This window comes from Melitaea cinxia, chromosome 21 (genome assembly GCF_905220565.1).
Source record: "Melitaea cinxia chromosome 21, ilMelCinx1.1, whole genome shotgun sequence".
Taxonomy (NCBI): domain Eukaryota; kingdom Metazoa; phylum Arthropoda; class Insecta; order Lepidoptera; family Nymphalidae; genus Melitaea; species Melitaea cinxia.
In genome coordinates, this window is record NC_059414.1 from 13,736,513 (window position 1) to 13,880,691 (window position 144,179).

The 144,179-nt window shown below is 34.4% G+C and overlaps 2 protein-coding genes across 2 annotated transcripts; both read left to right on the forward strand.

Moving 5' to 3' along the window:
• Positions 1-18,331: 18,331 nt before the first annotated feature.
• On the forward strand, positions 18,332-92,471 carry LOC123663976. The gene is made up of 3 exons (XM_045598612.1): positions 18,332-19,103; positions 36,174-36,406; positions 91,884-92,471. Exons 1-3 carry the CDS (start codon positions 18,332-18,334, stop codon positions 92,298-92,300), a joined length of 1,422 nt encoding a protein of 473 aa, XP_045454568.1. The 3' UTR covers positions 92,301-92,471.
• A 35,172-nt stretch (positions 92,472-127,643) lies between these two features.
• On the forward strand, positions 127,644-129,725 carry LOC123663977 (piggyBac transposable element-derived protein 4-like). Its single transcript, XM_045598613.1, has 2 exons — positions 127,644-127,860; positions 127,936-129,725. Exon 2 carries the CDS (start codon positions 127,956-127,958, stop codon positions 129,723-129,725), a length of 1,770 nt encoding a protein of 589 aa, XP_045454569.1. The 5' UTR covers positions 127,644-127,860; positions 127,936-127,955.
• The last annotated feature ends 14,454 nt before the right edge of the window (positions 129,726-144,179 follow it).

The following is a 144,179-nucleotide window of genomic DNA, read 5'->3' on the forward strand; positions in this document are numbered from 1 at the left end:
TGTTTTGTTGTAGAAAATAAACTTACATGCGCTTTTGTGCATATTGCATATTTAACAGTCAGATATTTTAAGTGCATTGTATAACATGAAATCCCATTGTATTTTCTTGGTAGCTCTTTGACTTTCATTAATGTTTTTTATACCTTTTGAACCTTAGTTTGGTTTGGTGAACATTGGTGAGTAATGTACCTTTCTTTGAAACTTCATTTTTAAATGTTAACTTTAATAGAATTATAATACTATTTTTTTATATTATCATCCCGAAACGAACTCCTGAGCTTATCGATGTGATAAAAATATTTATTGTTATTCGTGCACATTATACGTAATTTTTTACATAGTAAGTGGGTAGATTCGACAAGGGGTCATTCAAATATTGCGTAAGCGCTAAAGGTGGGTGGGGGTCATTATTTTGCTTATTTTTGATGACATTACATCAGCAATATTTGTTTATTATTTCTGAATAGATTAATAATCTACTTCTTTTTCTGGTTAAAACGGCCAATGTCACGTAGAAGATTAATAATCTATATACCAATGTTTACGTAAGCATAGGGGGAAGGGGTAGGGTTTTGCTAAATACGGGACATGCGGGAAAAGGGGGTTAAAAATTAATAAAATTCTGCTTACGTAATACATGAATGACCCCCAAGTCTTTAGATCACAATCATAACACCTGAACGTGTACATATCTTATCATAATACTTAAATTTTATATCATCAAATGATATTGATTGATTGTTTGATAAAAACAATCACTAATAAGTAATAATTAAAAAAAATTTTTATACTCTGTGATAGTGATTCTTAAGTAATAATTTTATATAACAGCCATGTTTTCTTTATCGTAATAATTGTTACACGCTAATGCGTTGACTGCGTGAATTCGATTTATCAAAATAACAAACTGTTTAAAAGTAATTTATTGGTGGGAAATGTTAGTCGCATAGTTATATAATTATCTAATGGCTTTATATTTTAGTGTCTAAGAGTAAGTTAGTGTTGTACAGAGAATCTGTGAGTACATAGTTGAATTACTTTTTTATATATCTTTCACACACACACATGAGTTCACGCCATTTTTGGCGCGAATGATGAAATGATGATGATGATGATGATGATATATTTTAAAGATACATTGGTTCTAGCACTGACTTCCGCCAGCCGATTGTTAAGTGTCATCCATTAATCACGTGAGGTACATAAGGAGCGGTGCGTGAGGGGGTGTTCAGAAAAATATCACAAAATGTCAGAAGGAGGAGGGGGATTTTCGATAAGCACGTAACTTCTAATCCTAAAAAAAAAAACAACCGACAAACCGCCTGCAAACTTTATGCCTGTTTAAAAGTTTGTATCATGATTTTTTTTTAAATCGGGTCATAAGTATTGAAAGAATATTCTGGAAATTTTAATTTACTTTGCACAAAAACATACATGCGATTTTTAGATAGCGGGTGGGCTGTCTTAATACTTATCAAATATCACCTAGGGGGGTATTGGGTCAAAAAGGTACTAAAATATCATGTAATTGATAGACGACCACTTACGTACGAGTTGTCATTAAGTTGCCTACCTCAGATACCGTGTGTTTATGTAAAACATTTTTAATCAGGGCAATTACTTTGTTATCGACTGCGAATCTCAAGGTCAGATTACATACAGCTTGTTATTTTTCAAATTGCTTATAAAATCGTTCACTTAGCAGATCATTAAAGATTTGTTTATCATTTAGTCGTTTTGAGACAATGATACGACGTTACCATTTTATGAGTGATCATAATTTCAAACTTGATAAAACTTAAGATTTCAAATCATTATAAAATTTATTCCATTTTATTTTTATTTTATTTTATTTTGATTTATTTTGAAAACAGACAGTGTACAGAGACTTAGTTTAAAGCTAATTACATAAAAAAGAAAATAAAAATACACCACTTAAAAGTTTTCACATACGGTTGTTACATAAAAAAAACTAGAGCTTGTACAGTAAGTAATGACTAATATAAAACAATTGCACAGCGTTCAATTAAACATATTTACAAGTTATATAGAATTACGTTAATCCAGTGCTTTTTCAACACAAAACCTACTTTAAAGCTGTTACACAAAAGATTCATACGTTTATACATACAGTTGCTAAATAAAGACCAAAGCTTGAACTGCAGGTAATGATTAATATAATAATAAATTGCTTAATACACACAACAGCTTTAAGAAATCGCGTCAAACCAGTGCCTTGTCATAGTTCTTTTTAGAACATCATTATGTATAAATACTTGCGCGTAGATACTATTTATGTCAATAATTGCAATTTTTTATTTATTTATGTCATCAATTATCAGTAACTGCCAACCCTCTTTAAAACAGCATAGTGGATTAAGCCCAGTAGTGGGATATTACACGCTAAAGCTATCCTATATATTTATTTACATTATGGAGTTTTTCTTTTGAGTTTTCACTTCGAAGATTTTGCAATGCTTTAAAACAAAAGTCTTCGAGCAACGTGTCCTGACTGTTTTGACATACGGTGAAAAGACGTGAATTCACACTGATGAAGGAGCTATTCTACAAGTTTGAAAGGAACGGGCTATGCTTGGGATCCGTCTCAAAGATAGGATCATAAATGAAACTATCCGGGAGAGAACGATAGCAACCGATATAGACCACATTATTAGCAAGTTGAAATGGCAGTAAATTGGTCGTGTGTGTCGCAAGGCTGATGGCCGCTGGAGCAGGCATGTCTTAGAGTGGAGATCGCATGTAGGCAAACCCAGCATACTACCCAGAACTACTTCCGGCCCACTGGAACTACGTCCTTGACATAGGATTGCTGGTGGATGCTGGATGTGGACTGCGGAAATCCGGAAAATTTGAGGCGAGCTTGGGGAAGTCTATGTCCATCAGTAGACTGCGATAGCAGAAGTGAAGATAGTCCAGTGGGTATGTAGGGATAAAAAGTAGCCTATGTGTCATTCTGGATCTTCTGCTGTTTACGTACTACGTTTGATTTCAATTTTTTGAGTAGTGTTGCTTGAAACTTACATTTTGCGCATTTATAATATTCGTTGGACGTTATAAAAGTACAACTTTATGTAGATTGAAATGAATTCCTAAGCAATAATACGGACGTCGTGTTAAAGTTACAGCATTCGCCCACCGAGGGGTGGAGAAGGCAACAACTCATAAAATTAAGCGATTTGGATGTGAGTTAGTCTAACTGTGAGGATCGCCGCGTTAACAGCTCCGATTTCGTCTCGCTCGCACTCGGCGCCCGCTCGGAACACGCTCGGAAACATTTCGGCAGTCGATCGGTTCCACGAACTACATCGTTACAATGCGTTGACACTACAGAAGTGGCATAATTGACTCGAATTGTTCTCTAATTGTTTTTAAACGGTTCTTAATCTGTGTTGTTTTTTTTTTATTGTTGTATTATTAATATAGGTTCTTTTTGTGTTGTGATTGATACGGATATCAAACCTGTTTGGTGAGTAATTTATGTTTTAATTGAAGTTTGTTTCTGATTACGTTAATGACATTTAATTTTTTATTATTAGTTATATTTTTTGAAGGTTTCATTAAATGTCGAACTTTCTTTTTAACGTAGGTACAAACAGGTTGAGAATATTGTTTTGATACAATTATTATCAGGTAATTACTTAATATAATGAAATAATTGATTGAATAATTGATTGATTGATCATAATTGATTTTTTAAAAGATTATCTCAACAGTTGAATACTGATAATACGTCTAGACCTTTTTGATAAATAATAATTTAATTAAAAATATTTATATTATTAAAATGATTTAATTTTTATGTCATATAAAATAACGCATGTCTTTATAAAATTTGTAAATGATAATTAGGATTTTTTATCTAAACGAAACGGAAAAGAGGCGTTTTTGGCGGGATCGCATTTAGTATTTTTCCTTGAATTATAAATCGAAAATAGTTTATTAGACTTGTGAATAGTCTCTTTAAATCGATTACAAATGTTACAGCATTATTAAAAACAGCAAGAATCACTTTTTTTTGATATATTTTTATCATTGGAAAGTATAAAAACTGATATTTTGATGTTTCAATATAACGATTTGAATTTTAAAAGTCTGTTACATTATTAATATAGTCGTTATAATATAAAGCTAGAGATATTGTTTTTATTAAGCGCGCCAAAATTAGGACCTGTTGGTTCGAATTGAAAAAATATTTCAGTGTTTGATAGTCCATTTATCAAGGAAGGCTATAGGCTATATAACATCACGCTATGATAAATAGGAGCGGAGCATTAATAATAAATGTAGCAAAAACCGTACAAATTTACACCTTTTGAAAGAATATGCAGATGGTTTGTAACACCTTAGCATTATGGTATAATTTCAAAATTGCGATGTGACGGAAATCGCGGGAAGTAAGCAGTCAATAGTAATGCTTGTCAGAGAAATGAGCTTTGGTTGTAATTAGCTTTTAAGAAGTTTATCAACTTATTTTATTGTTTCTTTTCGAACTTTAAGAGTTTACGAGGCTTTGTTCTCTGTTGATCTCGATATCTGTAAATTAAGCTCATATATTACTCGACTAGACCGTTGGCGCAGTTTGTAATGACCCTGGTTTCTGCTCTGGGGGTTGTGGTTTCGATTCCCACCGCGAGTATGAGTGTAATATATATATTTATTGATATATGTATTATTTATATGTATGTTTATCGGAAAAAAAAATGTAGCTATACCAGTGGGCTGTTACCTATAACACAAGCATTAACTTACTTACTGTAGGAACGGATGACCGTGTGTATGTTGTAGATATTTATTTATTTAAATTTTTTTAATTTTTTTACTGGTCAACAATTATTTACAACAGTACAAATAATTTACAATACACATTTCTATAATTGTAGTGACAGTATAACAATTACTCAGGTAATCTCTACATCAGCGTTCTCAACCTTTTAGTGATGAGGAGCCATTTGATAAACTGTCTGTATTTTGCTGCGGACCGCCAACTGTTTGGCGGTAAAATCTAGAGCGCTTTGTTATTTAGTACAGCTCAAATTATTATTATTCAGTTCAAGAAGTTTCTAGGTGTATGTTGGTAATCTATCTATTTTGTTTTTACTAATTTAATAATTAAAGCAGCGATAATAATACGGTATAAAACTAACGAATGAAGTAAAAGTTGTGTTTGTTCGCAAACGAAAAAAAAAAACCGACTTCAATTACATCGACTAGTAATAAAACGAAGGTAGACGAAAAAATGGTCAAGTAAATATGGATTATTCCAGGTAACTCAAAAAGTACCTATCAGATCTCAACTAAATTTAAATGGGACCACATTAAGAGTGCCAGCTAATAAATAAAAAGAGAATGATTAAAATCAGTACATCCAGTAAAAACTTACGAGGTAACACACATAAATATTAGATCGTCCAAGTTAGAAAAATTGCACATAAAATAATAACTACTGACCCAAACTGTATTGTACTTTCTTCTTTTGTCTTCTTCTTCTTTTGTTTTTTAAAAAGTCGGGATAAAAGTAGCCTTTGTGGTAGACTAACCTATCTACGTGCTAACTTTCATCATAATCAGTTCAGTAGTTTACGTGATAGAGTAACAAATATCTACCCTCACAAACTTTAATTTTTACTGTTAACTGGACTAAGATGTGATATAGAAATAATTTTAAATTTTGTATCAAACTATGTTTTAAAAATACTATTAATTAGATTTATTATTTCAAATAAAAATGGTACCTGTACAATGGTACATAGAGGTGGTTACAGTTTATTTTTTTAATTTAAAAATAACGTTAATTACAATCGTATTTTTTTCAGTCTCTTTTTATGATTTGTCAAAATTATTGTATCACATCATTTGTATCACATCATTTTGTAAGTTGGAGTACTGGATTGTACAAATGTTTTAAATTCATTTGTATACTAGCTGGTACCCGCGACTTCGTCTGCGCAGGATTAGTAAGTACTTCGAGTAGCTTATTATCTTCTCAATATTTATCTTTATACGAAAATTTATCAAAATTGGTTCCGCGACATATAAATCAATTTGTTACTACCAAATGTGCATTAGAAATTAATATAGTATCAATTTTTATTGTATTTATGGTTCACTGTTTTTGCGATAGTGGCTTAGTTATAAAAGATAGATATAATTATGTTGTCGGACTTTTTTTAGGACTAATTAAGATATATATATTACCTATATACGTGTAAACTCTACGTTTTTGCAGCGTACGCCAGAATAGCTCGCAGATGGCAGATTTTTTCCGACTCACTTGACAATTATCGTTATATTTTGGAACATTCACACACTATCCTTAAAAATTATAGCCTATGTGTTATTCTAATGTATAAACTATATTATTGTTAGCTTTCATTAAAATCCATTCGGTAGTTTTTGCGTGAAAGAGGAACAAACATCCATAAATCCATTCATACAAACTTTCGCGTTTATAATATTAGTGTTTCCTTTAATTTGGTTCTGTGAAAATTGCGATAGCACTTTAAAATATTATCGTTTATCAAGAGATTATTTAATACTTTTTTCATTTATATTAAAAAAACTAGCTGTGCGCCGCGGTTTCACCCGCGTTAATTTGAGAAATGTAGTTGCCTATAACCTTCATCACTATATCTCTATATCTTCTGATGATTGTCCCATAAAAATTCAACAAAATTATCTAAACAAAAAGAGTTTGATCGCAAAAATTGTCATATTTAATAAAAAATGTTTGAGTATTTCATATCTATCTGGGCGGACATGGTAAACATGGTTATTCCCGCGTAAAACCCCGATTTAGCGGAAATTTTGGGATAAAAAGGAGCCTAAGTTTTGCCCCCCAACCTTTTTTGTCTGAAGATAAGCCAACAGAAGGACAGACAGACAGACAAAAATTGGAGACTACGGTACGGTAAGGGAAATGAGGATTATAATAATAATAGTTATAATAATAGATAATATCGTGGTTCTGCGACTTGTCAGATCAAAGGGTTTGACGGTGCACACAATTTTTTATGTAAAGCTAGAACATCAAGTTTGAATTTACCATCTAATGATCAGGAAATACAGGCACCACGCGTGCCCAAAGTGTTCGTATACTGGAGCTAGTAAAAACCTGTATTCTTTAAGTAATTCCAAACACCTGTGTCTAATTTTTTTATTGGGTATAGCTTCTGCGCGCGACTTCGTCCGCGCGGAACAGAGGCGCGCGCAATACTTGATCATTATTTTGCTGCGATGTTATTTTAAAACTGCGATATCTCCTGAGATACTCATTGAAATCGAATTATGTAAAAGGCTATTATGTTTTAAATTAAATACTTGTGATGAATAACGTATTTATTTAGATAAGGATTAATATCATGTTTATGAAAACATCTTCGCAAATAATGCATTATTTTAGAACAAACTTGGTTAGCATAAAAAAGGTTATATTAAGCCAACCTTAAAAGATATATATATATAGATAGGTATATGCTGTCGCGGATTTTTTTTAGAACTTTTAAAGAGGATCAATTCTGTCATACATGTTTTTTGCGGAACTTTAACTGTTTTCACAGCGCACGCTGCGAAAGCTCTCAAAAGGAAAAAAGAACCCCCGATTTTGAAACATTCTTGTTGGTGCTCCGCTCTTTTTGGTCTTAGCGTGATGATATATAGCCTATCCTTCCTCGATAAATGGGCTATCTAACGCAAAAATAATTTTTCAAATCGGACCAGTAGTTTCTGAGATTAGCGCGTTCAAACAAACAAACAAACAAACTCTTCAGCTTTATAATATTAGTATAGATATTAAAAAAATGTAATGGACCGCAATATTAATACGTATTTAGAAATGTTTAAACTTAGAAAGTGTGATGCAAAAAATAATAACACAAAATAATTACTTAATTAAATTATATTTTTGTTATCTTTTTAAGAATATTTTGAATTTACGTTTCCGGTATTTTATTTTTTATTGTAATGTTTTAATTTATGTTAAATTGGTTTTAAGTAATTACTTTTAATTGAAATAACCTTAGTTCTGGGGCGAGTTATAAAACTATATTATGAGCAAATGTAATTCTGCTTTTATCCATATTATATGTATTTATAAGTAGGTATAGTATTTTTATGCGTATGTTTATATATTAATATATGTGTTTGTATGTCTGTATTATGCTGTATATGTATACGTATTTGTACTCGATAGTTGATATTGTTCTAGGTGACACTAATTGTCACTTCTCTGTGTACACTTCCCTACCGTTTTCACTACGCTGTGTCCTATTTCATCATATAGCTCATCTGATGATAAGCGATTACCGTAGCCTATGGATTCCTGCAATATCAGAAGTCAAAGCGCGTCGTCGACCCTTCTCCCAATGGGAGGGCCCAGGAGTTCTGCTCGCCCTACTCACCACAGGAACACAACACTGCTTGAAGGCAATATTATTTAGCTGTTATGTTTTTGAATAACTTTGAAAATTCTGATGTAAATCAGCGTGTAAACGTTCTACAATTAAGCCATCTTTCCTATAATAGCCATAGATTTGTGACGCTTAACAACCCCCAGTAGGTATCATCCATGTGTCATCACAAGACAAAGACAAAAACAAATGACCAAACCATGACAAACATGTTTATGGTCAGTACAAATATACCTATGTCAATTGTCATAAGCTTGAATCGCAGCCACGGCCGTCGGCGTCAATAAATTTATAACAACTACATTATAACGGTCGTCGAAAAAGCCTAGTTATACTGAAATAACTTAATATTGCTTATGTTTAGTCAATCCGATAACTTTGTTATTTATTATTATAATTAATGTAGAGCGTTTAAATATGTATACCTATTACTAGTCTGTACTCAGATTGATTCCTCAATAACTATCATTTTTAAGCATAATTCCACTTAAGCCTATCGCAGTCCACCGCTGGACACAGGCCTCCTCGAGTTCGCGCCAAACATTATGGCGCGGACTCATATGTTTTACCCATAGTCACCACGCTGGGTAGGCGGGTTGGTGACTGATTTATCTAACTTCAAAAAATTATAGTACTTGTATTTAATGACAGCAAATTTATTGTTTAAGAAAACGACAAAAATAAATAGTAAGAATCTTTTTTACGAGACAATTAGTTCTTGCATAGCTGACCCGCCTATCCCTAGGGTTGCCAATATTGCCTAGGGGTCTAAAAATAGCCTACACCCTATTCTTAGACCCACTGTACACAAAAAATATATAAATTTCGGTCTTCCGTTTCGGAGGAGGCAACAAATACTGTGTCATGAGATTTTTATATACTTTAATCACACAAAATTGATATTAAGGTATAGAATAATATCTATTGTATTATTTTATTAAGTGTTATTCGAATAATTGAAATAGGTAAATGTGTTTGCTTGCAAACAAAAAAAAAACCGACTTCAATTACATCGACAAGTAATACAACTTAAGTAGACGAAGAAATTGTCAAGTAAATACGCGTTATTTGAGGTAACTCAAAAAGTACTCATCAGGTCGCCATCAAATTTTAATGGTATCACATGACAAGCACCACCTTTCGATCAAAACAAAAATCATCAAAATCGGTCCACCCAGTAAAAAATTATGACGTAACGCGCATAAAAACTCCGTCGAATTGAGAACCTCGTCCTTTTTGAAGTCAGTTTATTAGCTAATAACCATTATTTTGCAAATATTGTTATGTAAACGCTGTAATAAATTACGTAAACTATAATAGCGAGGAAATACGCAACGAAAGACACGCATAATGAGATAACAAATTGATAGTGAGTTAGGAAAGCATATATGCGCACGCGCATTCTTTCTTTCAAATCGATAATTTATATCAATAATATTTATTATGATAAAAAGGAGATTGCCTTATTCGTATAAAGTGTCGAGGTGTAAAATTAGCGAGAGATTATTTATAATAAGTACGGCAGTAAGAATAATCACCCCGCTCTTCACGTGGGTGTCGTAAGAGGCGACTAAGGAATAACACAGTTCCACTACTACCTTAGAACTTATAAAGCCGACCGATGGCGGGATAACCATCCAACTGGTGGCTTTGAAATACACAGGCCGAAGACGGGCAGCAGTGTATTCGGTGCGACAAAGCCAGCCCCGCGGTCACCACCCAGCGTGGTGACTATGGGCAAAATACATGACTTCACGCCATTTTTGGCATGAACTTATGGAGGAGTGGACTGCGATAGGCTGAAGTGAGTGAAGTGAGCTTCAATTAATTAGGCAAGTTCTATTATATTCAAAGACATAGTCCCTCTAGTATACCTAGGTCTCAGACGCATTCAGAATATTCAGATTTAAAGCGCATTGGAAACATACCTAAGTGTAACCATTTGATTCAACGTTCAACCCATACTCGAGACAAGCGTTACTTGGCAAACTGAATGTAATATTAAAAGATTTATCGGTGTAATGTATTCAAGACTAGCAAAGCGATTTTAAAATTTACCTTTTTACTATACATATGACGTATAAGATTGTGTACAAAAATTCTCGTAATGTCGTTACGATTTCACGACACTTCTACTAATCCTACTAATGTTATAAATGCTATAATATGTGAGGATGAATGCATGGATGCTTCTTAATCTTTCATGAAAAAAACTATTCAATTGATAGTACAGGTATTTTATACCTTTTTTGAGCACCAGTCCTTCGCTAATCGTGTTGTCAAACTTTGTGTAAAAATTACTTATAACTTATTTTCCTCATAATGTAATCTTCATCTTCATCTAAAAAAATAAAATATTTATTATTATTTATTATTATAGTAATGAAACTCCGTACATAGATAGGTAGAGATGCAGAATAAAACGAGTGTGCTTAAGACTACACGACTGAAGTAAAGCTTCTTTAGTTCCTACAGTAATATACGAAACGAAACACTCTTTCCATCTTCATTAACGAAGTTATACTTCAATAACACATAGTCCATCATAGTGGTACAGTTGCATAGAAGTTATACTAAACAACGTGCTCGTACGATTATTCCTCGGCTGCAGGATAGTGACGTGTTACAACCCTTCTGCAATAAACGGGCTTTCAAAAGTAAATATGTTAATTTCAAATCTGTAGTGCTATTCTGTAAGAACATTTTCGTGTCTCGACAGCGGAATCCGCGGTGAGATATCAAATTCGTATTCATTAAAACTAGACAGTCCCGTAGCGCCACACTTGTGAGTGCGGTGACGAGTCGAACCCTGTTGCGTGAGAACGTTGACATTTAATAGTATGAATTCGGTATTCTGTAAGGGGATTTACCGCTTCACACATCACAATTCGAGACTTGATTCGACACTTGACTTCATGCACATATTCTAAAATAAAGTCATAAGAAAAGAATATGGATAAAATAAACACAGCTCTAAATTGCCGCTCTTCGATTCGACACTCACTTCACATCGCTTGTGCGTACGGAATGTTTACAGAATTCCAAACCAAGGTAAAGTGGATTCGCTTTCGAAGTGAGCGCTGTCACTCAGGTGAAGCTCGATATCGAAATGATTATTTACAGAATAGCCCTGCAGATCTGTAAATGATCTAAGATAACAGCAAAAAAGCATGCTAGGCCTGTAACATCACACTGCTGGGTATAGGATTATTTCTCCGTCTAGGAGGTATATATAAGTATAGGACATTCTTTGGTATTTCTTTAATAATAGATTAAGCCACTACACCACTCACCACTACAACCGCTCAGGTGTACTGTAGTGCTATTCTGTAAGAACATATTCGTGTCTCGACAGCGGAATCCGCGGTGAGATATCAAATTCGTATTCATTAAAACTCGACAGTCCCGTAGCGCCACACTTGTGAGTGCGGCGACGAGTCGAACCCTGTTGCGTGAGAACGTTGATATTTAATAGTATGAATTCGGTATTCTGTAAGGGGATTTACCGCTTCACACATCACAATTCGAGACTTGATTCGACACTTGACTTCATGCACATATTCTAAAATAAAGTCATAAGAAAAGGATATCGATAAAATAAACACAGCTCTAAATTGCCGCTCTTCGATTCGACACTCACTTCACATCGCTTGTGCGTACGGAATGTTTACAGAATTCCAAACCAAGGTGAAGTAGGTTCGCTTTCGAAGTGAGCGCTGTCACTCAGGTGAAGCTCGATATCGAAATTGTTATTTACAGAATAGCCCTGCTGGTGCATGTGGGTGCCTCAAAACACCTACGAGTCGCTAGCGGTTGTTATCATTAGTACCCGATAACAATCGTTTCTCTTATGGAATATATTCGCCAAACCGTAGTGGAGCAGCATGGTGGATTAAGCTCCAATCCTTCTAGCCTATAGAGGCCCATGCCCAGCAGTGGGATATTACAGGCTGAATGTTATTAATTTATTTTTCTTTGCGAATTAGCATAAAAAATAATACAAGTGAAGCTGCGAGGATCGTCTAACTACAAATAAAAAGTATCACAAATGTACGCGAAACGGAATTTTAATTAGGCACAGCCAGCTAAGCAAATGCATTAACGTGACTTTATTTAGTACCCTTACAAACGTAATTAAAGAACTATTAAATAAAATTGCTTGAAACTGTATAAATTTATAAATATACATTAAAATAGGAAATGTGATAAAAATGCAAAACTGTATGGTATATGTTATATTTATCACACAAAAATAAGTCTTAATTTATTAACAAAAGATGTTAAAATTCTATGTATGAGTGCATCGTTCACCTACTTCTGACCTTATAAGAATAATCTTTATGACGTCAATTGTAAACTAAATGTAAGCATAATTTAAAACTATGGGAGTCGTGAGTTGTGAGTGCAATGTAAGCGAATCTGGCCGTCGTGTAGGTAGAACACACTGCGTCGATAAGGATGGTATTATGTTTCATGTGACGGTTCTTATACTAAACAAATGGGCTTATTTTTAATTTAGCAGATTAACTGTAGCATTTCTTCCAGATTCATTAGCAGAATCTATATTCCAAATCTTAAAAGAAAAGATCAATTACGTATATAGCTTTTAAACGATTAATGAGCTTTTTGGATGACGGCATTTATTAAGTTACGAAATGAGATAGTTTTCTGATTTTGGCACATCATCACTCATCATCATTTCAGCCTAATACCGTCCACTGCAGGACACAGGCCTCCACAAGCTCGCGCCAAAAATGGCGTGAACTCATGTGTTTTGCCCATAGTCACCACGGCGGGCAGGCGGGTTGGTGACCGCAGGGCTGGCTTTGTCGCACCGAAGACACTGCTGTCCGTCTTCGGCCTCTGTATTTCAAAACCAGCAGTAGGATGGCTATCCCGCCATCGGTCGGCTTTTTAAGTTACAAGGTCGTAGTGGAACTTTGCTATCCTTTAGTCGCCTCTTACGACACCCATGGGAAGAGAGGGGGTGGCTATATTCTTTATTATTGTAGCCACATACAGCTCATACGCTTCAGCCTGTAATATCCCACTACTGGACATAGGCCTCTTTCCCCATGTAGGAGAAGGATCAGAGCTTAATCCACCACGCTGCTCCAATGCGGGTTGGCGGATATATTCCCTACTATGAGTAACGATCGCTATCAGGTGTACATGATAACAACCGGGACCGACGGCTTAACGTGTTCTCCGAGGCACGGTGGGGAGACCCACAAGGACTGCACAAACACCCATACAGCTCATCAAACATAATTAATTTAAACACTAATATAATTACAATTTTCGGCCTGTGTATTTCAAAGCCAGCGGTTGGATGGTTATCCGAAATCCGATAGAAGTGAAAACTTAGAATTTTAAGTATTAATATTTGAAACTTTGTAATGTTTGTATTAATATTATCAATCAACATCAATAATGTTAGTGAAACGAACCAATAAGACTTACCCTTACCAAAAGTGCCCAACGCCGCTAAAGGTTTCACTACAAAAATCATACGAAGTGTTACGGCAGTTTCTTTAGCTGTGCTTTGTATTCAATTATTTCTGTGAGATTAAAATAAGTCATACTTTGGTCGAAACCATTTAAATATACCATTTTGCATATGATATAGTTATTATCCATTCCGCTTAATCTATTCTAAGAACTTTTAACTTTTCATTTTTTATCTTCCATGGTCTGACAATTTTAGCCGGGACTTGAAACGAATAATCCTTACACTGAGTTATTACCATCACTTCTGCAATGGATTACAGGATATAACTTCCTTCAGACACACAACAGATGGCGGTCAAGCGTAAGACGTAGAAAAATATTTTCTCTGTACATTGCGCTTACAACAAACAAAGCTGACAAATTTTTGCTTCCAAATGGGAACGTAATATGCAACCGTTGGTTTATGATATCTTCCTTTGTTGGTCTCAACTGACACGTGTCAGTTTAGCAGACACGAGGGTCAGATATAAGGATTGTGTAAGCTCTTCGTTATGAATATCTTGAGAATTTTTTTACATATGTGTGAATGATATAGGGTAGTTTATGTGAAGGAATGTTCTTGTTCATAGATTTCATGTTTTCAACCTTGTTTTCCTTTCGATGCAATAGGCATCTACTAGTTGATTAGCCCGTGGGCGTTGTTTGTAGTGGCTCTGCTTTCTGCTCCGTCGTAGGTTCGATTCCCGCCTGAATCTGGATGTAATATTTATATTTATTTATTTATAAAAAAATATTTAGCTACATCAGCCGGCCGTTACCTATAATACAAGCACTAAGTTGCTTGCACTAGGAACACATGAGACTGTGTGTGAATGTTATAAGAAATTTTGTACATTTTTCTACTAAGTATTGTTAATTTTACTTTTTTATTTTATTTGTTGTTCGGTCTACAATAAAGTGTAAATAAATAAATAAATATTATTTATTTATACGTATTAATATCGTATGTTTTTCATGTGTAGAAAATCCTCAAGATATATCGATGTATTTTAGATAGTTAATAACTTTATAACCTTAATATTTTTGTTTTCAACTCTTGACCTATTTGTAACGTTGTTTTATAGCAGTTAATATCCTACATATAAGTGGACTTCTACCTTAAATGACTTTTAATCAGACATTGAACAGAATTGTTAAAACTTTTTTTTTTACATTTCACATTATTTTTTACAGATGTGTTTTTCAAAATAAGCCCTTTATGATTTAATACATTGAATACTTGGGCTAATCTTTCGAAAACCTTTTCCTTTTAATCGATAAGTCATTGAACGAGTGTATCGCAATTATAATATTAATCGATAGACCTAACTCGGTGCGGAAGTAGGCGACGTGTGTGGCCCTTTGATATAACCGGCAAAATTAATAAATACGGCCATTTTACAAACCGAAACGTTACCGCTCTTATCCCGGAGCCTTAAGGTCGGAAATCGAAATAAAAGAAACGTGGACAGCAAAAGAAAAGTTATGATGTGATAATAATTCTAATGCCAGCCGTCGGAAGTTTGTAGCGAATCGGGAAAATGTCGGATGATTCTCAAAGCGTCTTGTTAAATCAAACATTTCCTGTTGTATTTTTTTTTTTAATTTATTAAAATGAAAACTCTTTGATTTGCTTTTTGTCATATATTTTTTTTACGGTCGTAATAGTCGCTAAACAGGAAATCTGGCTGTGAATTCGATGGTAATAGAATAATTGCGCTTGTGTATTAATATTTAATGGTGTAACGTTTTTGATGTCGCCGACAGATTAAAGAATGTGCCTTTAGTGTTTTTTATTAATAGTGGATTTATTAATTTGGCCGTTATTAATAGAATGACTTTGCTTTAATGATTTATAAGTTATTCGAAATCGAGTTTTATGATTTGTCATTACTGTCTCTGAAGTTATTTTTAAAGATATCCAACAGATAAAAGTTTCTGATGAATTATTCTTTTCATCATCGAATTTATTAATTTATGAGATATTTTTATTTGCAAATATGACTTATAAACTTGCAATTTATTAATTGAGTGATAACAGATCTTAATGGCCTATTCTACATCCGATTTTGACTTACTATAAGTTAGTAAGTCAAAATCGGATACGGATATAGGTATATCGGCTACTTTTATTTTAGAACTTTATTTATTTTATAAATCTGGGAACTAAAAATAAAAAAATAAAATAAAATAGTTTTTATTTTGCTCAAATTATGTAGCTTACATTATCAAGAAGCCCTGCGACCCGTGTTAGCTTAAAAAAGCTGTCTTACAGGCCACAGTGACTTCCCCAAAAATTAGTTTATTGTTACATAATCAGACTTTGCGTTCAGATAGCGAAAACATAAATAATACTAGTCTGTATACAAAGATGATAACACAATAATAAAACAAGGGTTATAAATAGAAAACTTGGAAAAAGAAATAACAAACTGAATAATAACTTTTTTGTTAAATTCCATGCGGACGAAGTCGCTGGCACAGCTAGTATATTGCATATTTGAACTTGCGCTATTTGAAAAATTTCAAAAATATCGATATATATAATAATACTAAATCCGTTGCATGTTGTTAGTTCAATTGACGTACGAATATGAAGTATACCTATGTGTTTCATTTGTCCGTCCGTGTCGGAATGCATCGGTTTTGAGTACGGCCTGTGATATGATGCTCCCTCTGACAGCTTTGTTTCAATTTAAACGCAGGGCTGTCTCGCCCGAAGCTAGAGAAACAAATATTTATAATAGAACATTTTTTGACTTGGGGAGTAAGCTGGTGAATGCGTCACGAAAGAGTTACGAAAAGTGTGATCGGGCGAGGCGAACGGAAGTTGAGAGTGAGGTATATGTTAGTGAAGATAGAAAGAGAGAGAGTTACGTTTCGTAAGTTTTACTTCAGTCGTATGGTCTGAAGCACATGAGTTTTTTATCGTAGATCACATTTGAGAGATTTACATCAGTTATGGATTGAAGCATACAAATATTTACTAATGTACAACGGTAGTCCTAATGTTAAGTAGCAATTTCTTTCAGAAAAACTTTAGAAAGAACTGCTGCCTTTTAATTCACGATACGACGATAACGATACAGCCTGTAATATCCCACTGCTGGGCTAGGCCTTTTTCTCCGTCCGGGGCGAGGTGGCGAATGCTAGCGCGACCCCATCTCGCCCCACCCAGGCGGACGACTGTTCACACGTGGTGGTTTTTTAGTCAGTAGGAGTCTGATATAACCCTCTGGCGTCCTCGCACTGGAGGTTATTCATGAAGGATTTCCCCACGTAAAAAAGGCCTCTTTCTCCGTATAGGACAAGGATTTTTAATCAAAACTATTTTACTTAAAAAAATTTTCATAAAAGTTTTTTATTAAGTAATCAGTTGATAAGTGGAGAACCACAGACGAACAAGTATAAAAAGTCGTACATTATATGACTGATAAAGTAGAGTTCGATGTTGAATCAGAAATTAGATTTAGATTCTTTGATTTTAGTTTTATTTGAATTTAATTTTTTGGAATTCATCTGCAAAATTACAACACATACTTGTGAACAAACTTTTTTCATTTCAAACAAACCACGCTTCCCTTTTTTACGCCAGTACGTTGAATTGTTTAAAAAAATACCTAATCATAATTTACTTATCAAAATTAATAACGTCCACCGTCTTAATAATAATGTTAAAATAATTTATTCAGTCCAGAATAATAGCGCTTATTCAGCACATTTTTATCTCAATTCTCTTTTGTCGATTTTTTTTTCATATCACATGATAAATCTGTAAGCCTCTCGAATCAACCCTATGCACGTCCAATAAAAATCAATCAGCCTTCACCGAGGATAGTTGCATATTACACGTCTTTGTGTGAGTGCGATCAGGGGGTAACCGTGGCTATGACGAGGGGTAAACGTGAGCATGATAGAGCACGGCGCGGGGTAAGCGAATCAAACGTTTGCCCTTTTATCTACGATACCATTTTTATAATTCAGCTCTGAAAACACTGTATTGTACTTTCATATTTTCATTTTCCATTTCATGTAACGCGTAAATCATTAACAGCTAGAATGAGAGATAAATAACTCTCGATGATTAATATTGGAAATTATTTTCATCTATAGTTACAAATATACGTTTATTAGTAACACAGATCGTATAAAGTTAGATGCGAGTGTATCGAGTAGACACTTGGAGTTAGGTTTAAAATAGACCGAACAGAGCCCTGGATCGAAACACTCACTCAATTAGACTCAAATCGTCCGTTTGTTACAGGAAGCGGTGAAAACATTCGACGACTTCAAAGCCGCATTCGACATCAAACGACCCAACTAGCGTCAATCCCGAGTGGCTATTAAACGCTAATTCAATCATAAAAACAAACATGAAAATCTATTTCCGTGCGATTCGCGGTTGAAACTTACACATGAGCGAACAAGACGCGGTCGAATGCAAACTAGACACATCGACAGAGCCAGGAGAGATGCAAACCGTTGTGTCCAATTACACGCCGAATTTGATAAGACAGGCAGACAGATTGATCGACGTTCACGGCTACAGCGACGCTTCATACACTGAGTACCAGTATGGGGAGGAGGACAGGCTCAGTCCTGATGTTCAAGATGAGAAGATAAATGTAGATGATGAGGATCGAGATGAGGAATTAGTTATAGCTGATGATGATGTGTCTGAGAAAAATGATAGCACAGAACAAAGAGATGATGCAGACAGTGTACACAAGGATACTCATAACGTTAGCGATAACGTGGACAGAGAAGAAAACGTTGAACTGTCGTGGCATCCTCATGTGTATGGGAAACCTCCGAAGAAACCAACGCCTCACACTATAGAATATATTTTAGGTTTATCGAAGGAAGGTACGACCAAAGAGGAACCGAAGCGGTCAACGGTCAGCCAGCTAATGAATGTCAAACGCAATTTCGAAAGCAAAAAGAATTTCTCCTGCCAAGAGAAAAGTTCGCAAGTGCAGAGGGACTTGACGGATAGGAAGTTTAATATAAATGTACATAAGAATAAGCTTCAGGAACAGTTGCTCCAGCGGGGTGTTAGAACTAGTGACAGTGGGTACGAGAGTGTGTTCGCGTTTAAGAGTGATGACCAGCCACTGAACTTGTCCGTGCCGAAGTCCAAGGACTCGCCGGTGTGGAGCGGCGCTGATGAAGATAAGCTAGGGAAAGGTAAGCATAGTTGAAATGATAAAACTAATACTTAACAAAATTATTTAATGTAAGTGAGGCACGATTTTTGAAGAAATTATCTAAAAAAGTATTTAAAACATAATTTAGTATTTAATAGATTAATTAAAAATTGGAAACACAAGAGTACAGATAATTAATCTAAATTCTAATACAATTTAAATACACGATCGCACAAAAAAGCTCGTAAGTAATTTACTAATTCATGTTTTTTTAAGCGATAAAAAACTGCAACAAACTTTCATAGCAATCACATGTATTTGAATTAAATATAACATAACGACCTTTTCGCAATTTCGAATGTGAAATGTAAGCGATTCCCTTTGATGTAATAAATTGCAGTACTTATTGAGTCGGTCGTTTGAAACGAATAACTCGAAACATTTTTGAATATCATATCAAAAATTGACCGCTCCAGCGGGATTCGAACCCGCGTCTTCGACATACCGTGTCGACGCTCTAGCCAATTAAGCTATGGAACGATATACTCGCTAGAGCGAAACTTTTGATATGATGATTTTTACTTTCGGTTTAAGCGAACCGTGGCGCCGTCTATAGTGAGTTCTTTACAGAGACTCGTAACTATTCAAAGTTTCATATTACAATGAAAATCTTTGACAGGAGACGACACCATGCTATTTTTAATATGTACGATTTTTATTTTTGTGTTACCCACAATTAGGAATTCTAAACATTTTTGAATATCATATCAAAAATTGACCGCTCCAGCGGGATTCGAACCCGCGTCTTCGACATACCGTGTCGACGCTCTAGCCAATTAAGCTATGGAACGATATACTCGCTAGAGCGAAACTTTTGATATGATGATTTTTACTTTCGGTTTAAGCGAACCGTGGCGCCGTCTATAGTGAGTTCTTTACAGAGACTCGTAACTATTCAAAGTTTCATATTACAATGAAAATCTTTGACAGGAGACGACACCATGCTATTTTTAATATGTACGATTTTTATTTTTGTGTTACCCACAATTAGGAATTCTAAACATTTTTGAATATCATATCAAAAATTGACCGCTCCAGCGGGATTCGAACCCGCGTCTTCGACATACCGTGTCGACGCTCTAGCCAATTAAGCTATGGAACGATATACTCGCTAGAGCGAAACTTTTGATATGATGATTTTTACTTTCGGTTTAAGCGAACCGTGGCAAAAATGTTTAGAATTCCTAATTGTGGGTAACACAAAAATAAAAATCGTACATACGATTAACTCGGATGAAGCCGACATAAGCATTTAATAGGTCATCGATTAATCGCAAAACGAAGCCTTCAAAGCAATCGTATTCATAAAGCGATAATACATAAACGTAAACAATATGCTCCGAGCGATTACTCTTCCCGACGTCTATATAACCATCAAAAATCCCACACACGCTGACAAATAAACAAGCTATTCCACGAACTTTGTGGTTGAGAGGTTACTGTCGATTGGTTCCATTAAAACGACGCATTTACTCATTTATTTCGGTGAGAAAAGTGACCTTTGCCCCTTATAAGAAAGATCATATTCGATCGTCGTTTTAATTATTTGTAACATTTTTAAATTTTAAAAGCTGCGCTATAAACCGTCGGAGTTGTAAATCACAGTCAATTAGTTGAAAGTGCTCGGTGCGGTTCGCTTATATTTTCGGTCGTGTAATGATATTAATATATACTGATTGCATTGCACGTGCTTTGTTCGAGAGAATTGTTTATGCAATGTAATTAGCCTTATTGATTGCTCGTTTGTTGCGTTTGTTGGCTCCGCATCATCGGGACTTAAATTAAACGTTTATTTATCACTTTGAAAATTACCGTTTAACGATTAATATCTATTAACTAAATATTTATCTATATATAAATATGTGAAGCAAAAATTTTGTACCCCTTTTTACCGAAATTGCGCGGACGGAGGAGTATGAAATTTCGCACACTTATAGTTTATATAGAGAAGGAATGTAGAATGTCAATATTTTTTTAAAATTATGCTTAAAAATATATTAAACCAATAAAAATTTGGTCGATTGTCGAAGTCTGTACTCAAATTGGATAATTAAAAAAAAGGTTCTTTATTTTCATAATTTTTGTTTTTTTTTTTATTTAAATTTTTAATTATGTTCGAATTTCGACCTCTGGACGACCACTAGTTTACTTCAAACATTAATCTATTTATTTTTAATGAAATTTCTTAATAATGTAGTTTTTATTTATCATCCTATGTGACATTAATGGAATCATCTCTATTATTTTTGCACATTCATTTTGAATGATAATTATTGTGTCTGCTACAAATAAAAACCGACTAATTTACATCGATAAGTAGCGTAGGACGTTAGTAGTCGAAAAAATAATCAATTAATTACACATTATTAAGTACATATAATTACACAAGTACTCGTCATATCTTAAAATATATCTTAAAATGAGATTCATGTGGTCAAGCACCGCCTTTCGTATACAAGAAAATCAAATACGTTCATTTAGTAAAAAGCTACAAGGTAATATAAAAAAATAAATTTACTGAAGTCACCTTTTTTTCGAAGAAGTTAAAATAATGATATCAATATCGCTTCAGTCTATAATATCCCACTGATGTTTCCCCATGTAGGAAAGGGATTTTTAGAGCTTTACGCACCACGCTGCTCCAATGCGGGTTGGCGGATAAAACGACAATAAAAAAAGAATAAAGTCATCGGATTATTTAAGTAAATTGACGTATAAATCCCGTACTCACAGCACCATCATAAACAATACTTTACGATAATCAATAATGGATTCCTTGTATCTAAAACTGTCTACAGAACGAACGATATACCATACAAAAATGATCCTTATCTGAACCACATAAGGCACACAGGGTTGCTGACCCTCTAAAAGCAGAAATAGCCCTCACTCTAATCTCAAGTCGCTTGCATTTATTATGTAGCGTTTTAATCGAGCTGAATACGCGACAACGTTTATTTTACCATCTTATAACAATAATGTAAGCGACAATCGTCCTTAATCACCGCTAATAACGTCTTAATTGGTATTTATAATGTGTTTATTTATGTTTGCGAGATGTAATTTGAACGTCCGAGCAATAAGCTATCGGTCGATGCAGCTGCGTCCGTCACTAGGGCTGCGAATTTATATTTAGACGATAAATACATTCGGATAATTCGCGAGGCGGTGGTTTGTTGCGTCAAACCCTAGCTGTAATTACGAGCTGCTTAAAACTGTGCTACACTAGTCTAAGTTTCTAAGTTCTAGTATAAGAGTGTTTATTATTTTTCTCTTATTTATTTTTGAATGATAAATTAGTTATTTTTTTTATTGAAGGAGTTTTAGTTCACAACGACTACGCTACTCCATAAGAAAATCAAACATACTAGTCATTATTTATGTATTTTTTTCTATGCATATCTAACTAGGTTGGCAAAAAAGCGTACGGCTCACCTGATGGTAAGCGATTACCGTAGCTTATAGACGCCTGCAACACCAGAAGCATCGCAAGCGCGTTGCCGACCCAATCCCCAATCCCCCCCCCCCCCCACAGGAGCTCTGGTCACCTTACTCACCACAGGAACACAACACCGTTTGAGAACAGTGCTATTTAGCTGTGACCTTCTGTAAGGTCGAGGTACTTCCCCAGTCGGACTGCTCCATATTTTGAGCAGGAATTTTCCTGCTGTGCCCTACCTCAGTTAAAATGTGTTAAGTAAATTTGGTAATAAAAACTAATTAAAAATATTATTGAAAAAGCACTTGTCAAATAAACGCACAGACAGAATATTTTAAAAGTATTTATTTTGATGTCTAATGTTGTTTTAAAAGAACCCTGTTTTTCCTTAATATTACTCTCGTACAACCATTAGTTGGTAATAATTTCATAATATGTGACATAAGGATGTAACGTATAATAAAAACTGTAATCAACATTTAGAGTTTACTTGCTTTTACCCGCGGCTTCGTTCACCTTGATTTTTTTTTCAATGCTGCTTTTAATACCTCCAGGAATATATAAAAAAGAGAAGTACAAAGTTTCATGATGATCGGTTCAGTAGTTTTCGCGTGCGTAACAAACAAACTTACATTCACATTAATAGTATTAGTAGGGATATAATCGATTTAATTTTATCCATTTAATCACTTGCCTGCTTTTAATTCAGTTGCTCTTGACACTTTACTTACCCACGTGATGTGATGTGTGATGCGAACGTAAAAAAATTAATGAGGTTGTATATATTGCCACAATTCAGCCTGAAACATCCCACTGGTGGACCCACATGTAGGAGAAGGGTTGGTATATTCCCAAATATGAGTAACGATAGCTATCAGATGTCTATGATAACCACCGGGAGCGACAGCTCACAGGGGAGACCCACAAAGAGACACATGGAAAAAAAGTTATTTATATTTATACAAAAATCAATTGCGAGCGGGAATCGAAGTCGCAACCGCAGGTATTTAGGCGTCTACACTACACTCATCACTACAACAGAGAGGGAACATGTACAGAAAAATACTGCTAAAATATACAATAAAGACAGATTGAAACAATTGAGTATGGAAAGTATCGTACAATACAAAGAATGGCCTTGTAGTTAGAAATCGATTGATTCTTGTGTTGTATGTAAATGTATAATAATAATATAATTATTTATGATTAGCCGTGCCCCGTTGTTTGACACGCACTAATTTGAGTAAGAAATAGCCATTAGCCTTCCCGGGTAAATGGGATATCCGACTCAAATTAAAATTTTCAATTCGTACCAGTATTTCTTGAGATTAGCGCATTTAAACAAACAAATAAACAAACTTTTTAGCTTAATAATATGAGTATAGATATTTTGAAAATCATTTCACAACGGCGGATTGAAATTTGTATTCAAGACAAGATTGGATTGGAATAGCACAACGCCACTTTTTATCACGTAAAAATATTAAGTTCTTATGGAATAAATCTGCACGCAAACGATATCGCGAGAAATAGCTAATATTTAATATTTAGAGAGCTATTTTAATATTCTTTAACTTAACAAGTTAATAAAATATATTTTTAATAATATTAATCAATGCTTACAATTAAGAGTGTATGCTGCCTCAAATTGCTTATTTTCCACTCGGCAGGTTGTCCATATCTTCCAAACTACTGAATATTTAAGTTTGAAATTTATGTATGGTAAAGTTCAGGACATAAACTATCTTTCATATGTTTCGAAAACACGATTTAATAAAATTTTCTCGATACAAAAAAATCGCAAAGTTACCTCTATTTTTGTATTAAAAACTTAATATCTCAGTAAATGTAGAAGTTATGGACTTGAGATTAAGCGTGGTAATTGAAATAAGTATGAAGAACATTTTATATGTTGCGTTTTTTTAAAAATAACTATTGATAATGTTTTTGGGGAGAAAATACATATAATTCGCGCGATGAACAACCAAGCGCTCTCAATTCTCATGTGTGAAATCTGAATTCGAACTGAGGTAGTGTAGCCCCTTAATAGTTATTTGAGTACCCACTAAATTTGGACTACCAATATAAGTCACTTGACACTTTGAGAGATTGATATTTAGTATGAGCTGCAACAATCGACAATCATTAAAACTCTATTTAACCTCTGAACTTGTCGATAAGTCGATAAGTTTTGGGTGAGAGCAAATCTAATTGTATTTATAAAAACTGAAAATAGGAGAGTGAATAAGACGCCTCCTAGGAGGTCAGCTTTTACGTCTGAACAGTCTGAAAAAACGTTCTGGAAACGCAATCTCTGCCGACGCCCAAACAAGTAGCTACGAAACCACTCAATTAAACCAATCAAGTCGGTATTTTATTTGCCATATTTACATAAATACATACATATAATTACGCCTCTTTTTTTATGTCACTATGTCATGTCACTATGTCGGCAAACAAGCGTACGGTTCACCTGATGGTAAGCGATTACCGTAGCTTATAGACGCCTGCAACACCAGAAGCATCGCAAGCGCGTTGCCGACCCAATCCCCAATCCCCCCAGGAGCTCTGGTCACCTTACTCACCAACAGGAACACAATATTGCTTGAAAACAGTATTATGACTAACAACTAATAAACAGTATTATCTTTCCCAGGCAAAGACCACTTCTTTCCACTTGCTACGATCCTTACATACTTTTTTCGCTTGGTCTACTTTCATTATTCCCTTCATACATGCTCTTCGGTTTAGGGTACTCTTGACCTGGTCTTTTTTCAAGACGTCCCTTATTTGGTCTCGGAACGTCCGCTTAGGTCTACTCCTTCTAACCCTTCCATCGACACTCGCCTTATACACTTTTTTCGTAAAAAACCGAGTGTGCTTAGGACCACACGACGGAAGTAAAACTTTTTTAGCTCCATCTAACTTATGTCTCCCTCTCAACTTCCGTTCGCGTCACCCGATCACACTTTTCTTGACACCCTCATCACGCATTTACTAGCTTACTTCTCGAGCGCGAGTAAAAAAGTTTTACTTCAATAATATAAATAATAAAATAAAATATAATTGACTCGTGTTAAGTGACAGCCCTGATCCCACATGAAGGGATTTACGATTCATCTGTAAGGAGGACGTTTTAACGTTTGTCTCACAAAGATTGAACGACGAATCCTCTTTTCTATAAAGATAGATATTTGCTATTTTTCCGCCGGTTGTCTGTGATTTTATTTAATAAAAATAGAATAAATTTTTATTTAATAGAGATAGCTTTTTACGGCAATTTGTAATAGTTTATTTCAAATTGCAAAATATGTTTTAAAAAAACAAAAAAAAAAAAAAAAAACGTTTAAAGTATTGTTAAGGTTATTTTAATCACGATTCAGCCTGTAACATCTCACTGCTGGGCAAATGCCCCCTATCTCCGTGTAGGTGAAGAATCAGAGCTTAATTTTATCATTTTTATTATATGCCATAGGGTATTATGATTTCTTATTCATGTTAATTGTTTCTTGTTTCCTATCTGGCGGTGATTTTACACAAATAAAAATTGAAACATATGCGTAGTTTCTTTCTTTAGCCATGTTCATGGCTACTATGTATTTATACTAATCTATACATCTATACAAATAAATAAAATTGGAGTGTCTGTTTGTAATATTAAAATAACTGCTTTTTACTAAATACATATGAATGTATATACACGGTACATAAACCATAATTGTATTTGCTCGCAAACGAAAAAAAAAAAACCGATTTTAATTACATCGACAATTAATACAACGTTTTATTCGTAATCCTGTTTAAAATACAAATAATATAAATAGATGGAGTCACGGGTATACCAGCCCTGTGTTATTAAATTTCATTAGTCAGCGATAGTTAATGAGTCCTCTTGTTTTGACTGTGTCTGCGCATATAGGGTTTTTTTTTCATACTTAGTCTTTAGGCCGCGCAAGTGTCTAGTAAATTCATATATGTATGTATTTATTTAATTTATTAGAAAAGCTAATCTTGATTAAGTTTTAAATAAATATTTTAAATTTTTAAATGATTTCAACGGCTTTTTTAATTTTATTTCATTTTGAAAAATTTACAAAATAAAAAATATAATAATAAATTTTGAAAATGGAAATTTGAAATAGTTTCATTTTATGTTTATTTTAAATATATTTATTAATGAAAGCTTACTACGAAATTCATGATAAATTAAATTTTGTATACGATTTATTAATTTAGTTTGTAGCGTCTGACTCTTGAGCATAGGCCTTTTTATGTAGGAGATTATGTAATATATTTATAATAGTCTAGAACTTATTTACTAAAAAAGTATTTGTATATTTTTTTATATAAATTTTAACGAGATTATTATTTTGAAATCACGAAAATATTGACTTATCATTTGAATTTGTTTAATTGTGTTAAAAGCTACATCTGACAGTCTTGATCGACTTAATCATCATTATATCAAGTCGGTATCAGAGTACTCACATGAGTTATTGCTATGCTGAGTGCATGTTAAAAATACAGTGTGTACTTGACTGAAAGCTCTATATTCGATTGGAACACTTAAGCCGTCCCGAGGGCTTTCAGCGAGCTTTAATCTTCGAGCTTCGAACCGCATAAATCAGTGGATTAAGTGACTCGTATTAGTGACGGATGCTCTTACGTTACGAGATGACATTTGATGTCCGGCGTGAAGGTTTTTTGTTGTTTGTTGATTGTTGTACATTGTTGAATTGTTGTTCGTTTAAATTACTGTTTTTAAACAAGCTGGGTCAGTTTGACCAGACCCAGACAGAGAGCACAGAACCAGACGTACTGTCATGCGAATAGTTAAACGTGTGAGTTTTAATAAAATTCTTTTTCTAATCGAATTATTACAAAACTAAAAAATAGATGAATTAGCCGAATTGATCCAGTTGTTCTTGAGTATTGCTAGCAATAACATAAAAATAAGAAATGAATTAAGAATTTATTATGTCGTTTGTTAAAAATACCAAAAGCTACGATCTCCTGATGGGCTAGTAAGAGGTTACCGTACCCTATGTACGCCTGCATCATCGGAAGCATCACAGGAATGTTGACACCCATCTCTTTCTAAGCAACCAAAAAATCATTCTCGTACTTTCAATATTAATTATAAATAGCATCGTAATAAAATTTTCAAAATGTCTTCAATGTACAGAATGAAACCTAAAACATGTTTATTTCAAGTGTATAGACATTGGTACTTAAAACAATTTTGTTAAGGATATATACTAAAGTTGTCATCTAAGAAGCTTAGTTTGAAAAGGTAATCTTAGCTTTAGTTTCAGCGCTTATTATTCATCTCACACTCTTTGAAGGAAAGGAAGGAAGACTGCCCTTATCGGAAGATATTATGAGACAAGTACCGTAAATGTACATGTAGGTATATGCGGAAAAAGGCGTGCAGATAATTCCTTGCTACATTATTTTCATTTTATCAATTCAGATTATGCTTTTGAAACCTGTTGAGTGATTTTGATTTCATTTTTATCAAAGGTATTGCATTTGCTTTTTAATATTTTAATTTCCAGTAACTTAATTCAATTCGGACAAAGCCGGGAAGGTAGCAAGTCTGTGATATGACTTGAACAGTATATTGATCCTAAGTATAAAGGTGGATTAGGAAGCCTTAAGCCGCGGTCACAGTACAATATGATTAGAGCACTACACTGTAATGTGATTTACAATCTTGAGATTATGTCGTTCTATAAATATGTAGACAAGTGTGAGGTGGCTTGATACTTGATACTAAGCTTAACACGTGACTTTGTATGTTATATTTAGAGGAAAATATATGACAGTTCTTGCACAGTAGTAAAGAAAGTTTATATAATCACTTCAGCATACTGCAGTCCACTGCTGGACTTAGGCCTCCCCAAGTTCGCGCCAGACATCTCAGTTTTCCGTAATCCTCATCCAGTTTCCACCAGCAATCTTACGAAGATCGTCGGTCCAGCTGGCCGGAGAGCGTCCCACACTGTGTTTACTAGCACGCCTTCGGTCCTGCGACACAGGCGACCAGCCCACTGCCACTTCGACTTGCTAATTCTGTGAGCTATGGTCGGTTACTTTCGTTCTCTTGCGGATAAATAACAGTTTGTTTAGATAATAGCAATAAATACCCGACATCTTCAACAGATAATCCAACTTGATTTATCTTGGATAAATAGAGGTGCTGTCAAATAAAAATACTTGCTGATGCAATTTCAATAAAATTTACACATTTGATATCTCATACTTCTAATAGTACTTAACATAGTATATAATATTTGAGTGGTTTTCAATAAAAATAGGAAATATGTATCTTAAGCAGACGTAACATTATTTAAAGGTATCGACTTGTTTGTTTATCTTTTTTGTGGTCTAGGTATTTGTCTCAGTGGGTATCGCCACAATGTTTTGCAAAGCACGTGATGCAGGTATGGACAAAATTTCATAAACCTCATTAAAACATGGACAAATGCGGACCAGACTCTCAAAATTCTCATAAGTCGGTATGGTACATGATTAAGGCTGACCAAAATATCGGAAATCTCTAAAAAGTCTTAATCATATAAACAACAATCTAACAAAAAAGTAAAATTCCACATTTTTGTCCACCACATTTCTCATACAGAATCCACTAGTAAAATCACAGCTTAAAACTAATCAACCTCCTCAAGGCGTTTCAAAAGCAGATGCAATAAAATAAAACAAAAAACCCATCAATACTGAAGACACTTAATTGCTCAATATACACCTCGATCAGCATTCTTTTCTCGACATACATAAATCTTCAGCGACGTTCTTTGATGTCGCCAGTCCGCGGTCGACTTTACTAACGTTGTTTTTTCAATTCATGTAAACAGTTCTGAATAGTTATTTATATTGCTAAGTTAACGATCGTATAATCTCGTTATTGTGAAAACAATCCTTTATGTATTTAAATAATGGGCAGTTATGTCGGAATGGAATGGAATTTATTTTTTCTTACTTTTCTTGTAACGTTTTTAGATTTGAATGATGTTAATTGATATGTTTAAATCCTCCTGGGGGGATTGGGATTGGGTCGGCAACGCGCTTGCGATGCTTCTGGTGTTGCAGGTGTCTATAGGCTGCGGTAGTCGCTTACCATCAGGTGAGCCGTACGCTTGTTTGCCGACCTAGTGACATAAAAAAACATTTCATTATTGCACTCGTAGTTCTCTGATTTAATATTTTGGTCTTGATTTAACTTGTGTCTAATTGTTGTCAGTCAAGTTTATTACAAACAAGCTGTGCCCGCGACTCCGTCCACGTGTAACTTAACAAAAAAGTTATTGTTCAGTTTGCAGAGTTATAAAATAAATAAATTTGTAAAATAAAGAAAATCACATGAAGATCACAGCAAAACAATACTGTTTTCAAGCAGTATTGTGTTCCTGTTGGTGAGTAAGGTGACCAGAGCTCCTGGATTGGGTCGGTAACGCGCTTGCGATGCTTCTGGTGTTGCAGGTGTCTATAAGCTACGGTAATCGCTTACCATCATGTGAGCCGTACGCTTGTTTGCCGACCTAGTGACCTTAAAAAAAGTAGCCTAAGTTACTTCTTACTACAGCTATCTACCAGTGTAAATCCCACGATCAGAGCTCCTGGGGAAAATCTGGGGTAGTTTCATAGCTTGTGACGCACCTGGTCTATGAGGCGGACGCTCTTGTTGTTTGCCACACACAAAAAATAATAATATGGCGTCATATCTTCAAAAACTTAAAGATTTTAATCTAAAGGCTTTTATCGTAAATATATGTATAATAAAGCTAGTATATTTCAGTTTACGAATGTTTGAAAATATGTAAACCGACGAAATCCAATATTAAGTAATACAGTCAATAGTGTTAAGATAAAACTGTCATTTAGAAGACAGACTAAAATTCTGATATAACTATTTTTACCTTACATTGTCCTCATAAAGATCCTTATATTTGTTCTTCCATAACATCAGTAACAATTAGACTATATGTATATATTATAGACATCTCAGAATGTAACTTATGACCACTAACTTTTTACGACGTCTGAGGTCCCCAAATACGTCATTAAGATGTATTGTGATAGGGTTGAGACCACATCAGAGTCCTTCGAGGAAGCCCACATGGCGACATCCCATTCAAACACCATAACGAGTGAAAGGGATGGCAATATTTCCGCTGTAAATTCACAAACGGCTGCACTCTGTCTATGAAGTGAATTTTTAACGTTCGAAATTTATTTTATTCGTGTTTATTTAGTTTTGTTTTACAACGCGGTTTGCCTGACGCGAGTTTTATCGCCGTATTCCATTCGTTGCAGCGTTAATGTATTGTTGGTTTGTCTTTTTATTTCGTGTTTATATCCAGTCAATTATCGTTAAGTTCCGTTTAGATATGCTCTTTCGAAGCACGTGCGTTATGCACTTTATTTGATACGGTGACATTAATTAAACAGGTACTTATTTAAGATTTCTGAATAAGAATTAGACAAGGGATTTATATCAATAAAATAAATAAAAAATGAGTTTGAATTTTAATATCAAAATTAATTATACCTAAGATGAAGATACCACCCACTCAAAATGAAGACCCTATACCTATAACATAAAAAGTGACATCAACAAACGACACTTAAATTAATCTTATTTTCTAGGTATTCTAGATATATATTGATACGCTCCACTTCTGATTCCACGGGCATATACGGATATACGATATGCTGTGTGGTTACGGCATTAAAGAATATAGCCACCCCCTCTCTTCCCGTGGTTGTCGTAAGAGGCGACTAAGGGATAACACAGTTCCGCTACCACCTTGGAACTTAAAAAGCCGACCGGTGGCGGGATAACCATCCAACTGCTGGCTTTGAAATACACAGGCCGAAGATGGGCAGCAGCGTCTTCGGTGGGACAAAGCAGCGTGGTGACTATGGGAAAAACACATGAGCTCACGCCATTTTTGGTGTGAACTTATGGGAGGCCTATCTCCAGTAGTGGTCTGCGAAAGGCTGATGTGATGATGATGATGTGACAGGGATATAAAAAAAACCTTTGTGTTATTTCGGTTCTCAAGCTATATACGTACTAAGTTTCATTAAATTACATTTCATATTTTTTACAATATACATTTCATGTTTATAAGTAGCTGTGCCCGCGGTTTCACCAGCTTTAATTTGAGGAAAGAATAGCCTATAGCCTTCCTCGATAAATAGGCTATCCGACACAAAAATAATTTTTCGATTCGAAACAGTAGTTCAATAGTTCCTAAGGTTAGCGCGTTTAAACAAACAAATAAACAACATTTTCAGCGCTATAATATTAGTATTAATTATAGTGGAATAAGTATTTAATGTTAGTAGGATTATTAATTATATTTGTAACATAAGATGACAGTAAAAATTCGATGATACCTTGACGATACATTGACTCATGGTGTAATAAGAACGGCGCAGTTCTTAGTACTGTAACGTGTGACTCTTAAATCACTTCGTCAGCTTCCGCGGGCGGGTACAGTGATATTCGGAGCGGTTTGATCCGATTTCATTCATTCATTCATTACAGCCTATACAGTCCACTGCTGGACATAGGCCTCCACAAGTTTACGCCAAAAATAACGTGAACTCATGGGATCCGATTTATTTTGAATTAATTAATTAATTTGTTTAACATCTATGGTCGTCTGTTCCCGAGGCAATATGATGCCTGTGTTTTGGGTAAAACATATTATTAGATAAAAAATACTGGTTAGTTGGCAACCCTGTAACCAAGTGGTTACGTACGTTGCCTCAACGGTCACAGCTCTGGTTTGTGGCTGTTGCGTCGGAGGTTGAATTGACATACATTTGTATTGGCCATACAGATGTTTGCCGTGGTCTGGGTGTTTGTGTATAGTCCTTTTGGTTCCCCCCACTGTGCCTCGGAGAGCACGTTAAGCCGTCGGTTCAGGTTGTTTTTATGCACACCTGATAGCGATCGTTACTCATAGTAGGGAATATATCCGGCAACCCGCATTGGAGCAGCGTGGTTGATTAAGCTCTGATCCTTCTCCTACATGGGGAAAGAGGCCTATGTCCAGCAGTGGCATATTACAGGCTGAAGCGCCTACGTATTTCACTGATTCGCTCGTTTTAAGGATTAAATAAAGTATAACAAAATTTCGTACTATATCCACAAATTAATAAAAAATTAACGGTTGATTTATAAAGAATTAATTTATGAAGATTAAAAAAAACAAAAATGGCGCGAAAGTTTCACGAGCGCGTCCACAGAGTTATAATAAAATTGCTAGCGACAATCATCATGTCATTCTCTCGCATTCGACGCCATCTTACAGAGTAGAGATTGTTTCAATGAACACTTTATTAATTTTAGACGCGCTTCCATTACTGTAGTTAACCTTATGAGCACTTATGACTTCAGATTTATTTAAGAAAAATATTTATTTATTTATTTATTTATTTTATTTATTTATTTTATTTATTTATTTTATTTATTTACACTTTCGCACACTAATACAAGGTTTTAACAGCATAACAAATGATATATAAAAATAGAATTTGCATCAGTTGCAACAGGCGGCCTTTTCGCTAAAACAGCGATCTCTTCCAGGCAACCCTTGGGAAGTTTTTTTATATTTATTGAATGTAAAAGAAGAGAATTTGATTGTTATATTTTTTATTTTGTACAATTACCTTAACACTACTTTTACTTTACGTTTTTACAATAAAATGTAATAAATAATGAAATACACATTATATACAAAATCATCAAAATTTTATAGAGATTAGCTGTGTCCGCGACTTCGTCCGCGTGGAATTTAACAAAATAGTTATTGTTCAGTTCTCATTTATAAAATTTAAAAAAAATGAAATAAAAGTAGCCTAAGTTACTCCTTATTACATCAGCTATCTGCCAGTGAAAGTCCAGTCAAAATCGGTCCATACATATCAATTTAGTAAAAATCGGTTACTAAATTTTCTTAAACTGAGGTAGGGCACAGCAGGAATTTCCTGCTGAAAATATGGAGCAGCCTGACTGGGGTAGTACCTCGACCTTACAGAAGATCACAGCTAAATAATACTGTTTTCAAGTAGTATTGTGTTCCTGTTGGTATGTAAGGTGACCAGAGCTCCTGGGGATCCTCATTGGGGATTGGGTCGGCACGCGCTTGCGATGCTTCTGGTGTTGCAGGCGTCTATAAGCTACGGTAATCGCTTACCATCAGGTGAGCCGTACCCTTGTTTGCCGACCTAGTGACATAGAAAAAAAAATGTATAGATTGCACTCACCACTTACCGAAAAATTTCCACCGTGTTTTTCTATTCTACATTAAAAGCATTACAGATTATTATTTATTTATGTTCATTTCTACCGCCTTAAGAACTTTTTAGATAAACCTCTGTAGTTACAATTAAAATTTTCATTATTCAACCATACAAATTCTATCTCTTTGCGTATGAAATTAATAACGCTCGGTTTGTAAAATGCGATTTAATCAAAATGATTCATAAATTAACATTCTCACTTATGTTCCTGTCGAGTGGAGGTTTTGTGTCTTTAGCGGATAAAATGTCATTTGACTTGATACAATTTCACTTGAACTATTAATTATATTTAAGAAAAATCACTCATCACTTTAGCCTATCGCAGTCCACTGCTGGACATAGGCGTCCACAAGATCGCGCCAAAAATGGCGTGAATTCACGTGTGCCCATAGTCACAACTCTGGGCAGGCGGGTTGGTGACCGCAGGGCTGGCTTTCTTGCACTGAAGACGCTGCTGCCCGTCTTCGGCCTGTGTCTTTCAAAGCCAGCAGTTGGATAGTCATCCCGCCATCAGTCGGCTTTTACTAGCCATCATCGTCACATGGGCGATGACCCAAAAAAAAACAGATGGGTGGCTATATTCTTTACTGCCGTAATCACACAGCATTCAAGAAAAATAAAATGTCTTAGTAACTATTGTAATTAAGTTTCTAAATCCAAGTTTTTTTTTTTGTTTTATCAGGTAGTTATTTTAAACTTTTAAATTCCTTGAAAGAGGACTTTTTTTAGAAGAATCTTTAAGAACAATGGCTCTTAACTTTAAATTGAGGGGGGACCATTTTCAAAATGTATGTTTTGGCACGAACCACCATTTGTTTATGGCGTAAAATCTGGCGTACTTAGTTATAGGTAGCCGAGTGAGACTCACTCACTCTGCACCTTGCTTGTGTGATTCGGTTGCTTCCATGGACCACTGGTTACGAACCACGGGTCTAGAAACTTCGATAATCGTAAATTAATACTAGGAATCAAAATAACAAGTTTAAAAACAAACTTGTCCAACCACAGTTACCAATATAAATACAAAATATGACATATTTATTAAGCCATACAACCCATAAACCCGTTAACTACATTCATAATTAATAATACACAGTAATACATTTCGTATGAATGGGCCCACATCGCGGGGTCGTATTTTACACCCGTGCGACATCAATACTTGCGTCTGAGCCAAATATTTTAATTGCCGTCGAAGTCGGGCTAAAAGGGCGGATTGATTGCGAACGTTCGTCGGCGCGTCTCTTCGCAACGGGATTTATCGACTGTTTACAGAGGTTAATTACGGTTATTTCGCGCGATTCGAGAATAGGGATGCTTTTGGTTGGTTTATTTTGATTTAGAGCTATTATGGACGATTAATGGGAATTAATTTAATGTTATATAGATTGATAGGTTGTCTTTTAGCTTTTTATTCTTGTTTTAATTGACATCAAAAGTTAAATTTAGTTAGATCTTTTGATGTTTGAAAATTTTTCGTAAATACCTATGTAATCTGAATCTCGGAAACGGCTCCAAAGATTTTCATGAAATTTAGTACGCAGGGGATTTCGATATAGCTAGGATTCATTTTTAGAAAATGTCGTTTTATCCCTTTTTTTAGGCAATGAAAAAATGGCTACAATATCGTTAAAATACAAAGGTAAATTTCGCAGTTGTAGTAGTTCAGGTGGGAAATTGGCCGATTGGGAACGACCGAGAAGACCACGGTTCAAATCTCCGTGTCTTCAGGTCGATTATTTATTTTGTTTTCTAATTGCACCCGTGATTTTTTATTTAAATAACCAGTTCATATTTTTTATTATTGTCGGCAAAATCGAAAAATATTATTCATATTTTATCAATAAATAATTCGTACTTAAATATGATTTTCAAAAAACACGATTTACTTAAAACATCGAGCTAAGCTACACCCAGGTACTATTATTAATGCGGACTCCAGATCACTTTCTTGTGTATTCTTTAATAGAAAATGTTTGAAAATTACATCAACCTTATTTGTCAAATCTACCTCCTTCAGTTAACGTTATCTTAACCTTAGTTTAAACCAGATTTCATGACATTTTAATACGAAATATATTTAGAACGAAATTGTCTTAAATCCAAGCTGTTCAAGCGTTTGTTTACTGAAGTAACGGTAGAATTCATAAATACACTCCCAAGTAATAGCCTTTTAGCGCCAAGCTGTCTCACACTAAACATTAGTGATTTACGAGCAACTTCTAATTCACAAGCGATTGAAAATATATTCAAAATTTAAAACTATTTTTTCAGATTCAAAATTGATGAAACGAAAGAAATCCACCGAGGACGTTCGTTCCCCCCTAGGAGGGGAGGGGTCCATGACCAGTGAGGAGGGAGAAGAAGTGGGCAGGCGTAAGAAAGCTCGTACCACTTTCACGGGTCGGCAGATCTTCGAGCTGGAGAAGCTTTTCGAAGTGAAGAAGTACTTGTCTTCTGGCGAGAGAGCTGATATGGCCAAACTGCTGAATGTTACGGAAACTCAGGTTAGTTTAGCATCTATGATAAAGTACAATATATTTGACTTTTATATGCGTTTCACCATGTCCTTGCCTGGTAAAAGGCAACATACAAAACAAAACTGTCAAGAAAAGGAACAACCTTTTTCCGAGTTTATCGCGGCTTATTAAGTTTTTTACCATGGTCACGAGGGGACTGCTGGTTGCTGTAAAGTATCCGAAACGACCGCGATAAAATCCAAAAGAAATTGTTTCAATGTAATGAGTGAAATTCGAGTAAGCATTAAAAAACAATATGTCAATAAAAGATTTAAAAGTTTTAAGAAAATTCGCTGGAAAATAGATGCTTCATCTTATGAAAAATTAAGCAAAATCTTAATTTTTACAATTCTATTAAAGTTTTTTTATAGGAAAAAATAAATAACGGACAAATACAACTGATGTTAGGCACAAAGAAGCCTTAAAAATAAACTAACAAGCAGATTAATATTTACTTATTTTATTTATTAATAGAACATCAAAAAAGTATACACCACATTTCAAGTAGGTCCATCATACAATAATAGTAAAGTCTGAGTGTAACTTTAATTACAGGTGATAATAATATTAAACTTGACTAACATACACTAATACATAAATAACCTACACATGGTTCTCACTTAAGATAGTGTTGTACATTACAATTAGCTACAATAAAAGTTTAAAAAAAAAAAGAATTAAAGAGAATCATTTTGTAACAATACTAAATTAAGTTTACTAAATTATTATTATTATATATTATTGCTCGCTTTTACAGTCGTATTTGTTTTGTTTTCCTTTTCTTATTTTCACGATTGTTAATTTAATTTTAAACGGATGGATGGTCGTAATTGGCTATTATGATTATATTTCATTCTTGTTTTTTTTTTTTTTAATAATAAATAAATAAATTCCTAATTAATAAATACATTATCGATTTGAATTGAAAGCATTTAAATACTGTAATACAATAACAGCAATAAATATATACATCGATGTAGGTAAAACCGCGCGGGCTATGTAGCACATGTATTCATAAATAATAAACACTCGTTAAGTAGGCCAATATCCGCTGGCAAGCGTTTCAATTTAAGGAATACTTGAGTATTTTAACGATTTGCATATTTGATTAATTGTTCGTATTTTGAAATTTTGAAATTAAGGATTGGTTAAGATGATATGCGGTAACATTTTTAATTTTAATAATAGTCTAAGAGCCAAGTTAACGTGATCTTCACTCAGCCTAACGCTTGTTTGCCGACCTAGTTATATATAAAAAAAAATATCAATCTTATTTACAGATATCGACTGGTTATAATTTTATTATATACTAGTTGTGACCGCGGTTTTACTCGCGTTATTTCGAGAGGAAAATGTACTAAAATATTATATGGCCTTCCTGGGTAATAATAATTTTTCAATTCCAACCAGTTCCCTAAATTAGCGCGTTTAAACAAACAAACTCTTCAGCTTTATAATATTAGTATAGATATATGTGTATTGAATGTACGTAAATAGTTCTGTCCTTATCAAAGTAATCGATACCACACGACCACGAGTCATCCAATAGCTGTTACTGTTTGAGTGGACTTTGAGCTTTTACAGGTGCTTTGAATTGTCAAAAGCTTCGTTCAGTTGAGAATGTTGTTTCACCTATAAAATTAGCCCTCGATATATTAGTTCAAAATCAAAAAAAAACTTATAATTAATGTTTTTCTAAGCACCGAGTATAACTTTAAACTTTCGAAAGATTTTTTATGCCTTGCAACAACTAATAAATAACTATCAATCCGCCTCGGCTTCGCACGGGTATTTAACAAAAAATTCAAAATATTTTCCCCCCATTTTTATTTTTAAATATATAATATATAATATAGCCTATGTCACCCGCGGACAGTACTAGCTTCCCAACAGTGAAAGAATTTTTCAAATCGGTTCAGTAGCTTCGGAGCATATTCAATACCAACAAACAAACAATCAAATCTTTCCTCTTTATAATATTAGTATATATATAAATAATAAATATCCTACAGATGGGCACAGCATCCTCTTTCATTAAGAAGGATAGAATCCTAATCCACCACGCCGCTTAGCTACAGAATGGCGTATATACACACTAATGACTAAGTAATGATTTTTTACTATATTTCCAATAACCGTGAACGAGATGGACTGGAAAACCCAAATGTGACGATCGGATTTCAACTTTTTGTTAAGTTCACGCGATCCACCCACTAGACCATCTTCTCAAAGACACCTTATTAAAGGCAACATTGTTTAAACTATTTAATACCAACCACTTTTTTGAACCAGTTTTCATCAGTTGTGGATAATGCTATTTGACGGATGCTGATATCTAAGAGATAAAAGGTTTTGGTGTATTTATGTGATATTTTTTATTCGCAAATATGAATCCTACACTTGTATTCATTACAGCCTATACAGTCCACTGCTGGACATAGGCCTCCACAAGTTTACGCCAAAAATAACGTGAACTCATGTGTTTTGCCCATAGTCACCACGCTGGGCAGGCGGGTTGGTGACCGCAGTACTGGCGTTGCGTAATCAATTGAATGAAATGATTTCGTAAAGATTTCATTACTTAACGTCTAAATAGTATATCAAGTAACAATTGAAAAAAAACCAGATTTTGAGTGATGTTTTGAAAAATATACCTACAGACTTACTGACAAGAATTCTAAAACAATTGTGTTATTTCTATTATTATTAAGACCAGTAATAAATTTGATTGATTTATTTCCTAAATATATCTCTAGCGCAGACAAGAAACTCATACAATTATTTTATATGTATTTAAACGATGTATGATTGTTTTAAAATGGTAACGCACACGTCATAAGTACGATGTTGACAAATTCATTCGCTCGAGCGATTTAATGGGCCGCCATCTTCTGCGGTTCTACGAAATCTTAACAAATTAACTGCTTAGTTGCCAGCTGGGCTCTGCTTGTTTTGACAAGAATAACTCAAAAGCGGTAGCGTTTTATTATAATTTATGGCAATTAATTTATTTTAATTTTAATTTAGTAAGGGCACTGCAAGTTTGACATTTAGATATTCTAAAATTTCGAATTAAATGATTAGTTAGAATATTATGTATATTGTTTATCATGATCGGTTATATTACAATAATATATATTTTAAATACTTAAATTATATGTCTTAAATGAATATAACATAAAACCTACACAGGTTATTCCTTCTATTACGGTCTCTTTGACTAACTACGTCATTGACTTGTGCCTGATAAGTTATAATTATAAAATCTTATTTCAATCATTAAGCTAAAAATAACACAATAAATTTAATGAAAAATATCCTAGCACATCATAGGAACACGAAATTAAAAAAGAAATAATGGTAAACGCTAATCGCTCTCATCATACACCACGCAACATCTCAAAAGAGATAATTATACCATCCAAGGTGGTACCTCCACTGACGCAGCACACATGGCGTCACTAATTAAAGCATGGTGTCCCATACGCCATGCACTAAGCAATGTTTAATTAATAGATTTATTTGGATGTGTCAATTGTTATGGTAAATATGGTTCGGTAATTAAGTAAAAGTAATTTTCCGCGCGGTTGGGATTTCATGGTTCGTTAATAAGTTAGTAAAATCTGTCAAGAGTGAGTCTAATTTATATATAAAGGCTTTTGTATAAATAACACTACATTCGGTCACCAACCCGCCTGCCCAGCGTGGTGACTATGGGCAAAACACATGAGTTCATTCCATTTTTGGCGCGAACTTATGGAGGCCTTTGTGCAGCAGTGGACTGTAATAGGCTGAAATGATGAACACTACATTAGATTTTTAACATCGGGCTTAAAATTTTTGATTTGATTTTAGTCTTTGTTTGTAGAGTAAATATAATATTTATTTATTTACAATTTCTTTTTATATAACTAGGTTGTCAAAAAAGCGTACGGCGCAGCGGATGGTAAGCGATTACCGTAACTTATAGACAGACGTCTGCAATATCAGAAGCATTGCAAGCGCGTTACCTATCCCCAATTCCTCCCAGGAGCTCTGATCACCTTACTCACCAACAGGAACACAACATTACTTGGAAACAATATTATTAAGCTATGTCTTCTGTAAGATCGAGGTACTGCCCCAGTCGGGCTTCTCCATATTTTGAGCATGGAATTTCCTGCTGTGTCCTACCTCAGTTAAAAAAAGTTTAGTTCTATTATTATTCTTACTGCCATATATTATATTTGTACGATGTATTATATTACGATTATAATATTACGAACACAATTATATTTTGGTGATTAATTTTTTTTGAACTCCAAACTCCAATCTCTCATTGTGAGATAACGGTATTCGTCCTGTGTATTTAACTTAGACCCTTTAAAGTTAGATAAAAAACCTCTCAAGAATTCAAGTCATAAGCATTTGTCACCTAATAAGCCGCCACGTGTCAAAATATTCGCAGAAACCAATTAACTAGACGGATGTACGTACGGAAGCCCGCAAAAAATACGACTAAGTTAAGATGACAACCTTTTTGTATGCAGCTCTAAGTGTTTTTATGAACATTTTTTATGAACACTTATTCTTGATTATTTGATTAGTTTGTAATACTAGATGTTACTAGATATGTCTCTTGATTTTACAGTCTTATTCTAGAGCTACTTACGTGTTAATTGTAATCAGTTTGTTATTTTTGCACATTAAAAGTAACGTTGTTAGTTGAAGACTTTTCTGTATTGTATAGCGCTGATTCTTCTTATCGGAATTTAAATTCCGAATCGATGGAAGCTTTGCATTAATTAGTTCATTCATTAAATATTACGATTTAAAAGCTTACCTGATTAAAGACATTTTAGATTAACACGAATAAGTACATCATTTGCTTTCAACTTCATCCGTGGCATTGTAATTATCTAATGGTACATATATTTGTGACGAACGTTCTGGTGTAATGGTGCGTGTGCCGTGTTGGCGGTGTCCAAACACCGACGGTCGTAGGTTCGATTTCCGTTCGGAGAGGACATTTGTGTTTATACAAATATTCATTTCCGGTCTGGTTGTTAGTCCCTGTGGGTCGTCCTACCGTGTCTCGGAGAGCACGTTAAGCTGTCGGTTCCGGTTGTTATCATGTACACCTGATAGCGATCGTTACTCATAGTAGGGCATATATCCATCAACCCGCATTGGAGCAGCGTGGTGGATTAAGCTCTGATCCTTCTCCTACATGGGGAGAGGCCTATGCCCGGTAGTGGGATATTATAGGCTGACGCGAAACTATCATCTAAAACATCAAGTTGCAACAAAAACCTTGTTTACCTTAGCGACAGACGACTGAATGTATATTAATCATATTATTTATTTACATATCATTGGCTAGTATTTTCCAAAACAATTCGGAACCCAATCTTTGTTTGTACTGTTAAGTGGTACTAATTAATTCACTATTATATTACCGATTGTCTGTCTGTGTGCGACTTGAATGTTCATAGTCTAAGCAAGAAAAGCGTCGCTAATTGAATCGGCATTTCCTTTGAGATACGTCACATAAATACGCAAATGAAAATGCACTTTATTATAAGGTTTTAGAGATTGTTTTTGGGTAAAATATCGTTGTACATATGATGTTTTATAATGAGAAGTGGTAATGCAGTCCTCAGGGACCGTCGTGTATGGGGTGATTCTAATTTATCGAGTTTATTACGATTAATTGTGAGGAAAAAAATCTTTTGATGATGATATTAAACGCAAATCGGATCTCGTTTTATTTTAGTTACTAGCTGTGCCCGTGACTTCGTCCGCGTGGAATTTAACAAAATAGTTATTGTTCAGGTCGCAGAAATATAAAATTTAAAAACAATTTAAAATAAGAGTATAGCCTAAGTTACTCCTTATTACATCAGCTATCTGCCAGTGAAAGTCCCGTCAAAATCGGTCCAGTCGTTTCAGAGAGTAGTCGGAACCAACAGACAGACAGACAAAATTAAAATAAAATGATATTTGCTATACATACATATGAATTTAGTAAAAATCGGTTATTTTTACATTACAACCAGACACTCCAATTTTATTTATTTTTATAGATTATGATGATGATGGGAAGTAAATGAAATTAAAATTTTAAAATTTGTTAGGAATGTGGTTATTAATAATTTAAGGTTTCCGATTTTTGTTTTAATTATGATCCAATTGTACTCAGACAAGTTTTTATTTTTTGAAGTAAAACTTCTCTACGCACGCTTGTCTTGGGTAGTAAGATGTTGAATGCGTGACGAGAGCGTTACGATAGGTGTGATCGTGTAAGGAGCTTAGAAGTTGAGAGGGAGATATAAGTTAGTGAAGATAGAAAGAGAGAGAGTTACGCAAAGAGAGAGTGAAGCAAACTCGTTTTTTTTTATTTATGCAAAGTATAGGCTGTTTTATCTTCACTTTTTACATTAAGAAAGTCTCAAAGTCATCACAAGGGTAAATGAGTCTGGGTGTAATGTTTGTAATTTATACATTTATATGTGTATTATTTCTATGTATACTGTCGGCTGTTACCTATAACACAAGCATTAAGTTGCTCACCGTGGAGACTGACGACCGTGTGTGTAAGTTGTAAGATATTTATTTATTTATTTATAATTATTAATCAAGAGTTATGTACATAATAATTGCTCATACAATTGCTAACATTAGCAGACCTTACTTGCAACCAGAGTTCAGACAGAACTACAACTAAAAACTACATCTGTAGTTTTAACACGCCGTATAAAGTGTAGTCGGGCACATGTCATCTGTTAAGTGTTTTTGTCATCCCCCGCGGCGATGATGGGACGCGCGTGCGCCACTATCGATCTGACGCAAGATCTAATTGAGATCGTTCTTTTAATGCATAATGTTTACATGTTGCTTGTAAGAATTTATATATATATATATATATATATATACTAGCTGTGCCTACGGCTTCGTTTTGGGTACTTACATAGTCAACGTGATTCTTTAAATTGGCATAACTTTTTTATTTATGGATCGATTGACATGAAACAGACACTAAATGTTAAGGAAAGCCTACCACAATATGCTAGTGAAAACCATATCTTAATCGGATAAACCAGAACAGAAAAAAAATCTAACAATTATTGCTTTGGGTGCTCTTTGCGTTGATAAACGTTCTCGTAATAATATTTTTATCTCATATATCTTCCATGTACAGACAGCGGCCCATTTTATTTTTATTATATATATTGATAACTATTAATTTTTAAAGAGTACCTGCGTAGTTTTTTGAGTTACTTTTAACAATAATTAAAAGGCTTTATAAGATAACGATTCGTAAGCGCGTTTGAAGCCTATTTGAAAAAACTTATTTATGATTATGTCTTTGAGTTATAGTACCTGTAATGTTAAGATTGAACTGTAACTCTCAGGTGTTAAATGTGATATTTTGTTTTTTATCTATAGGTATTTATATCTGTAAACAAGAGAAAAAAAAGTATACAGAGTATTTAAATTTTTTTTGTGTGTCCTAGAGTTGATGGCAGAGAAGTCATTGTTAGAGAATTCCTGATTGCAGCCCCCTTGTTTTTGACACCCTGGGATCTAGTTGACAAACTTAAAGATTTACTTTCCATTCAGATCAATTGATGAAATAATTATCTCAGATTCTAAGGCTACTGAAATCGACTTTAATAAAATATATTTTCAGCTTTTCAACATCAATGTATTACTTTTTCACGCTCGTCTAACCATAGTATTAAAATTTAAATATCCATTTTAGATTTCAATACGATATTCTCCTCAAATTATTTACCGATTGCGTAACTCAAACACGTGAAAACAAACGAAAATTTCAATGGACATTAATATTGTGTGATCAGTTGTAATTAAATTATACCCGGTACAATTGTTACACGCGATTTTCAGCCCAATCACGTTATGATAGATCGTAGAATCGCTTGAATTTTATAGACTATCAGATATTCATAATCCGAATACAAATATATGGGTCTTTGAGCGATTCACTTTTGGATATAATACCTATTAAAACAATTCAAAGTATAAACAATTTTAACACATCGAGATTAAGGTTTATTTTCCTTTGTTCGGTTATCAAGCGAGTCTTCCTTCAGGGTTGCCAAGCAACGAAATTGACATTCCATATTGTCATGATATTGTGATATAATATTTATCGTTTTGATAAACAGGATATGATTCGCTAATTATTATTTATTGTTGATTTCGTCTCAAATCTGTTTTGCTATTAAATTATTTATTATCGATTTGAATTGATAACGATTTGAATTATCAATGATCGTTGTTATCGGTTACATAATACAAATATTATTTTCATGTATTTATTATTATTTAATATTTTTATTCGCCAGCCAGTAAATTCCGTGCTAGTATAAAATATAATACTGACATTAATGGGTATATCGTGTATTTATTTAGTGATGTTTAAGTTTATCTCAATGATTAGCAACAGGGACTAATCAGAAAGAAGGACAGTACAAGTATGAAGGTTCACATAATTTATTTTCATTTATAACTAATCAAAATTAGAGCTTATAATTACTTGAGGATTATCTGCTACGCTACCTCACTCTAAGTTATCAGGTATATTTATCTCAGAATCATCATTTGTTGTAAATTCTTGATAGCGATTGCTAATGCTCTCAACCTTACCAGTACACAATCTGTAACTGTAATAAAACTATAATTCATCACTTATTTTGTGGAGAATCTACAATAAAATTTAAATAAATCTTAATATAAATAAAAATGAATCCTTACTGTATTGCTAAGCGCAAAATTCAAAAGCCACTTTCGTAATTCAGCTATAAAAAAATCTTAGTTTTCCAATACCTTGCGGGAGGTAGAAAATTGCTCAGAAAGTTGAAAAAAAAATCTGAAAATGTGACGATTATTAAAAATTTTCACGTTTTATATGTCGTAAGACAGGGTAACGTCAATCAGATCACTAAGTAATAAATAAAAATAATAAACTTTATTGCACATCGAAACATGTAGCAGAATTAAATACTTTACGATACCATTTTAAAAATAATTCATAAATGGTAATATAAACTGTGTTAAAGTCACATTAAACTCACGGCCGCTAAAAGGCCAGCCAGACCGTCGCATTGGCCGCCGAGAGCCGATATAAACTAATAAACACCAATAGAAGTCGAACAATTAAGACGATCGCTCGTAAATCTTGTTAAACGTCATTAAATCAGTAATGAGACGACGCGACTCTTGCTGTTCCCTCGCTGGACTGGTTTCGGTGCGTTTGCGGTAACTTTAATTATTCTATTTAATCTATATATAAACGGAAGGTCACTCATTCACTAACCAGTCGATAAATTTCGAAAACTGCTACGTAGATTAAAATTATAATTACTATGTACTGTCAAAGTGTTGAGAGTTAATACGCGATTTATAATAGTAAGCACGTGTTGAGACGCTTAGTTATGCTGTGTGGCTACGGCAGTAAGAATATTGGCTATATTCTTTCCTCCTCTCTTTCCGTGGGTGTCGTAAGAGGCGACTAAGGGATAACACAGTTCCACTACCACCATGGAAATTAAAAAGCTGACCGATGGCGGGATAACCATCCAACTGCTTGCTGGCTTTGAAATACACAGGCCGAAGACGAGCAGCAGCGTCTTCGGTGCGACAAACAACCCGCCTGCCCAGCGTGGCGACTATGGGCAAAACACATGAGTTCACGCCATTTTTGGCGTGAATTTTTAGAGGCCTATGTCCAGCAGTGGACTGTATTAGGTTGAAGTGATGATGAGTGATGAAGACGCTTAGTGACGTCACATTGCTTAAAAAGCACAACTAAAATAATAATGAAATAGGTTTACGTAAGTTAAAAATTTTATTTGTATGAAATCTTAATTCAGTAATAAAATAGGCTTAAACGCCAGTATTAAGTATAGCCAACTAGCCAATCAGTACCTATAATAGTACGATGATAGGTCATAGAGAAAGAAATGTTTAAAAAATTGTAAATGTAGAGATAGTAATTTAGAACTAACAAATTAAACAATATTAAATAAATAAAATATACTAAAATCCCGAAAAACACATACATAGGTACAAACTATCATATCTAAAACTTAAACGTACCACTAACCTAAACAAAACTAATTGACTAACTAACTACCTAAGTACACCACAATTAACATAAATAATATCCTAACAATAAAAACATTTCTCCCATTTACCAACCCTGACCGCAACATCGATTTACGAGCAAATCGTCGATTACGAGCATCGGATACGTAATTTAAATTAATAAACAGCACGAACCATTAATGTTTGATGGATGGAGCGGTGGCCGCGTCGTGACGGCCCTGCCTCAAACGACCCGCCTCATTAGAGCACAAAAACGTCGAGATCTCGGCGATCTCGCGTTTGCTCGAGTTTTTGTATCGTTCTGCTTTGTATAACGCTGGGTGGGTTGTACACTGGATACAGTACTGTTGTATGATATACAATGATATTTTTTGACGAGTTTCTAAAAAATAAATTGTTTTTTTTTTTATTATTGATGTGTGCGTCAAGTTTTCTTTAGATTTCGTTTAATTTAGTCTGTCAATAATGTGAATAAAAAATAAAGGCAAATATATTTAAATAAACATACGTAACTTAAGATTTATTATTGTTTGAATTATTAAAAAAAAAACATGGACAGACATATACAGATGAATTTTAGGATACTACAAAATTATTTATTTATTTCATTGACTTATTTCAGTTTGTTTTAGAACATACCTACATTTTTCAAAATTTAACGCTTCGTAAATATAACGGACTGTTTTTTGAATATAGCAATCGATATCGATAAATGATACTTTTATCTCATAATAGTATATTTGTGTATGTGAGTCGTTTATTTATTATTTTCGCTCTTCCTCAGTACAATGTATCGCACGGAACTGTTTCACTATCGCTTAATTTTACTGGATATTCGCCTTGAGTCGTTTAAGTTTGACATTTTTTGTAACTAATCTTTCTCGTAAGTGTTTTGCAATACTTACGAAAAGATTTTTTACAGAAGCCAATTTGATAAAGAAAATAAGTTAATTAATATCACGTCATCGTTATTAACATCATAATTTTAATACACTCAATTAATTTCACGTAAAAATTAATCGAATTTTAAGTAATTAATAAATTAAGTGATTTTGACTGAACTGAAATCTCATTAAGTCAACATAATTAATAAAAATGATTCCTCTAAAGGGAATGTTTTATGGGAGCCGGTCATAAATCCGGTGTTTGACATCCCCGGTTATCCGTCAGAGCTACCGGCATTCCGTTCTAATGCGATGGCGACCGTTAAATTTTTATGTCCTTTTTTTTCGGATTCGGGAATTTGATTGGTCAATTGTATAGTTTTTTTTCGGGCGTTCGTTTAGAGGCATTTGACTCCATTAAAATCCGACGCAAAAAAAACTTTTATCGGGCTGCTTTGACTTTGGGGCAAAAAAGTACAGATGTTTGGCTGAATAACAATGTAATTACTGCATGGATCTATTAACGACGATAGTTAATTGTTCAATCCATGTTCCTGGTAGGAAAGCCTACTCACACTATGAATAAATGCGAAAGTATGTAAGGATGTATGTATGTTTGTTACTCTTTCATGCAAAAACTACTGGACCGATTTTAATGAAACTTGGTACGTAGATAGTTGGAGATTTTGAATAGCGTATAAGCTACTTTTTATCCCGGTGGTTTGTACTGTGTGGCTACGGTACTAAAGAATATAGCCACCCCCTCTCTTCCCGTGGGTGTCGTAAGAGGCGACTTACTAACTTAACTATCTTTGTTAGTCATGTGGCGACCCTACAAAGAACTATTTTCGTGATGACGAGGACCTTTTTTTCGAGATCTTGAAACGTTTGACGGATTAAGAAGATATGTTTTATTACTCTACTTTACACGTATTCTTTATTAAGCCCGAGTTAATAATTATGACGTTTTTATCGACTTGTTATTTATACATTACGGTTTTAAAAGAAAGATATTTTTAAAGGATTAATGAAGATACACTGTTGCCGTTTGAGAGTTTTTTGTTTAGTAATATATTTTTTGTCGTTTTGTTACAATGATTTAGTGTGAGTCGGTTTCCTGGTGTGACTGCAGTTGTGTTATGATTGGGATTAATAAATATCCGTTAACAGATATTATAAATGCTGATGGGATTTGAATGATGTTTGTATGCTAGAAAAATTATACATTATACACACGTATGAAAAGGTGTGACCAAAAAAATCTAATATATAAAATTCTCGTGTCGCGGTGTTTGTAGTTAAACTCCTCCGAAACGGCGCGACCGATGCTCATGAAATTTTGTGTGCATATCGGGTAGGTCTGAGAATCGAACAACATCTATCTTTCATACCCCTAAGTTATAAGGGGGAGGGGAGTTAAGAGGGTTAATAAAATATTATGAAATTTTGTGTGCATATCGGGTAGGTCTGAGAATCGGCTAACATCTATTTTTCATTCCCCTAAGTTATAAGGGGGGGGGGGGGGATTGAGAAGGTTAATAAAATATATGGCAAAACAACGTTTGCAGGGTCAGCTAGTATACATTTAAAATTGTCTTATGGCTTTTGAAATGGAAGTTCATTTAATTTTAATATAAAATACCTTTTGCTCTTAACTTCGAGAAGAATAGTTACATAGGCTGATATTTTAAATTTTTAACAATATTTATTGTAAAATAAAACACTTTGTTTTCGCAGTAAAAGTTGGTGTGTTTCTCCTTACTCTATCTCTGTAAATTTTTTTTTATCAAAATCTGTTCAATGGTTATAGCGTGAAAGCGTACTTAATGACAGACAGAGTTTGTTTCGTGTTTATGATATTAGTGTGGATGGGGGCGGTGGCAGATGGGTGGTAAATTAAAATTAGAAAACTGGCAAAATGATACTTCGTCTAGTTCTCATATTAAGATTTTTTTCATATTATAAAAGATTCCCTTTGTTTTGAACGAGACGTTAAAATATTAGATTTTTTTTTTGGATTAATAATTAATTTTATATTGAATTCAATTTATTATAATATCTTCGAAAATAAAAGTAAAAATAACTTTGTTCAGCCACTAGAAAGAAATGATAAAACTTTGATTCGTCAGATAACTGTCTTAAATTTAACCAGGAAGCAGTTAAATTGGCCCTAAGTATTGATTAATTTTGTTCAAATGATATGTTATGCATTATGCCGTGTCCTATACCCAAAGGTTGTCTGGAAGAGATCGCTCTTCTAGCGATAAGACCACCTTTGAACACTGTTCCTTATTTGTAATATGTTATTTTGTTGCTTATTATTGTGTACAATAGAGAGTATATTATTATGTTGTGATATCCTAAAAACCGGTAACATTTCCTTGGTGTCAATTTGTTCAGGTCCAAAATTATATCCTTCATGTGAAATATAGTTGAATTTCTAAAATAAGGCTTTCTTAACACACTTTTTCTACTGTGTGGCTACGGTAGTAAAGAATATAGCCACCACATCTCTTGCCGTGGGTGTCTTAAGAGGCGATTAAGGGATAACATAGTTCCACTACCACCTTGGAACTTATAAAGCCGACCGATGGCGGGATAACCATCCAAATACTGACAATGAAATACACAGGCCGTAGACGGGCAGCAGCGTTTTCGGTGCGACAAAGCCAGCCCTGTGGTCACCAACGCGCCTGCCCAGCGTGGTGACTATGGGTAACACACATGAGTACACACCATTTTTGGCGTGAACTTGTGGAGGCCTATGTCCAGCAGTGGACTGCGATAGGCTGAAATGATGATGATGATGATGAACTCTTTGTCTATGGAATCCTAAAAAGTACAAAATAAAGTACCAGTCTTGTAAATATCGACCTAATTGACCGTATCTCGTCTCAACACCCTGTACGGTCAAGCGTGAACATCAATTACAAAGACCGAAAAACTCTTTGATCCACACCGCCCTGTCTCACAGTTTTTACTCTGTAAATTAAGAAAAAAAATTTAGTCCTAAAGTACGTAGTTCGTAAGTTCTTGGTAGCTCGTCCTTGGTTATAAATGTTGTTGGGGAATATTGAGTTAAAAACCGTTAAAAAAAGTGTTACCGCTAAGTTTCTTGCAGTTTCTTGCAGTTTCTCCACAGCAGATTTTCAGACGATGCGTTGGCGCAACGGTTACAGCACTGGTTTGTGGCTGTTGCATTGGCGGTTGCGGGTTCGATCCCCGCACATAGCAAACGCTTGTATAGACCATACAGATATTTGCCGTGGTCTGGGTGTTTGCGCAGTCTTTATGGGTCTCCCCAGCATACCTCGCAGATCACGTTAAGCCGTCGGTCCCAGTTGATATCATTTACACCTGATAGCGAACGTTACTCATAGTAGGAAATACGTCCGCCAACCCGCATTGGAGTAGCTTGTTGGATTAAGCTCTGATGCTTTTCCTGCATGGGGAAAGAGGCCTATGCCCAGCAGTGGGATATTACAGGCTTAAGCGAGCGTCTACATTTTCAGAAATTCTGGATCGGTTGTAGTTAAAATCTGTTAGAAGAAACAGTTCATATATAATCGAGGTTCCTACCTCTAAGCAGGAAATATCCGGCTCAAAATCTGGAGCAGCTCGACTGGGGAAGTACCTCGACCTTACAGAAGACCACAGCTAAATAATACTATTTTCAAGCAGTGTCTTGTGGTGAGTAGGGTCAGCAGCGGGTTTGTGTTACTGGTGTTGCAAGCGTCTATAGGCTACGGTAATCGCTTACCATCATGTGAGCCGTACGCTTAATTGCCGCCCTAGTTGTATAAAAAAAATTAAAAATTAATTCCACCATTGTTACTTTACACTCAAAAGCTGAACCAAATTACGAGTCGCCATCACCATTATACTAAATCGTAAACAAACATCTCTATAGCATCGCAAGAGCTTTAATTCCCTTCGAATCACACAAATAAACAATCAAACAAAATCACGAGCACACTCATCGTTCACTTAACGATACAAATTTATATTTACAATCAGTCTCAAATTTCATAGTCCGTATTGCGTTGTTATAGAGTCGATAAACGAGTGTTTATTATTTCAGTAGTTGTTGGAGTAAGTTTGTGATATCGTTCATACTTATTTTATAGTGATGCGATGCTGTCGATGTTGACAATTGAGTCAATATGTTCGATATAGTTTTAAATGGTTGTATGAATTAATTTTCATAGGACGTATTTTGTACTTTGAATCCTATACATAGTTACTTTAAAGCATTGAGGAAGTATTCCTAAGTACTCTATTTAAACAATTCGATTTGTTTATTTATGGAAAACCATCAAAGAAACCTGAGATTGTATAACGTTGATTCAGCGGAAACTTAATTTCGTAAGATCGAGGTACAACCACCTTGTTGAAAATTTGTCAGGGTAAAATAATATATGTAAAGATAATAATCTTGATTATATATCCTTTTCTTGATTGTATTCTTAATCAATTAAATGTAAATATTTTCAATGATAGGTAGTAAATTTTAAAAGTGATTCATTTGTTTGCATTAAGAGCGCCCTACTAACTCCAAAACCTTTATATTTCGGAGAGTATTTTGAATTTTCAAACGGTCTTCAAATCTCTCCGCAACAATCAAAGATGGTAAAATCCAGTTGAAAATTAAGTTATCGTTATAAAGCTATCTCGCTTGCACCTGTTTCTTTCTCCATGTAGGGGGTTATAAAGCTACTATAGTGTAATATACACATACCTCAGATACATACTTGTAATAAAAATTTTATATCGCCAATTCTTTACATTGAAGATTTAAAAAAAATGATTTCGGGTGGTATCTCATAAGCGATATAAACCAAAAATATATGTTTTTCTTAATTTTTGACTATCTATTCATCTGTATCTTAATTGATTGATTGGTTTAATGGCTTTCAGTTAATTTGTACCTTGACCGAGTCTTACGCTGCATTACAGAATTAATTAAATGAAATTATGCACGACTTGTCTTCTTAGTATCTGAGTACGACGACAATGGGTACTTTTTTCACGAAATTCATTTCGGGTCCCTTAGGAGATTAAAATTAAAGCAAAACGAGTAATTGCGAACGAAGGGACCGGTATAGCTTGTATAATAATACCGACTATAAAAATACAGTCATAATATCGATAAAATGTTACAAATTATTCACTTCCCTAACTCTGTCAATCCGTAACGATATCGAAAACAACACCCTTCACTTAGGAATATCGTAAAACATATTCAGCTTTATTCAAAATTATTGCGAAAAGGATGGCAATGTATTTTTATATAAGTTAAAAAGGGACAGAAACAAAACAGGATGACTATCCTTTTACGAAAGGGGTAATGAGTTAAATTCACGTTAAATTGGTCGTTTAATAAGCGACGTCATAAAGTGATGTCTGTTTGTTTACAATCTATTGTTTATGGGGTTTTATATTTAGGATCTCGTTTTATGGTTCGACTAGGCTTCCCTTAGAATTTTGTAGCGTTTTATTTGTACATTTCGGTTAGTAACATTTAAAACTTTCGTGATCAATAAAATAATTTGCTAAACTCGATATCGTATTAATATTTAAAATGCGCAAGTTTGTGTGTATGTTTGTTACTCTTTCATGCAAAAACTGCGTGACTGATTTTAATGAAACTTGGTATGTAGATAGGTGGAGATCTAGAATAAACACATGGTTTACTTTTTATCCCGACTTTCCTACCGGGTGGGAAATTACGCGGGAGAAACAGGCTACTTTAGTATATATCTACACGAACCCGTGGTGACTTGCTAGTTTGGACAGAAACATATAGAAAACGTGGTAAATGTTTCAATTTAGGACATTATGAACATCTATTTCGATGTAACAGAGAATCACTGTCAGCTTTGGGCGATGTCCTAGCTTTTTTAGGCAGTCGCAGGGTTGTCGAATTGTAGTTTTTAAATCGCCTATACAATAAGTTTAAAAACAAAAACTTTTTTAAGACGATCACGAAAATAACGTTAAAATTAAAATTTGTTAAGTGACGATTCAAAGGTGCTTTTGAATCCTATTTAAATAAAACTATTTTTAATTTGGTTTATTTACTAGGATATATTAGGGCACGAAAGCAATAAATAAATCGCACAGAATATTTCTCATCAGGTGACGCGTAGCGACCGCTTCCAGATCTAACGATAAGTGTAATACTTTCTAAGAACCAGCGCGGGATTGATGGCGTCCGTTGATTTATTCACTCATTAGCCGCTAAATACAGTTTATACAGGGCGCAAGTATTATTTTAGTTATTTAGAGCCTGCTTCCCCAGTTACTGATACTGCTATCTGCCGTATAGTGGTATATGGCAGATAAATGCTTTCGAAGAATCGAGAAGATAATATATCTTCTTTAATATCAAACTTATTTCAAATATATATTAATAACCCAGCAGGAAATTTCCTGCTCAAAATATGGAGCAGCCTGACTGGGGACTACCCCAGTGGACCCGAGGTACTAACCTCGACCTTGCAGAAGATCACAGCTAAATAATACTGCTTTCAAGCAGTGTTGTGTCCCTGTTGACGTGTAAGGTGACTAGAGCCTGGGGGCGTGAGCCATACGCTTGTTTGCCGACCTAGTTGTATAATTTTTTTATCTGTTACGGCCTTTGAAACTAAAAGTTTCAGTTGAGGTGAATATAAGGACCGTTTTTAAGTTCTACTGACAAATCCAATCAGTAACAATTATTACAGTAAAAATTACCTTGATTATATAAAACCTTTTTTTTTTAACTTAGTGTAAAATAAAAATTTATGTGCCCTTAAAGTTATCTGAAATTTTCGTCGATTTTAAATTCATATCAAATATCTTTACTAAAACAAAATGCAAATCGAACAATAATCCCGATCCGTTCACTTCCCTACATCTCAATTACTGAACATCCGCCTATAATCCCTATCGTGTTACAATATTCAGACCAAGTCGGGAAAAATTATCCTCCTGACAACCCTGGAACAACATGGCGGCTGCTACATTCAGGGCCTGTTTCACCGGTTCAGGATAACGCGCTATTTGACGGATGACGGTAACCAACAGATAAAAATATATTATGATATAGTTATTATTCTTGTTTACCATTGAATTCCTCTAGCTTTAGGAGATATTTCTATACGCAAATATGATTTTAAAAGTTATAGTTTAATAATTAAAAAAAAACAGATCCTAATAGTCTATTCGACCTTCTGCTGCTAAAGTCTATTCGTAACTTATTTACAGGATAAATTTTACCCACAACCGTTGACACAAGCCCTCAGAGCAGTCTGTATAGCCGTCCATTTCGCGCCAATTACACTGTGTCAAACATTCCATACACAGAGAGAGCGCTAAATGACGCACACAAAACTAATATTTAAACGTCAATCGCTAAGAACCAAATCGGCGTGACGGTGTTTATCGACGGTGATAATGTTGATCCGTGTAATTGGTTGGCTGTTGTAGGATATTTTGTTCTGTGTTCAGGTATTAAGGTCTGAATCCGCTTGAAAGGGAGATCAAAGAGATGGCCCACGGTGTATGATGAACTCCGCAATAATATGGTGATATTCGAAAATGGAAGTTAAGGGGAAGTTTATTATTCTTGACTTTTTTGTCTTTTCATTTGTAAAATTAGAGTTTTGTTATTTTATTTTCTTGTTTTCAATTAGTTTTGTTACATAAATGAATTTAAATAAATTAAACATATTTAATGATAAACAATAATTGTTAGTCGAAAAAAATCTTCTATAAAAACGTACTTTTTTACATACCTTATATATACAATTCTCGTACTTGTATATAAACTTTTAATTTGTAAGTATTTTTAACTAAGCATTATTATAATTATAATTTTGACCAATAGCATCACAGCTGACAGTAATGACGTCAAATAGCACTACAAAATGGCGTCAATTTCATCATTAACGCATTACAGCTAAGTTTAAGAATCGATATATCACGTTTAAGCAATTTGGCGCCGCGTTAAGGAAGCGAGCGCTGTGAAATCTTGAAATTCTAATACATTTGATCGGTTTCTCAGAACCGCTATTCCTAACCTTGATTTATGTCGATATCTTTCGAGTCATTGCCGTTAACTGGCACTCGTATTGCCTTGGCTTGTCGTTATTTACTGAATATTAAATTGCTTTAACGAGTTGCAGGTATTCTAATTTAGCATTTAATTTTCTGCACTGTAAGCACCTACTTATATGCGTTCTTCTTTTGGTAACAAGAATTAACAGAATTAAACAGAATATTTCATCACTTCATCACTTCAGCCTATCGCAGTCCACTACTGGACATACGCCTCCACAAGTTCGCGCCAAAAATGGCGTGAACTTATGCGTGTTGCCTATAGTCACCACGCTGGGCAGGCGGGTTGGTGACCGCAGGGCTGGCTTTGTCGCACCGAAGACGCTGCTGCTCGTCTTCGGTCTGTGTAATTCATTCCGCCATCGGTCGGCTTTATAAGTTCCAAGGTGGTAGTGGAACTGTGTTATCCCTTAGTCGCCTCTTACGACACCCACTGGAAGAGAGGGGGCTATATTCATTAATGCTGTAGCCACGCAGCTTAATAGAATATCTATATATGGCAAAATTATAAAATTATAATGGTTTTTAAAGTTATGTTCAATTAACACAGACTATTTCGCTGACGCTTTGGAGATGTTCTTCTATATTAAATGATATGGAGTTATGTCAAATTGGCGCATAACGAAAAATCTATTGAGTGAATTATTAAACTCTCTAAGTTTATTAGATACTAAGTACTTATCCAAAATAGTATTTCGGTATCTTTGTTATATCTTTCTTGTTGTCTTCCTGTTGGTGAGTAAGGTGACCAGAGCTCCTGGAGGAATTGGTTGTAGGGTCGGCAACGCGCTTGCGATGCTTTTGGTGTTACAGACGTCTATAAGTTACTTGTTTTATTTCAGTGCACATAAAATGAATTTACACGTTTTTAATATTATCTTAACAGTAATTGTATTTGACTAGCCCGGTGGCGCAGTTAGTAGTGACTCTGCTTTCTGTACGGCGGGTTGCGGGTTCGATTCCCGCCTGAGTCTGGGTGTGATATTTGTATTTATATTTATATATGTATTATTTATATATATATGTATAAAAAAAATGTTGTAACAGTCGGCTGTTACCTAACACAAGCATTAAGTTGCTTACCATAGGAACAGACGACCGTATGTGTATGTAAAAAAAGGAATGGCATTATACCGCCTTTGTAGCTACTGTGTTAGTTTGTTTGTGTTCAGTAAAGTAATAAATAGATAGGATGAATACATATATTAATATGATAACTACCGGGAAAGTAGTCGAAGACAAGTGTATCAGTTAGTTTCACTATTAACTTCCCCTTAACGATACCATAGGGTATAGAGTATTTAGCGGTGTATCAAAGTCACAGGCGTAATTAGGCGCGAAGCAAGCCGATATGCAACCGATTTGAGCTATTTCTGTGTCCGATTCGTGTTGGTTTTGCTTTGAAATCGTTACTAATGCTAACTTGTTGAATATTTGAGAAGTTAGAGAAGCTATATACAATCGAATGTACATTATACGCGGCTGTTTAAAAGAGTGTTGAGTTCTGACCGGTTCGTAGCGGAATCTACAGAATTGTTGATAATTTCCCATATAATGGAGCGATTTGTGTTGTGTTTATAGATTTCTATACCACACGACTGAAGTAAAACTCCTGCACAATAGGCCTGCTCTTAGATATACGAGTAACTTGCTTTGAGAGAAAGAGGGAGAGAATATTTGTGCTTGCTCTTTCTTGTTCCGTTCGCCTCGCCCGATCACACTTTTCGTAACGCTCGTCACGCATTCACCAGCTGACTCCCCAAGTTAAGCGTGCGTAAAAAAGTTTTACTTTAATAAATGAATATATGTACACGCAATGGATGGGACGAAATCCTGAGTCAGGGTCCAGAAGTACGTGTAATACATACGCCGCTGGTAAAAACAAAAGTAATATACAGTTCATTATTACCTACACAGTTTCTAACCAACTTCAAAAAAAGGAAGAGGTTCCCAATTCGAATGTATTTATTTTTTAATTTTATGTGTGTTACTTTAGAACTTTTTACTGGGGGATCGATTTCTATGATTTTTTTTTTAAATCGAAAGGTTGTGCTTCTCATGTAGTCCATTTAAGTTTTATCGAGTACTAATAATGCATATTTGATAAACCATTTTTTCGTCGACCTACGTGATCATAACTATTTACTGGGTGTACCGATTTTTAATCGACTTAAAAAAGGAGGAGGTTACTCAATTCGACCGTATATATATATATTTTTATTTTATTTTTTATGTATGTTCGGGGATAACTTCGTCGTTTATGAATCGAATTTGATAATACATGTTTCGTTAGAAAGGAGATATCCCTAGTTTGGTACTATAATAAGGAAACCAGGATCTGATGATGGGATCCCAGAGAAATCGAGGGAAACCCTCAAAAATCCGCATAACTTTGTACTGGGTGTACTGATTTTGATGATTTTTAATTTAGTCGAAAGCCGATGTTTATCATGTGGTCACATTTAAATTTCATCGTGATCATCATCATCATCGTGATTACAACTTTTGGAATAATCTTTGATAATGCGTATTTACTTGACTATTTTTCGTCTACTTACGTTCTATTACTTGTCGATGTAATTGAAGTCAGTTTTTTTTCCTTTGTGAGCAAACGCAATTATATTTTGTTAAAATTATAAATTGCATACAGTTATAATACTCTTTAAAGAAGCTCTTCTGTCAAATAAAGGTACATTATTTAAATATATCTTTAATTTGGGGTCAGATTATTTAATAAGAAACTAAACAGGCAGCCCTAGTTACGGAGGGTAATTAGCGCGGCCCTCGCGGGCTTACGACTTTATGACAATTTCATATTTTTTCATTGTATCTGCGCCAATTACTTTCCTTGTACTATTGGGGTTTGTAATTTATTTATCAGGACGTTATTGTACTATTTAATGAGCGATTGTATTTCGTTTCTGTGTTAGTTTTTTTTTTCTTGTTTAATTATTTTTGTTGCTACCTACTTGTAGGAGTATCGTGTGTCTTGATAAAAGTGACTCGAAAATTGTTAATAATAAGTCCTTTTCTTTTTTCTTAAGGACTAATCAAACGAACAATATAAAACAGTAATATTGGGAACTATTACTTGTTTCTTAAATATTTTATTTATCATATATATTAATACGCTAAGGCTTAAGACGTTGGCCTCCCTTTTTGAAAAAAGTGTCACAATTATTCCACATAAATTATATATCATTGTATAGATAATTGATTGCTCTACCGGCATCAACAACTAAAAGAATTGTTAATGCTTTTTTTGTAAAGTAATTCCTTATTAAAATATAATATATATACGGCTTTAATCTTGAAACACTGTCAACATGATTGACAGTCGGTATTTTTTGTTCAGTTTAAGCAAACAAACAAAAAAAAAAAAAAAAAATTATGTGGTGTCATGGGACACCAGGTGGGAACGAAGTTCCTTCGGATAGTATAGAAGCATTACAATTAGAAAAAAAAATTTTTAATTGTATATATATATTTTCTGGTTTTTTTAATTTTGTTGATTGGTTTTTAATTAAGTACATAAAAGTATTTAGGAAATTTAGTGTTTTAGAAATAACAAATACCGTAAAATAAAATAAATCAAACAAAATAATAATAGTAATAATAATTCAAACTATTAAGTGAAATAAAAAAAATGTGTCTTTATTTATTTTTGTCCACAGTATAAAATTACATAATAATTTTAAAAAAAGTTTACTAGTAATATTTTAGTTTTACAAACGTCATATTATACAGTTGTGAGACTGATATTACGTCACTTCCGTTGTATATTTTTCTTACGGTTTTAGTGTCACATTTTTTTTTCATTTCGGTCGCCCAGCCATATGTCAAGCCTGCCTAAGGAACTTCGTTCCAAAACCTGGACAAAAAAACGACGGGAAAGAAAAATTTGTTCAAATACAAATATCCAGTGTCGTTGAAATTGAGTATCAATTTATCACAATATCAAGTATAAGTTATCCCTTTAAATTCTAGCGTATGATTATTAGTTTTGTTAATTAATTTAAATTGCATTATTTTATTCTTAAATTTATTGTAATAATTTAATTTTCATTGATTTTTGATTGATTTGATTCGATATGTTTTTGTAATGAAAAACTCTCATGAAAGCTGTATGTGCCTATAATTGAGGTATCACTCAATTGTTTGTACCCTGTGCTGATGATTATAGTGAATTTATTAGTGTCTACCTTGTTGGCGCATTATAATAAATAAATAAATAAATAAATCCCTTTAACATCTTGCAAATAAAACGAACATTCTATTTAAATCTTTCACGTTCGCGCCATCTTCAAAACGAACCAAACGTATCGCAACACATTTGCGACTCGAACGCAGTTAATTGCAAGTTTCCTGGGATAGAGTTACAGACACGCCGCAATACGCCTGCGATTGATCTCCGCGCATCCGTCGCGTGCGCAGACTTGTGCCATTTTCATCGCTGTATTGCAATGGATTTGTTTAATATCTATTTTTGAAGTTAAACTTCTTTTTCTTGAGTTGGGGAGTGAGCTGGTTGATGCGCGACGAGAGCGTTACGAAAAGTGTGATCGGGCGAAGCGAACGGAAGTTGACAGTGAGATATAAGTTAGTGAAGATAGAAAGAGAGAGAGAGACGTTTCGTAAGTTTTACTTCAGTCGTGTAGTCAAAGCGCAATCGTTTTTCTCTTATTCTAATTTAATGAAAATGACTTACTTATTTTGATTTAACCAAGAAATTACAAAGCTGTACTACCTTGAGAGAATGAACGATTATTTAATCGCTTCCAATTTTTGTCCAGTCAGAGTCGTAGTCAACTTTAATTGCAGTTTCCTGCGATCGGACTGCACTTGATTGATTTCTTACGAATGATCCCACGCGGCGGATGTTAAAGCTAATTATGTTATGAGGAGATCTCGGTCAGTTCGTGTGGACGTACGTAATGTAAGTTTAGGTTTCACGATTCAGCCTGTAATATCCCACTGCTGGGCATAGGCCACTTTCCACATGTAGGACAAGGATCGAAGCGTAATCCACCACGCTGCTTCACTGCGGGTTTGGTGGATATATTCATTACTATAAGTAACAACCGCTATCAGGTGTATATGATAACAGCCGGGACTGACAGCTTAACGTGCTTTTCGAGGAACGAACGAGAGACCCACAGCAACCGGTCCAGATTTTATTTTTATATATATGCAAATATCTAATCCGAGCGGAAATCAAACACAGTCCCAAATGTCTAAAAGAATCTGATTTTGACGCTTACTATTCGAAATCGTACAGTAAATACTGTGTGTACTGTGTATCTATACATCTAACAATAAAATAACGAATATACGTTCTTTAATCTTTGGCTATCTAAGCGAGTAAAGTCGCGGCCAAAAGCCAAGGAATGGATATAATACATAGAATTTAATTTACATGAAATCACAGATGCTCGGTTCCGTGAAATATAAAAGGAGTCGGCTTAAATTGTATCATTTTGATTTTAAAATTCTGGAATTCAGTATTAATATCGAGCATGTTAACGTGAGCCGGTTCGCGGAATTTTAAGATTGTAAAAAGTCTTAAGTGTCGTGTGATGAACACTGAATAATGGCTTAAGATGTAGCGTTCTGAGTGTTTTAATTTGTGATATAAATATATGTTTGTCAATTTCAAACACACTTTGGACGTTGGTTTTCAAATCATCGAACTTTTCTGTTATTAGGAAATTACTTATCATTCGCTTTGATCTTAAAGTATTATAAAAAAAAATTGCGTCATGTTGATGCGACAAATTTCAGATCAAAGGCCTTACTAGTGCTTAAATGCTAAATTGTCGTTAGGTATGCGATAGTTTTCACGTCTGTTGTCTGGTGATGATATGACTTTCTTTTTAACTGACTTCAAAAAAAAGGAGGAAGTTACTCAATTCGACCGTATATATATATATATATATATATATATATATATATATATATATATATATATATCTATAATAATATATATAAAAGCGAAAGGTCACTCACTCATCACGAAATCTCCGAAACTATAACACCTACAAACTTGAAATTTGGCAAGTAGGCTCCTTATATGACAAAAACATCCGCTAAGAACGGATTTTACGAAACTCGACCCCTAAAGGGGTAAAACGGGGGTTGCAAGTTTGTATGAAAGTCCTATGTTTTTGAAGTAAGAGACTTGAAATTTAAAATGTATGCTCTATAGATGATGAGAAGGTGTCCAAATAATGTATCTTTAGAAATCAATACCCTTTTGGGGTTAAAACGGGGGATGGTATGTTGACTCACTCATCACGAAATTTCCGAAACTATAACACCTAAAAACTTGAAATTTGGCAGGATGGCTCCTTACAAGGCGTAGACATTCGCTAAGAACAGATTTTACGAAATTTGACCCTTAAGGGGGTAAAACGGGGGTTGGAAGTTTGTGTGAAAGTCCCATGTTTTTGAAGTAAGAGACTTGAAATTTAAAATGTATGCTCTATAGATGATGAGAAGGTGTCCAAATAATGTATCTTTAGAAATCAATACCCTTTTGGGGTTAAAACGGGGGATGGTAGGTTGACTCCCTCATCACAAAATCTCGCGAAACTATAACAGCTATAAACTTAAAATTTGGCAGGTAGGTTTCTTATAGGGCGTAAACATCCGCTAAGAGCTGATTTTACGAAACTCGACCCTTAAGGGGATAAAACGGGGGTTGGAAGTTTGTATGAAAGTCCTATGTTTTTGAAGAACGAGACTTGAAATTTAAAATGTATGCTCTATAGATGGTAGAAAGATGACGAAATAATGTATCTTTAGAAATCAACTCTCTTTTGGAGTTAAAACGGGGGATGGTAGGTAGACTCACTCATCACGAAACCTCGGAAACTATAACACCTACAAACTTGAAATTTGGCTGGTAGGTTCCTTATAGGGCATAAACATCCGCTGAGAATGGATTTTACGAAACTCGACCCCCAAGGGGATAAAACGGGGGTTGGAAGTTTGTATGAAAATCCTATATTTTTAAATTAAGAGGCTTGAAATTTAAAATATATGCTCTATAGATGGAGAGGAGTAGTTTAAATAATGCATAGCAATGTATATATATAAAAAAGAAAGGTCACTGACTCATCGCGAGAACTCAAAAATCGTTCGATGGTCCCATCCATCCAGGATGGACAAAGATGAAATTTAGCAGGGAGGTAGATTATAGTTAGTAAACTTCCACTAAGAACGGATTTTGTGATATTCCACCGCTAAGGGGGTTTCATTGGGGTTGATAGTTTGTATGAAACATTTACAGCAGCTATAAGTTCGCCTGATAGGTTTGTTTATACTGCAGCCTGAAAATAAAACTAAAAATGTGGTGTATAGAGAGGTTTTATAAATATAACTATTAAATTTTACTAAATTGTGGCTTTTAAAAAGTTACTCAGTGTGATAAGCATTTCAAGTGACTGAAATAAAAAAATAATTGCGTTAAACATCTTAATAGTAATGCATATCTTCATATCGATGTGAGCGTAGTCGCGGGTAATAATTAGTGTATTATAAAACAAAGTCCCTAAAAGTGTATGTGATCGATTCCCTCAAAATCTATTGAACGGATTTAATGCGGTTTCACCAATGGAGAGAGGGCTTCAAGAGGAAGGTTTACGGAACGGCTAAGCCGATTTTGATAATAGTTTCACTGGAAGTTTGCTGGGAAAACTTTATGACACACTGATTTCAACGCGGGCGAAGCCGCGGGCACAGCTAGTATATATATATGTGTATGTTCGGGGATAACTCCGTCGTTTATGAACCGATTTTGATAATTCTTTTTTTGTTGGAAAGAAGATATCCCTAGTTTGGTACCATGAAGGAAACCAGGATCTGATGATGGGATCCTAGAGAAATCGAAGGAAGGAAGGATGTTTATCATGTGGTCACATTTAAATTTCATCGAAATCTGATTACAAATTTTGGAGTAATCTTTGATAATGCGTATTTGCTTGACTATTTTTTCATCTACCTACGTTGTATTACTTGTCGATATAGTTGAAGTCGGTTTTTCTTCGTTTGCCTGCAAACACAATTATATCTCATTTATTTCTATTATTTCTGTTTTTTCGTCTAAGTCATTGTCTTTTTATCTCTCTTTTTTCTCATCTAACTCTCTCTCTTTCTCATTTTCCTTGCTACTTTTCATGTATCAAATACTCCGACAATTAACAGATGTTTGAAATTCGCCTTTAATAATAATTGGCATGAACTTGGGGATCGAGGGTCGCAGTGGACTTGAGCCTGTTTTTGTAATTCGGTTCTTTTGATGTATCAAGAAGTTGTCACACTCGTATATTGTACGGTATGCTCCTACTTTAAAAGTAAATTAAGCAATTTGCGATAATCTTGTGATCAAAGCGGAGTGGTCATCGTCGATTGTACCCGTTACGTAAGACGTCAATTTCGTTTCACTTATAGTTAATAGCACTTTTTGCCAAGTCGATTTAGTAATGATATTGATTAAGTATTACATATATTTAAACGATACTTTTATAGAGTTAGCAATGTCTGTTAAAATTGCTATTTGACAGCACTAATTGCAAAATTCTGTCCTTTTCTCACTAATTCAAAACTCAACTTTTGCTGAATTATTTGAAAATATATTTTAGATTCTTGTATTTAATAATATTTATGAAGGAGTATGTTATTGTATTAAAAATGTCATCATATCTTTAAAGATTTCAAATTACATAAACTATAATAACATAAACTATCATTAAGAATTTCATACAAAGTCCTTAGACTTAATATATTAGTGAATATGTTTTTTTTTTAATTCTCGTGACATATCGTTACAGATAATCATTTCAATCTACGTATTTTCGTTTCAAACTAATTTTACAACTGTCTGTTCGTGTGTCTTCCCAGTAATACGTGTTCAGTGGAACGCATTAACACTTTCAACACGTCGGCGTGAGAGACAACGTTTCTTTGGAGTGATTAAGGCGATTAGGATATTTTTTTATTTTTAATTTTATTTTCTACTTGTTGACGTTTCCACTCCGTTCTGAAATCGGTGGGTTTGACGTTTGTGTTAAAATGTTTAATTATTTTATTTCTTAAGAATGTGTATTTTGAGGTTTTAGTAAACGGTGCTTTTGTATTTTTTGTGGTGGTTTCACTTGGGTGTAAATGAATGTTGAGTTGCACAGTAATAAGAAAAATGTTTTTGACTGAAAATATTTCATAAAAATAAATTGCTAATTGCAATAAATATAAATATGCTAAATGCTAAATTGTAAAAAAATAATTTATGGAGTTTTATAGAAAAAAAAAACTCGTTGCAAACAAATTACTTAAAAAAACTTATTTTTTAAATATCATATCAAAAATCGACCGTTCCAGCGGGAATCGAACCTGCATCTCCAACTGACCGTATCGGTGCTCTAGCCAATTAAGTTATGGAGTAACTTAATTGGCTAATGTGTGGGTAACACAAAAATAAAATCGTACAACTTAAAAAACTTATTTTCTGTGTACTTAATTAGACATTACTAACGGCTGATTACTAAATCAAGTTACTTGAAATTAGAAGAAAAAAGACAATTAATTCTATTGAGATTCACTTTTTCGTGTACTTACCACAAAATTAACCTTCTATAAAAAAAGTAAATAAGTCTACACGTTTTCGACTTCGACGCTTAACAATATTTAGCATTTTTTATTGATATAGATTAAAAATTAGCTACAGGCGAAGTTACAAAATTAACCATGAATAAAATAGTCCTTTAGCGCTAAATATCTCAAACAATTATCAAATGTAACAAGTTCAGCGGCTTCACCGGGCCCTGCTGGTCTCACCCTCCGCACCCTCCGGTACACCCTGACAACCTCCTCCATCCCGCAACCCCCCTGTGAGCGGTGATAACGCACGCCCGGGAGGATCGCAGCGACGCTTTTATTTTAATGATGAGTCGCCGTTTAAATTGTGTCTATCACGTGTTTTTTTGTAGGGCTGTGTGTTCAATAGTTTTTGGATTTGTTTTTTTTTTTAAATTATACTTAACTAAAAAAAATTGTTAGTTTTGTTGTATAGAACGATACCTCCATCGTTTCGAATGAAATTATCCACGTCTTTTCAAATCTTTTACGACTATTGTATAAATAAACCTGTCCTCTTCAGAATTGGGTAAGTACAGGATACTGCTGAATACCTAATAAATAAATTTGAATAATAGTTATTCAAATCATGCTCTGAGCATTGCGTATAAAGAAACATTTTTCAGCTTCAATTCCCCCATAAACTCTTTTCTATTTTATTTTATTCATTACGCTATGAACCATATGGTGATGTTTGAGCATAACTTTCCTTTATGAATAGGAAGCTAAAATAGTTGTGTATGCCCACAAAAACAAAACCGACTTCAATTACATCGATAAGTGATACAACGTAGGTAGACGAAAAACTAATTTAGTAAATACGCGTTATTAAAGATTATTCCGAAAATAGCATCAGCTTAAAAAAGCACCAGCTTTCGATTAAAACAAGAAACATAAAAATTGGTACACCCAGTAAATAGTTAAGAGGTATAAATACATATATACCTAGGATCGACAAAAAAATTGACAAACAAATACGCATTATTAGATATAACTCGAAAAGTAATCGTCAGACCTCAATTAAATTAAAAAAAAACACTACATGATTAGCACCACCTTTCGATAAAAAAAAAAACAACCCAGTATAAAGTTCTGGGGAAAAGAAAAAAAGTACAGACGAAATGAGAACCTCCTCCTTTTTGAAAGTCGGTTAAAACAGATAAAGAAAAAAACAAAACATTTTTATTACTTTTAAATTTAATTTTCCGCGTTTTATTTTTTGTCGCGTCAACCCTAACAATTCCTTTTGACGTAATAAAGTAAGTGTTACAGGGTTCAAATTACTATGTAAGTCAGCGGTGTTCGGTGTCGGGGTTCGAATCTCGGAATTAATAAGTGAGGCTTAAGGAATCGCTTTGTTGCGAACGTTTCGAGGGATTCTTTGTAATTGACTTTCTTTTGGAGGTCGGTGAGTTTGTTAATCTTTTACACAATTGATGTGTTAATTATATCAATTAGTAATATGATGGATGATATATTATGTATAGATATGTGTAACTGAGGTAGGGCACAGCAGGAATTTCCTGCTCAAAGATTGGAGCAGCCCGACTGGGGTAGTACCTCGACCTTACAGAAGATCACAGCAAAATAATACTGTTTTCAAGCAGTATTGTGTTCCTGTTGGTGAGTAAGGTGACCAGAGCTCCTGGGGGGATTTGGGATTGGGTCGGCAACGCGCTTGCGATGCTTCTGGTGTTGCAGGCGTCTATAGGCTACGGTAATCGCTTACCATCAGGTGAGCCGTACGCTTGTTTGCCGACCTAGTGACATAAAAAAAAAGATGATATATATATATATATATATATATATACGCACGGTTGTCTGGTCCTACGTGCCGTATGCAACCGAATGCCTGTGTGTTTGGGAATAGAGATAACAGAGGTATAAATGTATATTTAAAAAATGGGTTATATAATGTATATTATTGACCCAGGGCGGAAATCGAAAGTACGGATCTGGGGCACAAAGCAAAGTGTTACTGGCTTAGTCAACCATATTCCTGAAAGAGCATAGCCTATAACCTTCCTCGGTGAATGGGCTATCCAACAAAAAAGAATTTTTCAATTCGAAACGATTTTTTTTTATTTTTTATCTTAGTGCTTCCTGAGATTAGTGCGTTTAAAGAAACAAACAAAATTTTCAGCTTTGTAATTTTAGTATAGATTATTAACTAAAAGTGCTGCTTAGCGCGTTGTTAGCGTCTTGACTTGTTTTTTAATACTTATTTTATAGACAGCTCACTCGGAATGAGGATTCAGCAAAATTCCGTAGAATATCGTAATGGAAAGCGAGCGCTTAACAGACAGGAGAGCATTTGTCAGGTTGGCTAGTTTAATTGTGTGATAAGTTAAACATAAGCCGATTTAAGCGTTACTGGGGTAAACGAAAATTGTGTTCATATTCCATAATTTCAATATGTAGGTACATATTTATATTCGAACTTTACGTTCTTAACTAAACTAATATGTTTATTAAATAAATCAATCTTTATTTCAGACAACAAATGACCAAGAGAAACGATTCATCTTAAAATTCATAAAAACAAGTATAACACATATACAATACAATACAATAGCTATTTAGACAAGTACATTTTTTCCCTCAAATTAACGCGGGCGAATGGTGGGGGTATGGTATGGTGACTACACAAAAAATCTCGTTTACACATCAGTACATTTGGATTCATAATAAATTTATCTTCAAGATTACTTCTTGACCAAAATCGTAACACACTAATCTCATCGTAAATATATTAGTGAATACATAACGCATAATTGATCATATGATTATTACATAGAGATGTGTCCGCGTTGACCGCACTTATGTGATTGATGTGCGGTCAAATCGTCGCGTCGATATTGTATAGCTATCGCTAATTGTTTAATTATCGCTTCGGTTTCGTTAGCGAACGAGATTTGCTGAATCGTTGTCACGTTGTATTTTTTTTAATCGCTATAAGTAATATTTATTATTAAGTAATAAGAGCAAAAGCTAATCAATATACGATTACCGTAATATATAATACGAAAATAATGAAAATAATTATAAGTTTGGTAACATCTTGAATGAAATACAGCGTCACTAAATCCACACATCTTTATCATTGATACAGTCTAAGTTTTAGCTGTTTATTTCGTTTTTAAAACGTACTTAAAATTCATTTTCAGATAATTCATAAAATGATTCAACACAGTAATCTAAACTTTATGCTAAGAACTGACTAACGCATGTACTTGTGAATGCCGATAACATACCGTTTGCGGTAAATTCTGGCGTGAGTGATGCACTTGGTTTTGATGCAGTGCAACTATTTGTAATGTGGCTTGCATTTGTCTACGTACATGAAGACTCATATGATATACCTACTCGTGTATTTAACTTTATAGATATACTACTATCTATTGATAAATATTGTGACCTGCGGTTTAAAAAAATTGCCTATAGCCTATAAACCTTCCTCGGTAAATGGTCTATCCAATAAAAAAATAATTTTTCAATTTTCTGTAGTTTCTAAAATTAGAGCGTTCAAACAAACAAACTAATTCTTCAGCTTCATAATATTAGTAGTATAGATATATAAATAAATTATACTACCCACAGATATTTAACTGAGGTAGGCAGGAACTGTCCTGCTCAAAATTTGGAGCAGCTCGACTGGGGAAGTACCTCGACCTTACAGAAGATCACAGCTAAATAATACTGCTTTCTATCAGTAGGTTTAAGGGTAGGGTCGGCAACGCGCTTGCGATGCTTCTGGTGTTGGCTACGGTAATCAATTACCATCATATGAGCCGTACGCATGCTTGTCGACCTGTTTGGTGAAGTTGTTAACCTGAGTTGTTGTAACACAAAAAAAAGATTTGAAGTAGTAACTAAATCAAAACACTGTATCAGTAATGACCATTGCGGAAAACGTGCTCTCAGAAATATTCATATTAAAATTATTATAGGAAATAAACCATTGCCGCTGGCTCTATATCACGCGGTCGACGTAATGGTAGTTTGTGATCGGCTCTCATTGTTATCGAATTAAATAATACATCGTTACGTAATTACGCCCCTTTTAATTGCGGTCGCATACTAGGCCTAATTTAGGTTTGTCTATTATTGTTGACCGCAGATTTAAACGTTAAAATAATTTTTTAAATGATTTTTTAACAGTTGTATTTTGAAATGACTAATACCATATGAAGAAATAAAAATAACATTTTTTTCGGAACTATAGGTAGGTATTGTTCGTCTACCTTATTAGAACGATCTCTTGCTGGGGTGAATAGACACACTTTATACATCTGTTACGATAGCTTAATATATCAAATTTAGTAAAGTTTTTTTTTCTTAATTTAATATTTATATAGCTCTCTCCTTTTTTCTAAGGTTGCCTGGAAGAGATTGCTTTTAGGCAATAAGGCCGCCTTTTGTATATTTTTCTACTAATTATTGTTAATGTTGCTCATTTATTTTATATCTTGTTTGGTGTACAATAAAGTGTAAAAATAAGTACATAAATAAATATAGTTGACTATACTAGTGTTTATAGAACAGTAGCAATGCTAGGAACGATTATGAGCTTAAGCTCTTACAACGCGATTCTCAGAAGGTGTCACTATAAATGTTAATTGATTATAGTCAGTAGATTATCACAACTGAAAATGACATGAAACCGCGCATAACTTCCAAAAGATGGCATCAAACTGGATTTTTTTAAGTTCGAATTGAAAAATAAAAGTTATCGATATGTTTACGAAAAAAAAAAAATAGCGACATGAAGGGCGCCTTGTCATTTAGTACAGATTATAAAAAATGATAGTTAACTTTAACTACACGTGTGGGATAACAGGAGCAAAAGAAAGAAACAAGGCACAATTAAGACGAACGTGTGGAGTGGGCACTAATTGTGGACTATGTCCACTCCAAGTGCGCCGGCCATTAGTATTGACTTATCATTTATTTTTACGCTCTACACTTTGAGTGAGCATACCTGCTGTCCAAAATATTTTGATAATTGATCATTACTTTACAGACAAAATTACGATTTAATTTAATTATTGATCACTACTTTATGATATAGAACCGAAATTATAAATATTATAATTATTTATAAAAATTAATAAAATACTTTAGAACTATTAATTAATTATTAAGAAACGTGTTAGAATCAATCATTGACCATTAATTGCATTGGTTTTAGTGGTTAAAAATTCCACATAACTCTTGTTTTGTATGCGAAATAGTAAGTAAATATAATTTAAAGTATTACCTGCGTAACATCGCGTAGCGTAACTTACCTATGTCACTAATTTGAAAATTTCCGTCGTTCGTCTAGGACTTGTCTAGTTAACTAAAAGACTGAGACCGACTTATTTTACGAAACATTATGGACTTTGTTGAGATTTTTGCTTCTCAATTGAATGTACATTCCGAAAAGGTTGTAGCTTCACTTTGCCCATAATTATTAAATTGAAAAATAATTTTATTTTTGTAAAATGGTTCAAAAGTCTTTGTTTTTAATTTTGGTACAACTCAGTGACAATATAAATAAGGAAACAAAAAAAAAAAATAGTACGCAAAGCTCAAAGCGTCAGTTCATCCAACATATTAACATAATCATAATAAAAACACAAATCATAATTATAAAAATAAACAAAAATCAATTAATTAATATAAATTCCCATTTAATTACCGAAACGTGTCGAACTTCGGGGACCGATAAATAATATATAGATGGTCCTCCGTATAAATAAGGTCCGTTGTTTGGTGCGCAGTACGTACTCTCAATTAAAGCGCGTGTCGTTGCATTTTTATGCTAATGCGCGCCCCGGTGGTCTTCGAGTCCGACGGATGCTGGAGCAGTGAACAATGAATTTACTACGATTTTTTTATTATTATTAACATTTCAAAATCTAAATCAAAAGTTACTGTATTCAAATAGGCTTTAAAAGCACTTTTAAATTCTCATACAAGGCAAAGGTACATTTTTTATAAAGGTAGTAATAATAGGTAAATCAGTAAATAATAAGGTAATAGGTAATATAGGTAAGGGTATAGGTAATAATATAGGTAATAGGTAAATAATAAAAGTACACATATTATAATAAGGTATTAAGGTGCAAAGAACTTTTACCCGAGATTTATCAATATAAGTAGACCTACATAACAAAAGTGTGTGTGTGTGTGTGTGTGTGTCAGCTCCACTAGAATTTGTTTTTTAAGTCACTCCTCTCTCATTTCATCATTCTCATTCATCACACGAATCTGAATCTAGATATACTTTTTTTTGTATCGCTCTACATCTCAGCGTACGCTGGACTTACACATGCATAGCGCCTTACCATCTTATCTAGTGTTGTTAGAAATATCGATTTTTTAATTTTTATCGATTAATCAGTGATTTTAATCTAATCGTATATCGATAAGCCGGTATTGTCGAGAGATTTTAAAAGATTTATTTTTATTTTATCTTCTCTTTTATATTACATATTTAAGAAATGAATACGCTTTAGGATTTATTATCTAGTAACGGGAGTGTTGGAAGATATATCACTGTTTAGAGAACTACTGACAGGATTTCTGTTTTTAGTTGTCTGTCAGTATTCGTTTTATCATTTTACACCGACATGATTTATATCACAATTTAAACTTATAGATTATACCACTCTAATCATATTATTAATTTTAATCTTTCAGTTATTTTGAAGGATTTGATAAACCAATTTAAAAAAAATTAACTAAGGTAGGGCACATCAGGAAAATTCCTGCTCAAAATATGGAGCAGCCCGACTGGGGAAGTACCTCGACCTTACAGAAGATCACAGATAAATAATACTGTTTTCAAGCAGTGTTCGCATCGAAAAAGTATAAGTTTTGATTTTGTTTCATTATTATTTCCTAAATTGCAGAAACTATATAGATTAAGGATACCTACTAAAGAGTAATTAAAAATGATTTTTCACGTGTAACTCAGGAGTTTTATACTATTATTATTATTAATATATTTAAGATAAAACGTTAGTGTAAGAAAATCCAATCATATATTTGTGAATTTTTATTAAATTCTCGACTTGTGCGTTACTTTATTTGGTGTAAAAATCAATATTTTTATATTACAAAACCGATAAATCGAGTCACATATTCAAGAATTTATTTAAGAAGAGACTATAAAAGTTATAATTTTTTATTCATAAATAATAAATTATATACGTAAGGTATTATTTACCTTAGTCCTAAATAAAAATTGTATAATATTTTATAATTATCAAAAAATAAACACGACGTTAAACTGCTGTCAAGTCCACCCCGAACACATCAGAACTGGCCCTGACAGCAAAGGAACGTCGGCAGACATCTTTTAGAAATTTACGACGTTACCTTTAAAAAAAAAATTACCTATTTCATACATTAATATTTCAAGGATCGTATCCCTCTGTCTGATCAAATCGATGTGTGATCAAGATTTATTGCCTAAATTCAGGCAAACATGACTAGCTGTGCCGATCGGTGAAACCGCACGTAATTTCTGATCCCGCGGGAATGCAGGGATAAAAAAAATTCTATGTGTTATTGTAGATCTTCCTATCATTTAACCTGATAGCGATCGTTATATCATAGCGTAGCGGACTAAGCGTGGTGGATTAAGCCCTGACTCTTTTCCTACATAAAGAAAGAGGCATATGCCCAGCTGGGGGATGTTACACACTGAATCACAAACATCATTACAGCCTATACAGTCCACTGCTGGACATAGGCATCCACAAGTTTACGCCAAAAATAACATGAACTCATGTGTTTTGCCCATAGTCACCACGCTGGGCAGGCGGGTTGGTGACCGCAGGGCTGGCTTTGTCGCACCGAAGACGCTGCTGCCCGTCTTCGGCCTGTGTATTTCAAAGCCAGCAGTTGGATGGTTATCCCGCCACCGGTCGGCTTTTTAAGTTCCAAGGTGTGGAGCTGTGTTATTCCTTAGTCGCCTCTTACGACACCCACGGGAAGAGAGGGGGTGGCTATATTCTTTAGTACCGTAGCCACACAGTACACTATCACAAACATAATCGTGGTAAATTTAGAATAACACCACGACCAATCAAACTTAAATCACCCTAATTAACTATTAAACTATAACTATAGGTATACGTATTAAAACAAACAAACATTCAGTGGCCCGCTTTAAATCGCCTCTGAATTCCCCAAGGACTCCATTCATCCGATTAGACTTAATTACCATCTCTTTGTCTTCCAACTATTTATAATCGATTTACGATATCAGTTCGTTTTGTATTTTTATCTCACAGAAAAAGAGCTCATATAATTTAACGGGTAAAGCTTATAACGGCTTATAATAATTTCCAATTATGGTCAGATTTTTTAGTACCCACACCTACTTTAAAATTGTAGGCTTTTCTGTTGGTGTAAATTGCAGCGACCCTACTTTCTGCTTCAGGGTTTGTGGATTATGTTTCTACCCCAAGTTCAGATGTAATATTGATACGACCTGTAACATCCCACTGCTCGGCATATTCCTCTTTCTCTATGTAGAAGAAGTATCGGAGCTCAACCCTCCACGCTGCACCACTTCGGGTTGGCGGATAGCTGTAATATCTAGGTGTTTATTTATGTATCTCTTGTATCAAAAAAAAAAAAAAAAAATTGAGCTATATTAGTCAGTCTGTCAGGTTGTTACCAATAATACTGTCAGTAAGATGCCTAACTTAGAAAGAGATGGCCGTATCTGTTACGTATATTTAAGTTAAATATACGAGTATACATAGGTAAATATCTATGTAAAAATATTTTCGCTTACCAAATAATTACTTTATCACAATTAAAGACCACACGATTATAAAACAAAAACGGCAATCATAAATTACATATTAAACACTCGTCATATCGAATAAAGTATAAAAATAAGCTCTGATATCGATTAGTGTCCCAGTTACCGTAATCCGGCTGACACATTTACAACGTATGATGGAACATTAACACGGACACACATTTTCGGCCAATAAGCACCGCCTACTTGATCACTTGCCAAATAACTCTTGTGAAATTTTAGACCAATCACAAGCGAGTATCCACTGGCGTAGAAAGACTTGACCAATCAGAGCCAAGCGAGATGCTCACGCGCATAATTTTGTTCGCATTTCAATGAGTTAGCTAATTATTTGTATCTATTATTGTATTTGAATATTTTTATAGAAAATGTTTCAAAATATTTAAAGCTATTAAATTATAATGTTTAATTAATTTAATAGTGTTCAATTAACTTTTTTTTGTTTTATTTACCGATTTAAAAAAAAAGAGGAGGTTCTCAATTCAATTTTATTTTTGATGTGTGCTACCCATGGATCAAGGAGCATACTTCATCCTAGGTGCTACCTCATAGCTTCTTACTGGTAGGACCGATTTCGTTGATTTTTTTTTAAATAAAAATGTGGTGCTTGTCATGTGGTCAAATTTAATCGAGGGTTACTTTTAATAATGCGTGTTTACTTGACTATTTTTTCGTTTACCTACGTTGTATTATTTGAAATATTGTTTCTAACATGTATTTTTAGATTTCATTTTTATACGTTTTCCTTACTTTGGCATTTAAGACTTTACCTTGTATATGATGGTAAGTTATATTTTTTTATGGTATCCCGACGTTAGCTTTCATTTAGGTAGATAGATAAAGTGTTTTCATTGTATATTTATTTCTAAAATCATAAAATCCTTTTAGCTGCTTTACAATGCATGCAGTATTCTTCTTTATACAACTAGGTCGTCAAACAAGCGTACGGTTCACCTGATGACAAGCCATTACCGTAGCTTATCGTCTGCAACACCAGAAGCATCGCAAGCGTGTTGCCGACCCTACTCTAGTCACCTTCCTCACCACAGAAACCACACAATTGAAAGCAGTATTATTTAGCTATGATCTTCTGTAAGGTCGAGGTACTTCCCCAGTTGGGCTGCCTCAAAAAATGACTAACAAAATAGTATTAACGTGAAGCGTTAATACGAAGCGGTTTCTAACATGTAACCAATTAAAGTATATTATAACTGGGTACATCTAAAATTATAAATTTGAAATGTTTATCAAATAAATAGGATTAGAAACAATAAATATAATATAATTATGATATATTAATTGTACTTAAGCCGCTTAACTTTAATTGGAATGCAAATTGTCTCTATGTAAAGGGCTCTGTACAAAATTACTTAAAACGTCAAAGATCGAATAAATCTTGTAGAAAGGTACCTACTTATTATATGAATTCAAATGTTTTAATTATTCGTAAGAATAAATTAAGTGACGCATTTCACTGAATTTTTAATTATGAACGTCAACGGTGAACGGCCAAAATACCTTGACCGCGACAACATTTGTATGACTAAGACCTTAGTACCTACCTACATTTGTTTATATAACTCGGTCGGCAAACAAATGTACGGCTCACCTGGTGGTAAGCGATTACCGTAGCTTTGACGCCTGCAATACTTGAAGCATCGCAGGCGCGTTGCCAACCCTATCCCCAGCAGTTCTGGTCACCTTACCCACCAACAGGAACACAACACTGCTTGAAAACAGTGCTATTTAGTTGTGATCTTCTGTAAGGTCGAGGTAATTCCCCAGTTGGGCTGCTTCATATTTTGGACAGGAAATTTCCAGCTGTTCCCTACCTACCTCAGCGACCTGCATTTTTCTATGGGAATCGAATGCTCTATATTTGTACATATATATGTACATATAAATGTACCTATTATCATTCATTGTCTCTATTTAGTTAAACAAATATTTTTTTTTAATACGTACAATTTTTATTTTTGTGTTACCCTCACATTAGGAATTCTAAACATTTTTGAATATCATATCAAAAATTGGCCGCTCCAGCGGGATTCGAACCCGCGTCTCCGACTGACCGTGTCGGCGCTCTAGCCAATTAAGCTATGGAACGATGTACCCGCTAGAGCGACATTTTTGATATGATGATTTTTAATTTTTTTTTATTAATTTCTGAATGACATCTTTAGGGTCTGCGGATAAGTTTCTACAAGACTTGCATCATAACACCATCAATCAAGTAAAACGGTTACATAAATCAAATTATATGTTCACCTTTTTACTCTATAATTTCTAATAACCTGAAACGTTCATCAGATATCCGAATAAATTGAATATCGCCAGCAGTGAAGTGGCATTTCATCAAGTGTAGTGTGTATATAAATTGGTTTAGTGCCAACTGCCGTACGTCCGCAGTGCCAAACTCCGCATACACTTGCAGATTGCCTACAAGATGGCGATCTAGAGATCCTAGATGTGCTTTGTTATTTGAACGCAGTTTGTGACACTTCGCGAGCGTAGTATATATGTATTATTTACATTTAAATAGCCTAATCTGTATTTATAATATTGACACCGCGTTGGCGCAACGGTCACAGCCATGGATTGTACCTGTTGCGCTGGCGGTTGCGGGTTCGATCCCCGCACATGACAAATAACATTTGTATTGGCCATACAGGTGTTTGTCATGGTCTGGGTGTTTGTGCAGTACTTGTGGGTCTCCCCACCATGCCCCGGAGAGCACGTTAGGCCGTCGGTCCCGGTTGTTATCATGTACACCTGATAGCGATCGTTATATATAGGGAATATATCCGCCAACCCGCATTGGAGCAGCGTGGTTGATTAAGCTCTGATCCTTCTCCTACATGGGTAAAGAGGCCTATGCCCAGTACCCACTACTGGGCATAGGCCTCTTTCTCATATTACGGGCTGAAGCGATATTTATTTATATATGTATTTATCGAAAAAAATATTTAGCTGCATCAGTCTGCATGCATATAAATAAATATATAAAACAAATATTATAACCAGACTCGAGCGGGAATTGAGCCGGCTACCCGCGAAGCAGAAGGCTAGATCACTACAACCTGCGCCAACGGACTAGTCAAAATTCGTAACCATAAAAAAAAAATTGAAATAGCAAATATTACGTTACTTCCGTTATATATTTTTTTTACAGTTTTAGTATCACATTTTTATCAGTTCGGTCGCCCAGCGAAATGTCAAGCCTGCCATTAGGAACTTCGTTCCAAAACTTCGTTTCAAAACTTCGTTCCAATAACGTAACACATCCAGCGTCCCTACATCCGCGCGCACGTACCAAGCACTGAGAGCATCCGGCGCTCATATCAGGGCCTCAGAGATTCGCTTTGATTCTATCTCGATATTACATATTTATTTCTGCTATGTATTAATGTCTTCAACTGCACTGTCTATTGATTTGTCTTGTGCAGGTATTTTGATCCCGTACTAAATCAAAAATAACTTTATTCAAATTGGTTTTTAAAGCACTGTTGAATCGTCATTTTACAATTTAAATTATTAATTTCGGTTAAAAGGGAAGCTATATCGATTCAGAATGAAGATTCTGTAAAGAAGAACCTCTAATAAGCTCCTCGGTCACTCTTTTTAATAATAATAATAATCTTTATTGGACACACTCATAAATTATACAATACAGATTACCGTGACTCCTGCACTAGTTTGCACTGTGTTGCAGAAGCCAGATTATATGACTTTATAATTGCACTTATTTATTTTAATCTTACTCATAATTACATTTTTTAACCGACTTCCAAAAAAGGAGGAGGTTCTCAATTCGACTGTATTTTTTTTTAATGTATGTTACATCAGAACTTTTGACCGGGGGACCGATTTCGACAAAAATGTTTTTAATCGAAAGTTGGTGTGTGTCAATTGGTCCCATTTAAATTTATTTGAGATCTAACAACTACTTTTCGAGTTATATCTAATAATACTTTTTACTTGACGCTGTTTTTGTCGACCTACGTTGTATTATACCGCATAACCTTCTACTGGATGTACCGATTTTGATAATTCTTTTTTTGTTTGAAAGGGGATATCCCTAGTTTGGTACCCATGATAAGGAAACCAGGATCTGATGATGGAATCCCAGAGAAATCGAGGGAAACTCTCGAAAATCCGCAATAACTTTTTACTGGGTGTAACGATTTTGATAATTCTTTTTTTTTGTTGGAAAGGGGATATCCCTAGTTTGGTACCATGATAAGAAAACTAGGATCTGATGATGGGATCCCAGAGAAAACGAGGGAAACTCTCGAAAATCCGCAATAACTTTTTACTGGGTGTACCGATTTTGATAATTTTTAATTTAATCGAAAGATGATGTTTATCGAGATCTGATAACTACTTTTTGAGTAATCTTTGATAACGCGTAGTTACTTGACTATTTTTTCGTCGATCTACGTTGTATTACTCGTCGATGTAATTGAAGTCGGTTTTTTTTCGTTTGTGATCAAACACAATTATTTAATATCCACACAGTGCTATAAGTTTTAAATATGTCCTATTAACAACCTTCAAAGAAGGAATTAAGAAAATGACACAAGACCTTTTCTTCTGCCCTGATTTTTCCTATAAGAGATCGCTTTCTAGCGATAAGTCCGCCCTTTGTGCCATACAAGTATTTGCTGTGTTCTTTTTACGTATACGAATGTAAGTTAAATTAAGTGACTCATTCTTATATATAAAATTTTCGTGTCACAATATTAGTTACAATACTCCTCCGAAACGGCATTACCGATTTTTATGAAATTTTGTCTACATATTGGATAGGTTTGAAAATCGGCCAACATCTATTTTTCATACTCCTAAATTAGGGGAGGGGACTAAGAGGGTTAATAACATATATGGAAAAACAACGTTTGCGGGGTTAGCTAGTCTTATATATAAAATTTTCGTATCATGATCTTACCATACTCATTCTAAACGGCTGGACCGATTTTTGTAAAATTTGTGTGCAATTGGGGATAGGGTCGGCATCGTGCGTTGCAGACGTTTATAAGCCACGGTAATCGCTCACCATCAGGTGAGCCGTACGCTTGTTTGTCGACCTAGTGATATATATATATATATAGAATCATAAAAAGGTATTGCTTTACAAACATTAATTCAATGTGGCGATCGTATGTTTTGGACGACGATGTTAGCGAATGAACCCATTATAGGAAGCATAATGGTTCGGATTCCAAATAGACATATTGATTTCATCGCGATTCCAATGTTTAATTAATTAACAAACGATCGCGCTGTTTCAAATAGAGTTTTGAATATCACTTTTGAATCGTCATTTTGAAAATTGTAATTATATTAGTGTTTAAATTATTTTTGTTTAATGAGCTGTGTGGCTACGGTTACGGTCTTTCCGTGGATGTCGTAAGAGGCGAATAAAGGGTAACACAGTTCCACTACCACCTTGGAACTTAAAAAACCGACCGATGGCGGGATAGCCATATCCAACTGCTGGCTTTGAAATACACAGGCCGAAGACGGGCAGCAGCGTCTTCGGTGCGACAAAGCCAGCCCCGCGGTCACCAAACCGCCTGCCCAGCGTGGTGACTATGGATAAAACACATGAGTTCACGCCATTCTTGCCGTGAACGTGGGGAGGCCTATGTCCAGCAGTGGACTACGATAGGCTGAAATGATGATGATGATGATGTTTAATGAGAAGCTACCAATGGAATGTAGATTATACAGAGAAAAATATGAAAAAAAATGCGATTAATAACTGATTTTAAAGTTAGTAATGTCTTGTTACCCACAAATCTTGAAGATCATAAATTAATAATTATTAATTGCTTTAAATTTTCTTATGAAAATGCATACTATATTAAGTAACTATATAACCTTTATTACACACCGGAATTAATTCAGATAAATTACAAAATTAAGACAAGTAAAGGCGGCCTTATCGCATAGAGCAAGGTCTTTGGATGAAAACTTAGAAAAATATACAATTAAAATTACAAAAAAAAACCATTCTAATTTACAGAAGTTCGAAGGCATTCATATCACTAATAGTGATCTCTTACAGGCAACCCCGGTCAACTGTTTTATTTTCTGGCAATTGTAAAATCATTTGTGGGATTTAAAATAATCTATACTAACCTACTAGCTGACTCGGCAAACGTTGTCTTGCCGGTAAACGATATTTAAAAATAGGGGTTGGTGGTAGAGGGGTGAAAATTTAGGGTTGTATGTATTTTTCAACGCCAAATTATAATAAAATAAAAATAAAATAATTTATCTAAAAATTAAAAAAATAGGGATGGACTACCCCAACATTTAAGGGTATGAAAAATAGATGTTGTTCGATTTTCAGACCTACGCAATATGCACACAAAATTTCATGAGTATTGGTCAAGCCGTTTCGGAGGAGTTTAACTACAAACACCGCGACACGAGAATTTTATATATTAGATATTATAAACCTAAAAAATTTGTTTGTTTAAGCGCGCTAGTTTATTTATAATTCTTTTTGAGTTGGGTCGCTCATTTACCAAGGAAAATACATTTACAAAGAGCTATAAAGCTACTAATACTATTTCAACCTATCGTAGTCACGCTAAACATCCCGGTTTTCTGGAATCCCCGTCTAGCCTCCATCCGCCGGAAATAGTAGGGCTGCCAGGGATCGAGGGCCAAAATTTTTGTCTCAGACTCATGAATTTTGCCCTAGTCACCACGCTGGGCCTGGTGGTCAAGGCAGTCTCCGACCTGTGTTTTTAAAAGCCAACAGTTGGATGGTTATACTGACATCGGTCAGCTTCTTTAGTCCCAAGTTGATACAAGAACTTACTTATTCCTTAGTCGCCTCTTACGACACCCAAGGGAAAAGAGAGAGCTATATTCGAGAAGATGGTTATATTCTTTACTTCCGTAACCACACAGCTTGTGCTAAATCCTACTAATATTATAATTTTCTATAAATTAATGCGCGCGAAACCGCTGGGAACAGCTAGTTTGTTATATACGAATACCGTTTTTTACGTGGGTAAAATCCATAACAGATACTCTCCAGCACGGGGGCGCCAGAGGGTTATGTCAGACTCCTACTGAATAAAAAACCACCACGTGTGAGCAGTCGTCCGCCTGGGTGGGGCGAGATGGGGTCGCGCTGCCATTCGTCACCTATATATACGAATACCCTAGCCTATAACCGTGTGTCGCTCTCACGGCCCTGTTCATTAGCCGATCATTGTTTGAACAGTGTTTAATCATCAATAATTTAAATGCTGTATTGCCTATTAGCCGGCGCGCCTAATGAGCTGAAATAATACCAATGAAATATAATGCCCGCGCGCCACCTGACGTCTGGGATACGTTTTGCTGGAAGTGACAATTTATTTTATCAGCAAGCTTATTACAACTATAAGTAATACAGAGTAGAAATAAACGAGTGTGCTTTAGACCACACGACTGAAGTAAAACTTTTTTAGCTCCATCCAATATCTCCCTCAACTTCCGTTCGCCTCACCCAATCACAGTTTTCGTAACGCTTTCGTCACGCATTCACCAACTCACTCCCCAATTCAAACAAGTTATCACAACTTGAAACTAAACAAACAACAAGAATGCTGAATCTAATATCTTAAAAGAATAATCTATACAAAGCTAAGCAAGGCTAGTTACCAGTGTGCACAAATTTCAACATTGATTTAACAATTACCATTTTTGTAGTACTGATACACTCTACACCCATGAAACAAATTGACATCAAACATTAATATTACATCTCTGACAAGCTAAGTATACTATTCTGTAGATATAATTACGTTACAAGCAATTGTTTGAAATAACTGTTGAATAGAATGACTAGTTTTTCAACCATAACATTTATTTTGTTGTTGAATATTGTTTTTGATACTTTCAACTTAACTTTTTTCTTTATTCAAGAGCTTTGCCGCTACTGCGACTATGTCGCTCTGTTATTATACATTTATGTTAATACAATTACATGATAACACCTTAAGAAACTATTGATTGAACTTCATCGACCAATTTATATAATTTCTTTGCTGAAATAGATTCTAGTTTTGTCAAAATACTATTATATTCTCCAACATTCGTATAAAACAATTTATCAGGAAAAAATTGGTGTCTTCTGGTTTCGTTCTTAACACATTTCATAAATATATGATAGGAATCCTCTACTACTCCACAAACTGAACAATTAGGGTGTGGAGTTATACCCATCAAATGGCCAAATTTATTGAATGGAATATGTCCAGACCTCAACCGTAAAGTGGTGACAACGTCTTTTCTGTTCAATAACACTGTGTCTATCCAAGGTACATTGGGCGGGTGAGGTTTTATGGTCCGGCACCACATGCCTTTACTCAAAGATTGTTGAGTTAAATAATATTGGTGTAGAATTACTTGTCATGTAGGTAGGTACTTATCAGTATTTTTTAATATGTTTACTTAAGTTCTCTTCTGTATAACTTGCTTTAAGGAATAAATAATGGAAGAACACAATGGTTGGTTATGGCACTGGCTTTTGTCTTTCAAAAGAATTGCTTATCACAAGAACCATTATTTATGTAACTCATTATTGTATGTAAATATTTTTTTATGAATAATATTCGAAGGCACATCCAGCAAGCGCGAGATCCTGTCGCTTGTTCGCTGAAACGTTACGATCGCAGTAAAACAGACAGATTACTTCACAGTTCGCGCTCCGTTGTTATTCATTCGGCTATCTGCGCTCTTAAGATATCATTTTATTGCTTCAATACTTTAATATACTTTACGCATTGAAAATATAAGAAGTATTAATGATCTGTCCTACTATGTCATGTCATGTATGTATGTAATGTATAATTATGTGTGTATATATATATATATATATATATATATATATATATATATATATATATATATATATATATGTATTATATGTAGTATATTTACTTATTTTTATATCATATAGCTTGTAAACTCCATGCCAATTCTTTATCAACTATTTGTACACTTCCCTACCGCTTCTCATTTTATATGCCCTGTCCTATACCCTAAGGTTGTCTGGAAGAAATCGCTCTTAGCGATAAGACCGCCTTTGTACTTTACGTACTTTCTTCGTATGTATCCCTTTTTGTAACATTTCTTTGTAGTGTACAACAAAGAGTATTTATTATTATTATTATTATTATGTCATCCACCATGCTTCGGAGAGCACGTTAAGTAGTCGGTCCCGGTTGATATCATAAACACCTGATCGTTACCCACAGTGGAGAATCTGTTGACAAAGCGTTGGTGTAGCTGTTGCGCTGGTGTTCGCGAGTTCGATGCTCCGCTCACGGCAAACATTTGTATTTGCTATATAGATGGTTTCGTGGTCTGGGCGTTTGTACTTGTGTATTGTGTGTTTCCGAATCCCCGACACATGACAAAATCGTACTGGGGTCGTTGAGTGTGAAGCAGGCCGGATTTAGGGGAAGGCAACCGGGGCTACAGCCCCGGGGTCTCACAATAGAGACTTCGGAAAAAACCTCAAATTCAGACTAGTAAACACTAGTAAACAACTTTTCCTTTCTATTTGTTTTACATTTTACTTTTTAAAAAATTGTCCATTTTATTTGGAAAATAATTTCCACTCCTTTGTTGCCCCGAGACCTCCAGACCTCTAAATCCGGCCCTGGTTTGAAGCGATTATTATCCTATACCTACTAATCTGTTCGACAACCTGAGAGTTTGCGTAAAAAGAATTCTTAGACAATCATACTCGATACTCGTACATTGTTTTGTTGTTAGAAAAGATGCACTACAACGCACACAAACAAAGCAAATAAAAGAAACACTAAAATCGCACCAGTTTGATAAACAAATTGAATATAATTGCTACAGTTGGTTCGCGTGGGTGTACCAGTGGGTGGTAGCTACATGGATGATCTGTGTGGTATTCTCAGACCTATGTGACTAGCCCATTGGCGCAGTTTGTAGTGACTCGCTTTCTGCTCCGGGTTTTGTGGGTTCAATTCGCCTCGAGTCTGAGTGTAATATATATTATATAAATTTTGTATATACTGCTCCAGATTTTAATGCAATACATTACCTGTTGTGCCCCAGTTTTAATCCTTTTGTGCCCCACCTTAACGACTTATTAAAAGAAATGTTTTAAAACGCGTAATATTAAATGTTATAAATAATAAAATACGATATCCTAATTCAATTAAGCACAGTATCACAACATAGCGCAGATGTTGTAATTGTAATCATAATTAACTCAAATACATAATCGAGATTAATCCTAATGTACTTACCGTCAAACGATTTACTGTAATCCTTTGATCGCGCCGTCAAACTAACATCTACGCGGTTAATCAGCTAACTAAGCGAGTTTAACTCCACATACATAAGTAATGCGTTCTCCTAATATTGTAGGGAATGGTTAATCAATTGAGATTGGAAGTTTAATTATTTTTAGTTTGTATTAATTTAAACATTTTTTAATATCATATCAAAAATTGACTGTTCTAGCGGGGATCGAACCTGCATGGAACGTTCCATAGGATCCATTCGGAGATTCAGGTTCGATGATGTAATTGAAGTCGGTTTTTTTTTCGTTGGCGAGCAAACACAATTGTAGTTTCTGTGCGTCTAAAATATTTGATCATATATTTTTTATAAAATCATCCATTTTTACACTTAAAGTACGAACTTCTATTTTAAATCTTAAATGGGAGTGTTTGAAAATTGTAAGAAGTATAGTATATAATAATAGGGATCTCAAGTATTTTCGTAAAGCCGTAGAAAGTGTTTGTTTATTAATTAAGCTTATCTCAGCAGTATTAAGTCCGTGTTGAAAAAGTAGTAATTTCTGTTTTTCTTATCTTCTACTAAGGTCCTTATATAATAAATCTGAAAATATTAGCAGTTGGTAAAAATTGCACCTCACTATATTTCCAATTTAGCAATATAACCCACGTTCAATATCAACTAGTTCAAGGGATATAGATAATTAATTACGATTAACCCCAGAATATTCAAAAGCATGACCTATTTCGGCGGAATCGGATAAAAAGATAGCGCAAACAATGAGGATTTAACAATGTTTAATAATCCATCAGCATCTATCTCTCTCTTTATCAACCGATTAGTTGAGGAGTGAGAGGGACAGAGCGTTGATTACAGCTTGATGGGGAGTCCGATCTTCAATGAATAATTGTTAGATTAAGGTTCCTTAGTCATCGGCTCCGATGCATCTGAGATAATCTTAGTGATGTGGACAATATCGATATTTTTTCTTGTAATTAATGATTTAAATTAAAAAAATCCTGGCGGATTGGGGACGGTCGGAAACGATCTTGCGAAGCTTCTGGTGTTGCAGACGTAGGTTACGATAATCTCTTACAGAATAGTTCCCTATAATATATATATATATATATATATATATATATATATATATATATATATATATATATATATATATAAATAATTATTATATATATTATTATTACTAATTAAATAACTAGAACATATATATATATTTCATTACAGCCTATACAGTCCACTGCTGGACATAGGCCTCCACAAGTTTACGCCAAAAATAACGTGAACTCATGTGTTTTGCCCATAGTCACCACGCTGGGCAGGCGGGTTGGTGACCGCAGTACTGGCTTTGTCGCACCGAAGACGCTGCCCGTCTTCGGCCTGTGTATTTCAAAGCCAGCAGTTGGATGGTTATCCCGCCATCGGTCGGCTTCTTAAGTTCCAAGGTGGTTGTGGAACCTTGTTATCCCTTAGTCGCCTCTTACGACACCCACGGGAAGAGAGGGGGTGGCTAAATTCTTTAGTGCCGTAGCCACACAGCACATATATATATATTCTAGTTATTTAATTATTGACAATATAGTCAGTCAACATCGAGACATGTTAAGTATGTCTTATAGTCCGCAATAACCTATTCCTAACCTATTCTAGGACCTTATAAAAGTAATAGGAGTTAACATAATCGTACATATTGTTTATTTTCTACTAGCTGATTCTAATAGTCAACGTATGTATTGCATATTGCTGTCGTCGTCATGTGACAACAGGTGTATATATTTAAATTAATTATTTGAAAAATTAATATAATTTTTAAATCTAAATAAAAAACTTGTAACATAATATTATCGTTGTCGATAGTTTTCGGTGATTCGATGGAACATTACTAGCGCTTAGCTGTCGATGCGGACATACGCTGACTTTTGATCGCTCTGCTGAAACTAAGCGTGTTCATTTTGCTTTAGTTTCATTGATATAAGTCTATCAAATTAATTACCTTCAGCTAAACTTGGCGTTCAATTAAAAATAATGATATTAACATGAATTAACTGAATTAAAAATAGTTTTTTAAAAGACCCACTTCTGGGCAAAGGCTTCTTCTCTCGTACAGAAGAAGGATTAGAGTTTAATCCACCACTAAAATCTTTATAAATCTTCTAAAACTATCTGATTTGACAGGCGTTGTTCTATCCTGTGAATCGTCAAACGCGTGAAGATGAAATATTGACATTTCCTGAAATTTTCAAATTTTCTGCGCGTTGTTCTAATTTATTATACCATAAGAATCTTTTACAAAGTATAAGAAAAAATACGATTAAAAATGGTATAAAGTTGTTTTATTCGTTCTCGAGTTTTTGCGATTAATTTTTTTTTTAGTTTAGATAATTAGCTGTGTCCCGCAGTTTCAGACGCATTATGGGGAAAAACGTATTAAAATATTATACAGCCTACCCTTCCTCGGTAAATCGATTACAGAACACAAACAGAATTTTTCAATTCGTACAAACAAACAAACAATTCCTTCTGCCTTTATAATATTAATATAGATGTTGTAGAAGTTATTTTAATAAACAAGTGACATTAACGAATCGAGCGAGAGCTCTGAGCCACTTAACAAAAGGGTTAAGTGTCGCGTCCTAAAATCAGGCTTTGCATACAGGTTAATGGATCTCTACGTTGAGGTAGGCTCAGATCTTCTGTCTTTGTCTCTATTGAGGGTAGTTACATCTGTGTGAAAGAGATAGAGTATATTTCGATTGTCTCTTCAATTTCGAAACTTGTCGAGTATGGTTTGATCGTTAAAATAAGTTTTTAAGATAATATATGATTTTAATTGTTGTATAGAGTTTGTAGCAGTAAAATAATTTTGTTGTTAAATATTTTGTAGATGGTATAAAAGAACTTGTGTACTTTCTTCTATAAATTGTCAGAAGATATGATGAATTACTCTCTACAATTTATTAAATATTCGGTAATCATAATTTACACACATCAGGGACTGAACAAGACAAAAACGTAAAAAGCATACCTATAGGATACGTAATAAATATTCTTGTTTTCTATAACTTGTCTTGTCATTGTTAATGTTTTGCATATTTGAAAAAAATCTATTTCAATACAGAAATAAATACACATATACCGAGTACAAGTAATTGAAAGAAATTATCAAAATATTACGTCAAGAAATTACTAATTCTTCTTTACTGGTTTTTCCACCCCTAATGTAGTAGACGCAGTGGTCTTCTGTTCTTTCAAATTTTGTGCTGATGGAGCCACGACGGCACTTTGAATTAGAATTGGAATGACAACAAGGTCTGTCATGTTTATAACACGACACCGTGAGCTATCCTGTCCTAAGACGATAATACCTACACCTATCCTGCGTCCACCATTTGGATATACCAAAACGTCGCCGTGCCATCATAAAGATGTCATGAACCCTTTTGTTAGGAAGGAAGGTATTGTGATGCCTGTTTGTTTAAGGAGAGGTCTAAGTTGAAAAAGAAATTGTCTAAATATTAGTTTAAAAAAGCATATTAATATAGTGTATTCCATAGATATCGATAAAGCATCGATAGAGTACATCACACATATTGACACGGACACAATTAGCGTGCCTGTGACATGTCACATTGCCATTGTATCACTCGTCCTCCCCCCTACCCCTCAAATATTCGCGACCTCCCGCTCCCCCCTAGTGCTAATGTGCAATCAATAATAATTATCTTCGTGTTTGCAGCCAAGTGGATTGTGTTGCGTTGTAATGTAAAGGTGTGACAGGTGACCAGCGTGTAGGGATATTAGGGATTCATTAATTTTAATAAAAAAACGTGTGTGCTTTAGACCACACGATGGAAGTAAAACTTACGAAACGCAACTCTCTCTCTTGACTAGGGAAGTGAGATCGTGAATGCGTGACAGTGTTACGAAAAGTGTGATATAAGTTAGTGAAGATAGAAAGTTTTATTTCAATCGTGTGGTGTAAGGCACACTCGTATTTTTGAAATTCGATCTACCTACTTTAATTTAGACGGGACTTCCCACACGATTGTCATTTTAAAATTCCCGATGTTTCGGCACCGTTGCAGACGCTATGATCATGTTAATGTAAATCATGGTACGTCCTATTTAAATCAAAATCAAAATAGTCAAATAGGCTTCAAAAGCACCTTCGAGTCGTCATTTTACAAGTTAAAATTTTAAAGTGTTTATTATTTTTGTAAAAGTGAAGCTACCATCGATTCGGAATGTAGATTCTGCAGAGAAGAATCGGCAAGAAACTCCACAGTTACTCTTTTGAAAAATAATATATAAACTGTGTTTTAGTACGTAATGTAGGTATTATTAATGACCATAAAGGCATACAAAGTTGTAAAACATATGTTTTTAAAAGGTATAAAAATTATGTATACAAATAAATAAAATTGGAGTGTCTGTTTGTAATATTAAAATAACCGATTTTTACTAATTGCATATGGATGGTATACACGGTACATATACCAAAATAACATTTTTTTTACAATTATTGTCTGCTTGTCTGTCTATCTGTCTTTCTGTTTGTTCTGGTTCTATAATCTATGAAACGGCTATGTCGATTTTGACGGGACTTTTAGTGGCAGATAGCTGATGCAATAAGGAGTAACTTAGGCTACTTTTATTTTAGAAATTTATGTATTTTAATAACTCTATGAAGTAAACAATAACTTTTTGTTAAATTTAACGCAAACGAAGTCGTGGGCACCGCTAGATTATTGATAAGGCAAAAAGTTCCTAGAAGCCAATTATAGTTAATTAAAAAATTAACACAAAAAAAAACTAAAGTTCAACTAATTCTTAGAATGTTCATAATATAGCTATATTATATCTTCCTTTCATATATATATCTTTAATAATATAGAACTTTCTGGGTCGAATTAACGTATTTTAACTTTTAGATAATAAAATTTGTAATGGAGACTAGGGATTACAATTTATATGTAATTTTTCTATTTCTGGTCTTAGAAATATGAATATTAGTATTTAGATAGTACATAAATTTAACTGAGGCAGGGCACAGTAGGGAATATCCTGCTCAAAATCTGGAGCAACCTGAGGAAGTATCTTGACCTTACAGAAGATGACAGCTAAATAATACTGCTTTCAAACAGTGTTGTTTTCCTGTGGTGAGTGAGGTGACCGGAGCTCCTGGGTGGAATTGGGGATAGGGTCAGCAACTCGTTTGCGATGCTTCTAGTGTTGCAGACGTCTATAAGCTACAGTAATCGCTTACCATCAGGTAAGCCGTACGCTTGTTTGCCGATTTACTTATATAAAAAAAAAAACAATGCAATAAATATATATTTTTTGTAAGTGTAAAATGACGATTCCAATGTGCTTCTAAAACCTACTTAAATAGAGTAATTTTGATTTTTTGAGTACTTGTATGTCCGTGTCTTCATGTCACAATGGTCGCAGTAGTCGCTCACCGCAGCGGGTCAGATGTCACGTCACGGGATTAATTTGAAAGGCAATTACACGGGAGTACGTCACGCGTGACGTGCGACCGGCGCTGACGCGACTGACCTGACACTGGGTCTACTAACTGACTTTAATTGTTGCTAACATTATAACTATTTGTGAGGTAAACATTGACAATGTTATTTCTTATACTTATTAAAGAACAGTTTAAATAAAAAATTGTTTTTCTTTTTCTCTTTCATTAAAAAGAATGTTGTTCTTTTACATTGAGTTTTTAAACTTTGACTCGCCCGTTGGCGCAGTTTGTAGTGACCCGGCTTTCTGCTCCGGTGATTGTGGGTTCGGTTCCCACCACGAGTCTGGGTGTAATATATATATTTATTTATATATATATTTTTTATATGTGTGTTTATTGAAAAAAAAAAATGTAGCTATACCAGTCGGCTGTTACCTATAACACAAGCATTAAGTTGCTTACTTTTAGAACAGATGACCGTGTGTGTATTCTGTAGATATTTATTTATTTATTGAGTTTTTAAAGATTTTAAAAGTCTTAATGTTTTATTTCTCATGTGTATACGTTATTTATAACGTATATAAAACGTATAATAGTTAGACGTTTATTTCAAAACAAATACTTTCAATTAATTTATATTTATAATGAATCCCAGTAAATTATTGCATAGTATAAAACAAAGTCGCTTTCCGTTGTCTGTATGCTTATATCTTTAAACTACGCAACAGATTTTGATGCGGTTTTCTTTAATAAATGGAATGATTCGAGAGGAAGGTTTATATAATGCATGCATAATATGGTAGAGAAACACTGATAGTTTTTGAAACCGTGCGAAGCCGAGGTCGTTACGCATTAATTTGATGAAGTATACTTTTAATTATTAAAAACTTATGAACAATAATAATACTAAGTTATTAATAAAACCATAAACACTTAACACTTTAAAAGACACTTATGAAATAAACAACACTAACAAAACTTGAATACATAAATAGAATAAAAAAATAATTAATTGTTTTATCGATAAACTCAAACGTCGATAGACTAACATCACTAGGTGCGGGATCGATCATTTCGTAATTAACTGTTTGTTAACCGATACTGTAGCTTGACTCACGTCCGCAGCCGGGGCGTGCGGCGTCATGTCGTGATTAACATTGACTCCTGTATTATGAGGCATTAGACTCCTAACAGTGGGCTAAAGTATTTTAGGCGAGGAGAACGATTAGGGCATTATTTTTGAAATCCCACGATCTCGCACTAAGGGCTTTGCTTCCTTGTTCCTAATACGAGCCGCAAAAATTTGGAATGCCCTTTCGGCGTCTGTTTTTCCAACGAACTAAAACTTAGTATCTTTAAGTCAAAAGTGAATAGGCATCTTCTAGGCAAGCGCGCACCACCTTAGGCTGCATCTTCACTTACCATCACGTGAGATCGCAGTCAAGCGTTAGTCTATATATTAAAAGAGCATCCTACTGTCTCACTGGGTTAGCGGATAGTTTGTTATCTTTCTATTTCTCTATTAGCTCTAAAAGGCGTGTATTGCATAATTCTATCCTTTTTTTTTAATTATAGAGATATGATTGATTACGTTAAATTAAATTGATTTTTTATTTATTGCTAGCAACACGGCGATTATCGTGCAGCCATACTTTTTTCGTAATAACTGGGTTGTAACTTAAAAAAATAATAATTATTATTATAAATTAATAATCTACCTATAGATATTTTATTACTTACATTTTATATACACCTTACCTGACAATAAAAAAAAAAAAGAATAATCTAATTAGGTAGACACTCTGTTACCTACTTGAGAAACCCTTTTTATTTTTGCATATTGTATGACTTAAAACGTTTAATAACTGCTAAAGATATATTAATTACGTGATAAAAATAGAAAGAGAGTGTGATTAGCGATTATAAATATTTTTCGTCAATAAAAAAATCTGTCTTCGAAATGAGGATCCGATCATAGATGTTTTCCATTATCATTGATTTGGAATCTTTTCCATTCACAATCAATAGCTGAAGGCCAGATAGAGCAAATAAACAATAAACAATAGCTGCAACATAACATGGTTCAAAATATTAAAATATTTTTAACATTGTTTTCCCTTTCAATTTCAGGTAAAAATATGGTTCCAGAATAGAAGAACGAAGTGGAAGAAGAAGGACAACGTATCTAACGCAGAAGTGGCAGAGATAAAGCAGCAGAACAAGCCCGGTGGAGAAGAAAAGCCAGAAGAACCAAAGGACCCCCTAGCTCTTGACATGTCCAAGAAGACTTGCAACAAAATACTCAGTGAGAAGTTAAGAAGTACAAAAATAGTCACTCAGAACCTGCCAAAACCTAGAAGAGTAGAAAAGGGAGTAGTACTTGAAACGATATGCGACGCCAATGACGTAGAAAGTAGAATATCGATCACTAAAATAACGAATAAACTTTCAAATACAGACTTATCTGAGACTGTATCAGTAAAAAGTTTTAATCCTGAAGAAGTTAAGGATAAATATGATTCGTTGAGCAGAGACGTTGAAATGTGAACTGCGAAAGTAGTTTGTGGTCTAAGACGATCTCTTCTAGGTTATTTTTGTAAAATAGTTTGTGTGTTTGGACAAAATCTCTCGGCGAGTGCTACAATACATTTTGGTTAAAGGAAATCAAATATTTTATCAAGTTTCTGAACGTAAATCAATTTACAAATTATGTATTATAATTTTTAAATTAATGTGATTTAACAAGTTAATTTTATTTGAAAATTAAATAAACACTGGTTCAAAATATATTAAAACTAAGAGCAAACTGTCATATAATACGTTTTAGTCCATATCAAATTTTTCCTATAACACCATCTAATTTTCTTGAATTAAATGTATTGCAGTTATTCGTTTCATTTTAAATTGTAGTTCAAATAACGAATTGATTCTAAAGTCTGGATCTGATTGTTTTATTATTATTAGCTATTTTTTTGTTACATTACGTCTCCGTTATTATTTTTTATACGTAAGACAATTTGTATACGAGTAGTTAGGAAATTAAATTACAAAGTATACTTAATTATAATTGATAAAACGACATTAAAAGTTATGGCACAGCGATTACAGACAACCTATTTTTAGCTGTGACATAAAAAATAATTTTTTTTGCTCTAATTTCTTAATATGTTATTCGGTAAAAAGCTCAATTATTATTGCTGTAACACAAAATGTAAACTACTATTTATTTTGTAAATTGATTGATATAAATGTATAGGATTTACCAAAAACTATATGTATTACAGAATCAGACCACAAAAAGTAGTGAGACAATTTTTCTTTCAGAGATAATACTCAGTAACTTGTATATGTCAAGTTATCGCCTTCAAATCATATAATGTACATAATTGATGCGAATTTAATTTCATACTAATTAGCCATATGTTTTACGTTTCTCAGAAATATGTAGATTACAACACAGTTATTATAAAATGTATATTTTATCAAAACAACATATATTAAAATATTTTATTGTATACTTTGTCTCATCTTATACGTTATCAAGAAGATCCGGGGGTCCGGAAACACACACAATACACAAGCACAAACGCCCAGACCACGTCTAACATCTAATATATTGAAACCGCGACCGCCAGCGCAACAACCAGTGCTGTGACCGCTGCACCAAGGCGTCATCAATACAGTAACAATACAACAAAAAGAATTCAGCAATAGAATTTGTTACTCTTCTATAAAATTATCTTTTAATCATTATCATCACTGTTTATTTTATTTGTTTCATATTTACAACAGTAAAAACAATTGCTTTGTCAATGATATATTCGAGAAACGGAAAAGGACCTAAAATAAGTTCTTGTGGAATACTTGAGCGTTGTCTCCCTAACTGTTTATTTAGTTGTAGTAAAACAGGCAGCTATGTTTTTAAAACGTGAAGTAAAAGTCCTTATATGAAGAAAATTTATGTTGATATTTCAATTGTGAATAAAGTATTTTTTTTCTTTAGTCCTGGTAACTAGTAGCTCGGGGCCCCCATGTAATAGATACGGTCATAGCTAGGCCCCTTCCTCAAAGTATTGATAAATAATTGTTATTTCGAAGTTATACTTCTTTTGGCGCGTAAGGGAAAAGTTATGAAAGTAAATAAGATAAGCTAGTCAACGAAGAAGAAGTTAGCAACGTGAAGGTAGCTAGCCAATGAAGTATAACTTCTTATGTGCTTACATAACACACACACTGTGATTTTATTATTTTCGGTTGGCAACCCTTATTTATAAATGTACAGGTTTCAACAGCTTATATATGTATAACAGTTACTAATGAATACATATTTATAAATTATTTAATTGGTAACACCGACTAAAATAAGTCAAAATCAACATCAATATCAAGAAATCTCATCAAATACAATATACCAACATACAATATTATACCTATATTTAGTTATTAATATTATTTATCATGTCAACGAAAGTTTTGTAACTAGAGACTTGTATTTGTGCAATATGCTACGTGTATCAGTAGCTTTATGTTGTGAATGTAAACAGCGTCTTATTTTTAAGATACGAATATTTTATTACCTGTACACGATTAAACAGTAATTAATTATCTATAGAAGCTTCGGCTTTATCTGTTGTGCAGATTTTTTTTTACACTTGACAGAATTTTGTATAAAAATTAAAATCGTGAAAATATTTTTTTTATTGTTATATATAATGCGTATTGCCTCGTGAGAACATATCATTTTATTTAGGTAAAACTGGATTATTATGTAAATTGAAATGAAAGCTCGTGTACAATAAAGTTTTTCTTAATTACTTATCAAAGCTTTTTCGAATACTAACTTCTTAGTTAAGAATATGTATCAAATAGACAGACGAACATATGATTTGCTTCCTATAGATGTAAGAGGAAATTGTAAATTATTTATTGAGGTGAGTTCAGGCGTTTTCGGAGAACATGTAGCTTAGTGTTAGAGAGAGTTCGGAATGAGAAATACAATAGTTTTTCATATTTGCTTGTTTTATTTTGATGATTTCTTTTTGATACTACATTTATTAAAACAATGAATACCCCTTTGTTAACTCTAAAAATACATATTTTACAACAACATGATCAACAAGATTTGCGTAAATAAAAAAGCAGGTAAATACTATTAATGCTTATCAAATAGCGCAAAAATACAATATACAATTTGAAACTAAAGAAATTTATACAAAGGAAATAAAATAGCTATAATAATCAAAATTGATTTAAAAAAGTGTATGCTATATCAAGGCGCCATCTATTGAATACTGTTACTTTTATTCCAATAGCGCCATCTGTCATTACAACTAGGAACCACATACTAACTTGTTTACTTTTAGTCCAAAAGTAGTACAAAGTACAAATACACAGGTGGCACTAGCTGTATGTAATATTAAAATATTCTATTAATTAGGCAGGTGAGAACTCTTTAAGTCAATGTACTTTGTACAGGTATTTTAATATTTTTTATTACTTAAATAATTGTAATACTCATGGGCGTACAAAAAAATAAATGTAAAAACTTGATAAGTAGCTTAAATTAAAAAAAAAGGTTTATTTATTGCAACTTTTGAAAGAAAGACAGAAAGAAAACTTATTTATTGGCCATAAACATAAACAGTTTACAATTTATAAAAAAGAAAGTAAAAAAAAGAAAGTAAAAAAAAGAAAGTAAAAAAATAAAGGTCCGGGAACAGTCAGCAATAGAAAAGTAAAGGCCAACTAGGTTAACTACTACCTCAGCGTAGTTTTGACAGCAAAAATTCACTGCCAAAAACGCTGTTATTCTGGCAGAACCTGTAACGGTAACATAGCAATATACTAAAAAAAAAGCGTGTGCATACTTATGTACGCACGTAGTTATACTTTACTGGCTAGCTAACTTCACGTTGCTAACTTCTTCGCTAGCTCACATATTGAAATTCTTACAAAATGTATATAGGTATATTGCATCGGAGGGTAAAAAGAAGGCATACTAATACCTACTTACATCTCTAAATATTAATAATATTGACTATTTTAAACTGAAATTCATATTTTATTAACGTTTAAAACAAATTGTATGATGTAACATAACAAAATTATAAGAAGATCAGAAGAGAGAAGGATCAAAGCTCAATCCACCACGCTGCTCCAATGCGGGTTGGCGGATATATTTCCTACTATGAGTAACGATCGCTTTCAGTACGTGATACCAACGGAAGTAATAATAAAATTTTAGTATAAAAACTAGAAACCTAAAACAGTAAACGGATTTTCTGTTCCGATAATGTTTTGGTGTCCTGAACATACATCTATCCTCTGAGGAAGATGAGCTTAATCCAGCATAAAAAAAACCATACTTGCTTGAATTGTACCTAATCTAAATGTCTTATAAATATACTGGAAATCAAAGTTAAAAAATAGTATATCATACTTTTATCTGTTGGATTGTAATCCATAAACGGTGCAACAGGGCCAACCTATTACATAATACTTTTATAGTTTATAGGCTTCTATCATTGTCTTGCTCCACTAAGTACAAAATTATTTATAAAGACTTATTTAACGTTGAAAAAATCAAAATTCAATTCGCAACTATGTTCTACAGATTCACGTAAATATTCTTAATAATAAAAAAAAAACTAAAAAATAAAATACTAAAACTAAGAAAATAAACTCTGTGCCATCTCGGCTTTTTTTTTTTCTTTTAGCGTTATGACAAATGTTTAATTTTTGTGATAATAATCACCCATATTAGAAATACGACTACCCCTCTTTAAAACTTAGCTCAAATAATTAAATCCAAAAAGGCGCCAAGACAAATTAACTAATAAATAAAACAATAAAATGAAATCAATCTCGCTTCACATCTAAAGATTAATTAAAGGCATACGATTGTTATCGTTTGCGAAATAAAATAAATTATTAATATCAATTCTCGGCAATTTCGCGAAATCTGCCGACAAATGATTCGCGTAGTAATCCCGGATCGGCATTATTCGCGGATTATGTTTGTTGTTCGCTATTTAGAGGGACAAGGATGGAGATAGTTTGTGTGCGAGTGCGAGAGGGACGGATGTTGAGTGACGTGACGAATTGTCTAGCGTTCTAAACAAACACCTCGGCGAGTTTCGTGCACATTTACGATTTTTTTTTTGTTTTTAATTTTCGTTTTTAAATTTCGAATAAAATTTTTCATAATCTTTAACGAATTATAAAAATATTTCCAGTAGCCAGGTATGAGTTATGTTAAGAATTAAGATGTACTAGTAATAATTGTGTTTGCTTGCAAACGAAAAAAAAAAAGAAAACGACTTCATTTAAAAAATAGTCAAGTGAATACTGTGATAACTCATAAACTATTCGTCAGATCAAAAACAGTCGAATTGATACTCTCTTCCTTTTTGGAAGTCGGTTAAAAAATGTGGCCGTATTTAAATAAATTAACAAAAGACGTGGTACCAATTTTTTTATGGCTATTATTATTTTGCTTTTAAGAATATCGATTACCGTAGCTTAAAGACCTCTGCAACACCAGAAGCATCGCAAGCGCGTTGCCGACCCTATCCCCAATTCCCCCCAGGAGCTCTGCTCACCTTACCCACCACAGGAACACAACACCGCTTGAGAACAGTAATATTTAGCTGTGATCTTCTGTAAGGTCGAGGTACTACCCCAGTCGGGCTGCTCTATATTTTGAGCCGGAACTTTCCTGCTGAGTCCTATATCATTTAAAATTTTTAAATATAAAAGAATTGTATAGAGACTAGGCATTACTATTAGAATTTCATGATGAAAAAATAAATGATACTTAATATTATGAAGCTGAAAAGTTTGTATGTTTAAATAGGTACGCTATCTCAGGAACTACTAGTTCGATTTGAAAAATTGTTTGTTTCGGATAGCCAATTTACCGAGGAGGACTGTATGCTATTTTTTCCTTATTACTTAACGCGTGTTAACTACTTAACGCGTGTTACCACATGGCTCAGCAAAAATGTCTTACAGAACAAGTGAGGTGTGCGGAGGCGTCTTCGCGAGAGACTCGTGAGACTGATCGTCTCCGATTACGACGAGCGTAGGATTAGCCCCCAATTTTAAATTGTTGATTACCCTCACCCTCCGCCCCTCCCCGACTTCGTCCCTAATAATATCCATCTTATCTCGGCTTGTTTTAAAATTGATGTTAAATCAATTACTTTTTATAAATAGATAAATGTCTAACGCTTAATGAACTTTTCTAGTATTTACTCTTGTTGGATTCTGAAACACGCACAATCGATAAATAACCAGACCACAGCAAATATTTTTTGATCAAACAATTGAACCTTCAGGCCCTAGAAAGGCCCTAGAATGGCTGAATGAAGTTCAGTTAATTACACGTAGGTATGAATATTACAATTATTCTGTACATATTAGTAAAAATGAATCTCTCAATGTGTCGCTAAATGCAGAACTCAAAAACTGTCGGATCATTTCTCTTAATTTATATTTTTTTATTTAAAGCTTACGCATCGCAAGACAGGACATTTGCAAAAAAAAAATAGCAAATTGTTGTGAAACACTAGCTGTGCCCGAGACTTCGTCCGCGTGGAATTAAACAAAAAAATTATTGTTCAAGTCGCAAAGTTATAAAATAAATAAATTTCTAAAATAAAAGTAGCCTAAGTTACTTCTTATTACATCAGTCATCAGGTATATCTGCCAATGAAAATCCCGTCGAAATCGGTCCAACCGATTCAGAACAGCCGGAACAAATAGTCACACAGCAGACAGACAAAAAATATTATAAAAAATGTAATTTTAGTATATATACTGTGTATACATCCATATGCATGTAGAAAAAAAGCGGTTATTTTAATTTTACAAACAGACACTCCAATTTATTTATTTTTACAGATGATATATAACATTGTTACTTGCCTTGTTATAGTATTTTATATGTAGATACATATTTAATATATGCGTATCTATATTAAGAACCGGTTTTTACCAGTGAAAAGTAGTTGACTATACCGGATTACGTTAACACAACTTCTGTTTTTTTAAAAGGGATTTTATTGCCAACATAACACATTTTCCAAGTACAAATAGATAAGCCCTCGTAAGAAACGAAACGAAATCGAAAGGGCTAATAAAGGACGCTAACAACAAACAACTGTTCATTAGCCGGCCATGTAATTTACGAGACGATCAACCCTTAAGGGCCGCCCTCACCGATTAGCCGATTAGCCGCTAAACGAAGGTAATGCGGCTGGAGGGCGATACAAGGGTCACAAACCTCATAGTTATGAGTCCACGCTTTTGTTTAGTTCTTCAGGTAAATTGTTTGTAATTTTAAAATATGTTGTTTTATATTTATCAGCAAATTAATGCATACATTCTAAATCGTTTGTTGCGTAAGTGTACAACTGGAGAAGTTAAATAAAGTGGACTTCGTTCTTTGCCTGAATTTGAATATCATCCATTACATAGTATATAGTTGTGTTTGCTCGCAAACGAAAAAAACCGACTTCAATTACATCGAAGAGTAATACAACGTAGATCGACGAAAAAATAGTCAAATAACTACGCGTTATCAAAGATTACTCAAAAAGTACTTATCAGATCTCAATAAAATTTATATGTGACCACATGACAAACATCAGCTTTCGATTAAATTAAAAATTATTAAAATCGGTACACCCAGTAAAAAGTTATTGCGGATTTTCAAGAGTTTCCCTCGATTTCTCTGAGATCCCATCATCAGATCCTGGTTTCCTTATCATGGTACCTATGGTGAACAAGGGATATCTCCTTTCCAATAAAAAAAGAATTATCAAAATCGGTACACCCATTAGAAAGTTATGCGGTATAATACAACGTAGGTCGACGAAAAAAGCGTCAAGTAAAAACGCATTATTAGATATAACTCGAAAAGTAGTTGTTAGATCTCAAATAAATTTAAATGGGACCAATTGGCACACACCACCTTTCGATTAAAACAAAATTTGTCGAAATCGGTCTACCTGGTCAAAAGTTCTGATGTAACACACATAAAAAAAAATACAGTCGAATTGAGAAAGGGGATATCCTTAGTTTTGTACCATGATAAGAAAACCAGGATCTGATGATGGGATCCCAGAGAAACCGAGGGAACTTCTTGAAAATCCTCGATTTTAATAATTTTTAATTTAATCGAAAGCTGATGTTTGTCATGTGGTCACATATAAATTTTATTGAGATCTGATAAGTACTTTTTGAGTAATCTTTGATAACGCGCAGTCACTTGACTATTTTTTCGTCGATCTACGTTGTACTACTCGTCGATGTAAATGAAGTCGGTTTTTTTTTCGTTTGCGAGCAAACACAATTATAATTTATTGTATTGAACAATACTATTCTGTTGACGATTGCACGATGCGGAAATATACTCTGTTGAATATATATTTAATTATTGGTCTGTAGAATGAAACACAGATGGCGTTGATTGTACAATAGATAGCGCTATCGATGTGCCGTCTAAATTTATTAAGTCAAATATTGTGTTTATATTCGGACTGATTTTATTAGTGTTATATTGATTATCATTAATTAAAGTTTAATTCCTCACATCAAACTGAGGTGGGGCACAGCAGGAATTTCCTGCTCAAAATATGCAGCAGCCCGACTGGGGTAGTACCTCGACCTTACAGAAGATCACAGCAAAATAATACTGTTTTTAAGCAGTATTGTGTTCCTGTTGGTGAGTAAGGTGACCAGAGCTCCTGGGGGGATTGGGGATTGGGTCGGCAACGCGCTTGCGATGCTTCTGGTGTTGCAGGCGTCTATAAGCTACGGTAATCGCTTACCTTCAGGTGAGGCGTACGCTTGTTTGCCGACCTAGTGACATAAAAAAATCAAAACACTGGTGGTTTTATTAAGACGCCAGAGGGAGCTGAACGTTCCTAGCGTAAACTAGCGTGGTCGCTACACGTACTACAGTCTTGTACATACCCACTCTGTCATCGAGATGCAGTGCAGATAACTTTTCCTACATACATTTAAAGTACCCAAACATTAAGAAGATTATTAAGTCTCTCCCCACATTACTCAGCAATAAATACAATAATCGACAGTTCAGTATCACCTTTACTGTTACAGATGTTTGAAACTCACAATAATGCCCTAATAATGCTATTTGACGCACAATTTGTCCCAAGTCGTTATTGAATGGAATCGAACCCGCGACAGATGTACGTCGTGAATTGTAGCAAAAAACTATTTAGCGTTCACGCTTGTTGACTGTGTTATTAGACGGTTATTTTGGGTATTTAATAGTGAAATTTAAATTAATCGTTCGTTTTTCGTTGATCCTTTAACCTTACCGTAACTTAATGTCCTCTGTTATAATCTCACAGCTTGAGAAAAGAGAGGCTATATTGAAAATGAACTGAATAATATATCACTGAATTATTCAGGCGCAGCAGGACATATCCTACTCAAACCCTGGAAATAAGATACAGAACTCAGAACATCAGACGGACTGTCTGAAAAAGTATACCCTTACAGAGGATCACAGATAAATCGCTCTCAAGCAAAGGTGTGTTCCCGTGGTGAGTAATAACATCACGTTTGTTATTATAATAAACAATATTAGTGTATGTATGATCTAATATATAAAATTCTCGTGTCACAGTTTTCGTTGCCATACTCCTCCGAAACGGCTTGACCGATTTTGATGAAATTTTTTGTGCTTATCCGGTATCTATGAGAATCGGCCAACATCTATTTTTCATCCCCCTAAATGTTAGGGGTAGTCCACCCCTAAATTTTTATTTTTATTTTTTAGACAAAATTTTTAATTTCTATTTTTTTATGATACAACATTAAAAAATACATACAACCCTAAATTTTCAACCCTCTACCATCAACCCCTATTTTTAAATAGCGTTTAGCGGCAAGACAACGTTTGCCGGGTCAGCTAGTATGTATATATGATACTAATCATTTCATATTCTAGTACCTACTAAGACACATTAGCTCAGAATTAGTTTACAAAAAATTTATAAAGAGTTCTAACAAAAAACAAAAATTTGATAGATGCACTAAATAAAACCGGTCAAAAATCCTCAGATACAGAATTTTTTTTCGCAACAAACGTCAACATTCAACCATTGATAGGCTTAGCTATCATTTCATCAACCTTAAGCTCGTTCACAATACATCGCAAGCCGATTATCTGTAATATATCGTTACTTTACACGCCCGTGTGAATAACTCCTAAATAGACAAACAGTTTACTACTCACCACAACCTTATTTCAAAGTCGATAAAATTCAAAATCGCATAATTTATATTTGAACTAAATTTGTCATTATTATTTCTAAATAATTTTTAATGCAGTCTCTATTATCTTTATGTCACTGGGAATATAGTTGAATTTAGCGTGTTTTGGTTGTAGATATTTATAAAAGTTAAAGTCAATCCAATTGTATCATTACAAATAATGTCCGGAGATTGACACGAAATTGACAGATTTTTTTCATTCACGCCGACATATTTAATCTCGTAAAGTTGTAACGAATTTAGTCGATCCTATGTAAAGATATCGTGAAAATAATCAGAATTTTATTTATTACAATTACTATCAATCAATTCTATAATCCAGCATACAAATTGTAAGGCTTGAAGTATATCTTCGTGATTATGCCAGCTCAATTCCTGTAAGCTGTCACATGACTCACATGCCATAATATCAAAATTGGCAAATAATCTAGATTTCTATTTTTTAAGGTTTTTTAAATCAGAACTTTCTGATATTAGTGCCATCATGACTGGATTTAAATTGTAGTTGCTCTCTGACAGTGGATGAATTTGGATGGGATCATGAGACATGTCATAGAAATAAGAATATTAAAAAAAAAACTAGAAGTATATTTAGCTGGATTACGATCCAGCTAAATATACTTCTAGTTTTTTTCCGAACTTATCACTTTTTATAAGGGTTGTCCAAAATATCCAAAACATTTTGAAAAAAGAGATAGATTTAATCTGCCTCATTTGCTAGCAACCCTGAGGTTACGTGTGTGAAACTAATGTTTCATCATCATGTCAAATCACCAATTGAATGTCTAGTGATGAACGTAGACCCATCACTCTTCAGAGTACCGGTTCGAAGCAGATGTACAAAGTCAAGCTTAAATAAAGAATTAGCGTTTATTTAAGCATTTCATCGTTTGTGTTTTCTAAATTTACGTAAATTGTTTTTAAAATTTCGTTTCGTTTTTTGGAAATAATATACCAATTAGGTATTTACCTTTAGTCTGTTATGTAGTAAGTAAAAAGTAAGTCAGTGAACATATAATACGAAGTTTATTCAGTGAGGCGAGTGAGACGATTGCGACGGCGCTGATCTGCTTATCAACGTAAATTATGGCGGATTACGGCAATAAAAACTTATTAAATATATATATTTGTTTACGCGCCATTGAGGTATCGCTAACTGGGCGCTGCGAGCCCCGATGGGACTACATGCCGCTGGAATTATTTACAGAGGACCAATAATTATAAATAAGTGTCTCCTACTCAAGATTAGATCAAAATCAAAATTTTATTTAGGTACGAAAGAACATGCAAGAAAAATGAAAATGTCTAGTCTATGACATATCTGTATGGTCTATATGAACAGGGGCATGCATGCAGGTATTGGTAATTACTTATTGTAAGATGATCGATAAGTTATGAAGCCAATACCACTTTACGTCTTTTCCAACTCATCGCTTTGAATAATTGCATCCTATTCCCTTTGTTGCTTTGGACCTTAGGAATAAGAATTTTATCTCTTACGCCAGAAAAACAAGACATTTCCTCTGGAACTGCATATAACTATTACAGGCAGCAGTGGGACTTTATGAAAATGTTTTCTTTAACGTTTTCTCTTTTATTGAGTTGGTTTTATTCAAAAATATCTCTAAAAGATACATGTGTGTTAAGTATGTAATAGCATGGCTATTTTTGTGTTTTGGTATTGCCGCCTGCCTTCGAACTAACGTTCCACTACTTTGCACCATTCTAGATTAGACCATTGACTCTCATGTCCTGCTTCACGACGTCTAACCATCGCTTTCTTGGACGTCGAGGAAGTCTAGTTCTAAGGTCAGACATGTAAAGACACTTTCTTCCTACGTAGTTCTCACACAGCCGCACGATATGGCCATGTAACGCCAGGCACCTCTATTGGAGATTATCAGCTATGTCACGGACCCAAAGACTGCCTTGAATAAAGGAGTTGCGTATGCAGTCAACTTACGTTACGTTTCACGTTGTTTCCCAATGATACCATGTAGGTACTCGTATATATGTAAGTCTATGTACTTGGATGTGGTTTCATACTAAAAGCAATCCTATTTCTCCTGAACTACTTATGTTTTATATAGATACTAGCTGACCCCGCAAACGTTGTTTTGCCATAACACAAAATTTCAAATATTTTTTTCTCGATTTGATCGCAGCACCAACTGTCGGGACAAACTGAAATTAAAATAGAATAATATTTAATATTTGATGCTGCGATGGTAGCGCAGTCTACCGGATCCAATGTAAAACATTCCAAAATTAACAACTACTTATAAATGAAAAATAGTTAAATAAACATTTTCCAGTGGACCAAATTGTAAATCTAAACCATCCTCGAATCCCCTTGAATTCACGCAAAAAATTTCATCAAAATCCGTCCAACCGTCTAGGAGTTCAGTGACATACACACGCACACAAGAAATATATATATAAAGATTTGTTCAGATAATTTTTAAGTTTGATTTAAATGTCAATCAGTCAGTCAGTCAGTTCAGCCTAATGCAGTCCACAGCTGCACATAGGTCTCACCAAGTTTTAGCTGAAGTTATTTTTTTATTTATTTAAATGAAATTCTATTTCATAAATAGTTTTAAAAGAGAACTAATTTTTTTATCCGTTATATTTTCAAATCATGATAAATACCGTCCATGTAACCGCCACGCAGGGATTATAATATAGGAGTATGATCTGAGCGCGGGACGTTTTATTAACTTATTTGTCGAGTAAAAGATTATATTTACACAATAAATATGTTTGTTAGTTTGTTCCGTGACGATGGCGTTTTAATTCTAAAACAAGTTTAGGTTTCTTTGAACGAGTAGACTTTGAAACGGTTTTGTATTATCGATTTGATAGAGTTTATGATTTTCTTTTATAAATGTGTTGTGATTAATGTGAAGTTACCACCGATTCGGAACGTAGATTCTGCATAGAAAAATAATCAGTCTTACAGGAAATTCCGAGACAAGTGCATCCGCCTACACACGTTGAAACAATCTGACGAATCAATCTCCAAAGTTCTTATTATAAAAGAGGGTTTTATTTAGGCTCAACTGTGACCAACGCTCACTTTGGCGCTAGCAAACCGTACGTTTGTGTCAATTGAGGTATGTTTTATGTACGTCAGCGCGTGCTTTTTTATACAACTAGGTCGGCAAACAAGCGTACGGCTCACCTGATGGTAAGCGATCACCGTAGTCAATAGGCGTCTGCAATACTAGAAGCAACGCATATCGACTCTACCCTCGACACTTCCCAGGAGCTCTGGTCACCTTACTCACCTCACGAACACAATACTGCTTGAAAGCAGTATTATCTATCTGTGAATTACGGTAAAGATTGTGATCAGGATCTCAGTTATTGTTTTCTAATGTTTACGCGAATTTTACTCATTTAATAAAACACTTTTTTCGGATTTTATCGCGGTTTATTGTTAACTTTTGCAACCATGGTCACGGGAGGACCTCCCGTGACCATGGTTGCTGTAAAGTATCCGAAACGTCGGGAATCAAAAGTTAACAATAAACCGCGATAAAATCCGAAAAAAGTGTTTTATTAAAAGGATCTCAGTTATTAATCTCTCTCGGTTATTAATAATAATAATAATAATATAATAATAAGAATTATTTAGCGCTTCAAACTCAAGGGATCCCCCAGTAGGATTTCCTCCTGTGTTGGGGGTCCGGAAACACATACAATACACAAGCATAGCGCCCAGACCACGACTAACATCTATATGGTCGATATATATGTTCGTCGTGAGCGGGAACCGAACCCGCGACTGCCAGCGCAACAGCCAGTGCTATTACCGCTGCGCTAACGCGTCATCGTTAATTAAAAAAATGTATACAATTTAGTTGTCAATAATGATTGTGTTTACTCGCAAACGAAAATGACCGACTTCAATTACATCGACAAGTATTACAATGTAAGTAGACGAAAAAAATTAACAAAAGCACTAGTCGTCACTACGATTTTCGAGGGTTTCCTTCGATTTCTCTGGAATCTCATCATCAGATCCTGGTTTGCTTATCATGGTACCAAACTAGGGATATTTCTTTTCTATCAAAAAATGAATTATCAAAATCGGTTCATAAACGACGAAGTTATCCTAGAACATATATATATATTGAAGTCGGTTAAAAATAAATTCACTCTGTCAAAGTAGTTTATAACTTAAAAATAATGACGATATTTTTTGATACAAATAACTAAAATAATCTTATCCGATGCATCAACAGTGTAAAGTGTGGTGTCATTACTAAATAACGAACAGGTAGCGGGTTCGGTGCCGCAAAGAGAGCGGAGCCTGATAAATGAGCTCCCATTGTCAGCTACCGGTGTTTGGTGAGAGATGAAACGATTTTAAGGATATTGTTCCGTACATTTTTTTATTTAGATGTATAAAATTTATTGAATTATGTTAATTTACGACGATATGATGATAATGATGATACTAACATATGTACATATATGATGACTAGCTATGCCCGACTTCGTCCGCGTGGAATTTTTACAAAAAAATTATTGTTCAGTTTGTAGTTACAAAACAAATAAATCTCTAAAATAAAAGTAGCCTAAGTTACTTCTTACTATGTCAGCTATTTTCCAATGAAAGTCCCCTCAAAATCGGTCCAGCCGTTTCAGAGATTAGTTGGAACAAACAGACAGACAGGCAAAAATTGTAAAAAAAAATTATTTTGGTGTATGTACCGTGTATCCATATGCATTTGGTAAAAAGCGGTTATTTTAATATTACAAACAGACACTCCAATTTTATTCATTTGTATAGATTAGATATGGGCATGTATCGGTTTGTGAGGCTATGTATTTATTGCTCTTGTATCTTATATAGTTATTGTTTATTTTATTGTTTTATACGTCTTGAGGTTGGCTGGTAGAGAAATATTTAAGGCCGTCTTTGATATGGATTTTTTCAGTTTCCACCTTTGCATACAGTCGTAAGTGTTCGCTCTTGTACTTCCTAAGGGTAGTTAGAGAGAGAATGATTTTATTACGAAATGCGCCTTTTGAATAATATGTAATAAATAATGTATTATGTAATCAAAGTTTAATTATTAATTATTATTAAATAGCATTTCCGCATTTTAGTCGGTAAATTTGTTGTATACCATTAATGTTTGTTTCGACTGATGTTTAGTTATTGAATATTCGTCATAAATTTTTGAATGGGAGACACAATAGCGGTGCACGTGTAAAATACTATAAAGACACTCCTGGGCACTTAGTTATATGGCTAGCTACTATTATAATATATAGTACCTTGGTGACCGAGCTTAGCTCGGTATTTTTAGTAAATCGTGATTTTACGAATACGAATTACATGTTGATAAAATATAAATAATATTTTTCGGTTTTACTGACATAATAATAAACAATATGAACTGGCTATTTAAATAAAAAATCATGAGTACAATTAGAAAAAAAAGGAAAAAAATTTCGATCTTGAGACATGGGGATCCGAACCATGGTCTTCTCGATCGATCCCGACCGGCCGATTTACCTGAGCTATTACAACTTTATTGACAACTGCGAAATTTATCTTCGTATCTTCGTATTTTAACGATATTGTAGCCATTTTTTCATTGCCTAAAACAGGGATAAAACGACATTTTCTAAAAACGAATCGTAGCTATATCAATTTATCGCCCCCGAAATCCCCTGCATACTAAATTTCATGAAAATCGTTGGAGCCGTTTCCGTGACTCAGATTATAATATATACATATACAAGAATTGCTCGTTTAATAGTATTAAATATTTTTAATTTAGGTATGCCTTTTATACAGATAAGTAAATAAATATGATCAATTAATCACAGTAGAGATACTAATTAGTTGAAGGCTTTTATAACACTCGAAGGAACCCTAGAACATAAAAATAAAAAGCGACACACGTTGCCGCTGCGGCGCGGCGCGGCGGGTGTATTAATGTTACAACTTCGACGCAAGTTTATTGAGCCAATGAATGTTTTATAATTTTTTTATTTATTTTTTATTTTCACCTTAATAACCGATCGTTAGTCGCGCCTGTTAGTGGCTATGTTAGTTGACTACATAGTTGGCTTTAAGTTATTGCTTACTATGTTCTATTTCAAGTTTCAATTAATTATTTAATATATGGTAACATTTTAGATGTCAGGTTTGTTTGAAAATACAAGATGATCGTCAAACGATTCACTACAGCCTATTGCAGTCCACTGCTGGACATAGACCTCCACAAGTTCGCGCTAAAATGGCGCGAACTCATGTGTTGCCCATAGTCACCACGCTGGCGCTGGGCAGGCGCGTTGGTGATGTCAAACGATTGCTGTGTGTCAATTATAACGGTGATGCGTGATATGTCAATTGCTGATTGCTCGCTAAGTGCTGTAACTGGTTACGGTGGTTATAAATTGCTTATTGTTTTAGGGCACTTTGATAAATTTGTGAGTTATGAAATGTCATACTGCTGCACAATGACGACGAGGGCATCGCTGGGTTTTAGTGGGTAGTCAGTGCGCCTTGTGACCACACCGGGAGCCCCACACTACCGTCGCCTCCGGGCGGTAGGGCTAAAAGGTTACACTTCTTATAGAAGAAGAATTTGAATTTGTATGTATGATGCTTAAATCGCATTGATAAAGTTATAACTTATTAAATAATTTCTATCAATATCAATCATAAATATCCAACACTGCAACCAAGCTGAACTTCGTCGAAAAATGTAAAAAAAGAGCGGACCCAGGTTTGGCCATTGTGGAATCTTAAAGTTAGAGGATCTCGATTGGAATATTACTTATAGCTTTTATCAGTCATTTTGATGACTTATTACCAAGATTACAATTAACAATATTAAAAAAGGAAAAACAATTCTATATTCTGTAAAAAACGATTGTGCTTTAGACTACACGACTGAAGCAAAACACGAAAAGTAACTCTCTTTCTTTCTATCACAAACTTATATCTCCTACTCAATTTCCTTTCACTGCACCCGATCACTCTTTTCATAACGCTCTCGTCACGCATTCACCAGCTTACTCCCCAAGTCAAGCGTGCGTAAATAAGTTTTACTTCGATAATCAGAAACAGTTAGCCATGGTAAATTTTTCGAACGCCTTTGAAAAATCAGTAAGTATAGATAGATGTATTAATAATCTATAAATAATTAAATAATTTATAAATAATTCAATGATAAATAATCTACAGTTCATGTTAAAAATATTGTATCGAACCACATTGATATTTAATATTTGCACACCGTAAAGTGTGGCTACGGTACTAAAGAATATAGCCACCCCCTCTCTTCCCGTGGGTGTCGTAAGAGGCGACTAAAGGATAACACAGTTCCGCTACCACCTTGGAACGTAAAAAGCCGACCGGTGGCGGGATAACCATCCAACGTCTTCGGTGTGACAAAGCCAGCCCTGCGGTCACCAACCCGCCTGCCCAGCGTGGTGACTATGGGCAAAACACATGAGTTCACGTTATTTTTGGCGTAAACTTGTGGAGGTCTATGTCCAGCAGTGGACTGTAAAGGCTGTAATGATGACACCGTAAAGTAGAGCATGTTTGGACTGTACTAATGTTAATCTTGTACAACTTCATAACCACCATATATAATAAACAATTATTATTATTATCATTATCTATTTAGAAGTTTTTGTCCACTCTTTCTAAAACTATGAAACTATATTGTTTATATGACACAAGTTTTGTTTGAAAACGTGGTAAAATGTAAATGGATTTACAGCGTGGACCATTACTTTTTTTTTTATGACAAATAGGCAGGCATTTGACCACAATCTCACCTATTGTATGGAGGAATAAATATAGGGTGTTGTATATAATTTTTAATACCATTGTATTTCATACTAATTAAGTCCAATTTACGTTAAGTAATTTCCATCCACCATTTGAATCTACAGTCTAATAACGTACAACACATCCATTTTTTGTTATATTAAATTATGAAGCTAATGACAGCTAATAAAAACAATAGCTCTATCAATGCCAACAGATGAACGTTTGTTTTGTTAGGATGTCTGTCTGTCTGTCATCATAACACTGCGACCTCCGGCCTTGTTTCCGTCTGCCACTAATTGCGTGTTGCGTGATATTTAAGATTTTATTGTGTCAATATTTGAGTTTTTTTTATTTCGAGTTATTGTTTCACGATTTCCTTATTATTTTAACGTTATTTGTTAAAGATAACTAATATAGCGCTAGGTAAAATTGAGAATTGAAAAATAATCTTGATAATCTTGATCTATATCTACATATAATAAAATGGTAGGAAAGTCAAAACTGTACATTGGATATTTTTTTAAAAGAATACTTGGGGTGTGATCTACAATCGATACCGAAGCCAAAAATATGGTTTTTAGAATTTTTGTCTGTTTGTCTGTATGTATGTCCGGGATAAACTCAAAAAGTACTGCATGGATTTACTTCAAATTTGGCACGAATATTATTAATAAGTCGGGTCAACATATAGGCTACATATTATCACGCTATCACTTACTGGGAACGAGCAGTGAACCTTTATTTCTTCAACGCATTCTGTAACAACGTGTAATCTAACGACGCGGATTTGAATGTTGTTGTTATTATGTTAATAACCATGCTATGAGAATAGAGACATTCTGTAGTATATTTAGTATCAGCATTGTACCCGTGTGAAGCCGGGGCGGGTCGCTAGTATGTTATATTTTATTAAGAAGCCATATTCATTAAACTTTAAATCATGTAAATAAAATATTATCAATTTCATTAATTCTTTAACTAACTCTTATTTTCATAAAGGAGTTTGTTTTGTCGTTTAAATCCGATTATCAACTCTTAATTCACTATTTATTTCGACAATTATTTGCTCTTTATTTTCGTATTTATGTAACGTTGAACTAAATGTTGACAATCGTTCTGATCTAGGAATGATAAACTATTGTTAATTATAAAATATATATTTTGCACTATTGAAAGCCATTAACCCTAAAGAAGAAGAATATATACATATTTATGTGGTGTAAGCGTTTGTCATTTTAGGTATCTCTATTGTGACTCAGGAAACACGTAAATCCAGTCGTCTGGTTCTTATGTGATGTTCTTGTGTTATTGAACTTGATAACTTACTCCTAGATAAAAAAAGCTTATAATAAAATACTTTTATATGCAAAATTAAGTAGTTAGTATATTAACGAAGAAAAAAGTACTGGGAAAAATATTTAATGCAATAAATTTTAACTATTTAGGCTAAGATTCGTTCTGATTTTGAAACTTACCAGAAATCCCATTACAGAACCAATTGATCGAAATAATTACCTTCAAAGTAATCCTAACAAAGGTGACACCTTTGAAAAGGCAATAAAAATTAAAAACGACGCTAAACAGAATTAATCCTAGCATTCAATAACAAATAGAAATCGATCTCCATTCACTTGGAAGACATCAAAAGTTAAGTCAATAATGGAATACGACTTTTTTTCAACTTTACAGTCTACCCTCATTTCGATAATCCGAAAACCGTCACAGAAATTTGCACCTTTACTACATAGCTATAGAGATTAAATTAGCGTAATTGTTTTCAAGGTATAATGGGCAATGATTTTGATGATTGTATACTATTTCCTTTGGATACAATGAAGTGTCCCACAAAGCATCGAACCGGAAACGTACGTGAAATATAAGTCAATTTTTTTTCTTCCATGAATGGACTGAACTCCATTGACGGTTACTAGTTTAAATCTCGCGTATTTTTTTTTAATAATACGTGTCATCGACAGATCTCCGAAGATTTTGCGGAGCTATGAAACTTTACAATGGACTTATGTGGGTCGAGATGTTATTTGGTTTAATCTTGTTAACTTTTGAGTTATATTTAAGACGTAATCTTAAGCTTATTTATCTAGACTTTTAGATATAAAAGAATGTTGATGCTGTACTTAATTGGGAGACAATTAGTATATGTGGCGAATTGTTTAGTTTATTTATTTATATACAGAAAAATAGATACAATTTATGTGATAACCAGTGCAGCAAAAACAATTAATAGTTTAACAGTGTTAGATCAATGAAAAGAAAATCATTCTTCAATATGGTAAACACTCACAAATGTATGATGTTTGAAAACTATTGATATTTTTAGTTATTTTAAACCATTTTACTTTAGCTTGTATTCTTCTTGCGTAAGTAAAGTTAGAAGAGAACCTCAGGAACCTCATCATTACAGCCTATACAGTCCACTGCTGGACATAGGCCTCCACAAGTTTACGCCAAAAATAACGTGAACTCATGTGTTTTGCCCATAGTCACCACGCTGGGCAGGCGGGTTGGTGACCGCAGGGCTGGCTTTGTCGCACCGAAGACGCTGCTGCCCGTCTTCGGCCTGTGTATTTCAAAGCCAGCAGTTGGATGGCTATCCCGCCACCGGTCGGCTTTTTAAGTTCCAAGGTGGTAGCGGAACTGTGTTATCCCTTAGTCGCCTCTTACGATACCCACGGGAAGAGAGGGGGTGGCTATATTCTTTAGTACCGTAGCCACACAGTACGCAGGAACCTATTGAATATTAATTTCACGATATGTTTATTATACATTTTAGATATGTAAAATCTCGTATCTACTTTTAACGGATATTTGGGAAGATTATGAGACTATAGAGAGCATCACATAGTGTTTTTTTTAACCATTGGCAATATAATTACACTGAAACTATTTGATAGTTCGAACTGTCTAATAATTTTGAGATCTAATGTAGAGGCTAATTTCTAAATCTACAAGTCATTCACAAATTTGGTTGAGCTACTCTTTCGTTCATTTTTAACCGACTTCAAAAAAAGGAGGAGGTTACTCAATTCGACCGTATATATATATTTTTATTTTATTTTTTATGTATGTTCGTGGCTAACTTCGTCGTTTATGAACCGATTTTGATAATTCTGTTTTTTGTTGGAAAGAAGATATCCCAAGTTTGGTACCATGATAAGAAAACCAGGATCTGATGATGGGATCCAAGAGAAATCGAGAGAAACTCTCGAAAATCCGCATAAATTTTTACTGTGTGTACCGATTTTGATGATTTTTAATTTAATCGAAAGCCAATATTTATCATGTGGCCACATTTAAATTTCATCGAGATCTGTTAACTATTTTTGGAGTAATCTTTGATAATGCGTATTTACTTGACTATTTTTTCATCTACCTACGTTGTATTACTTGTCAATATAATTGAAGTCGGTTTTTCTTCGTTTGCCTGCAAACGCAATTATGTAGAACAGTTTTAGGAGCAAACTCGCTAATCTTACGAATTTGTACGCTCTACAATAAGTGGGGGGATCGGTTGACGTACATAGCATGGTTCTAACTAAATTTAAAGCAATAATTGCCCATAGGCTGAATTAGTAGTCTTGTGTTCAGCACATAATTTAGTTTATAAGAAATTTTGTTATATGTACCTACATAATATAGAAAGCATGTGGTGTATAGCTAAATTAATTGTACAATTAGCGCAAATAAATGAAGTATTACTGTAGATGTAATGTAACATTGTAACAATCGTTTGTGTACCAAAGAAATAAATAAATTTACAATTTACACGTGTCATTTAAATTTATATAATACAATAATTACAATTATAATACCAACAATAAAAATAATTTCAAAAGTAACGTTTTGTCAGTCAGTCAGTTCAGCCTATCGCAGTCCACTGCTGGACATATGCCTCCACGAGTTCGCGCCAAAAATGGCGTGAGCTCATGTGTTTTGCCCATAGTCAACACGCTGGGCAGGCGGGTTGGTGACCGCAGGGCTGGCTTTGTCGCACCGAAGACGCTGCTGCCCGTCTTCGGCCTGTGTATTTTAAAGCCAGCAGTTGGATGGTTATCCCACCATCGGTCGGCAGATAACATTTTGATTAATCAGAATTATAAATAATAATAAATTATAATAAATTTGAATATAAAAAGAGTAACGATAGTTAAAAAAATATTTTTTTGAGTTCTTTTCACACGAGAAAGCTTAGAAAAATAATGAAACAAATAATTTTAGTAGCTATTTAAAAATAAAAACAGCAACGATCCATTAGTAACTCCTCACATCTCGGAGGTGTCATCAAGTATCATTAAGTATATTGGATATATTTTGGAGGCAAAAAACCAACAAAAACGCCGTCTCAGACAGCGTGGCACCGATCACTTTGAACTAGAAAAATAAACAAACTTGTACAAAACCAAAAATAAACGAAAAGAAACCTTAATTACAACCAATAAGATCTATAAGAGTTGCACGCATAAATTTGTTACGTAAGACCAAAATTTGTCAGTTAAAATTTTTAAACAAGCGAATTTCGCTCTTAACTTCATAGCACAAAGGGTTTTTGTCTAATTTGTAAAGGTGTCAAGATATCCATTTAACTGTCAAAGCGTTGGAATGTCATTCAAGGTAATGGATAGTTGTAGGAAGGAAGTCGCAGGTACGCAGAAAAAATCTTTGAATGGATGCGCGCGCGCATCTCATACGCACATAGAGGGTGGACTTTGTGGGCTATATCCTTATATGGTTTTATTGCCTTATTATTGTTAGTAATTGGGTAGAGGTTATAAAAAGTTTTATTATACGATTTGAGACTTTGAAGGATATATTTTTTTTAATCTGTATTAATATTCGAGGTTCACGTTCGAGTTTAATTAGTTTTATTTCTAATACAGTGCTTGAGAAGTTTTAAAAATATAAAAAACGAGCGCTGACTAGCCCGTTGGTGCAGTTTGTAGTGACCCTGCTTTCTGCTCCGAGGGTTTTGGGTTCGATTCCCAAAGATTCCCCGAGTCTAGATTTAATATAAATATTTATTTATATATTTATATATGTATTATATATAAGTATGTTTATCGAAAAAAAATTAGCTATATCAGACGACTGTTACCTATGCTTACTTTAGGAACAGATCACCGTGCGTGTATTATGTAGATATTTATTTATTTATTTGTTCAGACCACACGACTCAAGTAAAGCTTCTTTGACTCCTACAGTAATATATAAAACCTAACTCCCTCTCTTTCTATCTTCACTAACTTATAATCTCCTTCTCAACTTCCGTTCGCCTCGCCTGATCACATATTTCGTAACGCTCTTGCCACGCATTCATCAGCTCAACTCCAAGTCAAGCGTGCGTAAATAAGTTCTATTTCAATATTTCTATTTTTTTTAATTCTTAATAAAAATGGTACAAGACGTTGCAATGCGTTGCGATGCTCTGCGATTATATTACACAAACATTGTATTCGATATATTAGATTTAGTATATTAGACATAAACAAGAGATAGCCTATAGGCTATAACTACTTAACATTTGTACCTGTTGCACTGGCGGTTGCGGGTTCGATCCCCGCACATGACAAACATTTGTATTGGCCATACAGGTGTTTGCCGTGGTCTGGGTGTTAGTGCAGTCCTTGTGGGTCTCCCCACCGTGCCTCGGAGAGCACGTTAAGCCGTCGGTCCCGGTTGTTATCATGTACACCTGATAGCGATCGTTACTCATAGTAGGGAATATATCCGCCAACCCGCATTGGAGCAGCGTGGTGGATTAAGCTCTGATCCTTCTCCTACATGGGGAAAGAGGCCTTTGCCCAGTTGTGGGATATTACAGGCTGAAGCGAACTTAAAATTTAAACTGAATTATGAGTCAGTATGTAGGCTTATTTAAGTATCTCTAGGACGTCATTTACAAGTAATTTAAGTTTAAAGTATCATGGTTATGGAATTCTGTTTCCACTATTGTCAAGAAACTTTCACTTCTTGCAGTTCTTCTGTATACTTATTATATTGTATATGAAGACCTATTAGAAAACAAATGAATATTGCTTTTAATAGTCTTAATTGAATACAAAACGAGTGTACTTTAGACCACACGACTGTAGTTCTTTAGCATTAGGCCTGCATAATAGGCCTGCATAATATATAGGCCTGCACAATAGGCCTGCACTGTGTCTTAGATACCTATACGAAACTTAATTGGCTATGAGAGAAAGGTGGTATTAGGATCGGAACATTTTAATTCATTATTTGATGAGGATTGCTGAAGACTGGGATGTCTGGCGCGAACTTGGGGAGGCCTATGTCCAGCAGTGGACTGCGATAGGCTGAAGTGATGATGATGATGATGATGATGAATTCATTATTTAACAACTTAACTTACCTTATTTAAATAAGTAGTTTTATTACATTAAAAAAATAGTTAAAAGTACTGAAATATTTATTATAAATGCTTGAAATACTGTAAAGATTAAGATCACGCTGTATTACGCGTTCTCCAGAAATTACACATACTCGTACATACTATTCCCTGCTCTCCCTTACAACAACAAGTTCTCACATTTCACTGATGTGACGTGACGTGACATGTGAGTGATAGAGAGAGATGTGTGAGAGAGATAGAACAAAGACTACGACTACGCGCTAATGACGTTGAATCATTTATAATTATTCTAAGATGATAGTGTTGTATACTTTATTTATCGATAAATTCTACTTTAATGTAGTAAGCTAGTTCAGAGATGATTTTTAAAAGAAGGGAAGGCCACATTTCCGCAATTTCATTTATGACGAATCAAAATTATTACGAAATTTTCATAGACGTTATACTACTTCCTACCGGTTACATTACTTCATACCTATTACTCGCAAGACTTAATTTAAAGAGAATTTGATTGCTTGACATATGAAAAATTGTTTAGAAAATTTTAATCTGGATTTCTACACCTAAAATATTTCCCCTTGAGGTTTCTTTTCCTATTGACGCTGTATCTGATCTACGAAACAAACGACAAGATTTGTCTCTTTAATATGCCATAATACTAAATTTTTAACATATCTTTAATATGTTACAAATTTAGTATTCATTATTTTTTTTATTGAGGACTAAAACGAAAGTACTTTAAAATCAACATTTTTTAGTATGTAGAAAACCTACCACAGATTCAGAATATAGATTTTGCTAAGAAGAATCAACGGTTCTTTTTTTAAATAAACTAAAAATTAGTTATATAATAAAATTACATCGATAATTCGTACAACCCTATCAAACAGGTCGAGCATTGATTTAAAACCTAACTTAATCCTTTTCGGCTACCGGTCGTGCTGACCGCATTTTTTATTACGGGATTATAAGAACCAGACGCAATTATTCATTATATTATAAACACAATCCTTAATACCATCGAAATAGAGTCGAAAATATAAAGAAATATTACTTTAATGTATCAAAAGTTATTATTAGTCGATTTATTGGTCTTTTAAAGGTTTTTTTGATAATATTTTGTGTTGATTTCGGGCGGATATCGTTTGATGCGTGATGTTAATGAGGGAGGCTGCAAGCTATTGTCGTTTCCTCTGACTGAGAAACAAATTGGTTCCTCTGATTCTACTAACAAAATCTGTATATAAATCTATATTTTAACCTCTACAAAGCTTAATATTAAAACAGTGTAGGTGCAAAACGAAAACATTTGAAGGGATGATGTTATATTGGGACTCTTGACCTAAGTTTAAAGCAACCCGACAGGGTAAATATATCAATCCCATAGAATAGAAGCGAAATACTTTGAAGTAATGTTTGTAATTGTTTTCCTGATCTGAGTAAGTTAGCCAGAGCTCCTGTCGTTGACAGCAGGGGAGGTCATCGGTGACTTGTTACTTGTTAGAAAGAGATTGGTCAGCAGTGGCATAATTATAATTTATACTAGTGGCTTTTTAACAATAAAAATATCCCTTTAATTTATATAATTCAGTACATGCAGCTATATACGTACGTGCCCCTTAATCCCCCGCCCCCTTTATAACTTAGAAGTATGAAAAATAGATGTTGGCCGATTTTCAGATCTATACCCGATATGCACACAAAATTTCATAAAAATCGGTCCAGCCGTTTCAGAGGAGTATGGTAACTAACATTGTAACGAATTGGAAGGAGAATTTTATATATAAGCCATAATAACGATGAAATGGGTTATGCTTGGGGTCTCTCTCAAAGATAAGATTAGAAATGAGACTATCTGCGAGAGATCGAAAGTAACCGACATAGCACACAGAATTAGCAAGTTGAAGTGGCAGTGAGCTGGTCATCTGTGTCGCAGGACCGATGGTCGTTGGAGCAGACAGGTCCTGGAGTGGAAGCCGCGTCTCGGCAAACGCAGTGTGGGATGTCCTCCGGCCCGTTGGACCGACGATCTACGTAAGATTGCCGGTGTAAGCTGGATGAGGATTTCGGAAAACCTGGCGTGAACTTGGGGAGGCCTATGTTCAGCATTGGACTGTAATAGGGTGAACTGATGAAGTTATAATAACAGCTATTAATTTTAATTCTTCGCTTCAGCCTATAATAGCCCTAGCTGGGCATAGGCCTCTTTCCCCATGTAGAAGGATCAGAGCTCAATCCACCACGCGGCTCCGATGCGGGTTGGTGGGAAGACCCACAAGGGATAACAACCAAACTGGGAAGAAATATTTGTATAAACACAAATATCCACTCCGAGCGGGTTTAGGCACCGCCGACACAGCACTCGCATCATTACACCAGAGCGGACGTCATTTCAATTTTAACTCTTAAGTGTTAATTAATTCATAAGTTCCGCATTAAGCCAACTCGTCTCAGTAATTTTACGTCCGAAAAGTTTTCGAATTCAATTCGTTTCGTCCTGAAAGCAAATTTATCGTCGGAAGTTGAAATAATAACTCGATTTGAAAAACTTTGATACGAACTTTGAAAAATCATCAAGAGAATACATGTATTTTTCTGCAGTTGTACACATTTTTTAATCACAAAAATAATATAAATTAAAATAATAATAATAATAACTTATTCTTTATTGTACGCATAAAAAGAAGTTTACAATTTATAAAACAATTCACAAAATGAAATGTTAATCAGGCGGTCTTATCGCTAAACAGCGATCTCTTCCAGACAACCACCATATTCCCGACTAGAAAAAAGGTCAATCGGACCGGGTCCTGATCCAGTATGCTTTACCATACTTGATTATATTTTACATCAGGCTATTCTTGTCTGGACCAGACCTGGTCCTGATAGAGCTTGCCGGCTCTGGCATGCCTCATTCTATCCGGTCCAGATACATGATCTGGTTGAGCCGGACCTTTTTTCTAGTCGGGATGCCTTATCAGGCATGCCTGATCCGGTCCTTCTAAGGAAGACAAAAAATTTCTACTCGGGACGGTCGGGTCGGCATACAAGCGTCCGGGTCACCTGATGGTAAGCGATTACCGTAGCTCATAGACGTCTGCAGTACCAGAAGCAAGCTTGTTGACGACCTTATCCCCAATCCCCAAGAGCTCTGATCACCTTACTTTTGATTTAATTTTATTAGTTAAATGAATTAGCCCATTAAAATAATTTGATTAAATAAACTAAGAAGAATAATGCTGAGGTCGACATTCAGACGGTAATAATTCAAAATAACGCGCCAACTAAAATACCACAAAGCGTGCCACAGACGGACAACCGACTATAAATATGTTGTACATATAAATAAATAAATATACGAATAAATCCATCGTTATTTATGTCGCTGTGGCGTACGATGGCGATTTAATGACGCGACCGACAGAACGATGGATTATTGTCAATGATATTAGTAATAAAATGATCCGTCCGTGGCTCAGCGGAGCTGTATTTTACAAAAACGACCATGCAACCTAAAATAGACCTTATTCAATTAACGTAAAGCCGATAATTACTGTAACGAAGTTAATTGCGTTTGTAAAAATTAAACACTTAATTTTTTAACAGCGACATTTTATTTCGTCTTCTATCCCGTCATTGTTACGATTCAGCTTATTTTTAATTGCATTATGACGGGACGGAATTTACATTAAATAAAAATTTATTTAAGTTAATCTGTTGTAAAATTATAAATATATTGTTTGTTTACTTATGAGAGTTGTATAGTACCTAAAGTTATGGTCGACGCTCATTATTCTAAGCCGATTTTGGTAATAATTTTATTATTAGAAAGTTACATAAAAACGATTCAAAATGTAACATCCCACTGCTGGGGATAAGCTTTTTTCTCTGTGTAGGAGTAGGTCGTAGCTTAATTCACCATACTGCTGTACAGGGCTGGCACTGACATACGGAATCGAACCGAGATTCGTCGGATTTTGAGCACATACTCAGCACACGCACCATTACATAAACCAATGTCGAGAAAGTTACATAATCAAGATAAAATTTCAAAAAGCCTTCACTAGTGATATAGGGCTTCACTCTTTTAAAGCGATTCGACGGACAATATACACCATTATTCTCACTGTTATTTCACAATCTCTGTTTTTTACAAAAAAAAGTATCATTATAAATCCCAAAACTAGTTATTTCATTAAGGGCCAGTTTCACCACTTTTGGATAACTCTATTTAACGGATGATGGTATAGTTACCTATAAGAGATTTTTTTTTATATTTTATTCTTTTTTACCATCGATTTTCACTATATTTTGAGATATTTTTATTCGCAAATATTATTCTAAGAGTTCTAGTCTATTAATAGAGGAAAAATAGTTCCTGATAGCCTATTTTATCTTCCGCTTATAAAGTCTATACGTAACTTATTTGTAGGATCATTTTTATCCACAATCGATAAACAGACCCTAAGCTTGTCTAAAAATCTTTTACTACCTACTACTCAATTCACATTATACAATTAGTGTAATAGTTTTATAGGAACAGTATTTATACATAGTTCTTTGCTCGCAAACGAAAAAAAAAACCGACATCAATAATATCGACACGTAATACAATGTAGGCAGACGAAAAAATCAAGTAAATACGCGTTATCAATTATTGCTCTTAAAGTAGTCATCATCATCATCATTACAGCCTATACAGTCCACTGCTGGACATGGGCCTCCACAAGTTTACGCCAAAATAACGTGAAGTCATGGGTGTCCCATAGACACTACGCTGGGCAGGCGGGTTGGTGACCGCAGGGCTGGCATTGTTGCACCGAAGATGCTGCTGCCCGTCTTCGGCCTGTGTATTTCAAAGTGTATTTAAAAGTAGTCATCAGATCTCTATTAAATTTAAATGGGAACACATGATACGCACCGCCTTTCTATCTAAAAAAAGAAAAAAATCATCAAAATCGGTCGAGCCAGTCAAAAATTCTTATGTAATGTTGTTGAATTGAGATCCTCTTCCTTTTTTGGAAGTCAGTTAAAAACGCGTGTTTACATTATCTCACTTTGAAACTTTTGAACTCTGTTGAAAGGTTTATATTTAAAAGAGACAAAAAATATTGTAAGAAAAGGAAATAAAAAAAAATGATATTTTTTGGTGACAGCTCGAAGGCGTGTTGGTTCTAGTTCAAATATCCGTTTCCGCTAGTAAAATGATATCGTAGAAAAACAAAGACGCTCTAGATAGAATCATTAGTGATTCAGCTTTTTAAATTTTGCTTTTAGCGGATTTTAGTCAATTTACTTACGAATGTTGTCATTGGGACGGGAACAACAGATTCAAAATGAAAATAATAACAGCCTTATTCAAATAGGCTTCAGAAGCACCTTCGAATCGTCATTTTATAAATTAAAATTTTAATTATAGTAATATAGTAGTTTTAGTTATATAGTAAATCTACCTCCGATTCGGAATGTAGATTTTGAAGAGCAGAACCGGACAGAAGCTCTGCAGTTACTTTTAATATAAAAATAAATATATACACTATGTTTTTATACAAATTTAGTAAAAATTCAATAAGTTACATTTGTACTATTAATACTATACCTAAAGTACATGCATTGAAGTTATACGCCGACGGTTGTAGAGTCGATTTCCGCTCTGAAAGCAAATTTATATTGACGTAATGATTTCTAAGTTTTTTTTTTTTGTCACCGTGGTTCCAATGCGATAATTATCATTATTCATGATAGAGATTTTTTTTAGTAGTCCATAGCTCTTTATATTTATCTGTGTGGTTACGGTGGTAAAGAATATAGTCGCCCCCTCTCTTCCTGTGGGTGTCGCAAGAGGCGACTAAAGGATAACACAGTTCCACTATCACCTTGGAACTTAAAAAGCCGACCGATGGCGGGATAGCCATCCAACTGCTGGCTTTGAAACACACAGCCCGAATACGGGCAGCAGCGTCTTCACTGCGACTAAGTCAATTCTGCCGACACCAACCCGTCTGCCCAGCGTGGGTGACACACACGAATTACCATTTTTGGCGCGAACTCTTGAAGGTGTATGACCAGCAGTGGATTGCAATAGGCTGAAGCAAGCTCCATTGAATTCTAGTTAACTATAAAAAAGGTTTTTTAAACAAGAAAAAAAAAAATACAGTAAAATAGTAATGCACGGTGATAATTGTGTTTGCTCACAAACGAAAAAAACCGACTTCAATTTCATCGACGAGTAATACAACGTAGATCGACGAAAAAATAGTCAAAATCGGTACACCCAGTAAAAAGTTATTGCGGATTTTCGAGATTTTCCCTCGATTTCTCTGGGATCCCATCATCAGATCTTGGTTTCAGATGGTACCAAACTAAAGATGGTACTAAACTAACTAATATCCCCTTTCCAACAAAAAAAGAATTGTCAAAATCGGTACATCCAGTAGAAAGTTATGCGGTATAATACAACGTAGGTCGACGGAAAAAGCGTCAAGTAAAAAGGGATTATTAGATATAACTCGAAAAGTGGTTGTTAGATCTCAAATAAATTTAAATGGGACCAATTGACACACACCACCTTTCGATTAAAAAAAAATTGTCGAAATCGGCCCACCCGGTCAAAAGTTCTGAGGTAACATACATAAAAAAAAAATAAAGTCGAATTGAGAACCTCCTCCTTTTTTGGAAGTCGGTTAAAAATACAAAAATAGAAACAATGACAAATAGAACCTCGTTTTACATTAAGTTGTTCAGTTACCGAACAAAAGTTTTAATATATCATAACTATTACAAAGATACTTTCAGTTACAAAATTAATCATAACTTAAATAAATTACCAAATTTAATTCTAACGATAAGTTTAATTTTAAGTTTTAGTCTCGAGGCGCGGCCACATTATCACCCTTTCTAGCCTAAGGGCTCTCATGGACCCTATATCTCTCTGGAAACTATATTATATACCGTATCCACATTATTTTTCTAATTTTTAGTGCAATAAATAAATTGCAATAACTAAAATAAATAAGAAAATTATAAATAAAATACGGTACGGCTCACCCGATGGTAAGCGACCGCTTACCGAAGCTTATAGACGCCTGCAACACTAGATGCATCGACAGTGCATTGCCAACCCTACCCCCAATCCTCCCCAGGAGTTCTACGCTTTACTCATCACAGGAACACAACAATACTTGGGAGCAGTGTTATTTAGCTGTGATCTTCTATTAGGTCAAGGTATTTTTCCAGTCGGTCTGTTGCATATTTTGTACAGGTAATTCTGCTGTGCCCCACCTAAGTAAAACTAATAGGAATGCGTAATACAACATTTTGAAACTTTTAACTTTTAATATATATATATATATATATATATATATTTGTATGTATGTATAACGGAAAATTTATTTCATGTTAAAATTTATTCTTTAAAAATTGAAACTGTAATTAAGTTTTATTTTAATAAATAAAACAATTTAAAAATAATATCATAATATGTTATATACTAGGTGACCTGGCGAACATTGTACCGCATTATTTTTTTTTTTCTTAAATATAATATAAAATGCGGATTCGATTACCGCCTGAGTCTCGGTGTAATATAATATTTGTATTTATATATTTATATATGTATCATTTCTATGTATGTTTATCAAAAAAAAAAATGTTATAGCAGTCTACTGTTACCTGTAACACAAGCATTAAGTTGCTTACTTTAGGAACAGACGGCCGTGTGTGTATGAATGATATTTGTTATTATTATTAATTACATGTATCAAAATATATAGCCTATATTTCAAGTTAGATCAAACTGCACACGGTGTGTAAATTTATATATATTAAGATTACCTAACAGCCTTTGTTTACTAAATCTAATTAGTAAAACTAATTTAATGAAACAAATAGTTAGTTTTATTTTTACTATCGTTTAATTTTAGTAAGCTGACAGTCTTGCGTGCTACCTACAGCATAGCTGAGTTTTTTACTTTTTTATTACTTGTCAAACTTCGCTACTCGTAAATATACTTTTGTAGCATTCAGTCGTAAAGCTGAATTTTAATTATATAATTACTAGCGACCTCTGTCCGTCCATATGATTTAAACGATAAGTTATCACCAACATATCAAATACTAGCACGTTCTCCGAAACACACTACATCTTGTTATAAGTATTCATCGGTTCAGTAGTTTTTGCGGTAAAACCGAACAAAAAAACCAACTCTCTTTTTATTAGTATTGATTTTGTACCCAAATATTCTATTGAGTCTCATTATTTTAGTTAATATATTTATGCTTAGGAAATTTTTAGTATTTTGGTTAATATTATTATTTTTAGTATTTTTAGTAGTTTGGTTATATTCTATATGTGATAGCTTGTTATTAGCTTTTTTTTATTCATATTATGTATGAGTTATAGTTATAATAAGCTGTAAGCTATCCAAATAAAATAAAATAAAAATAAAATAAAATACTGTCGACGAAGCACAGGTTTTCGAAATCCTAGAGAGACATTTAAGCCTATTGGTATGTATATATTTAACGTCTTTTTAATTTTGGTTAATATTTCTGTAATTTTTAATATATGTCCGAGTTGACAGTTATTGTATTAACTCAATGCTAATATATTGTTAATAATGATAAAAATATTGTATTCACCTCATTAGTATTTAACATTTGCACACCGTAAGGTTGAATATCTTTTGATTATGCTAATATTAACCTTCTACAACTACAATACCATGTTCTTGCAAATTTTGATGCGTTACGAAAAAATTGTGAGGGTAAATTTATACGATGCGCGCGCACACCGTCACGAAAAAACCGACACTCTGAAGTTAGTCAGTCAACAAAGAAGAAATTACCAACGTAAAGTTAACTAGCCAATGAAGTATAACTTCTTACGAGCGTACATAAGTACACACACGCATTATTATTATTATTATCTTCTTTAATCCTAATTAATAATTAACAAACATATAATCTACCAGTAATGTCATTACTTCTTTATATAAGTCAAATAAAAAATAACTTTTAAACCGAATCAAATTTATCGTACTTGTTATTTTAAAATTAACTTAAATTTAATTTACATTTACTTAAATATTGTTGTTCCGAATTTCGGTAATTCAGATTCTTTTCGTGTAACAAACATAATTAAGAAAAATACACATGTCTGTTAATTATGTGAAATAACATTGCGGACGTTTACAACGCACGACATATCGTGTTGATAACGTATGACAAATCGTATTCCAAAACTTTTATTAAACAAATTTTATAACACAAGAATATCATTATTTAAGGCAAGAAAGCAAGTATGCATATTTCTCCTTTTTCTATAAAAATAATCATCAATGGGGATCAAACGTGCAGATGTAATCAATTACTACCGTCGCCCATAAACATCTGTAATATAAAAGAGTTTCAGGAGATTTCTGATGTTTGTACACTCGACAATTGAAAACCTCAGAATGATGTCATTGCACAGATTGCATATACGCAGAAAATGACCGAGAAGCTCGCTGGACTAAAAACACTATTGCGCTAAATGACTATTGACTGCAAATGTAAGCTGGATGAGAGATGCAAGTAGCTTGTCTTGAAGTGAATTACGATAGATAGCACAGTAACATACTGTAGGTTGGTATATTAGAATTATATTTCTTTTAGTACAAACACTTATTTACGGTCTGGGTGTCTGTTCCTGTGGGTCTCACTACCGTGCGTCGGACAGCACGTTAAGCTGTTGTTCCTGCTTGTTATCATAAACATCTGATAGCAATTATTCCAACCCAAGGTTGAGTAGCGTGGTTGATTAAACTTCGACGCTTCGACGCTCGACGCTGATGATATAGACTGAATCACAAAAAAAAAATGTCAAAAAAAAGGAATTTCTCACGGAGGAAAGAAAGAAAATATCGGATGGTATAAACAGCTTCAGCACGTAAGGCTACGTGCACACAAACTCATTTACATGTAATAAAAAGTAGCATTAAAATCGTTCCGTGATTAATAGTGTATCATGTCTCCGTCGTAAAGAGACGTTATTTATTACATTTTAAAATGTTTTAATGCGAGGAGCTTTATCGTCCCGGACTCGAACCCGCTCCGGTGGAGTTATTATCGTTGTTTTTATTGGTTCAGTTTGGAATGCGACGCTATTGTACGAGTTTTAATGTTAACTATTGCGTGTAAGACTAGAATTGTAGGACGTCTTACAGCAATATCTAAGGACTAGCGAAATTCTAGAATCCTAAATTTAATTTATTTAAAAAGGTTTCTAAAGCGTTTTTGAATCGCCATTGTATAGGATACGCTCACGGTCACATGAAGCGAGCTGACTGTTCGTTTGCATGTCTTTTACAACAAGGTCGGCAAACAAGCGTACGGTTTACCTGATGGTAAGCGATTACCGTAGCCTATAGACGCCTACAGCACTAGACACATCGCCAGCGCGTTGCTGACCTTACCCTACTCTACTGCTACTCTCAATCCCTCCTCTGGAGCTCTGGTCACCTTACAGGAACACAACACTGCTTGAAAGCAATATTATGTAGCTGTGATCTTCTGTAAGTTCGAGGTACTTGCCCAGTCGAGCTGCTCCAGATTTTGAGCAGGAATTTCCTGCTACGTCCTACCTCAGTTAAATACATTAATATATATTAATTTATGACACAACAAAGATACGTCAAAATATATTAGATATTTCCATTAACCGATGCTATCAACTTGTGACACCTTTCAAAAGTAATATTCATTAAATGTCGTTGACACGCGTAATTGTAGTACAATAAAACATACATACAATTAAGGTTAATTAGGTTAATCAAAATGTACTTTCGTTCTGCTATTGACTTTTTTTTATATTATATGATAATTTTTGGCTAATTATTTTGCAAAAAAATAATAATATGAAAAACATGAAATTAGCGATTAAGTGCAACCTTCTTAGTACCTACCTTATACAAGTTACAGTAAAGATTAAAATATTTTTTTTAATACTCTATGCCTTCACATACAAAAAGAGATTAATTATGTATTAATCTCTTTTCTATCTGTGTGTACTATGTCTTGGTCATGCATCACGTTGAAACTACTAAATTAATTTAAATAAACTAAACCTGTTTTGAATCTATGTTAAGAACTAGGACGCTTTATACTTTTTATCCTCAAAAAAGGTTTAATAAATATAGTTTCTTGGAAGAGTAGGTAACTTCAAAAGTCATAATCGCGAATGAAGCCACATAAAAAACTAGTCTAGAATAATTTATGATTCAACGCGCAAAATATTATGAATCATTAAAAAAGTGTCATTAAAATTAATTTCCGATATAGATAAAGCTTAGCGTAAAATTAAAAATAAATAAGTAGATTAAATATTTAACCTTCCGTGCACTAGGTGGGGTGTGACACACCCCAGTCCTCGATAATTCAAAATTATTTGAAAACTATAAAAGCGCGGCAGTACATGTTCTGAGTAGCTGGAGATGCGATGTTGCCGCTTCGATTAGCGCATTTACGTTAGTCCGGTGACTGCCGCCAAGCTAGTTACGCGCGTTTTAAGTGCGCATGGGCATCACATACCCCACCTCGTTCAGCGCGTCGTTATAAAGGTATGTTGCATAATTGAAGATTTTTGGTTTTTTATTACTTGTTTAAGTGTCTTTCATTGGTATTAATTGTTACAGATTTCAATTTATAAAAGAATATGTCTAAATTGACAGACTCAGATATATTAAGAGCACTTTTAGATGAAACAAATGAGTTTGAGTCACAAAATGAGAATTTTGAGGAAGAATCTGAAAATGACTCCGATCATTTGAGCATCCAAAGTGATACAAATAGCGAATTTGAAGCTGAGTTGCCTTGTTCAGAGTCGGGCAGTGATGACGATATACCACTTTCGGAACTACGCCAAAATAGAACTTCATATTATACAGGTAAAGATGGAGTTACAAAATGGCAAAAAGAGCAATACAGAAGTAATATTCGGAGTAGAACTGAAAATATTATAACTCATTTACCCGGTGTGAAAACGGTTGCTAGAAACAAGATGTCACCTCTTCAGTGTTTTGAGTTGTTTATCACTGACGAAATGATTGACGTGATTGTGAATTGTACGAATGAAAAAATACGCATGCAAACTATTAGTGATCATGAAAAACTTGAAACCACAAAGGAGGAGATGAAAGCTCTTTTCGGGTTACTCTTTATATCAGGTTTAGTACGTTCTGGTCGTCAAAGTACAATAGATTTATGGTCCACTGATGGCACTGGGATGGACATTTTTCGCGATACAATGAGTCGAAATAGATTTGGTTTTTTATTGAACAACCTAAGATTTGATAGTACAGCCACAAGAAGTGAGAGAATTCAGACAGATCGATTAGCTCCAATAAGAAATATTTTTGTACTTTTTATAAAAAAATGTCAAGATGCTTATATTCCGCATGAAAATCTCACAATAGATGAAGAACTGGTTGCTTTTAGGGGAAGATGTTCTTTCCGTCAATATATACCTTCAAAACCTGCTAAATATGGTATAAAAATTTATTCTTTGGTTGACAGCAAGACATTTTATACTTTGAACATGGAAATATATTGCGGAAAACAGCCTGAAAATAGTCCTTTTGCTGTAAGTAACAAGCCTTATGATCTGGTGGATCGATTGGTACAATGCGTATCACGATCATCCCGGAATGTTACCATGGATAACTTTTTTACCAGTTATGAAACTACAGAAAATTTACTAAAAAATCATAAGCTTACGGTAGTTGGAACTTTACGCGCTAATAAAACTTGTATTCCGCCAGTTTTCAAGAAAAATCGTGAAGTAAATTCATCAATGTTCGGATTTCAAAAAGATATTACCATAGTATCTTACGTTCCAAGGCCACGTAAAATGGTATATCTGATGTCTTCATTACATCATGACAAAGAAATTGATTCTGCAACTGGAAACAAACAAAAACCTGCTGTGATAACGTTTTATAATCACACCAAAAGCGGTGTTGATATGGTTGACAAGTTAAGTAGAACTTATGATGTATCACGGAATTCTAAACGTTGGCCACTGACGATATTTTTTGCTTTACTCAACCATGCCGGAATAAATGGTATGATTATACATATGTTCAACAACGGAATAGAGAAAAATAAAACAAATTTAAGAGGAAAGTTCATTCGTGAATTAGGCATTTCTTTAGTAAAAGAACACTTGAATACAAGAAGACAAAATCAAAAACTTCCAAAAGACCTGCGTACCAGAATATCTAGATATTTTGGGAATCCATCTGAAAATTTATCAGAGCCTCCTGCAAAAAAGCCCAATACGATGCAGAGGTGTTCAAAATGTCCTCGAAAAAAAGATAGAAAAACCAAATACTCGTGTAAAAAATGTTACACGCCAATATGTATGGAGCATGCTGATTTTTTTTGTCAAGAGTGCGGCAATTTTGATACCAATGATCTCAATTAAAATTAATGTTTATTACGTTTATTTCTAGTTTAGTTCGTAGTATATTAATTGTTGATTCCTAAATTTAAAGAATTGTGATAATTTACATGTGCCATTTTAAATTAGTGTATAGGGAAAAAAAGTTGTTTTCTTAAAGTTAAAAAAAGTTGTGTTTTTGTTCTTTTATTGATAAAACTAATAAAAATAATAAATTACTTCGTTTTTTCATTTAAACCTACTGATTACAATATACAAATATTATTCCATAAACAAAACACTCAAATAATTAAAACATACTAGTTTTATGACATCTTACATTTTTGGGTATGTCACACCCCACCTAGTGCAGGGCAGGCTTTTTAGTCACCTGGTGCACGGAAGGTTAAAACAGGTTATAATTAAAGAAGGTACTATAGTCTATAACAAATGACAGAAGTAAAAAGGCAGTTAATGATTTTTTTTACGAAGTGGTTCACCTGCCGACTCGTCATACTTCATGTATTCCAATGTAAGTTTTGACAAATTGGAAATTAGTTTTTAGCATACACACAGATTATATGATTTGGAAATAAGTTTTTGACGCAAAGTTTTGTGACAAACTGTTAGTAATCACTACAGAAGATGGCGTATTCTGTTATCATGGTTGGAGCAATTACGACACTGCTGCTGACAGCATACAGTCAAATTAATTTGAAACTTAGTTACCGAAAGGAACTTACTTATCGGAAGATATATAGGTTCGCGAACTATCTTAGATCTTCAGCTAAACCAATGAAAACGTGTTTTGTCGGATGCTTATAGTCCCATACACTAGATAAATTCTAAGTTTATCCGCACTTCCAAGCTATTGACAACGCTAGGTCAGCACTTTGATCCACATATACCTAGCATTATAAGAGCTATGTAAATTAATTTTATACTACCTCGCAATTCAACGGCTTCGCGGATGACTTCTAATTGTCGGTTATTCGTATTATTGCGGACGGAACGTTTATTGGGTATCATTATTATCTTGACTAGTTCCATAACGTGGGCTTGCCTTGGTATAAAAATTTGAAAGATATAGTGTTTTGGCTAAAAATTTGCAGCAACCCCACTGGAGATACACCTCAACCTTGTAGAAGATCAAAACTAAATAACCTACTGCCCAAACAATGCTGCTCTTAAAAAGTAGAATTTATTTTCCATTTATTCCCATTTCTATTTGTTTTCCAGTGTACTGCTGGACATAGGGTTCCCCAAGTACGCGGCAGACAGCCTGTTTTTCCCAATCCTCATCCAGCCACCACCGGCAATTTTACGTAGATCGCCGGTCCGGGCCGGAGGATATCCCACACTGCGTTTGCCAACACGCGGTCTCCACTCCAGGACACGTCTGCTCCAACGGCCATTACTTTGTCCTGCGACACAAGCGACCAGACATCCACTTCAACTTGCTAATTCTGTGGAATATGTCGGTTACTTTCGTTCTCTCGCGGATAGTCTCGTTTCTATTTGTATTGTTTTAGTAAATGCTGGTATACTGTTATACCTAAATCTTGTAACAGCTAGAAGTGCTGGAAAGTATCTCTCGCAGCATCACTGCTGTTTCGTTGTTTCACGCGATTCCACTCTCCACATTTTTAAAGTAAAACTTCTTTACGCAAGCTTGGCTTGAGGGGAAGCTGGTGAAGACGTGGCAAGAGCATTACGAAAAGGCGAGGCAATCGGAGCAAGAGAAAGAGTTGCGAGAACACGTTTAATTTCTCTCTTTCTCTCATAGCAAGATACGTCACGTATATCTAGAATACAGTGCAGGCCTTTTGTGCAGAAGGTTTATTTCATTCTATGGTCTAAAGCGCGCTAGTTTTTTTCATACCTTGCTTATTATATCGTTTCTTAAGAACTCCAATATATGATATTGCGTATCAATCACTCAGTCCAATAAACAGATGGATCTCAAACGATTTTTAATGAAACGATAAAATTTTAATAAACATTCTTAAAGGTTATAGTTTATAACACACGTGTTGAGTCATCTCGGTGTTTATTACGTTTATTGTTTTACAAGCGATCTTGTGAATTGCTATACAAATATATGTAGTCTCTGCGTAAAGATGCAGCTAGTTTATCAACTTAATTGAACAAAGTGTACATTTTTAGGCTTTCACGGTCAATATCAATCCTTTCCCTTCCTTTTTGTGCGTTTTGTGTATATTTGATTGGTATAAGAATAGATTGTTACCACTAGTCGATTATTATTTTTTGATAACAATTAGATCGACAAATAAGCGTACGTCTCACCTGACGGTACCAGTGTTGCTGATCATATCCCCGACCCTATACTACAACTTTGGTTAACTTACTCACCACAGGAACACAACACTGTAACTTCTGTAAGGTTTAGGCACTTCACCAGGGCTGCTCCAAACTTTAAAAAGGACATTTCCTGCTGTGCAAAAGGTATATAACTTTTGCAGAATGGCCTCAAACAATGCGATCCAATCACGGAAATCAGGCAGCTAAATGCTGGAACCTTTTAGTTTTGCGGAAGGGAGCTGGTGAAAGACTCGGCCAGTCGAGAAGCCTTTCCATCGAGGCTGCTAGGCCAAACACCGTTGCGTCATAGTTGACTGCGTGAGCAATCCCACAGCGTCTCTTTACAATGCCGCTTGACTTAATGGGTTTTAGTAGGTATTTCACCGTTTCAGTCTGACCTTACAATACAATGTAATATGACCTTACATTGCAATAAAATATAATAGGGGAGACTGGGTACGGTTGTGACAATTGAGGTTTGACCGCCAATAATTTTGTTAATTTACTAGTTAGTTGAGACAAAAATTACTTAAATCGTAGCTTGTATATATGTCTACATAAAAATACTGACATTTTGTCTCAAAATACGTTGTATTAGTTATAGCATCAGATTTGAAAAAAAAAGAAAAGTGTCACAACCGACCACACCCCAAGGACGGTTGTGACAGTGGTTGGGGTCAGTAGTGACAGACATAAATATTCACAGAATTGGTTTATAATGGCTTTTATTCTTAGAAATGTTTAACATAACACAAAATACTTTTCTTCTATATAAAGTTCTACAGTTATGAATCAAATTAAATTAAGTCTACTCTTATAATTAATAAGGCACTGCAACATCTGATGTGATTATAACCATCTTCTTTAAAATCATAAAATCAGTCAAAGTGTTAACTAAATTTAAATTACCGGTAACTATAAAACTACTAAATTATTTAAGGGTATTATAATAACAGCCATCTCATTCTCATCCCAAGTAGCAGGTCGGTTTATGTTGTATTTATTTGTCAGTTCAAAGGCCAGTTTTCTTACCTCTTTTTTAATAAGGCCAAAATATATTTACGCGCAACGTGTGATATATATTGATAATAGATCTTCTTACTCCTTAGAAAATACTTTATTACGAGCTGCATATCCCATGCTGATGCTGTTTACATCGTGATTCGCACCGACTTCATCACGTTAACGAATGTATCGTAACAACGACATGCGATTAATATTATGCATTTCCGCAGCTCTCCGTATAGAAGTACCACGTTTTACTTCATCATAAGCATCCTACAAATATCAAACCGTGCTCTTTTGGTCTTTAGGAAGCGTTTTCTGGGCATTTAAAAGCAAAAACATAAAAAAATATATGTCACAACCGTACCCACTACATTTGTCACAACCGTACCCAACGCATACTTCTGAAAACAATAAAACACCACGAGTAACCTAAATTATCTATGTGAAAAGTAATCATTTGTAATTAACTACTAATATTCAATTGATAACAAAAAAATATTTGCAATAGTATATATGTATACCAATAAAAGTAAATAATAAAAGAATCTGAACAATAAAACTTACTTTTGGCTGTTGAAAAGCAATGTGGCCTCCTACTTTTTTTTACGTTGGGCACTGGCTAACGCAATACTGGGCAACATGTGTAGACATGCATCGCGCTTCTTTTTTCTCTTACACTCTTCCCCGTGTTCCGTATAGTTTTGCGGTTATAACGACTGTCACTACCGTACCCTGGCACAACCGTACCCAGTCTACCCTATTGTAGCATTTTTATCCTCAACTTTTTCACCAATATCATAAGGCCATAAACATCAAAAGAAGTAAAACTTGCGTTATCATTTGATTAATCTGTGCCCCTTGATTTAAGACCGTAACCCACAACGCTAGTACATTAATTCGGGAATGGTGGTCGAAACTTCAATCGCATCAATACATTTATGACGGCTATAAATATTTTGTCGAGATCGTATTACGTTTGAACAAACATTTCTTTATTTTTGTTTATAGTTACCTGATCGTTACGTTAATGACTATACTAACCGCGCAGCTTTCCCCGCACTTTCATTAATTATGTTTTAGTTATAGTATTTAATTTAGCCAGCCCTGTCTGTGGTCACCAACCCGTCTACCCAGCATGGTGACTATGGGCAACTCACATTAGTTCACGCCATTTTTGGCGCGAACTCGTGGAGGCCTATGTGCAGCAGTGAACTGCGATAGGCTAAAGTGAAGCGAAGTGATTTAATTAACGAAAATTATATTAAAATTTTATATAATAAGTTTTATATTTGAGTTGTCTGGAAGAAATGGCTAATCAGCCATAAGTCCGCCCATTGTGCTTCACTGTCTGTAACAGTCTTTATGTCTGTATTTATCTTTTATCTTAAAAAATATTATCGATATTTGATTGTATTTATTTGTATACTAGCTTCCCATCCGCGCGGTAGTAGAGCATTTTGGTCACTCTCTAAGTCGGTTGAAATGAGCTTCTGCCGTCCCTCGCTGCCTCCTCTGCTTAAACCAGATGGATCGCTGGCCTTTACTGCGATAGATTTATATAATCAAATCAATTTGATAGTTGTATTCGTTCTGTCAATTTTGACGACTGTAGCTTTTGCATATCATTGGGGAAAAGTCTCATTCTTGCCAGCGGTTGCCAATTTGATCCCATCTCTGATAGAATGTTTATATAAATATCTATATTACGTCTAGTATTTCTTCTTGTAGGTATCCACGTTGAATTGCCTTGACAGCTTGGCAAATTATTTGCTTGAGAGCAATGGAGTAGACTAGCAAATTAAGCTCTTACTCTTCGCCTGTTACAGGATATATTGGTTTACCAGTCCAACATCTACATACCGTTTTCGTTATTTCAGTCTGTATTGTAATATTTAGTTCAATAATATCAGTTCCAAATTTCATCTTTTTACCATTTGCAGTCGATAAACTTGGACCTTGGAGTCCTCGCCGTATTGCCTCCACTGGTGACAAGAGGGCTGGTGCTTTTTTTTGCCCAGAGAATCGGCATAGCGATTCAACGGGAAATGCTGCCAGCATTCTTGGCACAATTCCACGCGGACATGATTTGTACTATCACTACTTATCTGTAAATATTTAGTTCTTAAGTTGTAAATTGTAATGTATAATATTGTAAAATTTCAAAATAACTGTATGTTTTACGTTTTAGTTTCTATATAATAAAAAATACAGTTTTGACAATTATAACGTCATATTAAAATATGAGATACATTTTATTAACACAAGTTCGTGGGTTCATCGTAAACACGACAAACACAATCATTGATCGATTTCAAATAAAATTTCCGTTACGATATCTTTTTGAGTTAGTTATAAATAACTATAAAATAAGCGACGCGTGTGCTGAACAATGCTGCGATACTAAAATTATAATATTACCGGCACGGTTCTTGAACGCTAAAATTTAACTTACACAGAAACGAGTTTTGAGTCTTATGATGATGAGTATAGAGTTTAATGGATTGAAATAAGGCACAGACTATATAAATCACGGACTAAAATATTTTCAACAACTGCACAATGTATAAAGTGATCTCTACTCTGTCGTAGAACGATTAAAAGTTTAAATAAATAAAAAAAAAAAAAAAATTTTTGAAGATTTCACGTTTAACAGGTAAATCATTGCTGCAGAGTTGCTGTATCAGATAGTTATCTAACATATAACATTATAGAGCAGATAAAAGTTTCTATATAAAACTCCATTTTATCTGTCAGATATTTTTTAAACATGTGAAACCAAAAGTTGCAGATTAGATTAGATGAGGCAAAAGTAAACCGTGATTCTGAAAGTATCTGTGATTTTTTTTCTTAAGAGTGTAATTTTGTGGTGTTCTATAATGAAAAGTCTAGTCGTTTAATCAGTGGGCTACCAGTCAGTGGGATGTCCCGACCGCCAATCGCAAAACAAAAAAAAAATCGCATGCGGGGGCTAAAAAGATATTGTGCCCCGGGCGCGAGTTAAGCTCGCGTCACTGAGTATAGCACGTTATAGTTTACGTCAAGCATTTTTTTTTTGACATCGCAGGGTAACCCATTTACGGGTGATATCCAGGATGCCCGGGTAGGCATCCCCTGCGGGAGCCTTCAGCCGCTTTAATTTGAGGGTCCCGGATCTGCAGGCAACAGGATCCCTCAGCGACAGGCTGGCCTCGGCGAAAAGACCAGACTTCTCCTCCATGGGGACAGTCCGGCTCACGTCAAGCGTTACCTCAGCGTAAGCTCAACTTTACTTTGAACCGAAACACCTTTCAATCAACCTTTCAATCAAACGTGATTTGTGTTTACGAGCCTTTGTTTTAGGCGACGGCGATCGTTTCAAAACGATGTCTTATTTATTGATCGCTCCAATAAAACTGTTTATTATCTCCGCGTTTTTATTTATTATTAGTTTTGTGTTACGTTAGGAATGTGACGAAATTAAGTTAGACTTTGAATTAGTTCATGGTATTCCTCGTTCACTCTCAGGTCGGTAACGTCTGCATCCCCAGGAGCATCGCAAGTGCTTGCCGACCCCACCCCCGACACTCCCAAGAGTTCTAAACTTAACTCATCACAGGAACCCAACATTACTTGAAAGCAGTGATTTAGCTGTGATCTTTAAGGTCGAGGTACTTCCCCACTCGGGCTGGACCAGTTTTTTTCTCTCTTTATTAACCGACTTCAAAACAAGAAGGTTACTCAATTCGACCGTATATATATATATATATATATATATTTTATGTATGTTCGGAGATAGCTTCGTCGTTTATGAACCGATTTTGATATTTTTTTTTGTTGGAAAGGGGATATCCCTGGTGTGGTACCATGATAAGGAAACCAGGATCTGATGATGGAATCTGGGTGTACCGATTTTGATGATTTTTAAGTTAATCGAAAGCTGATGTTTATCATGTGGTCACATATAAATTTCATTGAAATTTGATTACAACTTTTGGAGTAATCTTTGATAATGCGTATTTACTTGACTATTTTTTTGTCTACCTACGTTGTATTACTTATCGATAAAATTGAAATCGGTTTTTTTCGTTTGCCTGCAAACACAATTATTTGGGTATCCAAACAGTATTACAACAGGTATAAAAAACAATTAGCACATAAACAAAAAATATTTGGCGTAACACCAATGCTTTCGAAGCCTGTTTTAATAATGAATCTTTAGATTTTGATTTTAGTGTTTTATCATTCAAATTATATCGATTTAATTTTATCGATACTTTTAGCGATAAATTTTATTAATAACTTAATACTCGTATTTTCGTGAGTCGAGCTAGTTATACGTTAAATATTATTTCGTAAATCACGTCAGTTTGACGACGGTAACAGACGGACCACCTCCAGTTTATTAACCTTATCATTGTCTGATCGACAGAGCGATGTTTAGTGGTGATTAAAAACAACCCGGGACATTATTAACTATTAAAACAACGTAAGATTTTAAGTATTTGAAAATCATTTAATTGAGGATTTGACTTTATATATTTAATTATTATTTTTTTTTAAATATTTCTTGATAATAGAGCATAGAATAAAAATTATCCTATAACATAAATTTTTTTCATGTGTAATTGGTGCTCTAATTATAACCAAAACTGCAGATAGAGTCAGTTAATATTAGTTATCTGTTATTGTATGTTATAAGTTACCTGTTTATGTCTGAAAGGGTGAAAAAAGAATATTAAAAATATTAGATAAAGGAACAACTAAAAGGTTTTATCGCTGAAGAAGGCACTGTTAAATTTTAAACTCATTTTTATTTTATTTTGTAAACAAACAGTACAACGATACGAAAAAAAAAAGTTAAAAAAAACTTAAATAACTAATACATAAACCAATAAAGTTTCCAATAGTGAACAATTCATAAATGACCCAAAAAGCACACATTTTTTTTTTATACCACTAGGTCGACAAACAAGCGTACGGCTCACCTGATGGTAAGAGATTACCATAGCTTATAGACGCTTGCAACACCAGAAGCATCGCAAGCGCGTTGCCGACCCAATCCCCAATCCCCCCCAGGAGCTCTGGTCACCTTACTCACCAACAGGAACACAATACTGCTTGAAAACAGTATTATTTAGCTGTGATCTTCTGTAAGGTCGAGGTACTACCCCAGTTGGGTTGCTCCATATTTCGACCAGGAAATTCCTGCTGTGCCCTACCTGAGTTAAAACATAAAATATAAAACATTTAATAGGTATAAGTAAAATTTAATCAGATCTTCATGATCTATCTTGACTTTTTTTTATTCTTTGACAACATATTTCTTAGGAGACATTGTGACATATGACTACTTACAGTACTAACCCACATAGAACTCTTAAGCGTAGGAGATACAATGAAACGATATAATATTCTTTTGATATTATTTGTAGAGTGCAAAAAAAAGTGGCAATTTAGCCAAACACGCCCGCTTTGACGCCTCGTTGACGCAACGGTCACAGCCATGGATTGTACCTGTTGCGCTGGCAGTTGCGGGTTCGATCCCCGCACATGACAAACATTTGTATTGGCCATACAGGTGTTTGCCGTGGTCTGGGTGTTTGTGGAGTTCTTGTGGGTCTCCCTACAGTGCCTCGGAGAGCACGTTAAGCCGTCAGTCCCGGTTGTTATCATGTACACCTGATAGCGATCGTTACTCATAGTAGGGAATATATCCGCCAAACCGCATTGGAGCAGCGTGGTGGATTAAGCTCTGATCCTTCTCCTACATGGGGAAAGAGGCCTATGCCCAGTAGTGGGATATTACAGGCTGAAGCGAAGGCAAACATGAGATTATTCACCAGACCTAGAATTTAAATTATTTTAGTCAAGATGCATTTCTTTATACGCTTACCATTCTGCACTTTCTTTAGTTGTCAAAAAGTCTCCAAAATTTTTAACAACGTTTTATAAGAAGTCTTGTCGTTCTGTACATAACAATTATTTGGTAACTGGCTCTATGTGTTTCGATAATTTTGTATCTATTGCCTCAAAACTTGGTGCAAAACGATCTTTCAGGAAAGATATATTTTTCCACGGGTCCATTTTTCGTCTAACCCAAACTTGGTGAATCAGAAAAAAAAATCTAGGGCTCAATAAATCAGAAAAAAAATCTATATTTCAAAATATGAAGTCAGGAGTTTGTTTTTTCAAATATCATAACATTGACATGACGAGACACTTTGTGACGTGTCATAAAGTATTCGATATTAATTAGCGGTGGGCGGTGCGGGGGAGACAGTAAATCACACACGGACAGACGGACGCAGTAAATCTACGTGAGTCACTCGCGAGCTGATTTTGACTGTTACACAACATACGTACTTATTCTGGGTTTTCTATTTTTTTTGTGCTATATAAAAGAATAGTATTCTAAATTAAAATGTCGGATTTTCCTCCGATCTGATGCTTCTCAGCAGATTCCAGATCCATGGTCCGATAGAACATTCCAGATCCATAGTATTTTCACATCATTTTTAGTTAATTTATTATATAGTAAATGTATGATCTATGGCTACCGCTTACTTTCAGTCAGACTGGCCCCATTCCGGGTTTCAAATGAAGTTTTCCTTCTCCAGAACCCTGATGATTTTGAGCCAGGTTTATCCCTTTTGAAACCCGGAATGGGGTCTCCGTCAAGTATTCGTGACATAGCTCTAAAATGCGAAAGACTCCTGCAGCCGAACTGGCTCTACACGTATCGACTCGTCGTTCCTGTGGGCCTATCCAGTGAGGTCGAGAGAGTGGCGCTGAGCTTAGGCAACTCTGCGTTTTTCAGAAGAGTGTCCTAGGCGACACAGTGTCTGTCTGACACTGTCTGAATCGTCTGCAACAGACGGAATACGGCCAATAATGATCAGTCAGACTGTTCGCTATTGTGACACCTGTACGTTGTGAACCAAGAAACCTCGTAACATTTACTCGACAACCTCTAATATATTTCCTGAATAACAAATAAGAATACATGAATTCTGACGCACTAATGAATTCGAACTAAGTAAACATAAAGTCTAAGTACACATTTCTAATTTCAAAGGAACTCCGCCAAATTCGGGGAGAAAAGTACGCTATGTCCTAGTCTGTACCGTACTGGATATCGAACTATTTTGAAGGTCATTCGAGTATATTGTTGGAATGTACGGTTAAGACAAAGATCGACTAAAATACTGTTGGATAATATTAATAACAGAATACCCTTAAAAATATTTTTTTAACAATTTGCTATTGTGCCGAATTAGACCATAAGTCTATGTTACGGTTGTATCAAAAATATAAATTATGTCCACAGTTTATTGTCCCGTTAAGCGGGCACAGCTAGTCTTATTTTATCTTGTCTTATACATTATATAAAATTCTCGTGTTCGGCTGGACCGATTTTTATTAAATTCTGTGTGCATATCGAATAGGTCTGAGAATCGGCCAACATGTATTTTTCATACACTTAAGTTATAATTATGGGGGTTAATATCATATATGGCATATATAAAAATATTTTTTGTGGTAAAACACATTACACCTTTTCTCGGTCAGTGTTTCAGAATAACCACCAAATCACAGTGTGCGGCCGAGACGCTGGAATAATAAATATCGTCACTCGGAACAAATCCGGTGTTTTATTGTTTTTTATTTTTATATCGGTACTTTTTAGTCGCTTGCCCTAATTCTTATCACTTTAACTACTTCTAACAACGTTTAGTTAATCTACGGGCTTATATCTACTAGTATATCATTAAAACTTGGCTGTATAAACATTATTATGAAATCTGAATATTAGTTATAAGCAGCTTTTAATATAGCCTACCTAAAATATTCAATATATCTACGACTTACAGCAGGTGTGTTTTAACTGAGGGAGGGCACAGCAGGAATTTCCTGCTCAAAATATGGAGCAGCCCGACTGGGGTAGTACCTCGACCTTACAGAAGATCACAGCTAAATAATACTGTTTTCAAGCAGTATTGTGTTCCTGGAGGTGACCAGAGCTCCTGGGGGGATTGGGGATTGGGTCGGCAACGCGCTTGCGATGCTTCTGGTGTTGCAGGTGTCAGGTGTGTGAGCTACGGTAATCGCTTACCATCAGGTGAGCCGTACGCTTGTTTGCCGACCTAGTGTCATAAAAAAAGGTTTTGGAATTATTGTATCAATATTGTTGAGAAATCTAATGATATAGTGACATATTATGTAGATTTATGTATGTATGTAGATTTAGTTTTAATTACGGTCAATTCCATCGCGAATATAAGTTGCCAGATTACCAGAAGGTTTATCAGTGAGTATACCACCTGTAGGACCTGTTTCTTGTTACTAATAAACTACAACATTTGGTAACATAATTTGTGAATAGAATACCAGATAAGACAGAACAAACAAAGTGTGCGTGTGTGCAATTCTCACATGGCAGAAGTGAAATATTTGGAAAGATATTTCACTTGTTATGAAATTATTAGAAAAATTATTAGAAAATTTGAAATTTTATTTTTCCTCCCTTTTATATTTCCTCCCTTTTTTCTTCTTTATCTGAATTTTACTAATACTCGATTTTGCACGCCTACAAACGTCTGCTCTTGTACGTCCTAAGGTTAGCTAATAGAGAATGCTTTTGCCCAATTCTTTAATGTATTGTGCAAAAAAGTATTAATAAATAAATAAATAAAGTAGCGTACGAGAAATTCTCTCCTATACATTTGTGTATTATTTCTGGGTCGTGATGCATTTTCGTTTCATCAACGTTCAAATCACAATAATTTTAAAGAAATTTCAGAATGATCTATGTCAGAATGTGTGTAATTAACTTCAAATGACTTCGACATATAGAGAAATAAAACTAGTTACATTTTACATACAATGCCAGTATCTTCGGAACCTTGCCTAAAGGGACTTTTTTAATAATATATTTTAGTTATTATATTATTTATATTTAATGTTTTAGTTTTAGGTTACTTGTTCTAGGATATATTTTTATATATAGACATATATTTGCTACTAGGAGTCTTAAATATGTATTTGTTTAATCACATATATAAATGTGAATATAAATGGATTCGTTATCACAGATAAACAAATCGATAATTCAAGAATGTTAACAAAAGTGTCACAACAATAATTGTGTTTGCTGGCAAACGAAGAAAAACCCCCTTCAATTATATCGACAAGTAATACAACGTAGGTAGACAAAAAAGTTGTGGAGTAAATACGCATTATCAAAGATTACTCCAAAAGTTGTAATCAGATCTCGATGAAATTTAAATGTGATCACATGATAAACATCGGCTTTCGATTAAATTAAAAATCATCAAAATCGGTAAACCCAGTAAAAAGTTATGGGGCTTTTCGAGAGTTTCCCTCGATTTCTCTGGGATCCCATCATCAGATCCTAGTTTCCTTATCATGGTACCAAACTAGGGATATCTCCTTTCTAACGAAACAAGTATTATCAAAAACGGTTCATAAACGACGGAGTTATCCCCGAACATACATAAAAAAATATATATATACGGTCGAATTGAGTAACTTCCTCCTTTTTTTTTGAAGTCGGTTAAAAAATTAAAATATTTTTAACCAATATTTAATTTAATATCTTACAAAATTTGGATAGCACAGTTACAAAAGAGATAACACAGTTCCACTACCACCTTGGAACTTAAAAAGCCGACCGATGGCGGGATAACCATCCAACTGCTGGCTTTGAAATACACAGGCCGAAGACGGGCAGCAGCGTCTTCGGTGCGACAAAGCCAGTCCTGCGGTCACCAAATCGCCTGCCCAGCGTGGTGACTATGGGCAAAACACTTGAGTTCACGCCATTTTCGGCATGAACTTGTGGAGGCCTATGTCCAGCAGTGCACTGCGATAGGCTGAAATGATGATAATGATGATGATGATGATGATGATGAAAATTTGGATTTGTAATGTTTGCCACACATTGGTATGTTAAATATACAAATAGTAATCATCATTATTGTGTTTTTTACATATCTAATAAAGATAAAATTTCCATCAATATAAATGTGATATTGTACACTCATAGAAATTATTAGGTGTCAAAAAAAATCTTGTAATGAATTTTTTTTATGGTATCCGCTACTAATACATTATATTTAACAATAAAATAACATTACATGAAACCTTCAATAACTCCAAAGTAACGTAGGCAAACGTATCTCATTATCCAAACAACGAACAAATCCCTATCTCAACATATTGACCCCGTTCGAGTCCCGGCGCGGTAAGAAATCACACTCCTTCGAATTGCCTAACACACTCGCCAGTTTAAAATGGAGTCATAAATAAAAGGTAGAAGCACCTTATCGCTCCAACTGAGCCACAACAAATGAAAGAATGCCACCGCGCCCCACACCACTATCCTCGCCCCTCCCTCTCTAGCAAGGGGGAAAAGTATTCCATCTCTTTTCAACTTGAAACAGTAAAATCCTGTTTTACATTTATAAGTACACGCCGCATTCGCGAGTGACGCCAGGATACTATATACACTTAAGTTGTGCGAAATAAAGTTCTATTTTCTTGGTGATAGAGTCGGTTTTGGTTTAGTGGGGGGTGGGAGATATTCTCGTTGCCATGGCGACGGGGGCCGCGTCGCGATTTTTGCCTCCTTCGATTGCTGCGAAGGTTTTTCTGATCACTTGCAGTGGAAAGTGGCTGTTATATACTTGAAGGGTTGTCGACGAGGTAATGTACATTCGGTGAGACTTATTTTATTTCAAAGTCTTAATTTCATTACATTTTTTTCATTTAGATAGTTTTTAGATAATGCAGCGTATCTCCAGGTACTTCTCGCTTCACTTCTTAAGATAAATACAAGTATTGTTGGGATGTTTTTCTGCAAGATTGAGGCACTTAGCTGTTGTGACTGCTCCAGATTTTTATCAAAATGTTTAATACCGTGCTCAACATATAAAATCCGTCTGTATAAATGAATAAGCAGCTTAGTATAATTATAAAGTAGTTTTTATTAATCAAACTGTGTTTCACGGTTAGATGGTATGTGAAAGATATACGAAACTTATACCTATGTTATATGTCAAGATGGAAACATTAAATTTTAACTTAATATTCATAAAAGGCTAAAAAAATCTATATTTAAGATAATATGTTGCAAATTATTAATTTTTTTTTTTACAATTATTGCAAGGC

What these genes read in the sequence shown, in the direction of transcription:
- LOC123663976 (XM_045598612.1), top strand. Translation starts at nt 18,332, where the DNA reads ATGAGCGAACAAGACGCGGTCGAATGCAAACTAGACACATCGACAGAG. An exon ending in TGAAGATAAGCTAGGGAAAG is followed by an intron (nt 19,104 to 36,173) that starts GTAAGCATAGTT and finishes CTATTTTTTCAG; the next exon opens with ATTCAAAATTGATGAAACGA. An exon ending in TGAATGTTACGGAAACTCAG is followed by an intron (nt 36,407 to 91,883) that starts GTTAGTTTAGCA and finishes TTTCAATTTCAG; the next exon opens with GTAAAAATATGGTTCCAGAA.
- LOC123663977 (XM_045598613.1), top strand. Translation starts at nt 127,956, where the DNA reads ATGTCTAAATTGACAGACTCAGATATATTAAGAGCACTTTTAGATGAA.